Source organism: Rutilus rutilus, assembly GCF_951802725.1.
Source record: "Rutilus rutilus genome assembly, chromosome: 5".
NCBI lineage: Eukaryota > Metazoa > Chordata > Actinopteri > Cypriniformes > Leuciscidae > Rutilus > Rutilus rutilus.
The window spans coordinates 6,417,410-6,561,588 of NC_140213.1; the positions used below are offsets into that span (position 1 = coordinate 6,417,410).

Here is a 144,179-nt window from a genome sequence, read left to right on the forward strand (position 1 = left end):
TAATTTAGCAGTATAGAAATGAATCAAAAGGCAATCTCTTAGTGAAAATATGGGAGAGGGGGGATGGTTGCAACACTTTCCTTGAGTTTATCAGAGTTTTTTTTGTATTGGAAAACCAAAATTGTAATACAGAGTATGCCCACATCTGTCAGCTACCCACCCACACTGCTGCAACATGTGTAGGCCTCAGAGGTGGACAGAGTACACAGCTTCATTACTTGAGTAAAAGTACAGATACCCCTTGCTAAATTTTACTCAAGTATAAGTAAAAGTACTACAGTCAGATGTCTACTTAAGTAAAAGTACTGAAGTACTTGTTTTTAAAAGTACTTGAGTATCAAGAGTACAAGAGTACATTTTCTAAATATTGCATTACTACTGCCACAGTGCTTACATTGGTAAACACAGCAAACACTTGAAGCGAAAACTATCATTAACTTGTTCAGAAAATTGAAATTGTCTGGCGAGGTGGGGCCACGGGTTGGCACATTCCCGGGATGGACCTGCCGTGTCTTCATCCATTGTTTCGTCCATGGTTTCGTCTCTTATCTAAATCTGACCATGGAGTTGACTTTGGCGGAAAAGCTGAAGGTGATTGCTGATAGGCTGTCCCAATCAGCGCCTGCACAATCCAATCACGTTTGAGGGTTTCCGAGATTTTTCTTTTTTCCTTTTTTTGTTTTAGAAGAAGTAACGGGTACTCACGGTTATGGATAGAAATGTAGCGGAGTAAAGAGTACAATATTTGCCTCTCAAATGTACTTGAGTAAAGTCATGAGTACTCCCCAAAAATGATACTCGAGTAAAGTACAAATCCCTCAAAATTGTACTTAAGTACTGTACTCAAGTAAATGTACTCCGTTACTGTCCGGCTCTGGTAGGCCTACATATGATAATATGTATTTACAATTTACACTCAAATAGACAAAGTCAAATGTTGCAACTTCATTAAAATGTAGTAAAATAATCATTTAAAATGATTTTCAAATGTATTTATTTTACTTGTGCACAGACAGGGCTTCACTAAGTCAAATTGGCTGTATAAAGACAAATAATATAAGGGGAAAAGAAACATTTTCAAGTAACTGTGAAGTTTACAGAACTGTGTTTGTTTAAGTGAATGTTGGAATATATTCTTATATATTCTTGCAAAGTTATGTGGCCTCACACCACAGCATGTTGCAAATGTCCCTACATTGACAACCATGATAAAACTTGCTATGTTAGCTTGACACACATGCTAGCTATGCCTTTTAGAAGCTAAGATTATATTGACTTTACAGATATAAAAAATTATATGACTTAAAATGCTTCATGCAAACAGTTTAGACAGTATGACAAAAAAAAATCTGATCATAAAGAATACTTTTGTAGCAAATTAGCTCAAAATAAATAGGCTATTAATAATTAATCATAACCTGTTATAATATTTTGATCGATTAATAGAATTAACTTGATGTAGCAGAATTAATACCACAATCAATGAACCTGTTTGTCCAGCGATTAATTATTAGCAGTACTACTCAGAGCATAGTCAAAATCTGCATGATTTGGGACTCCAGTAGCCTATATGAGCATGCATGAACAACTTTACATGTGACATGAACTAAACTTTATTAACTAGACTAAACACTAAACTACTCTAACATACACATGCATACATGCATACAGTTTACCGAGGGAAAGAGAGCTGAAGCAGAATACAGGACAGCAAGAAGTTATAGCATTGAAGTTCAGTAGATAAACAGCCTTGAGCAAACCATCAGTTTAGTTCTAACACGCCCTTCTTTAAAAGTGGTAAGGAAGGATACCTAATGTATCAAATAATGAGACTAAGTTTGATACTTGCATGTCGCAGCCTGGCACAAAATCGGGAGTCCCTAGAAGGCTTCTATTTCAGCATCATCTTCACATCAGAATTTCTCAGAAAGATGAACTAATGCGTGATCTTGTGATCAGTGACTTTTAAATTGTGAAGATGTCACACACTCTGGAGGTGACTGAGCCAATAAGAAGTTGTTCCCTTTGGAGGAAATTTTACGATTCTTTGTCCTTCTAGCAGGGCATCTGAATAAGTAATTTGATTGGATGTTTTAATTTTGTGTCAAATTATTGATTTATTTGGTAGGGAGCCATGTAATAAGCGGGATAATGTAGAGCGAGGCTGTTGTTATAGCGAATACAACCCCGACAGGCTGACCAGGACCCCGACGCGAAGCGCTCTACATTATCCCTTATATATATATATATATATATATATATATATATATATGATTAAAAATGTTTACTTTGCCATATTCAACAAAAATTAAGTCACAGTCAAGACTCTCTGCAAATTCCTTTGGGTCATAAAAAGTTTTATCAGCAGTAGTATGTTCCTGCAGGCTGCAGTTCTAGGACCCCAGTTCCAGGACCCTAGTTTTTTTTGTGACAGCACCACCTACCGAACTGGATGGTATGGCGGCTGCAGTTTCAGGACCGCAGTTCTAAGACCCAGGTGGTTTAGTTACTTTGTACATAGTATCAAGATATTTCATCTCAGGAGTATTTTTTGTATAAATGTGATTTTTGATTCAAAATGCATCAGAGGTTAATTACAAAGTGTGTACACAAAGTGGGTCACAATTTTAAATGGATTTACACAAAATATAAATGAAAAATGTATATCAATCTTTAAACAACTGAAAAAGTCTTAGTTTCTTGAATTATACTGTATATTGATTAACCGCCTTAAGTTTAACTAATTAGCTCATGTGATAGAAATTTAACATTTAGATGTGTTCTTTTACTTTTAGATGTGTTCTTTTACTCTTAGATGTGTTTTTACTTTTAGACGTGTACAACTTGTATTAACATCTTTTACTTTATTTTTACTCATAAGCATTTAAAGAAATACAATTGTATAAGCTAAAGCACGTTATTAAAGATATGTAATCAAGTGTTAGAAATGCATAAGTTAAGACAAGCTTGCAGGAACAAAATGTCCTGAGTTATAGGAGACTAAGTAACAGAGAGACTATACACACTCAAGTGACCTTTTGTACTTCAAGTGTCCTTTTGTGTGCTCCAAGTGTGAAAAAAATGTGCGCAGCTCAGATCAAAATAGAGATAAGCAAAAGGTGTGAATTTGAGCAGCAGCTAAAAACAGGAACTTGTATGTAGGCATGGTATTGTTCTGTCTAGATATAATTTATGCCAGACAAAGGTTTTGAACAAGATGTTTCCTTTTAAGGTAAGCGATCCTTTGACACAGATGAAGCCTACCCAGGATGTGTTAGGGGTATATAACCCCGGCAAGGGAACTAACCCTTTGCCTTCTCATATCGGATGCGCTCTGTATGTGAATGTCAATTTCTTGCAAGAAATAAACATTTTTGATACTTTGACTTTTCAAAGGTCTCGACTTGTCTTCTTCCTCCTCTCGAATAGAATTATTTCCATAACACTCATTATCAGGTAAAATAAAGATGGAATCAGCATATGCAGTCACTATACAGCAAGACAAGACTCAAGAATGATTCAAGAATGTATTTTTATATATATGTCATTTTTGCAATAACTACAGCACCAAAAATACCTCCTTTTTCATCCGTTGCTGCACAGACAGAATGGCTGTAGGCTTCTCTGTAGCTGTAGGCAATATATATCTCTGATTTAACACTTGCACTGTTGGAGTTGTAGAGAGAGAAAGCCAAACAGAATATTGTTACTGATGTCTAATTCCAAACTCCAAATTTGTAAGTAGGTATATAAGAGCAATACCCACCAACTGAATGGTCTCCCTTCTTTCCTCAATTGTTTGTCAATTTTTCTGTAAAATTCTTCCACTTCACTGAAATAGTTATCAGAGAGCAATCACTGTTGTGTTAACATAAATATCAGTAACAAAAGGGTGCACTGGGCATTGTGCAAAAATAATTCATAATCTACTCTGACCTGTAATGATAATCCGGACCAGAAAGGAAGACATTCCGGAGGACAGCCAGGGCATATATGATGGCCTATGAAAAACTTTAATATAAATATTCTATTATACCACTACTGAACAGCAAGCTATTATACATGGGTCCATACACGAGTAGCGCTAGCATGCAGTAAATACGGTACATTTTGTAAGTGCAGGAGCAGGACACACAAACACATTACATGGTTCGGCATACCTCTGGAAAAAGAACACCACAGATGAACTGCACTTCATACTTAAGTATACATTTTATACATAACTAATATGGTAAAGTATTAAGCAAGTTTCACACTAATACAGTAAGCTACAGGTAAATCTTACACACATCAACATGCTTTTGTTATCTTTTTAAGTTGAATTAATGTGCTGGCTAGATTAACTTATTATAGTCATTAAAACTCAACAAGGATTCATTAAATCATGGCCACGAATTAAGAACGTTGTAGTAATTAATAAAACTAGCACACAAATTCTAAATTCGTGGGAATTCATTATTAATTCATAGTTAGCAGCTCTCACTTTGGCTATATAAACTTTGCTTCGTTTAAACGTTATAAAATAAAACTTAATTGAATATCGGTACTCACAGTCTGATTGGTGTCCATGTCGTCCATCTTAAATTAGTGTTTTTGGTTCGGTAGGTGGCGCTGTCACAAAAAAACTAGGGTCCTGGAACTGGGGTCCTAGAACTGCAGCCTCCGGTTGTGCAGGAATACCCTTCTCCTTATCAGTCTTAATGTGTCCTGTAACAGGACACCTTTCTCTACCAGTGTGTTAGCTTCATTTGGGATGCTAGTTGCAGTTTTGGATAGATGGTTCACAGACCTTTGTTAGGAGAGTGAGTTTGCTGGATTATTCATTAAATATAATGAATAATTTGTGTGAGTCTGATTGCTCTAGACGCTACACTTTTTTTTAACTTGAAATTCTTTTTTTTGCAGAAGGAATGGTCGCATGTGGCTGCTTTCTTCCAGGAAGGAAGAGGGGCGATCTGTGCATGTGTAATATGAAAATCATCTCTCTAGCTCATTTCTGATTGGAGAAATAAGCCATGTTGTAACTGACCCCGCTTTCCCCTACCAGAATATTTGATGCAAATATTAACCAGAATGTATTGGTTTTTACATTGGTGTCTCTCAAAATGGCAAGCAAGTTCTGCCCTCTGGTACTGTTTGCGTTTCAGTCAAAAATGACAGAATTGTTTTTATTTCAATGGAATGATTGTATTATATCAATCAATCAAAGCTTTATTAAGGACACACACGGTCCAATGCACAAAAATTTTTATAAATATATTTTAGTTATATATTTTTTTAGAATATTTTGTATTTTTAGGGGATTTTATGGTACTAAATTATATTTATGCAGTTATAATCCATTTATTCATTTTTGAGCATGGACCTGAAAATGAAACTTCGAACTTAAATAGTCATAAATCTGGAATGCTTTGTATCACAGACTTAAGTTTAGTCTCTTTTTAAAGATGATACTAAATCTTTATAAAATGTTACATTTATTGTTATGAAAAATGCACAAAAATCCCATTTTCAATTTTACAATCTAAACAAGTTGTGTTCCAAATTTGAAGTTTATATCTCAAAAAATGAGCTGTCAGTCAGAATTTACACTGAACAAAATTATAAACGCAACACTTTTGTTTTTGCCCCCATTTTTCATGAGCTGAACTCAAAGATCTAAGACTTTTACTATGTACACAAAAGGCCTATTTCTCTCAAATATTGTTCACAAATCTGTCTAAATCTGTGTTAGTGAGCACTTCTCCTTTGCCGAGATAATCCATCCACCTCACAGGTGTGGCATCAAGATGCTGATTAGACAGTATGATTATTGCACAGGTGTGCCTTAGGCTGGCCACAATAAAAGGCCACTCTAAAATGTGCAGTTTTACTGTATTGGGGGGATCCTGAGGCCCATTGTTGTGCCATTCATCCACGACCATCACCTCATGTTGCAGCATGAGAATGCACGGCCCCTTGTTGCAAGGATTTGTACACAATTCCTGGAAGCTGAAAACATCCCAGTTCTTGCATGGCCAGCATACTGTTGCTGGCCATGAAAAAAGAACCAGTTTTGTTCAGTATATTTGTGCGCACTTCGCAGTGCCAAACGTTTCCAATAGTTCCAATAGTTTCCATTAATTTGACATTTTCTATTTTCCATTTTTGACCACAAACAATACAAGTGTGACAATTTTTTCATGACCATTTAAACTTTTCAAATCATGTCGTGTTTGTGTTCACACAACGTTTACCAAGTTTCCTAACATTTGGTACCACAACATAAACATCAAAAATGAGCGAACAGCACCAGAGGGTTAAGTTAAAGGACATGCTTGTGTCTGTCAGAGAAGAGAACACAGAGTCAAGCTGGTCAGTTACTTGCATAATAGGTCAGCAAATGCAAATAAAATCAATTGTAAATAGATACTGTGTGTTCTGTAATCTGTCTCAGCTTATGAAAACACAATGACTTTGCTATTTCTAACATTCACAATTTCACTATTTTGAATTGTTTATGACAAAATACATGGATAAATGATTAGATGAATGACCTTATTGATCTTTGAAGGAAGCAACAGCAACTATACACAATATATAGCCAACATACACTATATATAAGATATTATAAGCTATACGCAGTAAACAATACAACACAATGTGGGAAAACATGGCAGTTAAATTAATGGGTTACACATACACAGATGGCAGATGACAGTAAAAGCTTCTCTGTCAGATTTATTGACGATTGGATTGTGTAAATGTGGTGTGATGGGAGAAGCAGACAGACTATTGTTGTGTAATAGCAGCAAGTGGAAAAAAAGACCACATTGACTTCACTGTCACATGGACCACCTGTAGATCCGTGTCTGTGCTCACATGGTCATGTCAAGCAGTGTCCTGCTGTGTGACATTACCATGTGAGCACAGACACGGATCTACATGATTATGATTCATTGTTTCTTGTTAAATTCAGTTTGGCAGAGTTTGTCATGGTGTTAAACAGGAAATGCTTGGTTTGGTCATGTCAGCTTCCCCCCAATGATTTGGAAACTGCTGACACTGTAATAAAAATATGGAAAGAAGAGCAGTATTTTGTAATTAGCATTTATATTTGATTTATTTTCACTCAATTTTGTCTCTTGTAATAAAACCTCTCTCTCTCTCTCTCTCTCTCTATAAAAGAAACATGTATATATAATTTTATAATCTGTTGACACCACTATAGGACTGCATATGTTTTCACTGGTTGAGAAGACACTATATGAATGGGGGAAAATAACAATATTCATATGTTTTTATTACAAGTTATTACTCATATTGAGTAATAACTGAGGAAGTAAATATTCCATAAATGTGTCATAATATAATTGAGTAACTATATGCAATAAAGGTTGATGTATACTTTCCACCAGATTTGTGTTAATTCATTAAATATATTGCTATATGTGGAGTAGTGTGAATCCAAAAATCCTTTTTTAAAGACCCATTTATATAGTAAAACTTTGTTAGAAATGTGTACAATATTATCTACAACAAAAATGTCAAATTCTGTAAATGTAATTATATATGATTTATTTATACATAAATATTATAATCATTTGGTTTTATTAATTCATTTGCATATTTATTTATTTACAATTTTCTCTGAATTTTTACAGGACCCCCCCCCTTTAAAAAAACCCTGCCATAGACGAAAAAATATATATAATAATAGCCATATGTTTAATATTTTCCAAAATATAGTCCTATACAAGTTAACTTACAATCTTGATCTTGAAAATCTTTATTTTTTTATTTATTTCCACATTACATGCCTATCCATTGCGTAGTAGCCCCACCGGAGGTACACACACCCATGTAATTTTCATTAGATGACAGCATGATGACCTCATTTCCGGCAGGTCCCAGCATCTGACGGCCGGTGGCGCGCTTGATCGTGTTTTTCGAGCTCGAGCCCAAGCGCGTGCAGTGACACTCGGTCTCGGAGACATTCCACACGCGCTGAGAGCGAGATCAACGGCACAGTGGGAAAAACACAGGAGAGAGACACACACACAACAACCACTCGAGGAGCGTTGACTTAGCTGTTTTCCTTTTTAACAGCCTCTTATAGAAATCCACAGCGGGATAATTTCAACACAAATCTCAGCAGAGACTAACCGTGAAGAAGATGGGTTCAGTCCCGGTATTATCTGTGCTCATTCTGGCCATCGCTGTTCCGAGTCTAGCCGGATACATTGAGGTTTGTGCGCACTAATATCTCACCCTCGTTTTCATGATTATTATTGTTTACACTGATATTTCTCTTCCGAAATGTGCCTTTTTATTGTGCTTTTTATATTCCTGATATGTTAGTAGTTTACAAATGACGTCCAATGCTCAGCCTATAAAGTCATTAGTCTAATAATACGAGTCTGTAAATTGTCCGTATCCCTGGTCGTGTTTAATTCGGTGGCCAAAGAGAAACGTATTCAAATGTAATATTAAATAATTGTTATTTTGTTCCTTAAAGAACAAAAGCTGGACGAAGTAAAACGATTAATTGTCTTTCTTTAAACGAGCTGTGGAGATAAGGCTAAATGTCTTTATCTTTTCGTTTTAGTATGTATCTCCCTTCTTTATTTGTGTTGTTGTATTGGAAAACTGAAACCTAAACAACATTGATTCTGTCATAATGTCAGTTTGAAGTCCTCCATAGCTAATATCTGATGATAAAAGGCTTTCAAATATCCTTTTGACCTATAATATTAGTTGTTGTTTGAATTTTTTAATGTTTTTATATATATATATATATAAGTATGGATATGCTAACTGCAATCTTGCATTGGAGAATATCACACTTTATCAGAAGAAGCCTTTTAAGAGTTTGTGTTTGCTTCGAGTCAAATATCAAAGAATCAAGCTGGACAATCGGCTTCAGGATGTCTTTTGATCAGACCTTTATGCAACTAGAATGATTCACATCATTATACATATTCATCAGGAATAGCTTTCATGTGTTTGATCTGAACAGCATCTCTTACCACGACAAGCTTTAGGTGATAAAAAAACACTTCCCATGTTTAAAGGACAAGTCTGTATCTGTCAGAGAACCCTGCATCAAGATACAGTATAGGCAAATTATGCAAATTAAATCATGTGGTATGTTAAAGGAAGTCAAGTTTATAAACTCTTAAACTGGAAAAGCTCTCACACCATCCCTGGATGGCCCATGTCTGGTTGCTTTAAGCTGCCCTTGTCCTTTTTGCACTTTTACATGTGAGCCAACAGCCCTTTCCGATAAGAGCTCAGCCTGCCGCCATCATGATATAACAAATTATGAAGCGATTATTTTCAAAGCCTGAAATAATGGCAATAATGCACTGAAATAAATAATGAAATCTCTTCGTGTAGGCCTACTGATTGATGCATTTAGAGAGAAAGGAGCTGCCTGTGGTTCACGAGGAGATGCGTAGATGTTCACGGATAAGCAAAGATCAGCATTACTGTAGAATATCAAAGAATCATTTTACCTTCGGATCAATATTATGACCTTATCGTATTTCTGTTATCACTGCTTTTTTCTTTGTTACGCATTTGGCTCCTTGTATCCTTGATTGTGTTTATCTGATGGCTCCTCGAGCGTATGAAAATCATGGTGAAATGTTATTTTTGGGAGAGGTGTGTGTTTCCAGAGTGTGTGCAGCATTATGATGCAGGTTGGCAGGAGTTTGATGCTGTGCTACCGAGTCTCGTTGACCTCAGACCTGATTTATAACCCCGACGGGGAAAGTTCTGCAGAGGTTCTGCATAGCCCCAAGCTCTCACTTTTACTGCAGGAGAGCTGCATCCATTGAAACCTCCAGTTTCTCCCTCCCGGTGCCGGGGATGGGAATTATTCCTTTGCCTCTGCCAGGTGCCATTGTGTTCGTAGGAGACAAAGGGAATGTGTTAAAATCACACTGGGCTGTCTGTTTGAGTGTTAATGCTTTACTGTTAACTCTAAAGCCGGTGCAAGTTTGGATTTGGCTTTTTTTGTTTCCTCAGCTGTGGGTATGTCCCTTTTTTATGTTGTTACAGCCATACGTTATATAACCGTACCACTTCCTGTCTCAACAATAAGGATTTTTCCTGTTAGTTTCAGATTTGTACTTGCCTTGACGACAGTTTCACTGGCCCAAATGAAGGCCAATATAACATTTAGCTGCGTTTTAATAGCTTGTTTTTAAATAAAGTGTCAGAATATTTATGAATATGTATATATGTATATATGTATATATGTATATGTGTATATGTGTGTATATGTATATGTGTGTATATGTATATGTGTGTATATGTATATGTGTGTATATATATATGTATATGTGTTTTTTTTTTTTTTTACCAAACAAATTTACAACATTTTAAAACTTCTCATTAGGCTACTCTTCAAACGTTTGGGGTTGGTAGTATTTTTTTTAACCCCCCTCACCAAGGCTGCATTTATTTAGCATAAATTATATTACAAATTAAAATGTCTGATTTCTATTTTAGTGTTTTAAAATGTAATTTATTCCTGTTCTGACAAAGCTGAATTTTTAACATCATTACTCCAGTCCTCAGTGTCACATGATCTTTCAGAAATCAATATGCTTATTTGCTGCTCAAGGAACATAAAAAAAAAGAAAAAATGTACTGACCCCAACTAATATAATGCAACTCTTGATAGAAAAACCCCATCAGAATACTAGGGCTGGGTATCGTTCAAAAAATTTCGATACCAATACCGATACCGATACCTTGATTTCGATTCCGGTTCCTGAACGATACTTTTTTCGATATAATTTTATGAAATCCATTTTAACAAGATTACATAACACATTAACTCAGAAAAACTTTGGTTTTATTTTTTCAGTTTGACTCATGCTCCTTAGTCAGTGCACAAAGGAACAAAAAAAGCACAAAGGAACAAAATATTCCTTATACATACATATACATAAGGAACTAAATATTTTTATATAAAGAGCTCATGCTCACCAAAGCTGAATTTGTTAAAAAAAATACAGTAAAACTTGTAATATTGTGGAATAGTATTACAATTTAAAATCTTATTTGAATATATTTCAAAATGTAATTTTTTCCTGTGTTGTCAAAGCTGAATTTTCAAAATCATTACTTCAGTGTCACAGGATCCTTCAGAAATATGAAAACAGTTTTTGGAAACTGATACATTTTTTCATGATTCTTTGATGAATAAAAATTTCAAAAGAACAGCATTTATTTGAAACAGAAATCTTTTGTAACATTACACATGTTTTAAGGTAATTTTTTATCACTTTAATGCTTAGCCTACTGAAAAAAAATTCTGACCAACACATTTTTGAACGGCAGTGTAGGCCTACATTCAGTAAATTGCAATATAAGCACTGTCAGAGTGATCAACAAGGTATCTCTTCATTTACCAGTCAAAGACGGAGCAACTTTCTGCTCTTATGTTTACTCCGTGCACTGTCAAGAGCTTCATCATATCTGTCGCGGTACCGTCTTTGCAGCCATTATTTTACCACAAATACTGCATCGCGCGCTGTTGGCATCGAGCCTGGAGAAATGTAGCCACACTTTTGATCGACTTTTCCACATCTTTAGGGTATTGTGAGTGTGTGTGCTTGCGTCTCATTGAGTATGTGCGCGAGTTTGTGTGTGTGTGCTCGCGTCTCATATGAGAATGTGCGTGGACAGTTTGTGTGCGCGCGCGCGTCTCATATGAGTATGTGCGAGGAGAGTTCCGCGCGTCTCGTGTGTGTAGAGTTTGCGTGTATGTGCGTGAGCGACTTTAGGCGTGTCGTTGTGCATTTCATATGTATTTGTTTGAGCACTGACGTTGACGAGTTAACCCCTTAGGTATCGAAATCTGGTACCGAAAAACAAGTCATTTTTCGATACTCGATACTATCGAGGCAATTCGGTCGGTACCTAAAAAGTATCGAACTCGGTACCCAGCCCTACAGAATACCAATGTCAAACTGGGCGTCAGGGGTGAGGGCTTTTGTTAAATTTTTTTTTTTAAACAGTCTATTTTTGCGACTGAAATGGCGGCATAAATGTATTTATACACAGAAATAACAATTGCAGGAAATGCTATCTCACTTTTTTTTTTTTTGACAAATTGAAATCAGAAAACAATGCACGCTGGTTATTTAATTGTTTTTATTTTTTGGCTTTTGCATTGCATCACCTTGTTTTTCCATGAGCATTGCATTTTTAAAACAGCATGTCTAGTTGTAGATAAGCTGCTCTTGAGACCCATGTATACGGTTGCGCTCGCTTTTTTGAATGCAAGAATGACCCCTGACTGTGTGTGCATGCCTGGGCTGAACCTTAATGGCGCTGGCCTCAAGCCATCCTTATTGTTGAGCCCTGTACGTTTGATCTGTGTTCCATGTGTTTGATCAAATCCAGTTTTGCTTCTCAGTGAGTCAGTTTGTGCTTTTATAGCTTGCATAATGACCGGCTAACTGACTGCTTGAGTTTTTTTTCCTTTCAGTTGTTTTTGTCACATGGACTTTTAACGGAAAATAAGTTTATTTGAGTTCATTTCTTGAACCATTAATTTAGAAGCAAGTTCCTCTGCTAATTCAAATGAACAAACTTCCCAACCCAAAGCCCAGTCTTGCTGATATAACATGTTGCCAACTAACGCAACACGGGCTTGCTGGAATTTCACTGGCGCCAAATCATATTTCTGTTGTGTACAAAGCAAAGCCAAATCATATGTGTGTTGTGTGCAAAGCTTTTTCACATTTGACTGTTTTCACTGATTGTAATGCAAGCTTTGGCACATACCAACATGAATGGAGTGTTTATTTTGTATATTTGAAAATGCAACGTCATGTGTGCTCTAGTGTCCTGCTGCTGACAAGGACATGATGATCATTCTTGTTATTCTCATTATCTGAAGCACATTAAAACACTAAACTTGCCATACTTGGGAGTTGCGCAAACCAGCTATTGTCACCCCGTGGGTTCAAGCGAAAGCTGGAAAAGAGCTTGTAAAAATTCTCTGTTGATGAGAGGGAGTCTGTGCACTCTTTCCCAAGCCTCTGAGATGGTAAACAAAAAGTGTTCTCGTCTCCAGTTCGCTCAAGGGCCCACCTTGCTCTCGTTACGCAGTCGTGCAGCTCTGCCTCCGGTGTTCAGTGTTGTGACTCTGGGCTCTTGCAGTGATGCACCTGAGCGGATCACATTCCTAGTCTTATTTCGCGCGATATATCAGTGCATGTTATAAAATGTGGTTGTTTTTGTCATTTTTCATCGTTAATGTGGTTCATCTCTGAAATTACTTTGCTTTTTGGCTGTCATCAACTCTATACTTATGGACTGCCCATGTTTCACAAGCAGGTCTTAAAGGGATAGTTCACCCAAAAATGAAAAAATGGTCAGCATTTACTCGCCTTTCAAGTTGTTCCAACCCTGTATGAATTTCGTTCTTCTGCTGAACGCAAACGAAGATATTTTAGATAATGTCGGTAACCAAACAGTCGATGGACCTCATTGACTTCCATAGTATATTTATACATCGCTATGATCAGATGCTTGCTTAACTGCTGTTTTCTCACTGCTGTCATTTTTGTTGTGTCTTTATTTTGAGTAAAGCGTTCAGGACATATTTACATATTCATCTGTTGGGATGTTCGCTATATCTATGCAAAGATATTTCCAACTTCCCTTTTACCCCTAAGTGAAGAACAAAAAAAGATATTCACTGTGAGTTTGTTTTTTTCCCATTGAATATCTTGTTTTCCTCTGAAATGTCATATTTTAGAGGTTAAATAGTTGGCGAGAGCGAGTCTTGTCGGTTCTGATCACATCTTCCACTCAGTTAGATCTGACATTACACAAAGTCCAGGCATTGACTCCGAAGCAGCATTTCTTTGGTTTTCGCACCTGTGTTTGGTTAACCACATGCAGTGGTTTTGTGTGTGCAGGGGTGTGTGTGTGTGTGTGTGTGTGTGTGTGTGTGGGGTCTTTGCTGTGGTGATTCTGTCTGCTGCCTTTGATGGCACACAATACATTTGTATGCAGACTTCATTGTGTGGATGTGTTAGCAGGGCTTTTAATAGCATGGATTGCTCACCCCGGGACTGATGAATGGATGACAGTGAGGGGCTATTGTGAGCTCTGAAAGAGTGCAAGCCTCCTTACCAGCTCAAGGACCTGATTGGGACACAAATGCATGTGTTTATCAGATGCGATGACAGCCTTGAGATCAGACGTTAATTGCCCCATTGTTTACTTGTCTTCATGATAGTGTGATGCTCAATGGTAGCATACAGAGTAACTGGAGGTTGGTTTCTCTGTGCTGTTTATTTACCGCTGAAACAGTCTTATTTGGCTAACAGGAACTAATGTTAAGTTTCTGACAAGTGCAAGAACTCTGCCAGTAACATCTGGTATCTTGATTGTTTGATTGATTTGCTACTTTACATATAATTTTTATTTTATTTTTTATTATTATTTCTTTTATTACACCTATTTATTTGTTATTTAATTAATTAATTAATTATTTAATTTGTACATCAGTGCTAAAGTGATTCGCACAGGGTCCAAAATTAAAATTTTGCCTAATAGTCAGGGGAGAATAAGATAGTAGGCTTGGTGTACGGTCTGTTCAGTGGATTGTCACCTAGGTTGTGACGGACATTTTCTTTAGTAGACCGTTTTTCCACACATCACTCACTCTGCTAAGTGATCCCATCAAAACATTTTTTGGTGTGCATTTATATGCATGGCAGGTGTGGCAGAGCTCTATTGTTGGATTGCAGGCATTGATGATGGTCTTGTCAGCCATTTCCTGTTTCGTAAAGCCTGAGCTATGTTAGCGCCACCCTGATGCTCATCCTCTGAGCTGAGAGCTTAGTGCTTAGAGAGACATTTTCAATTATTTTACCAGCCGCTCTCAGTCTCACCACAAATCCTCTTAGCTGTAAGACACACTGAGTGCTGGACAGAAGAGAAGAGAAGAGAACATGCTACTGCTGCGGATGCTCCGCCCGTCCATTACTGATATGATGCATACATACGCAAACACACTTTGATAGCCACACCTTTGAGTTAGCTCATATCTAGCACCTTAGAAGCCTAGATACGAATTCAGGAAGACACAGAAAATGAAAAACGCATTCTCTGGAGCACCTAAAGGGACATGGTTGAACTTGCTGCTTGGGCGGTTACATTACAGTAAAATCAGATTTCACTTCTCATTTTAAGATTGTAAGGAAAGATGACTGACAGGGCAATGACGGAGGATTTGTTGCGCAACAGATCCTGACCTTCATTGACTAATATTTTATCTTGTAAAATGTGAGGTCAGTACCGCCGCTCCCTCCCAGATTATGCGTGATCGCGAATTCTAAGAAAATAGGAAGATTGCATTCAAAAGCAATTTCATAACTCCGCATATTGATATATCGGCTCCCTGATGCCCACAAATTATATACTGTTACCCAAATGGATTATTGTAAGAGAATGCAAAAGCATTGAAAAATATTTTGATCTCATATATCACATTTTTTCCCCATCACCATGTCCCTTAAGGGGCTCCGTAGAATGCCTAATTTCCTTTCCGAATATAGTAAGGTTAAAATGAACAAATAATTTGTATACAAACCTTTAAATTCCACATAAGGCAGTTTTTATAATAATAACTTTTTAATGACATAATTATGTTTCTATTCGTTTTTTTGAAACAGACATTTAAACAGTGTTCGAGCAACTAAAACCAGCATAGACCAAAATATTAATTGTGGTGATTTAAAGATTTCAAAATGAGACTGTCAATGTCAACCCAGCCTTAACTATCTAAAACTATTTTTAATAACTTTTTGAGTTTATCGGTCCTTTGGTGTGACAAATGAGTTTTTTTTTAAAGTACAAATGTTCAATTTCAATTACTATGAGATCATTAAAATAGCAAGAAACATCAATTAAAGTCATTTTGAGTGGAGTTTAACATGTCAGACTGCAGGGACACACTTTTAGGACATTTCGAGCAACGTTGGCACATTGTTTCCAACAGTTAGACCGTATGCCAGAATCTGGACAAATATGTAAAGCTTATTTTTGGTTATTAATGTTGCACCACAGGATTGAAATGCCACATAAGTGTAATTAGTAAACTAATTAAACTTCCCCCTCAACTGCAAGCTTGCATTATTTACTTCCTGTTGGGTTCCTGATTCGTAATATTTTCAAGAATCCCCAAGAGGCTGCTTATTTAGACTTGGGTTTTATGAATCGCTCCATAGGACTTATTAATTAGTGACAAAATAAATAAATATTTAGTGTAATGTGTAAATTCATATTCATTTTTAAGCTTTGTGTTTCTGTTGTATTTCTTATAGGCATACATCATTTGTATTTTTATGTGTTTCTATCTTTCACAGTTCTTCATGAGGACAGTTAAACTTACTTGAAATTGATCACAATAAATAAATAAATAAAAATTATTTGTATAGATAATTTTGTCTATGGACCTATATATATATATATATATATATATATATATATATATATATATATATATATAAGTGTGTGTGTGTATATATATATATATATATATATATATATATATATATAATTTTTTTTTTTTTTTTTTTTATTAACTGAATTGTCTGGAACTGATTCCAATTCCACTTTACTTTTCCATTTTTTTTAACAAATAATTTTTTTTTAATTCTTATTATGATCAGCTTGACAACAGTTGTGCTGCTCGATAGTTTGCTGGAAACCAACCGTGATTTTTATTTATTTATTTTTTTATAGAAAGTTCAAAAGAATCTTTTGACATTATGCATGTATTTACTGTCACTTCTAATCAAATTAATGTATCCTTGCTGAAAAAAAGCTATTCATTTCTTTAAAAAAATAAAATAAAATCCAACCCCATACTTCTGTACGTACTTCCTCCGATTTGAATGTAAGAACCATTGACAGAACCACAGGTCTTGATAATCTTTTTTTTTTTTTGTTATCAGTAATCGACTTCCAAGTCCAAAATGTGTCAGATGCTATTTTTAAATTGTCCACATTTCTAAAAAAATAAATAAACAATTCTATACCCTATTATTTCAAAATGTCCATCTTTTTTTTTTTTGGTACACCCGCCGTTAGTTTCTTGCTTTCTTTGTGTCTGAGTTTGAGTGTCTGTATGCCACTGGCTCCCTCTCTTTCTGCAAATGTCTCTATCTCCTCGTGTGTATGTCATGTCTGAGCGTGTCTGCTTCTTCAGGACCCTCTTCAGGACCGGCTGCATTAGAGGAAGTTAAATATAGCGAGCTCGTCAGGCAAACCCCGCTCGCACGATCTCTCCGAATCTCTGTCTCCTGGGCGGCGCGTTCGCTCTAATTATCCAGCTCATATTCGTCTCTTTGTATGAGAGAGTGAGAGGCACCGTTACCTCCCACGGCTCGGCTCGGCTCGGCTCATCACAAATTTAGACTCTCCTCCACCAAAGACTCGCAGAAGCGGGCACGTTTGCCCCTTTAGCACAAATGCCAAGCAATCCATTCCACCTTTAACTGCTCCCCATAGAGATTTGTTGGCTGCTCTGACATTTGGAGGACATCATAGATTTTGTGGGTCTGTCTGAATATGTGCAAGTGTGTGTGTTTATAAGCTCATCGCCTGCATCAGTAGTTGCATTCGGATGGGTTGTGACTCATCTCCTTTGCATGTGTTCACATATGAATAAAACATTTGCTGTTTTATTCAGGAGCATGTTGTTCTCTCTTACACACAAACAGATTTCTTCATCCATTTCACCAAGTATGCTTATGGCCCATATCTGTGGCCATCTGTGTTTCTCTTGATGCTTGGATATTTGTGTCAAGATGGTTGAGGAAGATGTGTATGTGTGTGAATGTTAGCATGTATGTTTGAAACTACTTACTTTCTTAAAAAGTAATACTCAATAATGTGCAGTATGCAACCAGAGCACGCTGTGTGGAGTTATTCGATTCAACTGCCAAATGTTGTTTTGATCTTTTTACAGAAATGTATACAGGTGTCGTGAGAAACATGCATTTATATTTAAAAATGCATGTGACGACAATATAATGCACTACTGTTTAGCATTTTATAATGCATATTTTGTGGGATACTTTTTTTTTACTATACTATAATTATTTTAAAGGGTTAGTGAAAATGAAAATGAAAATTCTGAGAGACCTTCGTAAATTACGTAAGACCTTCGTTTGATTTCATCAAAAATATCTTAATTTGTGTTCCGAAGATGAACGGAGGTCTTACGGGGTTGGAACAACATGAGGGTGAGTAATTACTGACCGAATTTTCATTTTTTGGGTGAACTACCCCTTTAATCAAGATCCAAAACCGGCTTGTTTTGATATCGCGGGATCTGTGACGTCACATGGGCAAATACATTTGCATATGCCTGCCTCCAGAGCAAGACATCAACAAATATTTTGTTTTGTAAACGAGGCACAGTGTAATGGAGAGCTTGCGAATAAACTTTTGTTGAAAGATGAAGCAGCCAGCTGTATTGGCTCTAAATGCAGCTGCACAAACGATTTCATAATGTTTGTCTGTAAATGACGAGTTTAAATGGATAATGTTTTCAAAACTCTACTGTATAATAGCAAGTAGGGGTGTAACAATACATCGATATGGATCGATGCATCGATCAAACGTGTAACGGTACGATGCATCAATGCCACACGTAAAATATTGATATACGGTACCTTTATTTCACGTAACGTCCATCTACACATTTCCGCCATTTTTTTTACTATACTATAATTATTTCAAGTTGGCATGATGTCAATTCACCCTATTTTCTATTCATTTGTGCATATAGGTGCTATTTTTAGTTTTTTTAGTTTTTTGAGCTAATTAATTAATTCTTAATCTAAAGTCATAACTCCAGTGAAATGACAGACTTCTGGTGACGTATGCAGGACTCCAATCATCTAGTAGTCTGCTTAAACCCCATCTCTTTCTTGCATTCTACTGCCTTTTCTCGATGAGATCTTCCTCCATTCAACCAACAACCGATGGAGAACCTGCCCTAAATTTAGTTTTTTTTTAATATTCACTTTCACTTGGATGTGCGTCACAATACAGAAGTTCTGCCGCTACTTCCATTTCATTGGGACTTTATCATTTGAATAAGACCGCCCCCCCATCCATTCAGCCACACCCCTTCTCCAAAACCCCACCCTCCAAAGATGTGAGCCAGTCAAACACTTACTAGCTGCACTCTGACTTTGATTTCTTCTCCAGCCTAGAGCTGTCACAGAGACAAGTGTGATTTCTCACGACACCTGTTTCAGTGATATCTCTCAGGTTGTAGGGACATATGATGTGTTGCACTCTCTTACATTTTGGATGGTAGTGTTCAGTTTGAACATCATCTTAATGTTTTTTTGTGTGTTGGTTGCTCACTCTTTTTCCCAGGTTCCGTACATTTATATGGACTTTTTTTTTTAAAGTATTGCATTTCCCTGCTGTCCTATCTTGCTCCGCTGTCTGTTTTAAGAGGATTTTGAAGTGTGTCACTTGCCTCATTCTTCTCTTGTCTATCAAACTGCTTGTTCTTGCTCTTGTAGGAGTGGCAGCAAATGAATCAGGGAATAAAACAAAACACAAAATTCCTGTGTGCACGGTGCTGCTTTAATTTACATGATCAAATGCGCTTGTAAATTTTGTGTGGGAGTTGACTAGAGGCTTGCTAACCTCATTTGAATTCAGCTCAGGCTTTGACTCGTAGCCCCTCCTTTGTTGTGTTTTCTTTCTTTGAGTTCTAGGAGCAGGTCTCTTTGAGAACGGCATTTAGAGACAGGGTTGTCCCAGTCATTCGGGTCAGTGATAGCAGGTCAACCGTTGTGTTTACCGAACAGCAGTCTTTAGGTAGTTTGCTTGTGTATCTTGAGTGCTTTTATCTGGCTGTGGAATGACCAATCATTAGGAAAATCATCCTTTTAAAAAAACAGGTTTTCCCTGGTTTGCATCCCTCTCTCTTTCTGGCCAAGTAAATGATATCATCTCTGCTACATTTTCTAGTTTGGCTGTGTCGGCATGTTTGGGCTGGTTAGTAGGCTGTCTAAAGACTCTGGAGTTTTATTACCTAACTATTAGACAATACAATATCCAGTGCCAAGGAACAACAAAGCTAAACTGACACCACCTAGAAGAAGCCTCTTATGCTCAGTAAGACTGCATTTATTTGATCAAAAATACATAGGCCTATTGATGCATAAAATATTTGCAAATGTAAATTATTCCTGTGATGCTCAGCATCATTACTCCAGTCTTCAGTGTCACATGATCCTTGAGAAATCATTCTAATTTGCTGCTCAAGAAAAATGATTAAAGTTAAAAACAGTTGCGCTGCTTAATAATTTTGTTGAAACTGAGATTTTCAGGATTCCTTGACAAATTGAAAATCTTTTGTAATGTTGTAAATGTCTTTTATTCTCACTTTTGATCAGTGTAATGCATCCTTGCTAAATAAAAGCCTTAATTTCTTTAAAAAATGACCCCAAACTATAGTTGTAGTTTTGCTCTAATAAACTTTGTTTGATAGTGATTCACTCACATGACTTGAGACAAATTAACATGACATTTTATGCACTTTTTGAAAAATATGTTCTAGTCTTGGCCTTTCCCTCCTGCATTTTTTAAGCAGTATCCCCAAATTCTTAAACATATGTGGATGGAAACAGCTATTGACATACATAATGTTGATTATTCTGCCATAGTGGCAAGCAGCTCAGCATTGCGTATTACCCTCTTTGCGTGATTGTTTCTGGTCTTAAGTGATCTGATCTGATCTGATCGAATTGGTCTTATGAGGCAGAGCAGGGGAAGAGGATGAAAATGTCAGATCAGGAGAGGTGAGCAGAGAGGTCCACGTGCTGTAACTGTATACACCCCAGAGACCTGGATCTGCACTGCTGAACCACCAAAAGAGCTGCCAACACTGATGCAGCACTTTTAGGGGAAAAAATACAGGTTGAGGGAGAGAATGCGATTGGCCGTACAGTGAAAAATCAAAGCATCTTAAATTCTGACCTCAAGAAACTTGAAAACTCTGAATAGTTCAGAGGTCAGCTTCTTCCAATAAGCCAAATATCGGCAGCTTGTGGGTCTGGTTTAAGGAGATGGCGACTTGTCATTATTGGTGGCAGTGACCGTGGAAAAGTGTCCAATCTGAAATCACCGCGGGCAGGGTTCTTCTACTCTGTCCTGTATGATGAAGGAGAGGAGAGGAGAGCAGGATGAGATGAAGGAGCCTTTGAGAAAGGCCTGCAGCAAGATGCCTGTCATGGAGAGATATATGATGTTCTCACAAGTGGGATGGAATGTGGGAAGGTTGGAGGTGGCAGAAAGGACGGTGTAGAAAACGGGCTGATGCAATGTACCTTGGAGAAAACGCAGTGGATCTCTGGGGGACGCGCAGCACAGCTCATAGCTGGCACGGCCCTTATTGTCTAATACTCCCTGTTCTGCAAATAGAACACTAATACGAGTAGTGTGACCAAGATCCTACTTTCCTGCCTGCATCTGTATGACTCGTATTTGGTACCGCATCTATTAAAATTGGTCACACTTGGGATTTTAAAGACCCCCCTGTGGTGAAAATCAAGTTTTTAATGTTTCTATGTCTATGTGGTGTTTTTAATATGCTTTAAAGGTGCTGTATGTAGGATCCAGCGGCCTCTAGCGGTGATGTTTCAGATTGCAACAACAGCGCTCGTGCTCGTGAAAAGCAATAAAGTTACAACTGTAGTCTTTCACATCAGATAACGTTAGCAAATGGTCGGCGTTAGCTGGCGAACTAATGATGTCTAACTTGAGCCAACTAAAGCACAAAATCACAATATATTTTACATGCTTTGAAGTATTGTTAGCTTACCTGTCCAAAAGGATGAAAGCCAACTCAGGGTCTGTTTTTATACCTAAAACAAAGCGGAGGTCTCTCCATAATTCAAACGCTCTGCCAATGTTGATCCGTGTTTTCGTCCTGAGTCGATCCGATTGACGTTTGGCCTGACGAGCTTCAGCAGATACAATTTTTTTTTTTTTTTTTTTTTTTTTTTTTGAGTTTGTGTTGGAGTCTGTGTTGTGCTGGAGGCAGGTCGTTTTTTGGTGTTATCAGACTCCATGTCGTTAGCTGCAGTGCCGTCGCAATAGACTGTACATAAAACGGAGAGGCTCGGGAGCGCGCATGCACGTCACATCCGGTGGATTTCGCAGAAAATCCGACCCGGAGACTTCACATAAAAATAGGAATACTGGCCTTCAGAGGTAATAGCAAAACGCGAAAAGTGGATCATTGTAATGTGTGATTACAACCCCTTCACAGACGGGCAATAAAAAAAGGATTCATTTTATAAAAAAAGTTACATACAGCACCTTTAAGACAAACCATGTGCAAATTCTGGTCAACACCATTGCTGAGTATTTCCTCCTTAAAACTGCAGTGGAAAAAAGACGGTTTAAAAAAAAAACGCGGTTTGAAATCGCTGGTGTTTCTTACATCACAAAACTACCTTGTAGCCAATCACGTCGACGAGCCGGCGTATCATTAACTGCCAAGTAGGGGAGTCTCAAGAGAAGCCAGGTTATCCTGATATAGATATATCCTGACTTTGTAGATGAGCCTGTATGCGTGAGTGAGAGGCGGGGCTAATTTGCATATTCATGGTTCCGCATATACTAAATAAAGCAAGGGTGTAGAGTTACATTCAAGCAGTTTCAAGGCATGAATACTTCTCACAGGAAAGAAACGTCATTCTGGTGATCAAAGATGAGTTTTAAGGGATACAATTATTGACTACAGTGGGACTTTAAGCAATCTGACCTATGATTTTCACCTGGTGGATGAAGTATCTGACCCCCCCCTCTCATTAGAGTGTTAGTAGACTGGTAGGGTTATAATAAGTTGACATGTAGTTGCTAAGTTACTTATAGTCAGTAGAATGTCTGTTGGAGGATCATCACAATAAAGAGTTATCAGATATTAAGCAGACCGTACTAATACTTTCTTGAGTTAGTTGACATGTAGGTGCAACATTACTTATAGTCAACAGAATGTTCACAAGGGACCATAAAAATAAAGTGTTACCATTCAAATAATACAAGAAAAACTAGTTTGCAACTTAAACACCATAGGAACCACTCAGAACACCCTAGCAACCACATGGATATTTAACAACTCTTCAAATACCTTAGAAATCACAAAGCAAACACCTAAAGCCCAAAGTATGCTTGGGGATTTGCATGTACGCTATAGTATACATAGTATGCACACAGATTTTTCTAACTGCATGCTCAGCTCACACATGAACCTTGAATATTTTGCTCTAATTACTCGGTCCACAAAGTGGCAACTTTACCCCGGCCCGTTGTTTCACAGTCGAAAAAGTCATCGGAGGAGACGGAACAAACAGACTACTTGAGAGCACAACAATAGAAGCCTACATTGATGGGCAATTGTGATGCACGCGACCTAGTTTAAACGAATACTAAGACAATTTTGTCACTCATAACTTCTGGAGAGAAATGTCACGGACACTGGACAAGGATAAAACTGTGTGTGCATGTTTTGAGCACCTGTGCGCGCGCATGCTGTGAAATCTCGTATACTTTGAAAGGTTGTGTGTTTGGCTGTATGCTTACGTTCGGGTGAAAACTCAAGTATATTTGGGGTTTAGGACAACCACTCAAATTTACTCCAGAAAATGTACAAAAATAGTGACCTTGTTAAATCAAGCCATCTCAGCCCATGTTAATTATCACATATCACCAACTAAATAAAGCATTAACTGTCACCTCAAGCGTTTTTGATAGCACACATACTCACCTAAAGGATTATTAGGAACACCTGTTCAATTTCTCATTAATGCAATTATCTAATCAACCAATCACATGGCAGTTGCTTCAATGCATTTAGGGGTGTGGTCCTGGTCAAGTCAATCTCCTGAACTCCAAACTGAATTTCAGAATGGGAAAGAAAGGTGATATAAGCAATTTTGAGCGTGGCATGGTTGTTGGTGCCAGACGGGCCGGTCTGAGTATTTCACAATCTGCTCAGTTACTGGGATTTTCACGTACAACCATTTCTAGGGTTTACAAAGTGAAAAGGGAAAAACATCCAGTATGCGGCAGTCCTGTGGGCGAAAATGCCTTGTTGATGCTAGAGGTCAGAGGAGAATGGGCCGACTGATTCAAGCTGATAGAAGAGCAACTTTGACTGAAATAACCACTCGTTACAACCGAGGTATGCAGCAAAGCATTTGTGAAGCCACAACACGCACAACCTTGAGGCGGATGGGCTACAACAGCAGAAGACCCCACCGGGTACCACTCATCTCCACTACAAATAGGAAAAAGAGGCTACAATTTGCACGAGCTCACCAAAATTGGACAGTTGAAGACTGGAAAAATGTTGCCTGGTCTGATGAGTCTCGATTTCTGTTGAGACATTCAGATGGTAGAGTCAGAATTTGGCGTAAACAGAATGAGAACATGGATCCATCATGCCTTGTTACCACTGTGCAGGCTGGTGGTGGTGGTGTAATGGTGTGGGGGATGTTTTCTTGGCATACTTTAGGCCCCTTAGTGCCAATCGTTTAAATGCCACGGCCTACCTGAGCATTGTTTCTGACCATGTCCATCCCTTTATGACCACCATGTACCCATCCTCTGATGGCTACGTCCAGCAGGATAATGCACCATGTCACAAAGCTCGAATCATTTCAAAATGGTTTCTTGAACATGACAATGAGTTCACTGAACTAAAACGGCCCCCACAGTCACCAGATCTCAACCCAAGAGCATCTTTGGGATGTGGTGGAACGGGAGCTTCGTGCCCTGGATGTGCATCCCACAAATCTCCATCAACTGCAAGATGCTATCCTATCAATATGGGCCAACATTTCTAAAGAATGCTTTCAGCACCTTGTTGAATCAATGCCACGTAGAATTAAGGCAGTTCTGAAGGCGAAAGGGGGTCAAACACAGGATTAGTATGGTGTTCCTAATAATCCTTTAGGTGAGTGTACGTTGCCACAGTGTCTATTCAATTTGTGCAGTCAAAATGCTCCCTTTCCATATGGTTTTGTTAGATTCCACGCCGCTGTTGCAACATGAACTAGATTCTCTCCATCAGTGAATCATTTAGAGTCATTTCTGAGTTAACAACAGAACTGTGAATCAGCAAATATATTGCTTCAAACAAAATGTGAATGTTTTGAGTGCATTATACACTGAAATCTAGCGAAAGATCCCCGTGTGCATGGTATAAACTCAGCAGGTTCTTGTCTTAAAGATACGGTCAATCTTTTTCTTTTTTAACAGCAACTCCCAAGCCTGCTGATCTTGACAGATTGTGGTTTATCACATTCCTCAGTGAGAGGCTTTTCATTATTAGTTGCTAATTATAATGAATTCCACTCTGCCAGCTGACTTCACCGTTCCTGCTACCCCCCAAAACGACTTCATCTTCATCCCATTCCTAATGTTTCATAGAGCTATTAAACACTGTGGCTTGAAGGCTCCACTGCTGCTGAAATAGTGCTTCACGTCGTGCTCCGTTTGAGCAGGAACAGGGTGTTTTGTTGTGGGGGCAGCAAGACGTTTTGGAACATTGTTTTTCTGCTTTACTGAGTCGATTTCCAGTGGCTTTGAGATTTTTATGTATTTTCTGTTGAGAGGGGGAGCTTTGTTTCAGGAGATTTCATGTACAGGTCGCAGAGACAGACTGGGCAGGAAGAGAGGAGGCCTGCGGCTGCGATTGAGCCATTTTTGGCTGCGTGGCCGCATGGATCCACAAACACGCATGACTCCGCTTCTCACCGTGCCTATTGGTGCGCACGGGTGAATCTCATGAAAACATGGGCAGTTCTTATTTCACTTCAAAATCTAGAGGGAAAAAAGTTTTAATGGTCCTCAAAAGGTTTAAATTTCCATATATAAATATCTTCCATGTATTCCAATATTCCATATATAAAGCTAAATAATATATTTATTTATTTATTTATTTTTGGTGTCCGTTGGTATTATATTATATTATATTATATTATATTATATTATATTATATTATATTATATTATATCAATCAACTTGCTGGTATTAGCCAGAATTTTCATAACAGCCCATGTAAACTTCATGTTGTGAAAGTAGCTCTCTATCAACCCCCTTTCTTTATGCGTGCAGTCCTGAAAAGGTCTCTCTGACTCTCTCACGTGGGTTTTATGTACTGCTCTAGTAATACACCACCCACGTCCACTTAAATCCATCTTTTCCTCAACCCTGCTGAAGAGACAAATACCCATGTCCAAATTACGTTCATCATAATTGTTCCTGCTGCAAGTTGAAGATGGCCGCCCTCCATTCTCTCCAGCACCTCAGGGAAAACTGTGTATGTGTGTGTGTGTGGCACAGAGGGATCTGCTTTTTTCCCCACTGCTTGTTGTATGTTCAGCAATAGGGGGTGGATCAAGGGACTCAATGATCCATTTAACCTCGACCTTGGAGGTTGTGAGAGGATGGCAGAGCAGAGAAGAGATTCATTCCTTTATTTCTTTCATTACATTCATTTTTCTTCCTTGACCTTCCTCCATTTATTTTTCTTCTGTATCAGTATTTCTTGTTTAGTCTGGCCATTCACCTAAAAAAAAGTATTCTGGTGGCACCATGGTACGGTGTTTGTATCATATCTGGTAATTCCATGGTAGTGAAGGATTTCTGTGGTGGGTGAAATACTTTCCCTATTATTTATTCATCCAGATAAGGCATCTTGAACGTATAAAGAAAACATCTAGTCCTATTTTTGCCCTGTTTAAAGTAGCATTCTTGCAGGTCCCTTTGAAAGAATGTACAGTGTTGGTAACAGATGGTAATTATTTACATGATACTTTGATGTATAACATCCATTTGAAATAGTATTTACATGATGGTACTCTAGTGCATTTAAAAAAAGCAAAAAACATGTCTAAAAACCCCCAAAACAAAATATATATTACCAAGTTGCAAGTCCAGTAATACTCATTGTATCCAAAATCCCCATGTCATTACTAGTGATGCATCAAAATTATTTCTTTTACAGAAACACTGGAAATAGTTTAATAATCAACACTCAGATCAGCTTGTTGTTTATAAGCCGTTTTATTTATGTTTTTCCATGGTTGAGACATGATTTTCAGTAAGTTGTACAGTTTCTTTCAACATACGTTCTGATGTTTATTTGTCCTTTAACTACCTAATAGTAAAGTGGAAGAGATGATCAGTTAACTGAGCGAACTGTCATGCCACATTAAAGAGCGCCAAAACAACATTTAGGCCCTACATAATAACATTTATGAATTTCGTTATAAAATTTACAGAATTAAAAAAATGTGACTTTAATATAAAAAGTAACAAAGCACAATGCTCATTATGATTTATTGGATGGTAGGTACACTACAAATAACGTTTAGCGACGTTTTGTTCACATCAGCATAGACTAAAAGATTGATTCTTGTTTCAGTTTTCAAAATCAGTTTGTTAAAATGAATGAATCTACAGATTTGAATCTACCTGTAGTAGCTTATGCTGCCTTCACAAGCTATTGGAATTATCGTAAATATGAGTTTACTAGTTAGAAATTGGATATGAATGCCCTCTCAAGACATATTTACTACTGGGAAACTCTGAGATAATTTTGATACCTGAGGTTCCGAGTTGGGCAGGACATACACTTTAAACATGGCTGAGTGGAGAACGATGACTGGTTTTTAAAAAATATGAATAACCATTTGAAGCATGTTTTATACACCGCAAAAATAGCATGCATTGACTGAAATTTCAGAATTGTCGGCAAGCTGACTATCTAGATAGCATTGTGAATGCTTATATGGTTGTCAACGAATGGGGACACTAGGCTACATTTTATTCAAACTTAAATGTCTTCAATACATTTTGTCTTTAATAAGATTTCCCCAAGATATAGGCAAGAATAAGCCTGGTGTCCTCCATGATTCGTTTTATTTCCGATAGCAAATCATTTGAACGCGGCAAGCTCATAATCACGACTTCACTGGAAAGTTTTCGATAGTACGTGAAGGCTGCATTGTCCACGAGTGAAATAGACGTTGACAAAACGCACAATCAGAGAAGAGAGATTTAAAATGTTTTGCTCAATGATTTTTGGTTGACGAAATTTGCATCTATAATTACTACGGTACCACCAGTATTACCACAGTACCATGTTTGGAAGCCCATTGTATTATATAAAAAAGCCATTGTATATGACATTGCCAGGGTACCATGTTTTGAAAAGTTTAGTATTACCATGGTGCTTTTTGGCACGGTTTAGCTCCAGTCCTGTTCTCTTTCTCTCGCTGTGTAAGGTGTTTTTGTGTGATATGGGAAAAGCTAGTGTTCTCTGATAAAACTGCTTCTATTTCACACACACCGACACACACACACACACTTACTCTCAGCTGGCATTGTCTTGCCCTTCTGTGGCTTTCAGAAATGGCACAGATGTGAGATTTTAAGAGGTTTTTCTCCTTGCTGTTCTCGCTGCTGGTCAGTCCTACTTCCTTAGTCTTTATTTCTTTTTCTCTTTCACTGTACTCTGTGTGCTCAACAATTAGAGGTGCACTAAGGGGTTAGTTTGGAATAGCATACTTCTGTTCTACTCACACTATTTCTTCAGGGTCTGTACTGTACACACAGTATGCTATATTTTTCCCTGACATGTATGACCATTTGCCAAAATGTGTGGTATACAGTGGAGCTCACTGCATGAAATACTATATCCCATAATTGGCCATCTCCTTCTTGAAATATTATATGATCACACAACATATACGCAATACACAACTATATTTCTAAACTGGATGTCATTCGTTAAATTAAACATGAAATTTAATGAGTTAATCTGGCATCATGAAGCATACTTCTGTGCTGTTTGAAACATTTATAAAAAAAAAAAAAAAAAAAACTCTTTAAAGTAGGTCGATTAGGGTTGGGCGACGTCTACCAAATTGGCATATCAGATACACATAGTGTAAGTAACAAAGTTTACTCTATTCTTCTCCCAGTTCACTGGCCACCTACTTTCATGTATTTTGAGAGAAACTGATAAATTCACGTGCTGTAAATCTGACAGGACTCTGAACTGTGGCGCAAACAAACATGGCGGCGCCCATCTCACATAATAGATCAAGATCATTTGAAAATAATAAAATGGCTTTTCCCCCTTGATTTCATGTGTACATTATTTGAAACATTTGTCAAAAGTACTTTGCTTCTTCATGTGCTTTAGTGCATTGTCATTGTAGAAAGCATTTGATTGGATAAAAGTCTGTGTAGTGCAGGATGAGTCGTCAGCGAGCAGGGCTGTATATTTTTTGAATGCGACATGGACCAAAAACCACAAAACTCCAGTTTAGATCGAGTGGTCTCTTTAAGTAAAGAGCACAGACCTATGAGAGCTGTCAGGAACATCGTTGCTTGTGTACGTATGTGGCTTTATCATTGTGGATGTTCTGGCAGTCCTCAAAGCAGCAAACTTGTATTGTACTGGAAGCTGATAAGTACAGGACGTGGCTGCACTAGAGAATGAGAGTGAGAGAGAGATTGCTTGTGTCTGGCACAGTGAAGTGAGCACAGGTTGTTTCTCAGAAATCCCAAGGTCTATGCGCAGAGATTAGGCGGGCGAGCTGTCGGCCAGACGGAGCCCACGCTGCTGCTTAATCCTGTTCGTTTAAACAGCGAGAGACAAGCAAACAATACTGAAAACAAGCACGGTAAACGACTGCTTTCACAGTGGTGTTCACTAAGCCCCAAATCTCCACTTTACGATGCACTGGATTTCTCTGCTTAGACCTCAGGCCTGCTGCGGAGAGCAAGGTTAAAAGAGACCAAGCCATTTAGCATTCATGATTGCAAATAAAGAGTTTAGTCTTTACAACTCGGACAAGTAGGAATTACGATCATATCAAAACAAATTTATCACATCACCAACAGCACATGTGCCTTGGTGAGTGAAAGTCTCGAAAGCATGCAGACAGTGCAGAATACAATTAGACATACTTTACAGACCACAATATACACAATAAATATGCAAAAGGTACAAACTATACATATAATATAATTCGCATAATGCATGCTTTTGCAAAATGATAAGCTTCACGGTTGCTTTTAACCCTCCAGGATTTCATGCCCCTGGAATTCCATTGTAGATTTTTACAAATACACCCTCATCATTTACTCACCCTCATGTCATTCTTCACCTTTATGTGTTTCTTTCTTCTAGAGCAGTGGTTCCCAAACTTGTCCTGAAGGCACCCCAACACTGCACATTTTCTTTGTCTCCCTAATCAAACACCCATTAACCCATGTGATAATGAGCTGATGAGTTGAATCAGGTGTGTTTGATTAGGGAGACAAAGAAAACGTGCAGTGTTGGGGTGCCTTCAGGACAGGAGAACTAGAGAACACAAAAGAAGATATTTTGAAGAATGTCCATAAAATAAAAAGTCATTGGGGTCAAACACAACCTTGGACCCCATGCACTGACTTTTATTTTATGGACAAAAAACCCCAAAAAACATTCCAGACTATGTTCAGTGAGCTTCAGCGAATAATGAAAGATTTTTCACTTTTATGGCACGTTTACATGACTATGGTGTACTAAGGCCACATTTACACATAGCCGGGTATTTAGAGAAATGAATATTTCTCCCCCTCCGTTTTCAAAAATAACATCGTGCACACAACATCGTTTTCAAAAAAGTTGTCGTTTACATCAACCCGCATAAATACGCCGTCGAGCAACATCATAATTATGCCAGACCTATGGGCGGCAGTGTAGGGAGAAGGATAAAGCCATGCAAGCCAATCAGAATCGACAACAACGAATAGCACGAGCGACTTCCAGTTCCTTTCAAAACAACAGACATGGCGCGAGATTCGTTTGTGAGGACAGACAGCGAAGCAAATGCAAACAGGCCAAAAACGTTTGCACAAAAGTAAAAATGAGTACCACCTTAACAGCATCCATGATCAAATAGTAGCCAAACAAACTCTAAACATAGGGCGCTCACATAACACATAACCGGCGTTTTCAGAAATCTCCACTTTGGCCGGAGTTTTTAGAAAGAATCGTTTTCTTGGATAAAAACGGCGTTTTCGTGTAAATGACAGGCCAAAACGCAGGGAAATATCTGCGTTTTCCCATCGTGTAAACGGGGCCTAAAAATGGAAAAAAAATTCCTTTGTGTTTTTCGTGTACAGATGACAACATTGTCAAAACAAACACGACTAAAATCTCTGTATTATACTGCTAGACCAGTAGTTGGTGATGTCACTTTATATAGAAACACTGTGCATATAGACTGAACACGTAATACGCATGCGCATGACATCACAGTTTTCACAAATTTGCGTTTTTGTAGTTTACACAGAGACAATAATGGTATCATTTTCAAAAACCCGTTTTCAGGCCCCTCCAAAACGCAGTTGTCATGTAAATTAACGACCAAAATGCATACAATTTTTAGTTTTTAGTTAAAAACTGTGTCGTCTAAAAAGGGAGACCATCTGCAGCTCAATACTGTGGCGTAATGTTAATTTGTACTATCCATAATAAATAAACAATGAAACTTTTTTTGCTATTATTTGGAGCCATGTGTGGCTCGTCAGTAGACTCCAAACATGGAAAGCGTGTGTGAGGATTGACAGGAAAAAGGAAGAACCCCTGAGAGGAAGGAGGGACTCAAAAGGTGATGATCAGAGGAAGGAACACATACGATTTTGACGCCTGTGATGAGTGCAGTGTGGGTGACCGTCATGTTAAGGCTGGTTTAGTTGCGGTGGACTTGCCACTGTCACCTCCTGCGGGGAAGAAGTGCTGTTGTGTCTATTTCTGTCGTCAACATCTGGCGCGGTGAAGTCAGGAATGTAATCCTCTAAAGGGACACGTGGCTGCTAAGCCTGGATTGGGAAGGCCGAGAGGTTTCAACCTGTCACATGGCACAGAGACACTCGGGAGAAGGAAGCCGAGCAACAAAACAAGAGCACTCATGCATTTAAAAGTATGAGAATCTCACACGCCACTGTGGGAGAAGATGCTTGTGTCAGAGTTTTCTGTCAGGATGGGAATGCAGGTGGAAGGAGTGTGTGAAAGACAAGGCAGCAGCCCACAATCAAAACAGATTCTGTTGTTACAATGCCAGTTTATTTCAGGAGGACACATGGCTTTTTTTTTTCTTTTTTTTTCCTTACAATTTATGGGCCGTTTTTGCTTCTGTATCTTTAAAGGCAGCATGAAACGAAAGTTGTGATTTGTCTTTCTTCTCTGTTGTGATATATGTCTCTAAGTGAAACAAGACCTGATTGCGTCCATTGGCTATTGATTTGAATGGTTAGATCATTGTTGTTTGTTATTTTCAGAGAAGAGATGACTATGTGAAGTGGGGGAGGGGAGTTTTTTTAATTAAAGGGCACATGAGTTTTAAAAAGTACTGGAATAATAGCTCCATCTTCTTGGCCCGGTTGCAAGAAACCCCTTAAAGGGACAGTTCACCCGACAGTAGGACGAGGCGACTATGGCACAAACCGCCCGACACTAAACACTATCACTAGCTTACTTATTACTTCAGCATTACTATGATGGCTAAGTTGTAAAGATATGTAAACAGGCAGTCGGTCATATGTTGATATGCGTGTTGGTTGTGTCATCAAAAAGATAAATAAAGAAAGGGCAAGGCTTTTTTTTAATGATACATCCCCTTTAATGCAAATCACTGCTGTTATCAGCATCAAAAAACAATGGCACTGATTATTAAAACATCTGTAATGGTTTTTGCTGGTTTATGTGCAGTTGAGTTGATTGTTTTGTCTCAGCATGCCCGAAAACATTATAAGAAACAGATGTCTGAAGACAACAAGCAGATTCAAATGAATCCATCAGGCATTGATTATGTGACACGGACCTCAGTGCTTTCATTCGGCTGAAGATCGCTTGTTATTTGCGACAGCAGCCGGTGGTGCGTTTCCTTTTAAAGTGGAGCTTTCCGTTTTATTGCTCGCCTGTAGAATTTCGGCTTCCATCTGAGAGAAACGTTCAGCAGGCTCGCCGGAGTTGTGTTTTCACTGCAGTATATTGGATGTCGTTATGAGATGGTATTTTTAGTCCTCTCGACCGTCACGCTGAGAGAGGGGGACTTTCACAGAGGCCGGGAAGTTTTAAGAGAGTAAAAATGTATCTGAGTGATTTTGTTTTTTGTTCTCTCTCTCAACCCTTTTCTGCTTTCATGTCTTGTCTTGTCTGGTAGTGACAGCGATGGTTTCTAAACAGGTCATGTTGGCACTACTCTAACTATCTGCTGTCAAATGGCTCTTAAACTCTTCTGGATCAACACCCCGAGTCATGAATCGGTCTCGTTTGACGTTGTTCCATCTCTCACTCTTCCGTTGTTTTTATTCGCTCTGTCCATTTATGTCCATCCTAGAGACGGGACGGGTCATGACAATCATGGTTATCTTTAAATGGTAGATTTTCTTGTCTTTAAATTCATCCACTTTAACACATTTATGCTACAGCTTTACACATTCGGATAGACGACTTGAAAAAACCCCCACTCTACACCAGTCTAATGTCTCAATCTTCATCAAGCAGTGGGAAAGAGGCAGCCGTAATGTTGTAATTTGGCGACGTCTGGGACAGTCCCCCAGAGGCTGTGTTTGTGTGTGTGCTGAGACGTGTCAAGACTGACTATGTGTGTACAGTGTGTGTGTTTGTTGTAAGGTAAGAGGTTTTTTTTGAGACTGTGTGTCTGAAATGTATGTCAGTGAGTGCCGGAGGGGATAGAGCTTCTGCTCTGGTCTCTCTTCACTGCAGCCTCTCTTAGACACAAATAAAAACAACTACTTCTGTCATACAAATGCACTTTATTGCACTGTCCTTTTGTTTGTTTTCTTTTTCTTAAAATTAAAGTGACCTGAGGTAGTATGTAGAAGCTGAAAAGTGAAGCTTGTACTTTTGTTCAAGCCCTTGCATTAATTATGTATTATTTAGGCTATATATTTTATTATTTGTGCTGTAAAGTTTTCTAAATCTTTTTTCTTTAAGTTGAAACTACTGAAGTCCTGGTTATACATTATCACCTTAATTTATGTGGTGGAGTGTGGTCTGTATAAACAGTCCGTTACAGATTGTCACATCACGTCCCTTGCGTGGCATTCTTCTGTGTTTCGTGCGAAAGTTGAATGCTGGGTTTACTAACTCTATTTGATATATTTTTATATTTCATTTTTGAAAGGAACTAAAACGAGGCTGTTGTTTTGGGTTTTAATGTCAGGATGTTGTCTATGTAGACAGTAGTGCAGACAGCAAAGAAATTTACAAGGTGTAGGGTTACGAGTCCAATACGACACTTTCATTTTTGGTACTTGCCGATACTGATATTGATACCTGTATTTTCACTGCATTTGTAAAAAAAAAAAATATATATATGTATTGAATAGAGAAACCAAAAGAATATGAATCATATTAGTTGGCTTAATTTGTTCAGTAAATATATATTTCCTTCAGTTATTTTCATGCTTAAGCATGTTAAAATGTATTGGATGAGCGTTCACTGTTCATTTTATTGCTCTATCATATTTCATCTGTCATTTAATAGCACAGCAGCAGGTTTATTAGGCTGCTGTCCCTTTAGGATGCACGCATATAATATAGCCCCCCTCTCTCTCTCTCTCTCTCTCTCTCTCTCTCTCTTCTCTCTCTCTCTCTCTCTCTCTCTCTCTCTCTCTCTCTCTCTCTCTCTCTCTCTCTCTCTCTCTCTCTCTCTCTCTCTCTCTCTCTCTCTCTCTCTCTCTCTCTCCATTTACATATCCGACTGAACTACAAACTTTCCACTGATGTCTGTGAAAAAGGGATGCGCTCAACAAGCTCACGCTTCTGTGCCGATGTTACTATATTTTATTTAATATTTCACTAATTAGATACATTTACTTCATAGACTTCATAGACATACACCTAGTGACAGCACTGCTGTGCAGAGATTTCTCCTCGAGTCGAGGCAGGCCATATTATCGTCCTGCTTTTTCTGAGGTCTGGGCAAGGTAAACACGCTCCTTTTGCACTCCTACGCTCTTCTCTGACCTCTGCCGTCTCCTTTACACCAGGCTCGTAAAAGCTGGCTCGCCAAGCATACTGGAAGAGCGTGACCCGACTGACGGAGAGCGGCCCTTTCACCTCTGACCTCTGAATGCCCCTCAACACTTGAACTGCTCTCTATAAACAGCACAGTCATTTTTCCTAACCTTGCAGGCGAGAATTGAAATGAGAATGAAAAAAAACAACAACGTTGAGCAGTGTGTTTCAGAGCAAAGTCATTAACTTCAGTATCACAGTAAACCCCTGTTTGCTGTTTTGACTCTTCTATGACAGCTATGGAGAGAATAGCAAGTGAACGATAAAGCAATAGTTATTGGTATCTACCTATAAATATGTCAAATGTTTTAACTAACTGTAACTAACTTTCAGCGCAAGATTCTCTTCAAGTTGTCTGTGGTTGTCGTGAATGAGAAAACCAACTTTATAAGCAATAATGCCCAGTTGCAGGAACTGCATTATGAGTTACAAACTTCAGAAAGCAACAGTGCATTCAATTTTCTAAATTCCTTCTGGGATTTCGTTCCCTGTATGGGTTTGTTTGCACGAACAGGGTGTGTTCACATAATGTGTGTTTTCAGGATATTTTTGTGCGGGAAATTTTAGGTGTTGAATGTTGTTTTGGCTTTGGGGAAATGCAGTGTTCTCGATGTCTGCCAGAAGCACATCCGCACAGTACTGATCTCTCTCTCTCTTTGTTTGTGGATAGCTGAGATGCCACTGAGGTGTTTCCATAGAGATGAGGACATTTGAACAAGTCGTCACTTATGTCGGCAGAAGCCGTGCTCGAACACATGGGTCTGTGCTCTGACAGGAACTCTCTCTGTGACTCTGTGACTTGTTGCCCACACCGGCAGCATCCTTGCCTTAAAAATCTATATTTTTAACATAGTGCATCTTTTTGTATATATTATCTTTCTTTGTTCTTTCTCTGTCTGCCTTTCAATCACATATAGAGAGCATGTTGTTCAAGTCTTCATTCAACACACACCTATTTTCATTCTAAACTAATGAAATCTAATCTTTTAGTCATTACAGTTCCACCCAAACCGTGAATGTGGCCCTGTGATAAATTGGATCATTGTAATACACAGTTGTGTATGTGTGTGTGTGGGCTAATTTTTTTGTGAATAATGCCGAGATTAGATGTCATGTGATATAGTCCGTGCTTTTTTTGAGCTTTGCACCATTTCATGCTTGTATTCCCGGACCTTTTCCTCTTGTACTTTTCCCCTTTTTGTGTGTGTGTGTGTGTGTGGGCTAATTTTTGTGATAATGCTGAGATTAGGTGTCATGTGATATAGTCCAGGGTTTGTTGAGCTTTTGCACTGTTTCATGCTTGTATTCCTGGACCTTTTCCTCTTGTACTTTCCCCTTTTTGTGTGTGCGTGTGTGTGTGTGTGTGTGGGCACAAAAGTGTACTGTCAGACCTCTTGAGATGAAGGACTGAAGGCTAATGAACCATAGGGAGAGACACTCCAGCACTCTCAGGAGCTTTCACACATACTCTCATGAGTTCAGCTGTCCATGAGAATGTCACACGTCACGCTGAACGGGTTCACACTCCTGGAGCGATCGGCCTCTACTTCCTGTGACATTGGCCAAGTGTTCCAGAGGACACGGCGGCATGATTTATGGAGGTTTCTCAGCATTTTATGCATGCATGTGTGTTCTGTGCCCTAAAATGTATTTGGACACTTAAGACCTAAAAGTGTCTACATTTGTGATATTTTGTTGTCCTGTGCAATGAAGTGTTTGTGTATATTGTGGGGGACACTGTAGATTGTGTGTATTTGCGGTAGCTGAATATAATTCCATCTGATTTGACTCAGATTTTTACTGAAAAGTGAGTTTCTTGTTAGCTGAAGTTTTGTTTTCCTGTAACACTCTTGAGTTCTGGTTATTTGTGCGTTCCACAGCTTTAGGTCAGTAATAACGTCTCACTCCAGCAGTGATTTAGAAGCACTGAGTCACTCTGCAGCAGAGGAAGGGAACGGAGAAGTGATGCTTTCACAATCACCTTTTTCGCAATCCTCGAAAGGTCCTTCCTTTTTTACCAACGTCATGATTTAGTGGGGTTTTGTGTTGCTTTGGTGGCCTTCACACTGTATTGGAAAATGTTACCCCTTTTCCATATAGCTCTCTCTCTTTCAGGTTACTGTTGGTCTAACAGTAGTTTTCAGGTACATAATTAGAATAAACTAATCAAATGTAAAATAATACTGCAGATTCATTACTGTATAAATTAAATATAGATCTTTATAAAGTTACAAAAGTAATTCAGTCAATGGCAGTGAGTGAATACTTTCTTTTGCAGGTTTATTAGGCTGCTGTCCCTGCCCTTCTCTCTCTCTCTCTCTCTCTCTCTCTCTCTCTCTCTCTCTCTCTCTCTCTCTCTCTCTCTCTCTCTCTCTCTCTCTCTCTCTCTCTCTCTCTTATTTCTATATATCGCTTATTTCGTTTTCACAACTGACTCGTTTGGAGTGTTTGTTGGTGTATTGGTTAATTTAGGCCAGTGGTTCTTATAGTGTGGGGCACACAGGTACTATAGGGGGCCGTGGGAGATCAGCAAAAAAAATGAGAAAAAGCTATCGCAACTGCGTTCAAGTGCGTAAATTATAACATATAATATGAACACGCAATCATGCTTGAATCCGCACCAAAACAATCGCTCAAAGATCACCTGAACGAGGTGGTATCGGCCCGATTGAAAACTAACTCTGAAGCGGTTTGTGATTTTCAGGGATTGACGCAGAGGAACGTAAAGAGGTGAACAATCTTTCAACATAATTTAACATCAGTCTTAACAATTTGGGTGGGTCAGATATCTTAAGGTCCAGTTGATGACCATGTTATGTTTTTCTAAATCAGAGTGTTGAGTTAGTTTAGGAGTATTACCAGTATTCACACCAAACCGCTTTTCAAAAGTCATGCTAAAAGCCTGACAAAGATTTGAGGTTGCGGAGTGAATGTCGCCGTCTTGTCTGCAAATGTGACGTCAAGTCAGTCTCAGGACAATGGGATAGTTGTGACGCTCCACACACCTTTATCTTGCTCAAATTTGTGTAGGAACAGGCGGTCTTTTGTGACTTAGTGTGTCTGTTTGCTCAGATATGTGAAGCTAGCCTGATGTAAAGGTCAGGAAGATGTGAACCGACTGCTAAACCTTTGGAACAGGACATATTCAAAGTGAAAAGGCAAATGGTTTTGTCTTTCACGTCTGGCTTTGTGCTGTCTGTCAGCTTCCTGATTTATAACGCGTACAGTATTCACAGTGTTCCTGTAACACGTGACCATGAGAGCAGTGGATTAAACGGTCTAAACCACGGTTAAGCATTCTTTCACAGGGTCACACGCGAAGCATTGCATTCTGGGAATCCCAATGATGTGACAGGCTGGTGCAGCACCGGATTGGATTTTCATTAGGGGTGGGCTGTATGTCCGACATCTTATCACAGCATGAGTATATTACAGCAACTGATGTATCATGATGAAAATCCAACAAAATATATTTTTTTATACTAAATGACTTTGTAATACCTATTTATGGTTAATCCAGGCAGTCAACTATGATGTTAACAGCATATAATCTTTTTTTGCTTTTGTGCCTAACACCCTTTAATAGCAAGTTCATCCTCCTCATGACTTGTCTGGGACTTGTCCCGTTCTGTATTTTTGCATTACTCCATGTTTTATAGTAATTTTCATGTGTGAAGATCATAAAGCAGTTCTGCCCACTAATAAACACTAAAGTAGTAACAGTAGCACTTTACAGCGAGGTTCCTTTTGTTAGCATTAGTTAACAACATTTAATTAACATGAACATGGTTATTTTTTAAATCTTTATGATTCAGTTTAATAGTGAAAGTGAAAAATAGGGTACCTCAAAATAAGCTAAATCTTCAGCCTACACCTTTTTTGGTTAATATGTAAAATTATCTTTAATTATTATGGAATTGTGTATGAAGACTGAACTAAAGTACTACTACTACTAGCCTAAAGCATTTATTATTCTTCGTTAATGTTATTTTTAACATTTACTAATACATTATTAGAATCAAAAGTTGAATTTGTTCATATTGTTAATGAACAGTTGTATATTTATTAACTAACATGAATAAAAATGAATAAATATCGTAACAAATACGTGGCGTATTGAAAATGCATAGCATCAACTATAGGCCTATAACTTTATTATAAATTGTTTGCAAATCTCTACCTGTTGACACATTTCTGTGGTCACAAGTTATACAGTCATACCATCCAGCCCTTATTTTCATCTTGCCATTTTCCATGTTTTTGTTTTTGTTCCATGTTTTTTCAGAATTACCGCCCAGACCTGAGGTTGAGGGTTTTTTGTTGTCATCCTAAAAATACAGTCATGTTTTGTGCATTTTACATCTACAGTCTCGTCACAATTAGCACAAACAGGTGTCTGTGGTTACAAGAGATTTCAGAAGCTCATTGTGACCGTAATTCACAGTTGTGCTGTGTGGAGCAGACCGACACTGACTGTTTGGTCTGCTTCACGTCACCCCTGCAGTGCCCAGACGTGTTACGAGCAGCTCACAGATGGACAGACATTGTAAAAGTTGAATTAGACTGTGATGTGATTCCTGCGCTGGGCGTAAAGAGTCTCTGTTTGTGTTTTTAGGAGTTGCTGTCCAGGCTGAGGTGTGGGCTCTGTGTTTGTGGCCTGCAGGGTGATTTTCCCCATAGTTTAAAATAGAAAACCAAAGGCCACACACACACAAGGGATTGGATCTGCGGGGTGTTTCCAAACATCAGGCTCTGTCATAACTGCCCTTTCCTGTTGTGTGTGTGTGTACATGTTTTTCTATCCCGGTCGGCACTTAAACCTGAATGCACACAGACTCATGGGGACTCGTATCTAAATTGAGGACCCATGGGTTCACAAGCTTATAAATCATACAGAATGAGTTTTTGTTTGAAAATGTAAAAATGCAGAAAGTTGTGTGTGATGGGTAGGGTTAGTGTAAGGGGACAGAATATACAGTTTGTACAGTATAAAAACCATTACGTCTATGGAGAGTCTCCACAAAGATAGCGAACCATACGTGTGTGTGTGTGATACCATTAAATAGCTCTTTATATAGCTGTGCGAGGTCACTAATAATTAAATATTTAAGCAATGAAGTACCTATATGTTCTATATTATGAATATAGCCATGGCTAAAGCAGTCATTACAAAGCTGTTTCATCAGGTTAATGAAATATCAAGGACTCATTCAAATGTTATTAATTCATCATTTAAAAAAATGATCTTCAGCACATGAATTGAAACTGTTTTGGTGTAGTGAGGCTTTATGTCTGTTTCTGTAGTGATGAGACACTTTGGGTAGTTTTGTGATATATGATCTGCCCCTTTGCAGTAAAGATGTTTACAGGGGGATGTAAATCCTGCTTCATGCTGTAACATGGCTCTGGTTTGTTTTTATGGCAGATCTTAATGGCTCTTTCTGTTTAGTATTGTAAAAATAACATTAGTATTATTATCAAATAAAACAGAAATGAAATTAAAGAAATGTTTGAATAAGACACATATTAAACTAATTAAATAAAATGCAAAAAGTATAATGAATTTAAATGATTATAAATTAATTAAAATCAGATTATATTATTAATCATGTTTATTTTTATTTATTTTATTTATATATTAATCTTGTATGCCAGAAATATTAAACACTACATATGATAATCACACACACGCATATATACAGTACTGTGAAAAAGTCTTAGGCACGTTAGTATTTTTATATATTTTTCTGTAGTGTGTCAGTAGGAAATATTAGTTTACATTCCAAACATTCCTTTTGCCATTTAATTTTAATAATCCAGTGAGATTTCTGTGTGCTCATTTTGCTCAAGGAGTCTGACAACAGCCGGTATGATCTGATCTCACCATTATAGAGTCAGGAACGTTTCTTCAAGTGTTTTGAAGACGTTCCCGCAGTTCTTCTGGATATAGTCGGTTTCTTCATGTAATCCCAGACGGACTCTACGATGGTGAGATCAGATCACACCGACTGCTGTCAGACTCCTTGTGCATACAAAAATCTCACTGGATTATTATAATTAATGGCAAAAGGGATATTTGAGAATGTAAACTGATATTTCCTACTGTATTAGGAATAAATAAATACATTTAAAAAAGGTTAATTTAACCAAAAATTAATCTTGGTAATAAAATATAGTAACGGAATCCCTCTTATTTTGGCAGACGGAGACTTCTCTCTCTTTATAGTGATATTTAACATGCGGTTGTGTCCTGCGCTACGGGATATAGTCGGATAGGGAGTGTTTTCTCATGTCTGTGTGAGTAGCAGCAGTAACACAGAATGACCAGAGCCACAGGAAGCTCGTCTGCTACGTTTCCGTACAGGGCCGGCAGGATTTATTGTGAAAGTGTGTGTCTGAACTATTAGCAAATATAAAGGGGGAAGAGAGAAGAAACGAAACTAGGAGAGTGTGCTTGTGCTGAATGAGGTCAGTTTTGCTGGAATGAGAGACTCATTTTCACACAAGGTCTCTGTTGTTCGTGTTTGTTCACTAGTGACGCCAATATCCAAATCTCTCTCTCATTAGCGTCCCCATGTTTCATTCCAGGAATCCGGCCCATTGCTTGCTTCCTCTTCCAGTTCTGAACACAGTGGCTACGTGTGTGTGTGTGTGTGTGTGTGTGTGTGTGTGTGTGTGTGTGTGTGTGTGTGTGTGTGTGTGTGTGTGTGTGTGTGTGTGCAAGCTTGTGCGTCTACTCTAAAGTAAATTTTATGCCTTCAGCACATTGGAGATTAGGACACGTTAGCATGCTACCTTCTCATGGGTACATTTGCTTTCGCACTGATTCTGATTCTTCCCGAGAGGCTTCATCCACTACTTTTGAGTGTGTGTGTGTGTCAGTCAAAGTTTAAGTGCCGTTGAAATGGACTGCCGCTTGCCATCTTCCACTTACTGCTGCTCTTGCACTTAAAGCTGGAGTATTTTTGCTCTCACTGGTCATTGTTACTGGCCCCTTTTCTTTCTGTCTGTTCCATCACCTCTGTCCTCCTTTTCTGATCTCCTGCCCCGTCTCTCTCCCTCCTGGTGAAAACAGGCACCCGGATTCTGTATTCTGTCTCTATTTCATCTCTTTTGCTTCCCTGTTGTGTCCTGTCGCAGTGTTCAGCAGCCATAACATTACAAATGTGCCTCAGGCTGATGTTTCCAAAGAAAGAATGAGAAATGAGAAAACAGGCAAGGGTTGCAAAGTCATCCAAAAGTTGACTAAAAAATTAATATTTAATTTTAAAATATTTAAATTATTATTACATAATAATAAAATGTATTTATGTATGTTTGGAGTATAAATGCTATTTTGTAGCTTTACATTTTTTTTTTTTTTTTTTTTTTAAAGAATTTATAAATAATAAATTTGTATATGTAAAATTGTAATGGTAGTAGCATATACTATTCTTATAGCTTTAATGCTTTAATATTTTCTTTATCATTTAATAGTATAATTTAATAGTATTAATAATTATGTATGCATATTCTTTTGTAGCTTTAACATTTTTTTTTTTTTTTTTTTACTTGTCAATACTTTAAAATTCTTAATTATTGATTAAAGGGTTACGTTTTAGAATGCGCATGTGTATATTTTGTATTCATGATATTCATCAAACTGCAGTATTGATGACAAAAACCCTCCTATAAACAACCCTATTTTAAGGTATGAATTTTAAGACGCAAGTTTTCACTCTGTTAAAGAAGTTTCACCTCTAAAGTCATCCCATTTGAAGCATCACCAGCCATCAAAGTGCCGCTTTTGTAATAAATTCACTGCCTTATTTCAAGCCTATTACTGTCAAGACTTCAAATCATCTACTGTGACTAATGTTTCCATTTATTATGTGTAATCCATTTTTGTGATAGTTTTGCATAGTCATGATTTATAGGGATTTATCTGGGTTATCTCTCAGTTACCCCACTGAAGGACAGCACTGAGGGTACACATACTGCTAAGAAATGCTTTTGATCAGCTTAATTTTACAGGGCTTCATTAATTAAAGCATCTTTCACAACCCATTTTTCATTTAACCAGGTGGAACAGGAAATTCAGCTGGAAAAAATATGTGATGGGTCTTGATTTTATCCATCGTGGTCATTAGTTGATTGGATTGTCCATTACACACCAGAATTGAGGTTGGTGTTTGTTGGGGAGAGATTGAAAAGTAACTGGGATTTGCGTGACTTCGGAGCAGAGAGTTTTCCGAGTGGAAGGAATGAGGCAGGGAGGTGTGGATGAACGGTGTTGTGGAGGAAAGATGAAGCTGTCAAGTCTGTCGTTTGACTGTGTGTGGTTTACTGGGCTGTCCTCGCCCTCCTCTTAGCTGTTTTACAATGTTGTTACTCTCTCTCCATACTAATCCTTTGCTTTTCCTTTCCTCTCTCTTTCCACACTTCTTTCCATTTTAAAGCTAGGATGATCCGCCCATTTACTGAACTTTTGGCTTACTGAAAGTCTTAATGTTACACTGATTTATAAACTAGTTACTTGAACGGTTGAGGTTATTGTGGTAATCTTTTATTTTAATTGTATTTTCAAGGTTCATTTTTATTATAATTTGTGTTACTAATAATATTACTATACTACACAATTATTACTATATATATATATATATATATATATATATATATATATATATATATATATATATATATATTTTTTTTTTTTATATATATATATATAAAATTTTTGTTAACTTTATTTACATTTTTTTATATATATATATTTTTAGTCATTTTTATTTTATTTTGACCAGTAAATCAGCATATAAGAATGATTTCTGAAGGATCATGTGACACTGAAGACTGGAATAATGATGCTGAAAATTCAGCTTTGCATCACAGGATTAAATTACATTTTAAACTGTAATAATATTTCACTTTAATCAAATAAATGCAGCCTTGGTGAGAACAGACTTTCTTTCAAAAACATTATAATTATATCCACCCCATAAATACACACACAAATGTGTTTGAGTAGCATGTCTCAACACAGCGATCAACTCACTTTGTTTGGCATCTTCACACAAAGTTCAACATGTCTGGGCCGTGACCCGACCCCCCGCACTTCTCCAGGCTGCGTCGATCTTTAGGCGGCCAAGAAAGAACACAAGGTTTGGGGAAAATGCAAACGCCTCTTTTAATTGCCCCGTGATTACTCCAGTTTGTTAACATTTTAGAAGTGTAATCTTACGGTCACCCAGAATGAATCTTAAACTTTCATCATAGTTGAGAGATGTTTGTGTAGACCTTTAATGACAGGCCGGGTGTAGCTGCTTCCCGTTTCAGGAAAAGAGGAAGAACATGGTAATGTAAACGAAAGTGTCTCCTATCTACAGGAAGGACAAAAAGGGGTGAGAGGAGGGAAACTTCACTCGTTTCACGGAGGTGGGGGATTTTGCTTGATCTAGTGAAACCAGGTTTAGGGCTTTTTTTTTGGTTATGAAATTCAAAAATCTCACCTTCTGTGACCTTAATGGCAAACATGACAGACAAACCTGTTTACCAATGCAAAAACATCCTAGATACCGAGCGAAAACCCCAGCCGTCAGGGACTTTTTGCTGTTACCTGACCTCTGGTTAGTAAATGTTTAGCGGCGGTTCTACTGCTATGAGTTGTGCAGTGAAGTGGGCATCATCAACCTCAGCCATCGGCAGGAAATGATGCGTTAAGAGGCTGTCGGACATCTTCGTTTTGTCCCTGGAGTGTGTTGAGCGATTCAGAGAGTCATCAGGAAGGTCACAGTGTGTGTTTTGAGGCATGAATGTGTGCTGAGAACAAGCATGGATGGGACAGACAAACTCTCAATGCGATCAAGCATGTATAAACTAAATCAAATTCAAATCCGTTTGATATGGCAAACGATAACCCCAGAGCACAAGGAATATGCCTCTAGAGATAATGTCTGCTTCAATTTGTCATCATTATGTTTTTTTTCTGCTGACTCTAGGTAAGATCTTTCTTTATGAGAATAGACAGATGGGATGGGAACAAATTTCATGTTGGTTTGTTTTGTGGCCATATGCAAGGGAACATTTTGAAAAAAGTATATATAACATTTTGGCAGATATACGCATTTAAAAAAAAAATAGTTTTCTGGGAAAATGGACCGAATATAATGAAGAAAGTTTTTATTTTATTTATTTATTTATTTTATTACTTTCATATGTGAGAATGGAATCCTCAACTGACTATTAATAGCCAGAATGTGAAAAAATATATTGTTTTTTCTCCTTTGTCTCTGGGGAAGTGACATTTAAGACGTTATAAGAAAACTCATGTGTGATGTTTAGGCCCCCATGAGTGTATTATGGCTGGTCTGAACCTGCTCAACTTTTATTGGCCTGTAATAAGAGTGTCCATTGAACTTACCCCTCTTATTCTTTCTCTCACCTTTCCTCCCGTCTGCTCCCCAGGCACTGGCAGCTAATGCAGGTACAGGATTTGCTGTTGCAGAGCCGCAGGTCGCCATGTTTTGTGGCAAACTCAACATGCACATTAACATCCAGACTGGCCGCTGGGAACCGGACCCTTCTGGATCCAAAACCTGCGTCGGAACCAAAGAAGGAGTGTTGCAATACTGTCAGGAGGTAAAATCATAAATATGTCTATTCAAAACATTGCCATTTAGCTGGCATTGTTTTTCTCAAACTTCTTGATAAGGTGCGATAAGGTTTCTGGTTCAGTCCTTACAATCTCTTTGAGCATCCAATTTTTTACAATATAATCAGTTGCTGATTGATAAAATATTCCCTTATATCACGTTTCACTTGGAAATGCATGGATTGGGTTGGGTTAAATTAACTTTTTAATATTTATTAAATTATAATATTATAAATTACATTACTGTTAAAAAGTTTTGGGGTCAGTAAGATATTTTTTAATATGAAATGAACACTTTTATTCTGCAAAGATGCATTAAATTGATCAAACGTGACAGTAAAAACAAAATATTTTTGTTTTGGAAAAATAAAATGCTGTTCTTTAGAATTTTCTATTTATCGAAGAATCCTAAAAAATTATAGCACCGTTTCCATGAAATTATTAGGCAGCAAAAACTCTTTACACCATTCATAATAATAAGAAATGTTTCTTGAGGAGCAAATTTGCATATTAGAACTTCTGAAGGATCATGTGACGCTGAAGACTGCAGTAATGATGCTAAAAATTTTACTTTGCCATCGCATGAAAATATTAAAATAGAAAACAATTATTTTGAACTCTAGTATTTCAGAAAATTACTGCATTTACTGAATTTTTTATCAAGTAAATGCAGCCTTGGTGAGCAGATAAGACTTATTACAACAACAAAAAAATACAAATGGAAAATGTTTTTAACTATATTTACATACTATCTTCAGTCATTGGGTTGTATATTATTGCTGTTGCTGCTTATTTATGAAAGGAATAAGCCTCCAAACACTGTACACTAAAAGATCCATTTCCCAAAGCTATATTAAAAAAACACCATTTGGTTAAAAATGTCAAATCTGTCATATGGCTGGCTGCAAAAAAGCAATACCCTCCCTTTACATTTTGTGATTAGGTTTTCATCGATGTCCTTTTAATGGATTTCAGGAGAGAGTGAATCTTGAGTTAGTTCCAATACATGAGCAGATGGCGTCAGGAGATTGTGAAGCATGGATCTGCGCTTACAGTTCAGACTGAATCTCTCTGGTCTCTTCCCTTTAGATGTACCCTGAGCTGCAAATCACAAATGTGGTGGAAGCCAACCAGCCAGTCAAGATCGAGAACTGGTGCAAGAAGGACAAGAAACAGTGTAAGGGACACGCTCACATCGTGGTCCCCTACAAGTGCTTGGGTAAGTGATGTTTGATTGACAGCTCTGTTGTCCTTTTTAAACAGGCAATTATCCAGAATGTCTCATGGGGTTAAAGGTGCCAATGTGGAAGTAAGACATCTGAGAACCTAGAACAGCAGTTCAAAGTGACAAGACTAAGACGTTACAGATCAAATTCAGTCCCTGAACTGGCGCTCAGGTAGCCGTTATGGTTCCTTATCTTTGATGGCTACAGGCTCCATTGAGGCCTTTTACAAAATATATTGTGATGCTACTCCACTAGTTCCACTTGAGTAGCCACAGTTAAGCTCACAGTTATATTACTGTCATGCAACTCGTGCAAACATGCAAACCCCCCCCGAAAACACTGATGTCAGGGGCCACGTACACACTGTAAAGTTTCAGGAGTGACAACCGGATTTACAACCCTCTACAAAGGAGTAAATCACTCGCACATGCGACCAAAAGAGGTTACTAAAATATGTATTTAATTAGCCCCCTTTGTCGCTTTCTCTCACACACACGTACTCACCGTGAGAGAAAGAGAGAGAGCAGATGCAGGGCTCATTGACAAAACTGTCATTGTCCCCCAGTGGGACCAGTGCTGCGTAGTCCTGAAAGTTGATCATTTGCATGTGTTTTTAAGCCTTGCCAATTTAAACATTGAAGAACAAGAAGACGCGAAAGATAACTCGCCCGTGTTGTGCACATCCGAAGCACGCCCATAGAATACTGCATTTGACATCACGTGAAGACTAAATTAAGCTCTTTCACGTCGTCTTGCGCTGGAACGGACAATTTCAAACAAAGTTATGCCAAAATGTCTTTTTGGTTTCATCTATATTTAATTTACACTGTGAAGACTATGCAGTGTTATTTCACATTTGAATTGGCTACTTTATTCAATTTCTGTACCTAATCTGTATCTAAATACAGTTAGATCTCCCTGTAAAACCTGAAAAGCACTGTTTAATTTGAGCTTCGGTGTGTCCGTAGAGGGTTGATTTTAATGCGGCAGTGAGTCCTCTAAATTATCGTTCCGTGTGTGTGCGGAACGTGACTCACTCCTGAAACTGCGATGATTGACACCATGGTAACCATAGCAACGTTCTGGCGTCTTGCATGATTGGTATCCGCTATTCTGACTAAAGTAATATTACAGTTACAATAGACTCGTTGTGTTCAGCTATTTTAACTAAAGCACAGTCGACGGAGGCACTGTGTTTTGTTAATGCTTAAAGGCTGCTTCACAGAGCGCGCTCACAGTGTTGCCATATAAGCGTTTTTGGGCTTGTTGTTTAAGCTTGGCTCATACATCGGCCGAGTTTATGGAGTTATTAAATTGAGCAGAGGTGGGTCACGATATTTCAGTCTTATTTTCAGCATAAAGCATTTTTTGTTTGTTTTTAATGAGCTTGTTCTTGTTCACTGATTTTCTTTCAAGATCTGGCAACACAAATGAGTCGAGGCGCGTACCACTTTCCCTGTGATTTCTCAGTAGCACCTCAATGCAGTACACGAGATCCAGGGGGCGGAGTTGGATCCAGATATAAGGGGTGGAGATTGGTAGGTTTAGGGGTGGGTTTAGGGATTAAGGGGTGGAGATGGGTAGGTTTAGGGGTGGGTTTAGGGATTAAGGGGTGGAGATTGGTAGGTTTAGGGGTGGGTTTAGGGATTAAGGGGTGGAGATGGGTAGGTTTAGGGGTGGGTTTAGGGATTAAGGGGTGGAGATTGGTAGGTTTAGGGGTGGGTTTAGGGATTAAGGGGTGGAGATGGGTAGGTTTAGGGGTGGGTTTAGGGATTAAGGGGTGGAGATTGGTAGGTTTAGGGGTGGGTTTAGGGATTAAGGGGTGGAGATGGGTAGGTTTAGGGGTGGGTTTAGGGATTAAGGGGTGGAGATGGGTAGGTTTAGGGGTGGGTTTAGGGATTAAGGGGTGGAGATTGGTAGGTTTAGGGGTGGGTTTAGGGATTAAGGGGTGGAGATGGGTAGGTTTAGGGGTGGGTTTAGGGATTAAGGGGTGGAGATGGGTAGGTTTAGGGGTGGGTTTAGGGATTAAGGGGTGGAGATGGGTAGGTTTAGGGGTGGATTTAGGGATCAGGGGGTGGAGATGGGTAGGTTTAGGTATATGTAAGGTGGGAGGAGTTGGATCTGGATCCGACTCCTCCCCCTGGATTTCATGTTCTGCAGTGAGGACCATCTCTGATTTCTTGCACCGCACATACAGACGAGAGATACATCTCTGATCCACATTAAAATACGTATTTTAACATGCATCACAGCTGTATCTCTCCTTCGTTTGTCATTTTCTAATATCTCTCGTTGTACGCCATTAACAACTAGTTGTTCAGTTCAGTTCCATACACACTGCGTAGAATTTTTGTAAATGACTGAACTGTGTGTGCGCCGAACAGGATTAAGCACTAAAAGGTGAACTGAATTTAGCTGTAGTGTACGTGACCAGGAAGGTGACAGTGGGGTGAAAAGCCATTATTGTGTGGAGAACTCTATAGTAATAAAGCAAAATCCCATTTCCCCTTCCAGACAGAGGCTGGTGGAGATCCATTGGGCTGTGAGTGTGTTGTTGTTTCTCTCCTCAGAGGCAGCTAAAATACATTGCTTCTCCTCCAAGAGTTTTTTCAGCAATTGGAAATGGCAACTTGGTCTTTGGGGTGGTTTAAACTGTCAGAGTTTGTAAAATTGCTTTAACACTCTTTCTTCACTTCTTCTTTTTTTTTTTTTTACTTTGCTAACAGCGTGTCCGACTCAATAGCTAGATGTTTGCGATGACATGTACTGTAGTCAAGGGCAAAGTTTTGGTTTGAACATTGGGGGGGATTGAAGTGTGAACCGTTTAGCAGGGTCCCGGGACATGCTCCCTCATGAGATTAATTTATTTGTTTATTTATGTACATAACTGCATTAAAGTAATAGCCTACTTAACATTTACTTGTTTACATAGCATACTAATGTATCTTATTTTATTCAAGCACCTAATTTTTAAATCAAGGTGCCATGGGGTCTAACTAACTTTATTTAACATTTTCTTATAATGAAAATTACTTGGCCTAAAAAGTGGCATAGGTCTTGTAATTGTTTAACAATAAGGCTGCATTTGTTACAATAAGGACATAATTACAGTTAAGACCATCGATGGCTCCTCATTACCATGCTGCGGCCAATGTTAACTTTTTTTCTTCCTTTTTTCGTTTGTAATGAAAAATAGCTACCTACTGTTGTGGCAAAAACAATAATTAAACAATCATCATCACTGCATAAGAGACACCAAGAATCAAATTGTATTTTAAAAGATATTTATTCTCTTGCAAGAGGCTTAGTCACAGAATCACAGCAGCTACCCAGTGACGTGAGCAAGACCTGACACCCAGCACAGGAAATCCCCTTCTTATACTCCTTCTTCAAGGTCTTTCCTCTGTAGTTTTCCACTCGCCCAGCATGGCCAAATCTAGCTGATTTAGAATAGAAAGACCCCTCTAACCCCCCTAGGCTAAATTATCTTCCATACCTAAAGAGGTAAAGGTTCTTAATCATTTGTCTTACTGTGTGTGTCTTGCTTACGGCAGGTGCATAAACATACATCAATTCCAGAAGAGAAACGAATGCTTAAAACCACACAATGTCTAAGAAAGTGAATGGAAAAAAAAGTAAAATATCAATTTTTCTACAACACTACACATTCAGAAACTATATATACACAACATGCCACAGTTGTAAAGTAAATCTTTATTGAAAAATCTGTTCCATTAACAAATAGGCTAATCTATTATAAATTCTACAAGTTAAGTCAAAATTTACCACAATAAAAACAATAAAATGTGATAAACTCTAGTAAAGGTGGTCATGAGTATAAAAAGCTTTCTAATTTATGGTGGTGCAGGATGATGTTTTCTGCTCTTTTCATCAGTCTTTTTTAGTTTTAGTGGCTGTTTTAGATTGTTTGACATTCTCCCTTTGTTTTAAAGCAGCAAATTCTCAATAGATTTAAAATAATTTACACATTTATCATCAGTGTTGGCTTGTGCAAATCTTATCTCACTATTGTAGCACGCTGGTGAGTTAAGTATATACTCGCTGGTGCGCGAGTGGTCATAATACGTCATAATTTACATACAAAATTTAATTATATATATATATATATATATATGTATATGTGGGTCATTGACGAATAAGGTTTTTAAAAGTGTAAAAAAAATAGAATGGAGATATAACTATATTTGAAACCATTTTTTAGCTTACCTAGGTGTTAACAATAAGATTTTGTGGTTTGTACAATCAATTAACACTGTTTTTGGTCATTTTTTACATGATGGAAAAAATTTGTCACCAAAAAAGTCATTCGGTTTAACCACTGATTTGAAAGTTAAAAACTGATTTGACATTGATGTTGAGATAGTATATAGTGTGTACCACAGAAGAAATATTAAATACAATTATCACTGATCTCATAAATGTGATCATTTATTGGACTACTCTAAACACTCCCACATATTCAAGTAAAACATTGCACAGGGAAAGGAGAAAAGGGGAAATGTAAAAAAAAGAGCTTTATCTGCTTTATATTTGTATTATTGTAGTTCCTTTAGTTATTAAAAACAATATTATTCCATTTAAATATTTACTATATCGGTTTTACCGAATGACCTTCTGACACTTCAAAATCTTTAAAATACCTTTATATGTAGTAAAATATAATTAAAACCTTTTGGATTCAGTAATAGAGATCAAGTTGTACTACCTTACATACTTTGTTTTTTTATTATTATTAAGGCCTTTGGACAAAAAAATTACCCGTCACGTCATTGAACCATATATATATATATGGGTATATATATATGGGTATAAATATAAATAATAATAAAAAAAAAAAAAATATATATATATATATATATATATATATATATGAATGAATGAATGAATGAATGAATGAATGAATGAATGAATGAATGAATGAATGAATGAATGAATGAATGAATGAATGAATGAATGATTTATAGAAGGCTAAAGAAGAAATATTATAGAAATATATGTATTTAAGAAATATTATGTTTCTAGGTCACTACTGCATTGTGTATTTAATGAATAATTAAATGGCACTCAATCCCTTATAAAATGTAAGTCATGCAGATACGTTCATAAAAGCTACATGCAGAGTCTTACTCCATAGTGACCACCAGACATAAATAACTTCCCACTGTTAATTTTCGTTAATTTTCTCAAACAAATAAATGATTCAATGTCCAATTTTCAATTGTTCTGAAGAAAAATAACATTTATCTCATTGCGTCTCAGAGGAAAAGCTGCTGTCCGCCTGTCTGCGCCTTTTCATCATCTCCTCCCCGTGTTTGTCCCTCTCTCGTAGGAGATGATTGAGTTGTGGCTCTTTGCGGGCTGAAAAAAGCCATTAGCGCTGCCAGCCGACTGTGAAATGGGCCGACTGTCAGAGGCTTTCCAAGATGGCTGATTTTTGTTGTGTGTGTGTGTTTGAGCTGACGCGGCAGCTGTTGACTCGCATCACCTGATGTCGGCTGCTGTTTGATTGACAGGGTCGGGCGGACGGCGCTCTTTCAGTCCAGTGCTTCCTGTGTCTCTTTCCTTGTGAATGACAGCTAGCCAATACAGTCTCTGGGTTTGGAGGAATCTAAAGCTGTGTTAGTCTGCTCATAGCAGCGCCACACTGTTCCATCAACAACTTTCTCTACTTACAAGTCACCATGGAAACTGTTTTATTGATCTGAAGTGGAGCGGACAAATTGGCTGAAGATAAAAACTGAAAAATTTAACTGCAGCAAAACCCGTAGTAAAAGCAGATTTTTTTAAAAAACGTCTAGCTAGTTTTACTTCTGCCTTAGTTTCCACATCTCTGATTGCTTTAAATAGTAACAACAGCGCATGTCTTCGCAACAAGCCACATTATTTGAAGTGATTTTAATCATGTCTGTAACACAGATTGTCCACTCTTAGGAAACTCTTTTTTACACGTTTATTGGTTATTTAAAAAAAAAAAATGTTTACAAGCTGTTTAATTCATAAAATGTCATTAAAATTTAAAATGAATTAAAACTATATCCATAAAATGATCCCATGATGGGAATCCCTGAAAGTTCTATATATGAAGTGCTTAAAGTTCTATACAAGTCACAGACTACTAATGTTTAATGCAAAGCTTTAAACATAATCAAATTATGAGAAATCATAATATCGATGCTTGCCTTGGCAAACAGCACTAAAATGTGGGTGTTTTCTGGCCACAGTTGATGATGACTTCTGCTGCAGTCAAGGACTACCGGTACATGCATTCTGTGTCTGGAAAAGCAGCCCCTAGTGTTTAAGGAGATTTGGGCGCATTTGCAACCTTGAATTGACGTCGGTACATCAGCGAAGACACACTCGTGTTCGGTCTCACCTTGTGTTATCACCTCTACACTCCCTCTGGGGTTTTACCACTGTTATTAATGAGGAGATTTCATTGTGATTCAGCAACATTCTGGCCTCTGGAGTTTAATTAGGGAGAGTGATTTGTTTTGGTAGTGTAATGCAGTGAAATGGGCAGCTCGTCTGTGTCTCTGTCTTTCACCGCAGTGGAAACCTCAGAGAAATCTGAGAATATGCTTGGGCTTGATCTTTGAGGATTTATATTGTCTTTGTGCTCTCAAATAGTTGCATCCCTTTCAAAAGTTTCTGTAACCTTAATGGAATATTTTACCCCCAAGAGAAAATTGGCTCACACTTTAGATTAGGGTCCAGCTATTAACTATGACTTTTGCCTCAATAAAATCCTTTAATAGTTAGTAAGGTAGTTGTTAAGTTTAGGTGTTGAGTAAGATTAAGGGATGTAGAATATGGTCATGCAGAATTAGGCATTAATGTGTGCTTTAGAAGTACTAATAAACAGACAATATCCTAGTAACATGCATGCTAACAAGCAACTAGTTATTAGTGAGAATTGGACCCAAAACTAAAGTGTACTCACCCTCATGTCATTTCAAACTTGTATAATGTAAGAAAGTATTTCGCAAAATGTTCATACCACTGTTTTCTATACAGTGGAAGCATATAGTAGTCAGGGAATCCAAGTTTTAAAAGAACTATGTATAAGTAGTCCCTGTAATTTCTGCACTATATTAGAAAATTGATAATCTTCAAATTCAAAATTGACAGTCTTCAAAATTGACAGTTTTCAAAGCCATTCGATAGCGTTGTCTGAGTGACTGATAATGTTCAACTCTCCCAGTATATCTCATAATCACATGCACATTTTCAAACTAAAGGCCTGTTCACACCGGGACGAATTTCGCGCGCGATATTCGCCGACGTTTAACGCCTCGTGACTAAACAAAGGGCGCCAATGTGAGTGTGCGCACCGACGCAAAAAACGGCACGCGTAAAAGTGGCTTTTTTTTTTTTTTTTTTTTGCCTCGGGTTCGTTTTTTTGGTTTGACGCACCGTGTCAAAAACTATCCGACCAATGAGATTGGCGCTTTTGCTCACATGTCTGGAGCTTCTGAAGTTACAGTAAAACACAACTTGGGGGCGCTCAAACACAAAACGGTCTTGCCGAGCACACATACGTAACGGCGAAGAAGATATACGCCAAGTTCTACACTGCCGGGAAGAAATAAGACGAGGAAGATGCAAGGCAAGATGAATGTAGAGCTGCTGGTCTCCTTGGTGTCGGAACATAAAGAACTATATGACAAACGCGACAGCGGGGTATTTCTGTTTTACAATAAGAGCACCATCTAATGTCAGGGAATGAATTTGCATGTTCACTCGGCTCATCGTCAGCGGAAATCGCTTGGGTGTGAACACAAAAAACGCGTTGAAAAACGCTGGCGAATAACGCGCGCCGATATTCGTCCCGGTGTGTACGGCCCTTTAGCGTGGAAAGACACGTAGTGGCAGCTTTGATATTAGTGAAACCAAAATGACCATTGGATTTCGCTGTTCTCAAATCCATTTGCGTTGAAGTTAAAGTGTAAGAGGTATCGTATGGAAAAGAGCAGCGTGAGCATTATTCAAAAATTCTCTTTTTATGTTTGACAAAAGTCTTATTGGTTTGGAATGACAGAAGATTGTAAACTACTTTAAAGGGATAGCCTGGTTCAACCAAAACATTGTTATTTTCTCACCCTCATGTCGTTCTAAATCCATAAGACTTCAAAAGACAAATTATATTTTAATGAAATCTGAAAGAAACATTGATCAACGCACATCAATCATGGTAAAGCGGTCATGTTTCATGTTTTACAATGTCTTTATAAACTTTTTGAAGCATCAATATTTTGGTGGATGGGACAGAAATCTCAGGTTTCATTAAAAATATCTTCATTTGTGCTACGAAGATGAACAAACGCTTCTGGGTTTGGAATGACATGTGTGAGTAAATGATGACTGAGTTTGGGTGAACTATCCTTTTAAAGTTTTTTTTAGTCTGTGTTTCCTTGATCTTTTTAGTTTGTTTCCTCAAAAAAAAGATAATGAGGTATATATGAGCGAAATTTCAAGAGTTTTCAGAGCCGTTCTGTTCGACTGAGAGCAGAGCTCATGTTTTGACCATTAGCTCTTCAATTTCAAGCACTGGATTGATTCATTTCAGCCGAGGTTAACTCCTAATGGGCAGTCAGCAGACGTTTTCCAGTATTTTGTTCGGGTTTGTTTAGTTGCTGAGCGTTTCACTCTTTAGCCTTAATAGTCCTGAATGATACAAATACAAGGTAGTGCTGAGATAAACAGCTCTTTAGCAGGGAGGATTGTGCTACATCAACAGCTCCACAGAAACATCAGCAGTGTTCAGCTCTCTGAAGGTTAAACTGGTTCATTTGATGCTAGTGTTTCTCAGGCACAAATGCGGGCAGATTCCATCCTGGCCGAAGCGTCTAGTCGATACAACTGGAGATAAAATGGAAAGAAGACGGGGAAATCGTTTTTAGAGAGATAATACTGCATTTAATGTGTAATAGTCATAAATCTTTGATGTGGGTCTGGGACAGAGCAGAGAAACTGGGCTATAAACTATGAAGTTGAAAGCAGCTGGCCTCAATCCTTTTGTGTCGGTCCTCTTTATGGCATTTTTTTTTTCTCCCTTTGTCTCTTTCTTATCAACTATAATACGCTTCTTTTCCAGCCTTTGTTGGATCATCTAAGAGCTTTTTGATCATGTCGTGAGCCTGCAGTTTAGTCAAATTTATGCACAGTTGTTGAGTATAAAATGGAAAATCATGGGATTACATGGGCGCACAAATGAGTCATTCCACGTGCCGTCCTGCTTTTAGGCATTTGAAAGCTTTTGTTTCATATTCTTTTCATCAATCACTCTTTTTTTTTTTAGTCTGACCCAAATAAATGAAATTATGATTTCAAAGGAATTGTTTATCCAACAATGACATTTTTTGTTGTTGTTCATCATCATTGTTCCAAACTAGAATGCTGTTATTTTGTCCATGGAGCATAAACGGATCAGTTTTTTTTGAATATGCCAAAATGTGCAGTATAGAAAGAGCAGTTTTTATCCGTGGTCTTCTTGACACATTTATTCAAAATGCCAAAAAGTAAAGTCAAAAGGTTTTTTTCCGCAATAAGATTTTAAACCATGCCAGATAACAATATGTTTGTTTCAGAAATTACTGGATGGAACTTGCTGAAATCTCAAATATAGTGAGGTCAACAATGTATTGTTGTCTACAGCAAAAATAAAAAAACATGCACAATATATGCAATATAATATGTATGCAATATAATACATCTATAATTACTAGGGCTATAAAAAAGAATCGAATCTAACACAAAAGTTTATATATATATATATATATATATATAAACTTTTGTGTTAGATTCGACTCTTTTTTATATATACACACACACACACACACACACACACACACACACACACACACACACACACACACACACACACACACACACACACACATAATGTGTGTGTGTGTATATATATATATATATATATGTATGAATAGTATTTTGTAAAAATGTGTGTTTCCCATTTCCTCTCTGGTAGTTTTATGTGTGTAGTTGTAGAGGCAGAATGCTGCGCTTCTCCGCCTCACTGCCTCGCTCTTCACATGATATCAATGCGATACCTCGTTTATTGCAGTCGAGCAGCCCTACCAACGCTGTCAGGACTTATTTTCTGCTTTTTCTACTGCAGCTGTAAAAAAAATAATGTAATTCCTGAATCACCCACACGGTTTTTCAGCAGAGCAGATTGTGTTGTGAACATTCCGGGTTCAATACAAGTTGAGCTTTATCGACGGCATCTGTGACATGCTGTCAATTGCCACAGAATTTTTTTTGACTCACCCCGCAGCTTGTAAAAACAAGCAGAAATCGTTTACAATAACGCACTTACAATGGAAACCTATTAGACAAGGCATAAAGTGTGCTTTTGAATACATAACCACATACTGTGGATGTGCTAGCATGAGACTACTGTGATTACCTCATCTGTTCTAACAGACTCCTGTCATTACACTTAAAGCCAGTATACCTTATGCGCAAGGGACATTGGAAAGGAAGTTATGTTCTGTGATGATCGACAGCTTGTTGTTTTGAATCTGTAACAAACCTCTACAGGTCTCAATGGCAAGAGCAGGTATTTAAACGCAGAGCAGAGCTTGATAATTAGGTTAATGTGAGTAAGATGCTGTTTTCAGTTATGTAAGGACTTTAGTCGATTCGGCCCCTGAGGGCCGATGGGATGATTTTTTGCATGTTTGAGTTTTATATACAGTGTGGAGAGGCTTTGGTTTGAACAACTGTGTTCTCTTCTATTTCCAGTTCTTTCCTCCAAACCCTCTCATTTTCCAAAACACTGGCCATTTTCTTTCTCTCCTGTCCGCACTTCCTCTGCTCTCTGGTTTCAGGCTGATTTGGCCCTAGGCCTGTTTTGTGGTAAAGGCTAAATGAGCAGTTTGTGGACAGTCACAATCCTCTTCTATTGTGAACAGACTTCTGGTCATTAAACGATTCAGTCTCTCTCTCTCTCTGTCGTTCAGGCTCAGAGGTTGGATTGGCCTCCCAGCTGTCCTGAAATCAGCTCTGTAATAACTCTCCTGCATATGGCACACAATCCCATGCTGGCCTGTCTGATGGCATCTGAGCTCCTCAGCTGTCACTCACTTGCTCACACGCTCCCTTTCCTGTTTAATTTATATATTAACTCTTGTTTAGTGCAAATTGATTTCCAAAAAATCTATCCTAAAGAATCAAAATAAGATTGAAAAATATCTTACATCAAAAAATTCAGGACCGATTTGTCATAAGTGATTTTTACTAACTGTCTTCATTTGATGGGATTATACAATAACATATGGGTTAATTCAATTTAAAAAATCAAAACTAAGACTGTAAAATAATAAACTTTAAGTGTAGTTTCTCATGTGTCAGTCAGTAGGTGTGTTTCCATTACAGATTTGGGTGTTTCTCCCTCATTTCTGCTTCGAGGTCTTGGTTGTGGCATTTCTTTGAGGTTTATCCAGTGGAAACCAGTGTTCCTGTAATTATTTTGTCTTTTATGAATTTAATAAAGAACTCACACTGCGTCATCTACGTCAGGCGACCTGCAAATGCGCAAAAACTGTTTCCATTGCAGTTTTGCGAAATATTTATTTTTCGAATTGCCCGAAAAACCACCTCATGCGAGCGTAAAAAAACGTTTTTGCGATTAAATGGGAGGTTTTGCGAAATAGACGCGTTTCCATTGGCCGTATTTTCAATTCGCAATTTCAATTTGTGAAATTTAAAGGGTAATGAAAATGCGGCTTGTGTTGATTATTGTAATATTGACAAACTCAATTGAGATGAGCAATTCTAAGATTTTCGCCTATTTTCTCTTTCACTGCCCAAAATTTCTGTGCATTCCTGCTAGGGCTGCACGGTTCATTGAAATAAAACCAAAATTGTTATATAGCCTAGTGCGATTTATCAAATCACAAAGGCTGCAATTTAATGAAATAAATATATGCGCTGCGAGTTTCAGAGTGAAGCGCCGGACTGTGTTCTTTTACACGTGAGCAGCTCATGATCTGGTGTTTTTAGGGTCTCAGAGCTCCTCGGTTCACAGTAAATGCTGCTACACATGAACTCCATCTCTGCGTCTGCTCTGAGTTTGGGTCGCTTCAACGTGTGTTTGGGAGCTCAACATGCACCAATCATCTTCCCATAATGAGAAGATTTAAGGACTCCTGGTGGTTTTCCACAAAAATAAAAGTTTGATGGTAAATTGTTTAAATTATGCAACCCTGCAAACAAGCACAGATAACTCTGGATTTTTTTTCTCTCACATTTTAAATCTCAATAGCAGTTTTTATTAGAATAATCGCAATTAGATTTGTCCCACTTAAACACGCAGCACTAATTTCTACATGCATGTTAATTACATATACAGTGTTAGTTTTTCTGCACCCTCAATCTGACATTGTTCAGAGAAATAGGTAGTCCCACCCAAAACTCACACCATTGGTTGAGCCAGTATTAATATGTCACATCGCTCGAACAATCAGAAGCAACACAGTGTTCACACTCCCCAGGAATGTTAAACTTGATATGAGCAAGAATTACACCGTTCTCTTTAAAGAACGCGGCGAGACTTCCTGCTGCTATTTGCTCTGCAATCTCTGCTGTGGATGCATGTGCACACCAGATCTTTGTTCTGTCTTTTGGTACTGACCAGATGTCTGTTCAGATGCCACTTGCCCTAGTTGTAAAATGCTCATTATAGAATGCAAAAGACCATGTGTTGATGAATTATTGAGCTGTGTTGTTATTTGCTGTCCCGAATTTGCAATTCTGTTTTCTGTTTGCGTTGTACCAGCTGCATGATGTTAAAGCCTCAGCCTTGCCAATAATCTGCGTGCTGTGTGTTTTTATGTTTTCAGTAGGGGAATTCGTGAGTGATGTCCTCCTGGTGCCAGACAAATGTAAATTCTTCCACAAGGAGCGTATGGACATGTGCGTGAGTCATCAGCAGTGGCACGGTGTGGCCAAAGAGGTAAGACATCATTTCCAGCTCCACAGACATAATCACATAATACATGTACTCAACAAGATATGTGTCTGTCCACAATAAACGCGAAGATGCTATGCAAAGCAACAGAATTGTTGGCAATGAACATGTTTGAAAGTTGACATAAAGCTTTTTGAAGTTAGCTTTGGGACCAATGAGATTCGACATGCGTAAGAAATATTTAAGACGCGGAAGGAGCCGGTAAATTCGGTAAATTGAATTGCTGAAAGCACAGTTACAATCGCCTCACTGAAATTTTCAGTGGTCGTTGGATGTTGTTGCTACAACTCTCAACTTTTGGTCACAGTGACAAAACTAGGGCCCAGTCAAATTTTCTGAATTCTGTTTTAATGGTTTAAGTAAATTTAGTTATCAATAACTTGTCTAATTAATTGAAATCCTGAAATTTATAATCAAATTCAGGATAATAAATGTAACAATTTATTAAAGTTTTAACAAACAAAAAAATATTTTTAGGGTCTTATGAAATTAGTTAGATTTTTTTCCTAAATTGTTTAAATTTTTTTTATTCCATTCCATGTTAATGGTTTAATAAATTTTGGATAATCAAAACACGTCTAATCAATTGAATTCATAAAACTTAACTAACAGTAGACAAAAGTGCTGCATTCATTCACACAGACACGCAGAACATGCAGAATTCATATTTAAATAGCAGACTTTTCACTCTTTTATATTCACAAACACTTGTCCATATCATGATCTGTTTATTTTTCAGCCCTACTTTTGATTTATTCATCCAAAATTTACCAAATTCCATGACATTCCGCGTTATACTATAAATTCCATTTTCATGACTGGATTCCAAGATTCCATCCATGTTTTCCACATTGCTGAAATCAAAGGGCCATACAGAACATTTTGAGAATAATCTTGAGAATAAATACTTTGCAAATGAAATGCACTTTGTCTCATTTTATTTATTATTTTTTCCTTTTTAACTTAGATTTTTTTTTTTTGATGGGTGAAACCAAAAGATAAGATTCATAACAACTGAATAAATCTGACATCAGCTTCACTTTGGGGATCTTGTCGTTCTCGCGTGCAAATAATAAGACAGTCTTTATAAACTGTATAGCAAAACTCCTTGTGAAAACTATAGCAATGTTTAGGCATCTCACAGCTGTCAACATGAGTTTTTGACCATCGCAGATAGATATTGTCTTCACTATCTTCTTCGCGAATGAATTTGGATGCAGAATGCTGTAAACTTGGTGTACAGAACCACATTTAGCCTCAGTGTGTACGTGGTCAGTTCAGTCTTTTCATACTGTAAATCACTCCAAGCTGCCGTCTTTCATTCTCTGTGTGTGCATTCTGAAAGCATCTCCGTGCGCTGACTCCACTGATCCCGGGACAGACATTTAAGAGATCTGCTGAATTTCTTCGGGCTGTTCTTACACAGCAGACTGGCCTTTCAAACCACATTTGCTCTAATTAAATCGGATTTCTTGACTCTCTCTGTCTCTCTCTATCTAGGCCTGTTCTAAGGGAAACATGGTCCTGCACAGCTACGGCATGCTGCTTCCCTGTGGCATCGATAAGTTCCACGGCACTGAATACGTCTGCTGCCCGTCTACTCGTCCCGAGGAGCCCGTACCTCCTGCTTCACCCTCAAAAGAGCTTGATGATGAGGATGAAGATGATGAGAATGAGGAGGTGGAGGAGCCAGTCAATGAGGATGAGGATGAAGATGAAGATGATGAAGTAGTAGAAGAGAGGTAATGTGGTGTTAGTTGACATGCATGTGGTCCTTCTCAAAACTTCTCAAGTTTGGTTTCTTAGTCCAATGTTAGTTTGTGGTTTCTGAGTTAAAGAATATTAATTTACCTTTTATTTATCACAATTTACCTTGCACTATCAACAAGAAAACAGTATTATAATACTTCTGTTCGAATTCGGGTGGCCCGAGCAACGGCGCTATATGTCGGCGCTGCCCACGAGGCTATCAGCGCCAACAAATCATCATTAAACAAAGTCTCATGCGCGGAGGTCCAATTTAAGATTGGTGTTAAACACCGGCTCATTCACAAAACATCACTTTTCTTTTGTCAGTTATTTACGTATCCAAATTTCTGAAACAGGCACAGCCTCTCTGAGCGCCTCAGAGCAAACCCCCCTGGCACACTTATCAAAGGATGATGTATCAGTATGTCTGTGACCTGTCGTGTCTTATCGTTTGAGAAGTAGTAGCTGAAAAATTGTATGTGTGACAGCATACGCCGTGTGTGCGTTTGTGTGGGATAAATTAGGTTGACCATCTGGATATTTTCGAGTGCCATGCCTTTGACCTCTGACAGCTGTTTGATTCACTTCCATAAATCATAAAACTTCCAACCTGTTCTCCTCCCCTCCCTCTGTTTCCTATGTTCTCCTTCCCTCTCATCACACTGTGCTTCTGTCAGTTCTTTGTCATGCCTCCTCATACTTTTTTCCAGATTTTTCTGTGGATAGAACATTTTTACTGTATGTATGCATTTTTTTTTCATTTTTCAGTGTGTAATATAGCTGTTTGTGAATGTAAACGTTCTGCAAAGTTAAGTCGAAAGTGCACGATAAGTTAATGTCTCCTAAAAGAAAGAATTGACTCTGAACCGCCTAAATAAATTGTATTTCGAATCCCACTGCGTGACACTTCTACGTATAATAGAGGCACTTTCATTTTAAAGGTTTAGCAATTGTTTGTGTTTTTGTATTATTTACATAAAAAAAAGATTTAATTATTAAAAATGTGTATACATATATGTTTTGTTTATTTAGTTTTAGGCTAACACTTTACAATAAGGTTTCATTTATTAAAATTAGTTAACTACATTAGTTAAGTTGAATTAAAAATTAGCAATACTTCTACAGCATTTATTAGTAAAAAGTTGTATGTTAACATTAGTTGATGTTCTGAGAACTAACATGAACATGCACTTTTTTTATTAACTAACATTAACAAAGAATAATAAACGCTATCAAAATGTTTTGCTCATTATTAACTTATGTTTGTTAATGCATTAATTAATGTTACTAAATGAGACCTTATTGTAAAGTGTTAACAGTTTTGGTTATTTAAGTGCTTTCAGCACTAAATGGAAATGAGAAATGTTTCCTTGGCAACTAGCTGAAATAAAACAAGTCTTAATCTTTTTTCTTTTCTTTTTTCCAGATAATATTCTTTTTATTTTTTTATTTTAAGTAATGAAAGTGTTTTTTTTTTTTTTTTTTTTTTATGGTTTAAGTGAACAATAATAACCCTGTCATTTACTCACTCTCAGTTCTTTCCAAACCTGCATGAATTTCCAGTGGATCACGGCCTAAATTGTGAAAAATATTCAAGTTGCTCATAAAAACATATGGCCAGTTTAAAGAGCTTCAATTTAAAAGGTTGTTTTGGCAGCTATACTATTTCAAATGATGAGTAGGACGTTGTTTCTGGTGCTGCTTCTATTTAAAAAAAAAAATTAAAATGCAAAAAGACCAAAAAAGATTTAACGTTCACTCAATCATGTTCATTGTCTTTTTATCTCATTTTTAGCGAGCCTGTTGCCAACGAGCCGGACACTCAGGAGGACCCCGCTGAAGAAGAGGAGGAGCAGGAGGATGACGGAGATGAGGAGGACTACCACTACGTGTACGAGGATGAAGAGGAGGACCGAGACAGTGAGGAAAAGGATGAGAAGAAAGAGAAAGCTGTGGTCCCAGAGAGCCAGGATGATGACAAAACTCTGCAGGAAGTGGAAGGTCGGTAACACTCGGTTTCCTTTATTTATTTCCTGACTGCCACAATGCGTCCAATTACAGCAGCTCATTTGATGCATATCTCTGGTCCTGTTCACTATAGAGGCTTACAGTTATTTTTTTATTTTTTTTTACGTTATATCTGAAGTTAATTATACACTTTATTGTTTGCCATTGTCTGTACACCCTATATAGCGCAACAGTCGGGTTCCAGAAGTAAAAAATCTAATTTGTTTTCTCCATAAAGACTTATTTTTAACAATAATGTTTAAAGCTTGCAATATATAAAGATATATTACACTGTTAAAGCCACACGTCAGACACAAACTTTTTTTAATCTGCATGCTATAACCTGAATGACATTACTCAGAATCCTGATGAATGCACCAATCAGAGAAGTCGCTGTTACCATGGAAACAAAATTATGGTAGGGGTCAGCAGTGCCCACTGGTCATGAAACATGTAATCAATTGAATTTCCCTACGCTCTCAAACTTGTTATACATTTGTATGTAACTGAATATTTTGCAGTGAAGTTAGTTGATTTTATACTAAAGGGCTGTTCATGCAAGTTTATAAAAATATAAATATAAAGTTTTAATAATTATTCTAGTTATTTAAGAAAGCGAAGTCCACACCACAGCTATAACAATGCTAACAAAGTTATATTGCTATACCAGTATAACAACACTGACGAACAATATCATTTTTGCCAGCTGATGAATAATAAAAACATTGACAGCCAATCAGAATCCACATGACTTCAAAGAGCTTGAGCATTTAACATAACTGAGTCATAACTGCAGTCAGCTGATAATAAACAGAACGTTATTGGCCATTGGTATTGTAGTTATCGGAATAGTTATCTATGGAGAAAGTAAAAAGTAAAAATACTCCTGGACCCAAGGCCGCTGAAAAAGTGTGCGGCCACTATATCAACATCTTTGTTGATCCTGGAACAACATTCCAATCAACCAATCAGATTTGAGGGACAAGTTTACAGTTGATGCCAAATTTAGGCTTACAACCAGGGTTAGGTGCTTCTACATCAGTGTTATTCACCCATCATTCCCCTCTGATTTTAGGCAGAAGTTATCGGTGCGGTTAGGTTTATGATTAGGGATAGGGTTAGGACAATAATTTCAGACAGGAATGTTGCTCCAGGATCAACAAAATATGCATCTAGGAACATGTCTGTCTCGGCAAAATCACGGTGTCCCCCTGTTGCGCTCTATAGTGCAAGGGCTTTACTGATTGCTGCCCCTGGTGGCTGGAGGCTCTAACTGCGCCTCCCCTCCTGTGTTAGCTGTGTGTTCTCTGGAGGCGGAGACCGGCCCCTGCCGCGCCTCTAAGCCTCGCTGGCACTTCGACATACAGCAGAGGAAGTGTGTGCGCTTCATCTACGGAGGCTGTGCCGGCAACCGCAACAATTTCGACTCGGAGGAGTACTGCATGGCCGTGTGCAAACGTATGAGTAAGTCACACTCGTCATCAAGGACTCCGTCCCCTTCCGCTGCTCCTTCTCCTTGCTTTCTCTCACAATACTAACACTGTGTTAGTGTACCTAAACAGCCTGCTTTAAACTGTTTTAAATGCAGCCTTTGAAAACGAATGTTTGAGACTTAAAATTCTGATTGGATGAGCTGCAGTCAGTCATTATAAATGCTCACTGTACGTTCTATATCAATGCAATTTTCTGTGTTGCTTTACAACCGTGAACACTTTACAGGCTAATTAACGATTTATTTTACATGATTTAATTATTATTATTTATTATTAATTTTCAGGATTAATATTTTTGTTGCATTTTGTTAAAGCAAAACATCACTTGAGGCCAATCTGTTAATCAGTTAATCTGATCTAATTGAGTCTAATATGTTCTTTTTCCTGTTATTTCTGTTTGTGCAGTGCTGTGTCCCATCCATTATTACGCCGTCTTTGCTTTCGTTTTTTTTTTTATTATTACTAATCTGCCATTGTATTTGATTTGTGTAGGAGTAGAAACCATCATCCATGTGTTCTTGTGGCAACATGAACTGATGGATTTAATGTGATCTTTTTTTATCATGGTAACCTTCATGATTCAAGGTTTCTCCTGTCCTCTAGTATAGATGCTGTAGACTGCTTGTTCTAATCAATATGCATGTCTGATGTTGCCTTTTGTGCACAGCCTTATGGGAAGTCAAGTCGGTCTTGTCATCTGTATACTAAGGAAAACTGATTTTAGCTCATATCTTGATCATAGCGTGCTGAGTTGTGCAGTAACTATTAAGATAAATGCTAAGGGGGAGCAGTTCTGTCAGAAGAGCGCTTTTCAGAGGACAGGATGAAAGGAATGGGAAATGAAGGACTGTCTGGTTCTCTCAGAATCAGGGGAATTACAGAGCCATCTCCAGAGTCATAGCTCTCTGTGGGAAGCTTATTCTCCCCTGGTTTGATCTTAGTGGTCTCCTTTTTGTTGGCTGCTCCTCCTTTGCTTCCTTTGGACCTATCTGTTGATCTGTCTATCTGTCTGTTTCTGTCTGTAAATGTGTTTAAAAAAAATTGGTCTCTATAGCTCTTTTCCAAAAGATAGTGAGCTCCCTAAAGGCCCCGATATACTCATGGCGAAGTTCTTTTTCGTTCTTCGCTTTCAGAATCAGACTCAGACTCAGAAAGAGCTTTATTGCCAGGTGTGTTTGCACATACTAGGGAATTTGTTTTGGTGACAGAAGCTTTCACTGTACAAACAGAATGACAGTGACAGGACAGATAATAAAAAATAAATAAAATTGAATAAGTAAATAGGAAATAATATAAAAAAAATGGGGGTAAAAAGAAGTTCGAAATACTTGAGAAGTGGTGTCCTGTTAGCGAACATCCCATATAGATGAATATGTAAATATGTGCTGCACGCTTTCCTTTCAGTAAAAATAAACACAACAAAAATGATAGTGATGAGAAAACGGTAAAGAAAGCATCTTTCATAGTGATGTTTCCTGATCATCCTTATGTTTTATTCTGAGATAACAACCGGCTGGATGTACATTATCCCGCTTCTTGCCACATAAGGAAATAAGTAGTCACGAAATATTGATCTGAGTCAAAATAATATTTTATTAGGTCTTTAAACGCAAAGCCCCCGTGGAGAGAGCAGTTGCTAGCGCAGCAAGTTCAAACTAGACGGACATTAAAGGGATACGGTATACAGTCTAACCACTTATTACACAGCATTTCGACACATAATAATGGGGATATTAACACATAATTATGGGGATAAGAAATATTGATTTGAGATGAAACTGTTGGATTATAAGATAACAAACGGGTATGATTTTAAAACCGTGTACAAAACAATAGTCACAAAATTTAGTCCACGATACCAGATGACATAATTAAATAACTTTACACAAAATATTGATTTGACTGAGTTTTAATATTTCATTAGCTCACCAAACGCAAAACTCCCACGAAGAAAAACCGTTCCTAGCAAGCGTATAGCGCAGCTGACTTCAGTTCCCCGGATGAGTCTGTGTCTTCTGTCTTTAGCGGTTGTTATCGGGGAATAACATGCCGCCGGATGGCGCGATTGACCAATCAGAATCAAGTATTCCACAGAGCCGTGTAATAACATTGATGAACAACCTCGTAGCTCACAGTAGGTCTGTCTTTAAAGATTTATAAGTTATTGTTCAAAATCAGTTCCCTATGGATAAAAAGGATGGGAATGTTGTACTATTAAGTATGATGTTGCTGAGCTAAGCTTCTTACAGCAATAAACTCACAATACGTTTATGGATACTTTTCAGTACTGAATAAGTACATTTTAACAGACATTTCCCTCAACTCTGAAACTTTTCTCTGAGCTTGTCGCAGTGCATTATAGGATTGCCATTTTCACAATGTAATCATGCATTCCTGCCTTACGTTTTGTAGGTATGAGCAACAGCCTACGTTTCTGCAGTGTACTTGTGATGCCTAAAAATGCTGCCTAGCAAGTGTTTTGAAGAGGGCTTATATGCGCACTATTTACAAACTCTCTCTTTCTTCTCCTCAGTGCCGCCCACTCCTCAACCCACAGATGATGTGGATGTGTACTTCGAGACCCCAGCAGATGATAAAGAGCACAGTCGTTTCCAGAAGGCCAAGGAGCAACTCGAGATCAGACACCGCAACCGCATGGAGAGGGTGAGTGAGAGGTCACATTTACATTTTGATAAGAGTTGCCATGTGACATTCCCAACTGTTATAGAGTTGTTTCTGTTTGGCCCTTGAGGTCCAGCCCTTATTTGTGTCACCAGAGCCACAAGTTTTTTGTATGTGTTGCTCCCATCAGGTGAGGAAGGAGTGGGAGGAGGCCGAGAGCCAGGCCAGGAACCTGCCCAAAGCTGAGAGACAGACACTGATCCAGGTAAACCTCAGCTTCCATGCCAGAGGACATCTCGTACAAGATGTGACTGTTTATTTATGGGGGTTTTATTATTCTCTCTGCAGCACTTCCAGGCTATGGTGGAGTCCCTGGAGGAGGAGGCAGCCAGTGAGAAACAGCAGCTGGTGGAGACTCACCTTGCCCGGGTAGAGGCAATGCTGAACGATCGGCGCCGTCTTGCACTGGAGAACTACCTAGCCGCCCTGCAGGCTGATCCACCCAGGGTGAGACAACAAACAATGACCTTTTGCTCCGTTTACAAATGATATTAAAGGGATAAAGGACATTTTTTTCACTAATTACTCGCCTTTGTCATTCCAAACCCGTAAGACTTTCGTTCATCTTCGAAAAACAAATGAAGACCTTTTTGATGAAATCTGAGAGCTTTCCGTCCCTCCATTGGCAGCAACGCAACGAGCACTTTGACGCTTCAAAAAGTTAATAAAGAGATTGTAAAACCTATCCATACGAATCGAACAGTTTAATCCAAATTTTCTGATGAGACACAATCAGTTTATATGATGAACAGATGGAAATTAGGCTTTGGAAAAAAATTTTATTCTTTTAATGAGGCTTTTTTCTTCAACCTGATATCGGGACAGTTCAGCCTGACATTTTTGACCTTGACTTTATACCTGCCAAAAAATATCACAATGAATTTTAATTCAGAAATTATAAACATATGTTGATCATAGCAAGTGTATTTGAGTCATTGAATATATAAATTGCATGTGAATGTATTTAAAGTATCCATCTCATTGACCCACCGATTACTCTTCGAAAAGGAGATGCATGTTAATATCAGGTGTGGATTGCATTATTTTTTGTCTTTGCAAGTTCTGTGAGTAAGTCAAAGAACTTTGAGAGATAAGTGCTTCTTGAAGGATTGTTCTCATCTCATAATGACCAGATTACACTTCTCATGCTTAAGTCTCTAATGGGCGATGGTTGTCTTTCCCCCGTGCGGCGTGATTTAATGGTGGCAGATTACCTGTCCTCTATTATCCCGCTGAAACCTCATAACAGCGAGGGCGGCTTCAGTTACTTAAGATATTAATTTGAATTGGGCACCTATGTAATGTTTAATCCCCTGAAATGATTTGCACGAAGAGAGCCAGAACCGGACTCACACAAGCAGGTGCGTTTTCAGCATCTCTGCTAATCCTCTTGTTATTTCTCTGTCTTGCGGCTCTTTGATCCTAGTGCTGATTCACGGATCAGCCAACTCATAAAGAGACGTCCACCTGACTCACCCTGCCTTTTATTTTCTCTCCTTTGTGGTCAATTTATCTCCTCACTCTCTGTCTCCGCAGCCCCACCGTATCCTGCAGGCTCTGAAGAGGTACATGCGTGCCGAGAATAAAGATCGTCAGCACACCATCCGCCATTACCAGCACGTCCTGGCCGTGGACCCTGAGAAGGCCGCCCAGATGAAGTCCCAAGTCAGTGCCTCCCCAGCTGCCTTCCTTTATTGCTAAATCCAATACTTCATTTGATCTTTTCTCACCTTACGTAGTTTTGTCCAATTTATAACAGTTTTACTTGCCTTTTGGTCCCCACTTAATATTCAAAGACCACAAGCCATTTAATGGATGATTTCCCAAAGAGGTGTAAAAACTGTGATAAACAATGGTAGATGGCAGAGTAGAAGTGTTTGAAATTTTTTCCTTTCTAATTGGTGCTGCTAGTGGCACAGAAATAACTCGCGTACCATTTAAGCTTGGTAACTGAACGTGTTTTTTGTGCGTATGTACGGTGTTCAGCAGTTAAGAGGATTGGCCGTTAGTGAGTTAGCATGATTCTGGATTCTCTTGTTCGAACATTATATGAGAGATTAGCACTGCACTGATTTGATTGGATGTAACTTCAGAGTCTGAGCCTATGGCGTGGCTCTATAAATTGCATTCCAGACTGGCCTCGGTCAGCACGAATGTTTGTCATGGGAGACTGGACGTGGCACAGATCCAGAGGTGTACATTCACAACAGTTTACATCTTGTGTTTTTGTTTACTGACTGATAGCAGTTCCTGTTTATTTCAGATTTAATTAGGCAAACCTCTTGGTCTGAGGGGGATTCACAAAGCATTCTTAAGAAAATTCTTCTTAATTGCCATTTTCGTCTTGTTTTCTAATTTAAGAATATTTAGTTTTTATTATAACCTCTTACCTCCGGTTTCACAGACAAGGCTTACGCCTAGTTCCAGACTAAAATGCATGTTTGAGCTAAAATCTAATCTTAAAATGTCAGTGCCATTTAAAAAAAACTATTTTTATGTTTTATATGTTTATAAAAAGGCTACTTAAATGCCCTGATTGAACTAAGGCCTAATTATGGCTTAATCTAAGCCCTGTCTGTGAAACCAGGCCATAATTTTAGAATAAACTTAATTTATGTCTTAAGTCTTAATTTATGTTTTATGAATTTATTGGGTTGTTTCAAATATTAAGCATTACAAAATAACACTAGCTACATATGATATATATTACTAATATTAGGAAAAATAACTATTTATAGTAAACAGCATGTTAAAAAATAGCAGTCAGACCTGTGTGGCTTGTGCGGCTGTGATTTATAGAACGGTGTGTTTGAGAAATGGTCTGTTTTGGCAACTCCTCTCAAATGAGTAGAAGTCCAGGTATGACTGGCAGACCAACATAAACCTTCTTACTTCCTAAACCAACAGTGCGACAGCTAAATACAGTATGCAGGAACTTTCTGAGGTCCAGACGGGCACCTAGGCGGTCTACGAGGACATATATATATATATATATATATGTATATATATATATGTGTATGTATGTATGTATGTGTGTATATATGTATATATGTACTGTATATATGTATGTATGTGTGTATGTATGTATGTACTGTATGTATGTACTGTATGTACTGTATGTATGTATGTATGTATGTATGTATGTATGTCTGTATGTCTGTCTGTGTGTCTGTATGTGTGTATGTGTGTCTGTATGTATGTGTGTATATATATATATATATATGTATATGTATATATATATATATAAAATATACATACATACATACACACATATGTATGTATGTATGTTTATGTATATATATGTGTGTGTGTATTTTATATATACACACACATATATACACACATATACATATATATACACACATATACATACATACATATACACACACATATACACATATATATATATATATATATATATATATATATATACACACATATACATACATACATACACACACATATACATACATACATATATATATATATATATATATATATACATATACATATACATATATACACAAATATACAAGCCCTTCATTGCCATCTGTTGCTGGTTTTTGAGCATTGCACACAAATTTAGTGACAACAAAAGAACAGGCGTGGTTGCTCATACACAGACAATTTACTGCACACAGTCACACAGTTTCTTCTCCGCATTTCCGCATTAAGATCGCCACAAAGCTTTTGTTTTTCTGATTTACATCCATCCAACGCCACATGCCCTTTAACACAATCACAGACCTGTTCCATCTTGTGGAATGGAGTCTTTTTCTAAATATCATCTTGCATAAATCGACCGCTGTTTTAGAAGTGTGTGTCTGTGTTCCCTAGGTGATGACCCACCTGCGGGTGATTGAGGAGAGGATGAACCAGAGCCTGTCTCTGCTCTACAAGGTGCCATACGTCGCAGAGGAGATCCAGGATGAGATTGGTAAGTGTGGACATCTGGATCCGGGTGGTGGCTTGGAAAATGGTGGAAATGGACTTCTTTCAAACACACACAAGAAAAGGAATATGTATTTGAAATACATATATTATTAAAGTATTTGAAAGTATACCACAAATACATCTGCGTATTTATGTACAGTGCTTAATATAAATACCCTGCAATTGTACTTTTGGAAAGCTAAATTGGTGCACTTAAAGTTAGATTGGAACAACAAATTTAGTAATTAATGCACTTTAGTTATTCAGAAAAAGTGCTGAGGTCCAACTAAAGATATACTTAAGTATATTTGATTGTGCTAAAGTGGAACTATTGCAAGTATACTTTATGTACACTTTAAATATCTTGCATTTAAAGACTGATATTATACAGAGATCATACTATCCTTACTAATAGTGATAGTAAAACACATTTTAGGCTTAATATTTAGAAGTGTGCATTGTGCAATAAAGAAGTACTCCAAATAAAGTTTAATTACATCAGTAAGTCTCAAGGGATATGTCAGTATATATGTAAACTGATATGATTTGTAGTATACTTAGTATGAAATCAATTATAGGCTTTCTTCACTAGTTGTGCGATGGTTATTGTTGGAGAGAAGAAAAAGAGATGCTCTTCATGATAGAAATTTGTTAAAAATTTGAAGAGCCAGTTTTTTTTATGTTACAATGTTTAAATAATTCGCTTCTTTAACACTTGATAATTTAACTTCAGCTTTGATTCCACTTCCTTTTATCACATTATTTGATTTGCACCATGAACTTAAGAGTAAGAGTGAGTACTAGTGGCAGGTAATTTCTTCTGTTGCTAGGTAACAACTCGGAAGGTGGTGTCAGCTTCAATGTTTTACTCTTGCTTTTGTCCATTTGGTTTGACTACTGACAGTGAACACGGAGTATACACTGCTTCTGTCTGCCACAGATCTACTGCAAGGAATCAAGCTTGTGAAATGTTTGCTTGCAATACTCTAGTCTAGTGCAACTCTGAGATGAATCACAACATTGCAAACTTTGATTTTAAACAAAATAAGTATGTGTAAATTGGGAAAAATTTAAATTCTTTTATGAGGTAAACAGAAACTACAGTACAATATAAAACTATTTGGGTATAAGATCTGAAGATTATTGCAAAATACTTGAGTTTAAGGATACTCTAATACACCAAGGCCCGGATATACACACAACAAAGTCCTTTTTTTATTCTTCGTTTGGGGTAAAAAGTTTGAAATTGTCTTTTCAGGGATATACTGTTAGCAAACATCCCGAACCCGCTCATGTTGCTGGGCGCGGCGTTTAGATTAATGTATAATTAATTGCTTTATGGGAATGTCTGGTCGCTGCTGAACCCTCAGTTTTCTTTTCCATAGTGACAACGGCTTCTCTGATTGGTAGATCTCTTTCCAGGATTATGGGTAGTGTAGTCCTATAACTGTTATTAAACAGTCCATATTCAAAATGCTTCTCATTTGTGCATACATTTAATAAACAAAATTATTTAAAAAAAATCGTCTTTAAAATATATATTTTTTACATTAAAGATTAAACTCACAATCTCAACTTGTGGCTTCAACAGAAGCACATATCATTTAACTATCCTGGAGCTCATGGTAGGTCTTTCTTGACAATGCCATTATCACTAAAAAGGTTTGTTCATTCATGCTAAAAATCAGTGTCCTTATGGAGAAAATAGAGATTTGTACTGTTCTGTTTCTGTGGCGACAAGCAGCAATGATGTTACTGAAACAGACAGATTTTGCATAATCAATAACCATCCATTCCTGCAAGATAGGCTGAATTACATTTAAATAAATCGTGATCCGTACTGGAGTTCACGTGAACCCAAACCCAGACCTCCCTTTTTCAATCCATCTCGCTTGATGTGGTTCTCTAGTGTGCACATGAGCTCGGAAAACGGCTTTCACAGCAACTAAGAAACGCAGCACTCTAAAGCGCCCTTGATTTAACATGAATAAAGGTATACAACGATTTGGGGTCTATTTTATGTGTTCTGATGTGAGCTTTTAGTCCCCTAAAAAACTGCAGAATCTCTCTGCATCTCAGATGCCAAGATAATTACACCTGTATGAAAAGCTTGACTTCAGTAATTAGCTCTCATACGCACACCCACGCGCACACACACACACACGCGTGTAATTTGGCAACTCTTTTTATTGCTCGGCTTGAGCACATCTCACCGCAATCAAAGTAAATTAGAGTGTTCTGAAGCGTTTGTTGTGCCGTGTTGTTTGTTTCAGTTGGAAGCTTTTCCCAGAGACTCTGCACTTAACATTTTTTTTCTTTTTCATTTATTTTTACGAGAGGAGCACAGTGGCATTGTGTAGAAGAGATGAGACTAGTACGTGGGGTTTGACAGAACTGGGTCAAGACTCCTCCAGAATCCCACTAGTGTGTGAAGATGTGTAGTTTTTAAGCCAGACTCTGTGGAGAATGTTTTTGCAAGTTTTGAGAAGTACTAGAAAGGGTCTTTTTTTTTTTTTTTTTTTTATCTTTACCAATGCCTTGAAATGCAGCAGCACGAAACCTTGTAATGGATAATTGATCGCATTTATGACTGCTTCATGGTTTTGAGATAGATCCCTTCCTCCATTCTCTTCCCTCCTGTGATTTTCTGTTTTTAACCATGTTCCTCTCTGTATCTACCAATTAAGATGAACTTCTGCAGGACCAAAAGGCAGATATGGACCAGTTCCTGTCCTCCATCTCTGAGTCTCAGCCTGATGTCACTGTATCCTCTGAGGAGAGCGTGGAGGTTCCTGCTTTTGAAGGAAAGCCCTTCCGCCCCTTCCAGGTCAACTCTCTGGGCTTACCCGCTGAACCCGAGGGTAAGTTTCTTGTCTAAATTCACACTGACGAATCTTTCACTATGCACTCAATGGTCTCTCAATAGACTACTTGCGCAACTACTTCCACGTTCTACTTATTACAACTCGGGAGTTTACAATAACACCATTGAGCGCACATACATGCATGAGATTGCAGATTATTACTGCGTTTTATGGCTGGAAAATTGATTAAAACAATTAATCATGTTCTCAGTTTTATTAAAATAGTTTTTTAAAATAGTTGAATGAATGGATGAATTTGCGGTAAATTTAACATGTTAATTATTTAATTAATCTTTAACAGTAAAGTATTAACAATGCTACTACTTTGACTATTAAGAAGTTTTGCATAAACATGTAAATTACATACAGTGGAATTATTGACTATGAAAAATTACACACAAGTGATTAAAATATTTAATACAAATAATTAAGGGTTCATATTCATCAGGTCTCGTACACTTCAGCTTCGCGGTCACTAGTTAAGACGAGCACTGACATCCTGTGGTGGAAATCACGGATGTTCACCAGTCGCTGCTTTCTCAGAACGGCTTGGGTTGGATTAAAACTTCATGTTCCGTTGAGTTTGGAGAACTCTTTACACAGTAATCATTATAATATCTCCTCTCCTGTCTCTGAAAATGTCCAGATTTTTAAGTATTCTTGCGGACACTCGCTTAAGTGCCGTTTAGTCAACTCGATGCCTACAGCACATTGAAAATATACATAACCAGAAATAAATTAGTTGTACTATTTCAAAACGGAAGTGCGTCATGAAGCTCAGTGCAAGTAGTCCATAAGGTACTGTTGCCGAGGCAGGTTTTGCGTCAGTGTCATGTCTCTACTACCCACTTCCCTGTAGGACATAAATGGCTAAACCCAGTCGGTATGCTAGTTTTAATTGAACCTTGTTTCCGCCATAAAAAAAAAAAAAAGGTCATTGCAACCTTTTTAGCTCACAATTCTGACTGCTTTAAAAAAAAAAAAAAAAAATTGTGTATTTTTATCTCACAATTTGGAATTAACTCACAATTGCGAGTTTGTCTTACAATTAATAGAAAAAAGTAAGACTTGCGAGATATAAACTCGCAATTCTGACTTTATTTCTCACAGAATTGTGAGAAAAAAGTTGGTTATATAATAAAAGGTTGCAATTATATATATTTTATTTTATTCCATGGCAGAAACAAGTTTCCATCGGTATTAGCCGGTTAAGCTGGTCTCCCAGCCTGGCCAAGTTGGTCTTTAACTTGAATTCAGCTTCAGCTTGAACATCTGAAAAAAGTGCCGAACCAAACTGGGAGACCAGCAAGCCAGTTTAGGCTGGTTCAGGTTGTTTTCAGCAGGGTTGAACCCCATATCGTTCAGTTATAGCACAAATGAAGATGACACTAATACTAAAGCTAATATTGAATATCATATTTCCACTCTCTATTAAATATAATTTTTGTGATACTATACTGTTATAACCATATCTAATGCTGAGAGCATTCGATGAAGATTGGATTTCCTGTAGTAACCCGAGGATATGCTAGCTTAGTTGGTTAAATGGTTAGCTATTAGCTTAGTGAAACAAAGAAATAGTAAATTTGACCATTATTTTTGTTTCATTTATATCATGTGATAGCAGATAAATACTGTAAAGCACATTAATAGATGTATTTGCATTTAAAGGGTTAGTTCGTCCAAAAATTCTATTTCTGTTTATTACTACTCACCCTCGTGTTTTTCCAAACCCGTAAGACCTTCGCTCATCTTCAGAACACAAATTAAAATAGTTTTGATGAAATCCAAGAGCTTTCTGACTGCAACACAATTGCCATTTTCATGGCCCAGAAAGGTAGTGAAGATCGTTGAAATAGTCCATGTGACTACAGTGTTTCAACCTTAATGTTATGAAGCGACGAGAATACTTTTTGTGCACATTGGTCTAGATTGGCTACTTCATTGGAGAATTGTGACGAATCTAAAGTGAAGTAAAAGTCACATGAATTCTGATATGACTGTTCAGACTGCGGACGCATTGCAAAACATTAGACCTGTATCTGATTTTGGACCACATATGGAAGTCCAATCCGAATCGAAAAGATCAGATTCCATGTGGTCTGTGCTGTTCATACTGTTATGAACCAAACAGATCGCAAAAAGTCTGTTAGGGTCATACGTCACCCCAAAATAAATAAGTTATAATTTTTAATTCAAAACATCTCAATGGTTGTAAAAAAATATATTTTTCTTCTTTCAAAATAACATTTATTTTTATTTTGGGGTGAAATGTGACCTGGAAATTTTCCAGGAAAAGCTCAGCCAACAGTACCTTGTTCACACATTACTGAAATGGCTTTTTCTCTGGCTGGCTCTGGCTCTTGTTTAAACTGGCTCTTGTTCCGTTCTGAGTCAGTACTAAAGCTTTGCCTGTAGCTTCTCTCTCAAAGCCAGTCAGCGGAAGCTCTCTGGCAGCATGAGGCCTAGGCCTATTCGTGTTAATGTTTTCTAAATGCTGAATGAAACGCTGAAGTCCAAATATTGCACTCGGGCTGTAGGTTTCTGCTTATCTAAGCTTGCCTGAATCCCCACTGGCATCGCCTTAAACACAACGACATTTGAAGTTCAGCTAAAATCGTAAAGCCTGAGGCCAAGTGCTTTGAAAATCTCTCTCTTTCAGCGCCCAGTCCTGCTCTTTCACTGCCCTGCCAAGCCTTTAAGCAAATGCCAAAATGGGCGAAATTAAGGTGAAATATACAAAAAGAGCAATATAATAAGCACATCAGAGCCCAGGAGGGCTTTCATTATGACAGGCCTGTCCAGAAACACATCCTGGTTCTTTCTTTCACCTGTTCTTTGATTTCTTTTTCTTTTTCATTCTGTCCCTGCGGGATTTTCCTCTCCGTCTGCAGACAGAGCTTGATAACCCTGACTTACCTCTCTTTTACTCACTTGTTTTTTTTCTCTCTTTTTCTGTTTCAATCTTTTCTTGTTTTGTCTTTTGCTTGTATGCAATGCCTAGGCGATCTCTCTGAACCGCCTCGTGCCTTCAAGAAAGGTGGGTTTCTGCTGCTTTTCTTTTCCCCCCTCTTCAGCCTCCTAAATGTTGTTTGCTCTTATTATTATTAGTATTATTTTTATTTTTTGCATATAGGGCTGGGTATTGAGTCATATTTTTTCTATATTTACTTTTAATTCTATCTGATATTGGATCAGTTTGGAATATTTCAGTAATGTCATGCCTGTTTTTACACATCTTTTTACATTTTGTAGTACATTACGTGCATCGTGACTCCATGTTATGAATAAGGAGCATATTAAAAACTATTATTACTTTTTAAAACTCCATGCTAAATTTAAACGCACATAAAATGCGGGGTTCTGTGACCATGTCCTGGATTAATATTATTTTTTTGAAGTAAATATATATATATTATATAATTTATTATTATTTTATAAAAAGAATCGCTACTATTATTGTTGTTATTATTATTTAAGGATAATTCTGTCATTTTGGGGTTTTACAAATCTATATCTTATTGGTCCAATGAAAATTAATCCGAATTTTTACCCAGCCCTACTTTCATACATCTTGAATCATTTTCCCATCTATCCCCCTTTCTTCTTTTTTTGTTAACTGTATTTCCACCCCATAGTTTTGCTCTGTCTGTCCCTTCAGCCCTGTTAGCCATCTTGTTCTTAATTTCCTCTCTAAGCCACTCCCTCAGATGGAGAGACCAAACATCCCATCTCTCAATGTCTGGCCGGAAGAGCTTTGCCTAATGAAAAGCCCAAGCAGCTTGTTAAGCTAATCAGCTATTTGGATCTGAGAACGAGTCCAGTGTAAATGTGCTGTGTGGTGCTAAAGCAGTTATGGCTGCCTCACTTACCTGCCTGTGTCAGGAATACAAATAACCTGATTCAGACCCAGCTCTCTGTGGACAGATCCTTAGGACTCATTTGCTACTTATTGGGCATCCCCTCCTCACTCTCCTGTTATCTTGCGCTTTTAATGACAGTAGCTCGTTAATTTAGTAATTCCATTGCAGGACCGCTTATTCAACTGACCCACGGCTAGCTTTTGTTCCTAGATTGTACAATTGGAACATAAACCTGTTTACCATTTAACCTTGTGGTCCCACCTCATATAAATGCACATTTAAGCCACTCTTAGATTATTAGTGATGCTTACAAAGCTTGCAATTCACCATTACTATAGCTTATACTTGGGGTTGGGAATTGAAACAACACCCTAACCCTGAATATTAAGCTTTACAGCATAAATTGTTCCATATCGTTTGTACTAAAGACGTTAATGATACTTCAGCTCATGCAGCTTGTTGAAGAGTGGTGTGCTCTTACTTTTGAACTGGTGACCGGATGGTTTTCGTCTGATTTAAATTAAATAACTTGCTTAGAAAGTGGCATTGTAGCTAGCAGACGGACTTGAGGATTGGCTGTTTTACATGAGCTAGCTAGCAATCACTTGGCCCCAGGAGCTAGCTAAAAAAAACACCCAGAATGCCTTAGAAACTGTTCAGCAACACCTTACAACCACCCACAAAACACTAGCATCGTGGTGGTGAGTAAGCACAGGCGAGCACTACCCACATTTTCTTTCTGACAATGTCCATCTCTGATTGGTCTTTTTGTTTTTGTTGTCTCATTTCACTTGTTCAGTCTAATTTTCTTAGTTACACACATTCACCTCCATGTGTTAAGTTTTGCCAGTGGTGTGTGTATGTATTGTGTGGTTCAGTCGTGCATGTTTAAGCTGCAAGCGCTTCTCTCCAGACCTTGTGACTGCCGCTGAACATAGTTAATCTTTTAGTGGTGGTGACCTGCTGCTTTGACAGTCAAACAATGAGTGTGGGCGAAAGGTATTGTTCTCCTCTCAGCCAATGAGATTTCTCCGACGTGGTATTATGCAACCAGGACTCATTTTAGCCAGGTGTCTTTAGAAGCTTCCAGCATTGACATAGAATGTTTTCCACTGTTGTGTTACAACAGAGAAGATGCTATTTGCACTGTTTAATGTTTTAAATTCATATATATCTAATCATATGTCCCTTATGAAAGAGAAGTACGCTTTAGCATGCTTTTTAAAAGAGTCATTACGAAAATAATATACTTAAGTGCGTGCTGGATGTAGTTTTAGCCACTTAATTGTATGTTGCTTACAATTAAATGAAAATATTTTATTGTTAAACTTTATATTATATGCAAATTCTTTGCTTTTTTGACCCACTTAAGTATATTTTTATATAATTGCTTCTGTTGTCTTGAAATAGAGTGGTGTCAAAACCCAGAAGACTAATTTGCCACTGATTCCTTAAAGATTTTGTAATGTTTTTTTTCAATTTATGAGTAAAATAAAACATGTGGTAAACATTACTTGATGACACTACGTTGTTTAATAACAAACAAACATATCGAAAACACACATTTTGAAACAGTTATGTTTATTTTTTTGAAAACGTATGTTTCTAATAAGTATCTAGACAATACATAGGAAAATCTCGAAGGGACCAGTTGCGAATTAGTCTTCTGGGTTCTGACGTTATCCCTATGGTTAGTGTACTGCTGAAAGTACTGACAAGCATTCATCGTAAACCAAAATATACTTCAACGTCATTTCTACTGAAACTTGAATGTCATATTTTAATATACTTCTAATTACAAATTTATAATGATGTAACATCAGTGTAATATCAAATAACACACTACAGTTACAATTATAATCAAGTACTTTACACTTGCTTTGATATGTTAGTCAACACATCATAATAAATTTACTTATATCAATTGATATTACTAAATGCACCTTTTAAATGTTTACTTAAGCGTGTTAAGAAACAGTCATGAAAGTCTACTTTCTTGAAGTGCACCTTTGATTTCAGTATTTTATCTGCAAAAAAAAAGAAAGACTTTTAAGATTTGAAGTACACTGCATGTGCACATTGAATATAACTGTTCTTAATCTGAATAGCCAGATATTTAACCCATTCTTTTTTTTTAGGAAATGCTGTCTTTTAAAAAAAATTGTCAACATTTAATGCAGTAGTTTAAAGGGTTAGTTCACCCAAAAATGAAAATTCTGTCAGTAATTACTCACCCTCATGTTGTTCCAACCCCGTAAGACTTTTGTTCATCTTCGGAACACAAATTAAGATATTTTTTATTAAATCTGAGAGCTGTCTCACTCCTCCATAGGCTTCTAAGACATTATAACTTGCTGGCCCAGAAAATGTATTAAAGACATCGTTAATATAGTCCAAGTGGCTCCAGTGGCTCAATCCTAAATTTATAAAGCGACGAGAATACTTTTTGTGCGCAAAAACAAACAAAAATAACGACTTTATTCCACTTTTCATTTCCTTCTGTCTGGGTCTCGAGTCTTTTCACGTAGTGTTTAAGCATAGCGCGTCTGTGTTGCACGTCACCACGTAGGCTCACTATTGGCCGACGCTGGTCATGTGTGTCATACGTGGTGACGTGCACAGACGCGCTTATGGAGGAGTGAGACAGCACTCAGATTTAATCAAAAATATCTTAAATTATGTTCCGAAGATGAACGAAGGTCTTACGGGGTTGGAACAACATGAGGGTGAGTAATTACTGACAGAGTTTTCATTTTTGGGTGAACTAACCCTTCAAGGCCTTTTAATGTTAAAGCTTCGGTCCGTTACTTTTGGCGCTCTAGCGGTTAATAAACAGAACTATGTGCGTCTTGCCGAAGAACATTGTAGCCGGAGCTACTTCGCACTGTTTATGTCTATGATGCAGTGGTACGACCTGACCGGTCTAAAAATAGTCCAAATATAAATACTTATTATAGGTGTACCGTAGTGTTTCAGGATAAGACAAAAACACGGTTTTGAAAATGGATTCATGATACTCGCTCAATATATAATTTTTTGTAAATTTTAACACAGTTACAGACTGCAGCTTTAATGTAGTAAAATATTACCATTTTAAAGCAAATTGCATTGTAAAAAGAAAAAGAAAAAAAGCACAGTTCGAAAGGAAGTGTCACCATTGGAATACATCAGTATTCTCTTGACAGTGAACTTGACCATTAGCATCCACGTAATCACCATGTCAGTTCCCAGCAGGTAGAGGTTTAAATGGCCTAATTCCTGGTTCTGGTATTGAACGACCACTTTTGACCATCCTGTCAGTTGTTCCATTCAGAAATGTCACATTGTGGTAGTAGAATGGGTTATGAATGCAGGTTCATGTTGACTTTAATAGTTTAATATGTAGGGTGATTGTCTATTTATAGAGCTGTTACTGGAAACAAGTGCTCACAGGATGTCTCAAGGCACTAATTCTTCCAGGAAGAGACCTTTTGACCACAGTAGATCACACCTCTTGCTGTGAGCTGAATGCTTACACTGAGCTTGCCTGGGCTGATCCAGGAGGACTCTGGGTTCAGTGGGAGCTTGTACATCATACACTGTAATAAGTGCGTGACTTATGAATGAGTCTGTGTTGGTGTGCCGCCCCCTGACTGACTGCGAAAATTGGCAAGGCAGCAGGTTTCTGGCCATGAATCGGCTAAAAATTGAAGTTATGGTCTTGATGGCAGCTACTGTTGGTTTGAGTTTGATTTGAATGCAGGAATGACTCTGATTGGCTGTTCCCTCTGCAGGCTCTGGCATGAACAGTCTGGACGGTCTGATTGGAGCAGAGGAAAAAGTCATCAACAGCAAGAGCAAGATCAACGAAAATGTGGTGAGACCACCAGCCTGCCTCGAGCACCACACACGCTTTACTGCTCTGTTGTGTACACTGTGCCAACTGCTGACGCCAGCTCTCATGTCATTACATAATCTAACATAAAAAGAACAATTCAGGATTATTATAAACATTCAGTTTAAGTGCTAATAATAAAATATAGAAAGGCTTTCATGATACACCTAGATGAACAGCTAAATAATACAGACAGTTTGCTCTGTACGTCTAATTATTTATAGTGTAAATTGTTGGTCTCATAGTAATAGCTGTGCCATGTGAGTTTATTTGTCTTTACGGCGCTTGCAAGGCAGCACTGGATTGACATAGCTTTTGTTTTCTTTCTCCACATTTTTGGGGGCTTTTCAAATGTTTTGATGCCAGGGACCCCCAAATATAATGATCACCCCCTTTTAAAATATAAAGGCGCTGCAAAAAAAGTTATATTATGAAAACTACGTTGTTAGCAGAATTAAATAAAGGGATTTTATTATATTGTCATTTTACTAATATTTTTTATCAATTCTAGAAACTATTTTCTCTGTATCATGTTGACAGATTATCTTTTGTTTTACCCATTATTAGTGTTAGATTTAAATTTTAAAATGTATAAAACATATTGCTAGCCTCCTTTTTTATAATAAATATGGTTTCAAAGCAGCTTTACAAGACTGTACAACCTGCAGTGAGCAGCTAAAAGTGACAGTTTTGTACGTTTTAAAACAATGGCTATCAAAAAATAAAATAATCATGAATAGTCTCGTGATTTCGTACCTTTTTTCAGAAAGTAAACTGAGATGGTAATAATGTCAAATGCAGTGAATGTTGACATTCTCTGAAATTTTTTTTACTTTATATTTATCGTCAATTTATAAACATCTAATTTACTTAAAGGATTAGTTCACCCAAAAATGAAAATTTCCTAATAATTTACTCACCCCAATGCCATCCAAGATATCCATGTCTTTCTTTCCTCAGTGGGAGAGAAATTATGTTTTTTGAGGAAAACATTTCTGGATTTTTCTTCTAACAATGGACTTCATTGGTTACCATCGTTTTTAAGTCCAAATTAATGCAGTTTCAAAAGTCTTTGAAGTGTTTAAACGCGCTGTACGCGATCACAGCTGAAGAAGAGGTTGTTATCTAGCGAAACGATAGGTCATTTAAAAAAATATATATATATAATTTATAGACTTTTTACCTTCAATAGTTCGGATTGAGCTGATCAACAAACGGACAGGGAACTACGTCATCACATTGAAAGGTCACGCCGGCGCCGGCAATACTATTTGAACTACTATTCATATTCATCAGAATGTTATTCATATACTATTCATATTCATATTCACTGAATACTATATATATATATATATATATATATATATATATAATAGCAAACAATACTATTTGAACTATCCTCCTACGTACGGTCGCATTGTAAACAGTGGGGCGGTACTTCTGCCGGCGCCGGCGTGACTTTTCAACGTGATGACGTAGTTCCCTGTCCGTTTGTTGATCAGCTCAATCCGAACTATTGCAGGTAAAAAGTCTATAAATGACTATTTGTTTTTGAAAATGACCTCTCGTTTCGCTAGATAACAACCTCTTCTTCAGCTGTGATCGAAAAATCCAGAAATGTTTTCCTCAAAAAACATAATTTCTCTCCCACTGTTAAATGTTAGCCATTCAATGGTTGTCGTCATATGGTTAGCATGTTGAATTCCGATTGGACTCCTTTCTTGCATTTATTTGCAATAAATTGGGGTCTATTTTAAATATCTATAGCCTCCACTGAACCAATGCCTGACATCTAATCTTACCGTAAACTTTAGCACTTCACTTGCTGCCTTGCAATCACTGCTCTGCTATCTCCTTCCAGAAATACAAGTCTGGTTTATCTTATTCATAGCATTCTTTGCATGCCACATTCACATATTTCCCAGTCACATTCCAGTCTCCCCTGTTCGCAGCTCACACAAGAGCCCGTGTGGTTGTGAAGGGCTGAGCTGGAGACTTGCAATGCATGATCTCTCGGAAGAATGTGACTCGTATGTTCGCCTTGTTTTGTTCGTACAATATTTCTGCATGTTTGTCTTTGTGAAATCACACAGAGGTGCTATCAGAGGTTTATGAGAATCTAAGCTACATAAAAGGCATAGTCCACCCAAAAATTACAATTCTCTCATGATGTCATATCAAATTTTTCATTTTCTTTTTTCTGCAGAAGATATCTTGAAGAACCTTGGTAACGAAACAGTTTCAGTTTCCATTGACTTCCTTTGTATGAACAAAAAATAGTATGGAAGCCAATGGGTGCCAAAACCGCTCGGTTACCAACATTCTTCAAAATATCTTTCTTATATGTTTCACAGAAGTATGTACATTTTGGGTGGCTATCTCTTTAAATATGCTCTGATTAGCCCTTTATTTAATGTTTTTCAATACACGCGTAGGTGTTTTTGTGTTTGACAGCACAATACCAAGATGAAAATGCTTGTTTTTCCTTCATTAAATGCAACCGGCCATGTCTTCAAACAAGGACATAGTCACTGTATCAAAGCTCATGAATTATTTTGGATTTGCTCACAGTATTTAATACCCATCTATTGCTGTAAACAGCACCAAAACCATGACAGACATTGAGGGGACACGCCACTTTAATATACAGCATAGGTGTCGCTCAATTAGCATTTTTCAATGACCAATTTTTGAACTTTAACATTTGGTCCCCCTCAATCTTTCAGTAATCTAACAGACACTGCACATCTCACACACTGACTCCATCTTAAGTTCCCAAGGAAGTAACTGAGACTACCCTGTCTGTGTTGACAGGTGATTGATGAGACTCTGGATGTTAAAGAAGTGATTTTGAAGGGTGTTGATCCTCTGGTAAGTACAGCGCCCTCCTGTGCCCAATACATGGTACTGTCAAACACTGCAGTCTCATATTATGGGCTGTAAATGGGTTGGTGGGGGATTACAGTAGGCTGCTTCACTTCGACCTGTGAGCAAATGACAGTTTTACATCGTTTGTCACAATCCTCCACAGCACGTGTGCATGTTTTTAACGCGAGACGCATGAGCATGTCCGGTGGATACGCGTCATTCGCCATCATTAGGTTCTCACACAAATGGAATTGAGCACTAAACATTTGTGTGTGCAAACTGCCAGTCACGGCTGTCATTGGCTGTCTGTGCGCATTCAGTTAAGCAGATCAATACTACCAACACATTCATTCATGCCATAAGCTCAGTTTCGATCTTGAAAATGTGACATGAAACACAGTTTGCATATGCATTTTTATTGAGTATTGTATTCGATACATCAGGCTTTTCTGTCTCCTATAGTATTATAGAGTGAGAATATGAAGCTCATACTCAAGGAGGACAATAACCCCAAACTGAGCAAAAATGTAGTTTGCAGTTACTGATATTTATATGACCAAAAAGAAAGATGAAATTCTAATAGCTCGTAATGTAAATTGTATAACGGACTATTTACATAATTAATATAAATATCAGTTGTTACTATCTCCCAATAATGTTTTAGTAAGATGATATTTAATGTTGGCTGGGGAGCAAAATATACAATACATTGCTATGCAATAATGATCGAGAGATGAACAAATAAGCGTTCCTCGCAAGCCTGATACTATTAGATGTTTAAACTGTTTTTTTCAGTGAAGTTTTGATCATACTGATAATTTAGAGATCTTTGAAATTTGTATATCAAATATATAATAGGCTTTATTAGGGTTAAATGAAAATTCTGTCACCCTCATGTCGTTTTCAAACCTGTATAACTTTCTTTGGTGGAGAACACAGAGAGAATGTCAGAAGAAAGTAAGTCCTACAGGTTTGGAATGACATGAGGGTGAGTGAATGATGGGAGAATTTTCATTTTGGGGGGAACTGATGCTTTAAGATGGCTGTTTTGTGATAGAAAATGCAACAAATTCAGAATCACAGGCTTGATTTACGTGCAAGACTTTGCATGGCAACTGTATTGTTGTTACTGTATTACTGTACACAAGTTACAGTACGAGTCCCCTGCTTCAGCAGCACTCGTCGCAGCATTGAAAGGTCTTTAGCCATGTTTGTCGTAGCTCTTTGCGCTCTGGGAGAGTAAATACGGTTGGTGTTTATTTTTCCCTCGCAGTTCAGTCGTGGATCAGAGAAGGAGACGTTCCGCCCCCTGGTGGATGACTTCAGCTTCGGGAGCAGCGCTCTGATTGGCCTGCTGGTGATTGCGGTGGCCATAGCGACGGTGATTGTGATCAGTCTGGTGCTGCTGAGGAAGAGGCAGTACGGCACCATCAGTCACGGCATTGTGGAGGTGAGCTAACGGTCACACATGACGCTCCATCATTCACTCTTGTTGTTTTCAACGCAACCTTGAGGATAACTACAAAACGGCTAGAGATGTTCTCTCGATCCCTGTGAAGGATAATGCTCTCACTCAAAGCACTCAAGGACAAGCAGGTTCAAAGAAAATGTTGTTCTTTTATCTTTTAGATACATACATTATATAAAAATTACAATGAATACACATACACTCCCATTGAAAGGTTTGGGGTCAGTAAAAACAAAACAAAAAAAACAATCATAATATTCAGCGAGGATGCATTAAATTGAGCAAAAGTGACAGTAAAGACATTTAAACTGTTTCAAATAAATGCTGTTCTTTTGAACTTTCTAGTCATTAAAGTAAAAAATATCAAAGGTGCAGTGATTTCTGAGAAACGCTATCGAAAATTTAAACAAACAATTTTGTGAATATTTGCTTAGATGTCTGTTCTGTGTGCTGAAAAAATATTGTGTTCATTCATACATAGCCCTGGCTGTGTAAATAAATAGGGACGTGTCCCCTCATGATGATGATGAGGGAGGGGAAAGAGTGATGAGCAAGCGGGACATTCGTAGAAAGAGAGATAGCTGAGATATTACCAAAGAGGAAAAGAAGAAGAAGGGACTCTGATGCGCCAGCTGTTAGTCAGTGCCTGTGTTGCACAGTGTTTTCAATATTTTTAGGGGCGGAGCAATAAAGGGAGGGTCAGGGATGTGTTTCGAAACGCTTTTGCACGTCAGGAGGTGGTCTGAGACTACGAAACTGGACAAGTCTGAATGCACCTGGTTGTTGAAACCACACTACTCCCAAAATATTAACAAATAAACGTGTGAGAGCGTGTTATTATAGACTATATGACACGTTATAGCCAGATATGACGGCGCTACCGCAACACGTATCGCCGCAGATAAATTGCTGTGTATATCTTCAGCAAGCCAACGCGTAAAATGGCGGAAATAAAATGTCGCAGACGCTCAACACACAATCATCCTTATTAAAAGTATTGAGATTCTTTGATCTTGAAATTAGCTGATGATAAAATGCAGCTCATATCGGTTGCTTTCGCTGACGTGAACTTACATTTGCATATAGCACGGGAACCGAAGATCGGATTTATATCCGTTTTGCGGAGACACATTTATGTGGGCAAGTGTAAATGGAACCGTTTTAACAAATTCCATAGCTATCCGATCAGTAAAAATGCATGATATGACCAGGTGTAAACTGTAAACAGAGCCTTACTGCAACTTTAAGCAGCACAACTGTTTACAACATTGATAATAAGAAGAAATGTTTCATGATCACAATATCAGCTCATGTGACACTGAAGGCTGCTAATTCAGCTTTGACATCACAGGAATAAATGACATTTTGAAATGTATTCAAATTTTTACTGTATTTTTTCTAAAACATTTGAACGGTAGTGTATATTTCATGTTCAATCTTCCTCTTGTGTTTCAGGTTGACCCGATGCTATCTCCAGAAGAGCGTCACCTGAGCAAGATGCAGAACCATGGCTATGAAAACCCCACCTACAAATATCTGGAGCAGATGCAGATTTAGCCATTGTGGGGGCTGTGGAGCTAGAGAGGGGTGAACATACTACTGACCAATATAAAACTGCTCTCAAATCATTTCATGCATTTGAAATGCATACTCTGGTTCATTTAAAGAAAACAACGGTTTATTAATACTACTACTTCTAATACTGCTACTGTTGTACCATGGAGCGCAATTTTATGCTCTTGTAACTTTGTTTTTTTCTTTCAAAGGCAATTTATCAGTGGTTTTAAATCAGGAGAACGTGATTCTGCAAATTTAGCTTGGAATTGATTTTCCGTAAATAAAATTGGAGAGTATTATAATGTTGTTTTAAATGTTAATTTTATAAAGATCTAGCCTATAGTGGTACAGCAAAGCTGAAACAATCAATATAAAAGACACAGCAGTTTGTCTACACCATCGCTGGCCGCCGGATATACTTCTTTTAAATAGATTGCTTGTATATGAAGGTTATTTGTAACAACTTAAATGTATAGTGAATCAGAAAATATGAGAAGAAAATCATTAAATCATTTACTTTGTAATTATTAAAAACACATGATATACATAAACGGAGAAAAAAAGAAAAAAAAGTAGATGGTCAATTTATTCATATTTTTTTTCCAGAGCTTAAATCTTGGCTGGGTTACAGGTTTAAACTTTGAGATTAAAGGACTGATATCGCGGTCCAAACATCTGATACCATCACCTGTGTAAGATACGATGAATGGCTCAAACAGAATGGCGTGACAGCCTGCCAGATATTTTGGCTGATTGTGAATGTAGAGGTGCCCGATTTCAATAACATTAACCACGTCTTTTGTTTTTATCTCTTGGTTATGGTGTCATATACTTGGACCATTAAACGGTGCGGCCCCTGCAGATGGTCATTGCGCATTGGTTTGAAGCACAGAGGGCCACAAGGTTCGGGGCCTCCAGTCTCCCATATCACACTAAAATGTCTCTTTACTCGGATTCTACAAGAAGAATGTTGTTTTTCCTGACGTTACATCCACACACTCCAACACTCCCCTTTTATAGAGTAAATCTGGCCTGATAAAATGTTGCATTCAGCTCGTGTCATGCATTTTCATTTCATAGCTGCCTAATGGGAACTGCCATGGGGAGTTTTATCATGTGGCAATACTACATTGCTTAAATCAAAGAGAGCGCAGATCCGTTACTGGAGTCGTCTAACTGTAATATTATGACATCTGTTGTTTATAGCATTAGACCCACAAGGACATAAACCACGATAAAGCGCAAAAATGCACTAAAGTTACCCAGCTGGAGGCCAAGGCAGGTGAAAAATGTTTTGCATGTCCACTAATATGGAAGGCAAGGAAAAATTGTAATCAATTTATTTTTCTCTCTCTTCCCCCCTTCTTAGCAATGTCTTTGTATGCCTGTATAGTTGATGTTGCAATCATGGCTTTTAATCAGGGACATCCTGTGGTGTGCATTGTTCTTATATGAGATGTTATGATATATTTTTAAGTTTATTCTCTTCTTTTGTTTTCTATTCTTTTCCCTCTTCTTGTGACAGTATTTCTGTATGTGACTTTCACTATGCACCTAAATGGCTCCAATCTTGGACCTTGTCATTGCCTGCTTGATTGTGGAAATGGTCGTAGGGGTGAGGGGAAAATAATACAAAGTTCATATATTAGAAGTAAAATATGATTGAATCCAGTGGAAAATGGCTTCTTGGTTACAGGTGGGAAACAACAATAAATTCACTACTTCCATGGACGTGTCATTGTGTCGTCTTTATTCAGCTTTGTGTACCAGTATATAAGAAACGTATGATAAAGAAAATGATGTTCTTATATCTGAAGAAAGTAGACTGATTTCTGTTTTTAACACGCAAAAACTGCATTTTAAATGTATTGTTCAAATGAACCCTAGGTGGCATTTTGAGCAATGTTGCCGTCAACGGGCAACCAGGTGAGACCAGACTGTGGGTGAGACACAGGGCCCACGGCCGATCTAAAGTATCTAGATGGAAATGTGTTGCCCATGCTAAACGGGAAAGTAGTGATGGGGACGAGACCGCCTATGCCGAGTCCGAGTCAAGACCGAGTCTTTGAAGGGTCGAGTCCCTATGGTCGAGTCCGAGTCCGTTGGTTTTCAAATTCAGTCGAGTCCGAGTCAAGACCGAGTCTTTGAGGAAGCAAGTCCGAGTCGAGACCGAGTCTTTAGGAGTCGAGACAAAGACCATAAAAACATGTCAGTTTTCATATTCATGATTTAATATCACCCCAGTTAATAATCAACAGTTAGGCCTACAGACTAAGCTAGATTGGGAATTGTTTAGAGGAGCAGTCTTAACGTCCTAATATGGACTATGCTTTTACTATCATTAAAAAAATCCATACCACATGCATCATCTTCTGCCTATTTTTCTAAACTGCTTCAACAGTGCTGCTCTGTCATCAACATGTTAAGCCCACCCTGACTTTTTTAATCATAGTTAGGACATGCAGAGCAAATTAAAATGTTCTAGTGGTATGTATTCTAGTGGACTAGTGATGGGGACGAGACCGCCTATGCCGAGTCAGAGTCAAGACCGAGTCGAGTCCGAGAAAGCAGAAATCGGACTCGAGTACTAACGTTACATCACTACGGGAAAGTGCCCATGCACTGTGTATCATCACCTTTAGAGACTATAGAGAAAACATATTTTATATATATATATATACATATATATATATATACATACATAAATATATATACACATATATAAATATTACATTTATACGTGCCTACATGTACACATCCATGCGTGCTTGTGTGACGCGCTTGAAATGTCATTGGTAGGTCTGGCACGTTCTCTTTTTTCTCATTGGACGGAGTCGAACACGTTTTTCTGTTTTTCATTGGTTGGGAGAAATGGCGGAAAATTCTCATTGGCGCTGAAAGGAAAATGCCGTACGAGCATAATATGCCAATTATCTCGAAATGAAAAACAATCTATACATATCAAAATTCAACTACGCGTAATGTAACCACCACAGCAAATATATTACCATAGCCCTATCGTTCCTGAAAAACTCCATCGATGTATTTATATATAACAATGTGCATATCGTCGCCCGGGGCCGCGCGTCTGTTGCTAGGTAGTTTATGTTAATATATGCAAGGCAGCCATCTCTGCAGCTACCATTCAGAGGGAAGACCCACTTCAACCTTTTCCTAAAAATGCTCAAAACTCTCGGGAAATCCACACCCGAAGCTTAAGCGCGGATTCAGGATCGTCTCTCAGTAAGTGTCACGTAAAATTCACAGCCTGTTTTCCGTTGGACGGTCGATTAGGGTGTAGATATATTTTGTTGAGTGTCTTCGCCGTGCTTTGTTGTTGTCTTAGTCCCACCCAAAATGGAGTCGTGGCGTGTCTTCCTCATTCTGCTGCAGACACTCACTGAGCGCGCCCGCCGGCCGAGCTCATCTATGAGCGGGGAGCCAAGCGCCCCTGTCCCGCATTCAAAAACCTCCATGAAACCAATGCGCTCGATTAAAACGACACCGCAGTGACGTTCCGGGTCAAACAGTGCATCTGCTCTCATCCCACTATCATTGTTGGCTTCTAGTACGGGTTAATGTCTGATAATGCCGGAGTGAAAATGTTTTTGTGCCGCTGCGGGTTGTGTGGTATAGTCCGACTGGAACTCCCAACCTGCAGGCTTTTGACAGGGGGGGAGAGAGCCTGACAAACACCCTGATTGCTTCATTCACCATTACAGCGTTTATAATCTCTGAATTAGTCTCAGGGTTTGAAGAAGGCCGGGGTTATAGGCGTTTGCGTATGTTTTTTCTCTCAGCACGGCTGTTAGGTATTTTCTGTCCAGCCGTGTATCTCCTCTACCCCCGTAGTGATTAGACTGACCGCCAGTACGGGGTGCCTGTATTTGGGTTAAACGGAGAGCTTTAAATAAATCACAAATAACTCAATGAACAGGTGAAATGGGTCGAGCTTTCCTCTGTTCCGTTCACATCAGAAACCCTATTTAACTATATGCATGTCATTTATATAGATTAATCATGATTTTTTTTTAAAGAACATTGAGTACCATGAATATTTTTCATGGCTTATATCATCATGGTGTGATGCCATCACAGTACGGTACCATAGTACCACTACAGTATTTAAAAAAAAAAAAAAAAATTTTACGGGAGTTATTCCATTGTTTTGGAATATAGAGGATACATTGTTCAAGATTCACAATCATGGAAACCCCTGGAAAAATTTGAAAAAAAGTTACTTTTGAAAAGTAATGCATTACAGTATTTACTCCATGTTTACTCATGTTCCACCCTTAAAAAGTAACTAACTGTGTTACTTAGTTACTTTTTAAGAAAAGTAATGTGTTGCGTTACTTTTTCTCAGCTGGGATGGGCTTGTTTTTTTATAAGAAAAAAGTTCTATTTTTTGACATGTAAAGGCCCTTTCACACCAGATTTGAAATAATAAGGCCGAAGAAAATGCAAATGAATGCCTGTAAACAAACCTTTCAGCTGTGCAGCTATTCTGGACTACAGAAGATTAGAATGCTGGAGAAAACATTGGCTGACAACATGGCGAATGTAGGTCCAGATTACATTTATACTACACACATTTATACTATATAGAACATACTTTTTTAGAAGTCATTACATAATTACTTATTCAAAATAAGTACCTACTCAAGAGAGTATGTGATTTTGGACGCAGCCACTTCAACAATGAAAACAAAAAATCGAAAGTAATTTTTGCTTATGGTTTAACTGAATCATCGAAGGTCACCAGCAAGTACATTGGTCAAAAAAGTGAGATTAAATGCATAAAAATATCTGTTTTATTGAACATATTTAATTATTTGAGGTTTGAGTAGTATTCTGATTTTGCATTTCACTGATTTTATTCATTCGGAGGAATACTGAATCTGTTTCTGTGCAAGTCAGATGAATAAATGCATGCTCACATTTAGAACTACAATAACCATCATGTTGTGCACACAACGCCTCTGCACTTACTCACGATTTCTCTCAAAATGGGGACAGGAGAGCTGTCAGTCAATAAATAGGAAAACAAAGTGACTTGCATTACTTATTTGAAAGAGTAACTGATATTTTGTTGTAAATTTAAAAGTAATGCGTTACTTTACTAGTTACTTAAAAAGGTAATCTGTTTACGTAACGCGAGTTTTAACTTGTAATGCGTTACCCTCTACAGTCAAAGGGCTTCTTGATCAAGATAAAATGTAGGGCGGGACTTCATTTTGTCCGTGGGGAATTGATTGGATGGTTGTTGTTTGCTATTGGTCGATCTCATGTGAGTGACAGGTCATCCCGCCCTCGCGCCAGTAAATGCGCCATCAGAGAGGAAAAGAGGGCTGTGTCCAAAATCGCATACTCTCTTGAGTAGGTACTTATTTTGAATATTAAATGACTTACTAAAAAATTAAGTTTTATACAGTATGAATGTAATGCGGACATACTACATTCGCCATGTTGTCATTATCTTGTGACCTACCAGCATCAGTTACATCTCTTCACCATCACCATGATTTATTTATTTAACATATGTATGTGTGCATTAAAACTGTACCATTACGGTAACGAGAACGATGCTGAGCCAAGTGAAGATAAAGATGTCTTATTGGTTATTGAACCAATCAGATAAGAGTAAAACGAGAGTCAGCGAGAAGCTCATTTGATTGGCTACATGAAGAAGGTGGACCCGCCCTCCACTTCGCGCTTACAAAACTCAATGAGTGAGAAAATCGTGCCAAAACTGGAAGCGCAGCTAAAAGAGAGACGCAACTGTACAAATCGGGTTATTTCGGGGACTTTTTTGCCCCATGTACACAACAAGTAATTTAGACATTTGCAACAGTTAATTTTTTTACACAAAGGTTGGTTTTACGCGATAAATCTGTTTTACATTTCCTGACTCTGTTGCTTTCGCTTGCAAAATGCTGTTCACAGGCTTGCCGTGCTTTTGGCCGTATTTGTGCGGGAAAAAACATGCCAAAAGTGTAAGCGTGGAAAAATGGAAGTCAGAACAATACATATCATATTTATTGTGCGTTAGCATAAAGCTTGAGTTTCACAATACATGAATTACACTTACAAATTACAGAAAAATGCTGCAATTTTTTTTTTTTTCTTACTCTTGAAAGGTGATTTACATCTTTACAAATCTTCTCTTGCACATGCTAATTTTATTTACGCTTGCAATCTTATGTACACTTTCACAAATCTTACCCTGCGCATGCGATTGTTTATGGCATCATATTACCTTCATAAGTATGTCATTTTTGGATGCAGCCGAGATGTTGCTGCAAGAGGGAGGGGAAGTTAGTTTGTATAAAGATTACAAGGGCACATGATTTAAAAATAATAATAATGATGTGCACAGAAAAATCATTAATGCTGTTCCATAAAATCAAGAATTGTCAATTTTGATTTCAGGGTGACTTTAACAGTGAACCCTACTGAGGTCAGCATACTACATTATACAAGGATATGCTAGTCAGGGTCATTACCATCATACAGACTTTTATTATGACATGTTCCCCCAACATTCAGATGAGTAATCAATCCATGTGGGTTTTTCGTGATGCAAGTCATGGAAATGAATGAAATCTCGATAAATCATGTCAGTTTCTGCAATGAACACACAGGTGGTTGATGACAGGTGGATAGGTGAAGGAGGTGTTCGGTCTCACCTCATACGGTTGCCATGGAGGCCAAGCAGGAGTCGTCACCTGTGTGGAGTCCAGCACCCAACAATGACACTGGAAACACACCTCAGGTACAGCCAGACCTTTCTCTTTAGATTTATTACCACTGTACAACTATTGAGTTAGTTTCACGATTTTAAAGTAGAATCAATAAAACATGCACTTCTTTTTATACTTCTATTGAATGGGGGTGTGAAATCCCACTTTGACATGTTTTCACGAGGTTTTTGCGTGTGTTACGGGTGTGCAGGTGCACTTCGAGGCCGGTGCGGTGGCCCAGATCGTGTACAGCGGAGAGCAGTCAGACCGCGGTCAGCAGCAGGTTTTATACGCTGCGGACGGAAGCTCCTACACCTCTGTTGAGTCCGCCGAACACACACTGGTTTACATACACCCTGCCGATGGAACACAGGTGAGCTCATCTACCTGTGAAGATGTATGGATTTGATCCTTGGTTCTGCCAGTGAAGAAGGTTAGAGTTCATGATTAAAGGTGCAGTAAGCAATATCTGAGAAACACTGTTGATATTTGAAATCAACCCAAACAAACACAGTCCTCCCGTCATTGCTAAACCCTCAAAATGCACAAACATGCAATGCAAGAGTGGATGTCTCTTTGTCATAGCTGTAGCAAAGCAAAATAATGCTTCAGTGACACTCAGAACTGTCCTGTCACTAGAGCTAACATGACAACAACAGCAGATCTTGGTTCTGTGAAACAGGTAAATCAGTGTTACTGTGAAGCAGGAACAACGCAACCTCAGGCCTTCCCGCTTGGGTCTCTCCAGATGGGAGACAAGAAGTGTGTTGTGCTGCTCGGTCCAATCCACTTTCAACAGCATTTTTCAGAAATCGCTTACTGCACCTTTAACATTGTGGATTGAACGGGGATTGGGATTGAATATAACAAATAGCATGTTGAGACGATTTAGATAATTTTGACAAATTTTCATTCATCTTTTATGTTTTGCTATTATGTTACTCTAATTATACAGTATATAATTTGGCTGTTGATTTGGTAAAAAAAGTTTAAAAGTCTCTGTAATTAATCACACCTTACATAATTAGTAAATATATTTTCACATTGAACCTCCAAATTAATGTAGAAACTACGTAAAAACAGTATTTTAAATATTTGTTTAATGCCATTTTTTTGGTAACACTAATATAATAAGGTCCCAGTAGTTAATGTTAGTTAATGCATTAACAAAAATGAACTAACAATGAGCAAAATTTTGGTCAATTCTCACTGTTAATTACGACTCTTGCCTCAATAAACTCCTAATTACTGCTTATTAATAGTTAGTAAGGTAGTCATGCAGAATAAGGCATTATTACGTGCAATATCCTAGTAATATGCATGTTATATGCATGTGTGTGTATATATATGTATACATAGGGGGAGAGGGGGAGAGAGAGAGAGAGAGAGAGAGAGAGAGAGAGAGCGCATTAATTGCTTTTTTTTTTCTTACATTACTTTTACTTTTATACTTTAAGTAGTTTTGAAACAAGTACTTTTATACTTTTACTTGAGTAAAAAGCTTGAGTTGATACTTCAACTTCTACAGAAGTCTTTTTAAACCCTAGTATCTATACTTCTACCTGAGTAATGAATGTGAATACTTTTGACACCTCTGTTAATCACTAAAGATAATCACAAACATATACTGTTCAGCATGTTTCACACAGCAACTCTAAAGGTTTACTGCTCTTTTTCGCTCCTGTTCAGTTTACAGATCAACCCCAGGTGGCTTACATTCAGCAAGATGGCACAACACAACAGGTACTGTGGCATTCTCTGATCTTTTAGATTTTTACATGTACCATATAAATAATACTATCTGGTTGCAAATGTAATATTTTAGCAATTGCCCATTGATGTTGACCACTAACATGATCTGTTGCCCCAGGTGACTGTGTTGCTACCCAGCGGTCAGAATATGAACACCGCCAATCTGCATGTATTGAGCAACGTCGCTGATGGCCCACAGGCGATCCTGGAGCCCGTGCCACAGGTGACACTGCACTGCTAAACATGTCCCATAATGCAATTGTTCACCTGAAAGACTTCTTAACATTGTTCTGCCACAGGCATGAGAGACTACAGTGCTTCACTAATGCAAAAGATGCTTTATTTCATACAATGTTAACCTTACACTGATTATTTTCCTGACAGAGCCAACTTGCTGTGGCTAATGCGTCTCTCCCCAACATGGCGGAGGCCTCGTCGAGTCCCCTGGGGGCCACAGATTCCACTGTAGACTCAGAGGACGAGGAAGAAGACAATGATAGCGATGATTCTGACATGGATGACTGGGAACCCAGGACGCCCCAACCATTCACTCCCCAGAACCTCTGTGAGTAGAAGTTCAACACTGAACACTTCACCCAAACATGAACATTAGTTCACCCAAACATGAACATTTTGTCCTCAATTACTCATCTTTATGTCATTCCAAATCCATAAGACCTTTCCTTTATATTTTAAATTAAATCTGAGAGATTTCTGTCCCTCCATTGACAGTCTATTCACCAGATTTAGCTAAAAAAACGACATAGAGTGATTAATTGATGACAGTTGATTTTCATTTTGTGGTGAACTATCAGGTTAAGATTGTGGTGAGAGGAAATCAGTTTTAATTCTCTTGATTCTCAAAATGTGAGTTAACTCCCGAGGTTCATACATAAGTCATGTATTTTTATGTCTATGTGTAGGGTGTGAAGACTGTAATAATGCTAATTCTGGAGCATGTATAAAGCACGGTCCTCTGCACCCTATCCTGAACCGCCCGGTGATGTCCAAGGCTCGGGCCAGTCTTCCTCTCATCCTGTATATCGACCGCTTCCTGGGCGGAGTCTTTACCAAGCGGCGTATCCCCAAACGCACACAGTTTGGTCCTATAGAGGGGCCGCTAGTGCGACAGAGCGAACTGCAGGACACGCACATCCACCTGAAAGTACGAGTAAACCCTTCTCTTTTATCATACGTGGTTTTCTAGTACAGTGTTGAAAAGTCTCACATGTGTAATCCTGCTGTGTAGTTATACATGCTCGACCCAGAGAAAGAGGGCGAGAGGGCGGAGGACCTCTGGTTCGACCTGTCCGATGAGGAGCGATGCAACTGGATGATGTTTGTCCGGCCGGCCCAGAACCACCTGGAGCAGAACCTGGTGGCTTATCAGTACGGCTCGGACATTTTTTACACCACCATTAAGAACATTCAGCCCAAACAGGAGCTTAAGGTCAGCATCTATTGCAAACAAAAGGATAAAAATGATATGAATGTTATCTTTAATTATTTATTATACCTTTATTTTATTATTTCTCCAGCATTTCAAACAATATTCAATATGACTTGAAAGCATGAATAATTTTTTCCCCCTCTTTTTTTGGGGATTGGATATTAAAACATAAAAAAAGACATTTTAGGACACATAATGGCCAAATGAAAAAAATTTCATATTAATATATTCATATTTTCATGTTAATTTTATATTGCCAGCATAATATTAAATGTGTTTATGGTAATGTGTGTATGTATTTTTTTTAAGGTTGTTTTTCACAGTAAACCATTATTTTGTGATGAATTCACATGCTTTCTATCACTTCAGGTGTGGTACGCTGCATCATATGCTGAGTTTGTCAACCAAAAGGTTCATGATGTCACAGATGAAGAGAGAAAAGGTAAATTGTAATTATCATCTCTTTTATTCATTGACACAGCCACTGACATGACAAACTATACATTTACTAAGGATATAATGGTTAACTTTCTAACAGTTCATATTGTGCTTTTGGGGATTTTGGTATGCTACTCTCTAATTATAAACACTTATTAAAGAACAAATATTTTGAAACGTATGGTTGCGCATTGTGTGCCAAAAAGGTTTAAAATATAAATGTTATAAAAGTAACTTTTAAGATAATTAAAAATGAACACAGTTAATTTGAAAGATAATTCAAATCACTCAATTGTAGATAATGAAGAGGAACAAAAGCACAAAATAAGTGTTAACAGGTCAGAGTTAGAATATTCAGAAACACGCACGCATTCAGTCTACTAGAAACAATGTTATTGTTTCGCTTTCCTGTAAATGTAAAGCACTCTTTATTACAATCTCTTTACAGTTAGCGTTAATATTTGAAAAAAAAAAATTCTGTTGTGGTTCCTGGTTCAACTCTAAAACCCCCTGTTGTTTCTGGGTCAGTTTTACGTGAACAGGAGAAGAACTGGCCGTGTTATGAGTGTAACAGACGGTTCATGAGCTCGGAGCAGCTTCAGCAGCACTTAAACATGCACGATGACAAGCTGAACCTCATCCAAAGGTTTGAATGCACATAAAGGACTCCTATTCTCCCGTGTTCATGATTGTATTCATTGTTGACTAATATTCTGTTCTTCCAGGCCAAAGGGCCGTGGCCGAGGACGGGGCAGGAAACGATTCTGTGCTGCGAGGCGACCAGGACGGCGTACCAAATTCCTCTGCCCACAGACTCCTGTTGAGAGTGCTGACAAGACACAGGTACTGTTGACCAGTCCATTAAAGGGAAAGTCCACCCAAAAACCCATAGAGGCCCATTCACACCAAGGATGATAACTATGATGATAAAGAAATTGTAAGTCCAGGTAGCCAAAACTTTCACACTCAATCTTTAAAGTCCATAAAGACATCGTAAAACGAATCCATATAAATCGAGCAGTTTAAGTCTTCTGAAGAGACACGATCCCTTTATATGATGAACAGGTTTAATTTAGGCTTTTATTCACATATAAACATTGTTCAGCACACATACATAGAGCTCATCAAATATAGTGAACGGCAGCTCAACCGTATTCCCTTTACGCAGATCAGATTAGGTTTACAATCTCTTTATGACCTTTTTGAAACTTGCAAGGTTTGGTTTAATGGACTTTTAATGGATTCTGTGCTCAATTTTTGTCTCTGCACCTGCTGTAGGAGCTGTTGGCATCTGTAGATAAACTACCATTTGAGGAAAGGACAGATGGAGCTCTTAATGGACTGAAGGTGGTGGAGATGGCAGACGAATCGATGGAGACCGAGACCGAGGAAGGGCTTGATACCCCAGCAACTCACACCGAGTCACTGCAAGTCGAGGGAGATTCTGTCTCCCCACCTCCGGCCACAGAGGTCCCGGGGTCTCCCAAAGAGGACCTGTCTCAGACCAGTCCCGTAGACCCCCACCTCACACCTCAGGACATGAGGAGGGCGAGGAGGATTAGGGTAAGATACGCCCGTCACGAGTGACCCACACCCTCACATCTCTGCAATGTAGTGTGTTAAGCAGGCTAGAGTTGTTTAACAGTAGCGCGTGTGTGTGTGGGTGTGTGTGTCTTTCTCTTTTGTTGCGTGCTGCACGTTAAGGTGGACTTGCAGGTAGGTCTAATGCGGGCCAGAGTGGAGTCAGAGGAAACTTATTCCTTCAGTCAATACAGTGTTGACTCCCTACATCCCCATTACATCTGTCTGTATCAGTTCAGTCCTCAAGCTTCATCAACCAGCAGAGTTAAAGGGACAGCTTCCCCGAAAATCAACATTCTGCCATCATTTAATTGTCATCATGTCATCGTGTTTGACCGGAAGGAGAGGTTTAGAATGCCATAGCCAAAATAAAAGCTCTATGGTTTAACGTTTGGAAGCAGAGAAATTAAAACAGCCAAGAATTGTATTGTAATGTTAATGTTGTTCTGTAAATAAAGGTATTTTATTTTATTATTTAAAAAGTGCAGTGTAAACATGGGGGTGAGTAAATGATGACAGAAAGTACATTTTTGGGTGAACTTTAAGTACGTCTGAAAGATTTAATCCTGTTTGTGTTCAGCATGCAAACACAAGGGCTTGTTTTAACCGCCATCTCTGTGACATACAGACTCGAGCAAGTGCGTTATGTCATTGCTTGCAAACCATATTAATTCAGTGTAATCAAAGTGATTCCTCATCATCCTGCTCAGATTGTCTTCTAGTTTTCTTCTCGTCTCAGAAGTGTCCATTCCTCCATGTTTTCTCTCTTCTCTTACTCAGAATGCCGCTCTCCAGCATCTATTCATCCGTAAGTCCTTTCGACCCTTTAAATGTCCCCAGTGCGGGAAAGCCTTCCGAGATAAAGACAAGCTGGACCAGCACATGCGGTACCACGGGCGGGACGGCTGCCGTCACATGTGCCATCAGTGCGGGAAGGGCTTTCTGACGAACGCTTCTCTTGAGGATCACCTGCAGCTGCACTCCGACCAGCGCACATACTCCTGCCTGTTCTGCGCCGAGTCCTATGACCGATTAGACCTGCTCAAAGTGCATGTGGGGGTTCACCTGGTCAACGGCTGCTTTTCTTGTCCTTCCTGCAAGAAAACATTCACAGACTTCATACAGGTGAGCATACGTGCTAGCAAACAAGACACGTGGATACAATTTCTAAACCGCCCCGCCCAGCCCTATCTATTTGTCTTTTAAAGTCATTTTTTATCATTCCAAAAACCAGATTTTTATTAAAACAATCCTATAAAAATGGCTCACTCAGAAATCTGTGGTATTGATGTCGGTACTTGATGTCTTTTACTGCTATAGGAATCCGCAACTGAAAGTTTAGTGCCATAGTGCCAACTGGTTTGTAAATATTGTAATTTGCAAAATTGAATTTATTTAAGTAAGCAAGTGAAGTTAAAGAGTTATAATTCATGTTTAGTAACGTATATAAGACTCTTTAGAGGCTTAAAGGTACAGTAAGAAAAATAACTTAAGGAAATGGTCATATAAACTAAAGTATGGCTGTTTTTAGTGCAGAAACCTTTCAAGGGGGAAAACATCATTAAAAGTGATAAGACCTCTTTAATGTCTGGTTGCATGGCAATATTCTCGATTTTTGAATCTGATTATGTGGCATTGGTCAGTCATATATCTGTGTTGTGCAGGTAAAGAAGCACGTGAGGAGTTTCCACTCAGAGAAGATCTTCCAGTGTACGGAGTGTGATAAAGCCTTCTGCAGGCCTGACAAACTACGACTCCACATGCTCCGCCACTCGGACCGCAAGGACTTCCTGTGCTCCACCTGTGGAAAACAGTTTAAGGTGATTCACATATGCCCAGATGAGGAACATGCATGTAGAAGTGCAGTCACATACACACACATAAATGCTGTGCTTTGTGATGTTAATGCATTGGTGTTAATGCATTGCTGCATTTACAGATTAGGCATGATATTTGCCGCAGAGATTTATATATATAATGAACTTCTCATTCATTTCATTGTGTGTTTTTCGATTATTATATTTTTTTTGGCCAGAGGAAAGATAAACTACGGGAACACATGCAGAGGATGCACAACCCTGAGCGCGAGGCCAAAAAGGCGGACCGCATCCACCGCACCAAAGCTCTGAAACAGAAGGAGCCCACCACTGACTTTGAGAGCTTCATGTTTAAATGCAGACTCTGTATGATGGGCTTCAGGAGACGAGGGATGCTGGTATTGACCTTTGACCTCAGTTTGTCCATCACCTTTTTGCTGTTTCTTAGAATCAGTGTTTTTGTGGCTCATTTTCTCACGTTAATGATGTAATTGCACATGTCCTCAGGTCAATCATCTGTCTAAACGACATCCTGAGATGCGATTGGAGGAGGTTCCTGAGCTGACGCTGCCCATCATTAAACCCAACAGAGATTACTTCTGCCAGTACTGTGATAAGGTCTGGACTCATTCAGCTTTGCCACTTCTGTCTTACAGGCTTGACCCGTGACAGTTTAATGACCCTTCGGTCTTTACGTTGGCTGCCATTACAGCAGACCCATAGAAAGACTATAGCAGTGTGTCATTGAGCCAAGAGACTTGAGCCTCCTCTGAAAATAGAGTTGCCATTTGGCTCTTCCTGCATAGTGCATTCGTGTTTATTAGAGTTAATAAGTTAATAATGAGTTAAGGGTTTATATCTTAACTAAAAATTTGGTGTATATATATATTCATTACATACATTAAAAAAAAAAAAAGAATACTTTTTTTACTTAAAAAAAAAAGAATATATATATATGCATACATGCATATTTACATTTACATTTTTAGTCAAACCAAAATGTATTCAGACACCTTCAACATTTCTCACATTATCGCAGTTTATTCGCTATAGTTTAGAAAATGGTAATAAATTATGACAAGAGTTATCACATCAGTTGATATTTCACTGGTTTTGGCCATCCTTCTGTTGGACTGTCTCACAAATGAATTGGGTTGAGTAGTTGTCAGTTTAAGAACACAATTAGATAATACCAATTTAGGTCGACCAATTACCAAGCAGTGCTTAATTTTGTTCAGTCTGTGGTGTAAAAAAGGTCACATTAGCAATTAAAAAAGAAAAAGAAAAGAAAAACATGGTCAAGTCAAAGTGTCTAAATAATTTTTGGTCCCCAATTTGTATACATTTTACTGGTATTCAACTGTATGAAGATTTTTTGGGTAAAATATGTCACAGTTTACTTTATTTTGCTATCCTCACTTATATAAATTAACTATAGTATCCTGCACCCACTAGTGAAAAAATATCACAAAATTATATCTGGTGTCTGAATAATTTTTGGTTTGACAAGCTCATCAAAGTTGTCCTAAGACAAGAACGGGTATTGTTAAAAACTCTTTTCATTAATCTATATCATCCTTTACCTGTTCAGGTCTATAAAAGTGCCAGTAAGAGGAAGGCGCACATTTTGAAGAACCACCCTGGGGCAGAATTGCCTCCCAGCATCCGGAAGCTGCGTCCGGCCGGGCCGGGGGAGCCTGACCCCATGCTGAGCACACACACCCAGCTGACGGGCACCATCGCCACTGCACCTGTGTGCTGCCCGCACTGTGCCAAACAGTACAGCAGCAAGGTACAGTCATCCCTGAGTCAGTATGTGTGTGAATCTGGATGATTTGTGTGTACTAATATATCTTTATTTTTTAGACGAAGATGGTCCAGCACATTCGTAAGAAGCATCCAGAATATCAGTACAACAGCAACAGCATCCAGGCACCTCTGTCCACCACGGTCATCAGCAGCACTCCTGCTGTCATCACAACAGACGGCACCACTGCTGAGACTGTGGTGGTGAGCAACATGAACACCATCAAATCAAAATATACCCCGTTTGCATTCTAGAAAATCTCACTGGGATCATTAGATCACCTTATTCTAAACAAATGAGTTTCTTGCTGAATGTTCTGTTTCACTTACAAATGCACTATATTACTGAAGGCTTTAAAGACGCATCAAAAAAGTGCCCTGTCATGTAACAACACAATATTCATCAGTTTCTGTCTTTCTCCTAGACGACGGACCTATTGACACAGGCCATGACGGAGCTTTCCCAGACCCTGACCACAGACTACCGCACAGCACAAGGGGATTTCCAGAGGATCCAGTACATCCCTGTGTCTCAGGCAGGAGGAGGCCTGTCTCAGCCACAGCACATACAGCTGCAGGTGGTGCAGGTCGCCCCGGTACGGACACATTCATTCACACTGGCTTTTTTTGCTCTTTATTTCTATGGCTTTTCATTTTTCTGTTCTTCGATTCTCCTTGCTGCTTTCGTTTTTTTACTTCACTTTTTCTCTTTGTGCTTTTGTGCTTCCTCTGTTTACATACTTATTAGGGGTGTAACGGTACACAGAAGTCACGGTTTGGTATTTAACTCAGTTTTGGGGTCACAGTTCGATACGAGTTTCCTTACAACAGAATAAAGCAACAAATCCCCAATGCTAGGTTACTTTTCATTTATTTTGAACAGACTGTAGTGCAAATTACAGTTTGTTCCACCTATCGGCATTCGGTCCCCCTGGGGTAGCAGTATGACACAGAATGCACTGATGCATAGGTCATATTTTTTTGTAGGGCTGATTAAAAAAAACAAAAGGTATTTGGTCACAATCAGTTTCAAAACTGAAAAGTATCTCTTGTGTTATAATAGTACAAAATAAATAGAATAGTAAAAAAATACAAATAAAACACTCCTGTAGTCTTTCACTTAAAATTGCATAAGCTTGTTTAAATAAAAAATTAAGGAATTGTTGATTTGTTACTTTAATTGATAGATTGACCAATGCTGTGCGGTTAAATTGCAACGGCTGTTTTCAGACGTATTTGTTTGATTAATGTCTTGTGCGTAGCCTACGATGTCATTTTTGGGTCATTTTATAGGCTACTAGCAAGCTCTTGCGTGCAAGCTCTTGTTTTGGGTATGTGCATTATATCATCTCTTCTTCTGCTTTTTCTACTTTATAACATGTAAGTTGGTAAAAACATAATGCAATGCATTTACTGCCTCAGATGCGGCAGTTCGAATGACGGACAAAACATGTCTGAAATTCTCTGAAATTCGTTGGTCAGAAACCTCATAACTCCATTTGAGCTTGAGTTTGATAAAGTGTTAATAATACAATGACACATGTAAGTGTCTGACCATATATAAAGCCACAATATAAACTTTGACAATGCTATTTTTTTTTTTTTTTTTTTTTAATTATTAAAGAGATTCAAGGTTTCCGACAACACGATGTGTTTTGGAGTGATTTGATAAGTGAGTGTTGTGTCTGTTTGTCTCTGCAGGCGTCCTCTCCTCACTCTCAGCACTCTACTGTAGATGTGAGTCAGTTACATGACCCTCACAGTTACAGTCAGCACTCGATTCAGGTTCAGCACATACAGGTGTCTGAGCCCACCGGGACAGTGCAGGCCAATGCACAGGTGAGCGGCTCTTTTACAGCATATTTGGGCTGTAAATGGCAGGGATTTAATTAAAGGATAAGATCTCCAATTTTCATCCAGCTTTGTATTGTTACAGTGTCAGTTGTATATGTAAATGGACAATTTGGAGAGTTTCTCTGTGTCGCCTGCATTCCTGATCTGATCAAAAGTCTACCAGATGAAGAAAATGCATAATTGTGCGTCATTTGGAGGACTTTTGACAACTCCAGGGCCAGTAATGGGTAGTAACTGATTACATGTAATCTGGATTATGTAATCAGATTCCAAAAATTAAGTTATTTTAATTAGATTATATTACATTTTAAAATACTTGTAATCAGACTACAGCTACTTCTATATTGATTACATGATTACATGTTATTCGTTAAACTCACAAACTCCCTTCAGTTCCATCACAAAACCCATTTTGGGAATATTGACGTAGTGTAATATTTTATGCACTATAAAATATGCACAATGCACAATATTATCCTATTCAATTTGATGTGATAAACAAGTTAAGTCGAAAGTAATCAAAAAGTAGATTATATAAAGATTATATTACCTTAAACGTGTAATGTAATGGATTACGTTACTAACTACAATTTTTGTCATGTAATTTGGAACCAGTAATGGACTAAACTTTTGTAAGTAATCTACCCAGCACTGTCCAGGGCTGTTTCTCAGAAGCATTGTGAGCAAAGTTGATCATTGCCACAACGGTTCTACGATCTACTTAGGATTACAATGCTTTTGGGAAACGCAGCCCATTTGTTAAACTACAGAGTTTGTTTGTATTACTGCCCATGGACAGTCGGATTGACAGAGCTGCGGTGCCAAAATTGTTTCAAAATTGCATTATGGGTGTTGACGTTTTTGACGGAAACGCCATAGGCCTTTTTCTGTTTTCTCTAGTCATGTAGCACCAGAAATTTTTTTTGGGGGGTGTTTCTACAGCATAGACAGCCAAGTATTATTAAAAGCCCATCTTGCCAGTGGTGAATTCCCCTTTTTAAATAAATATATGCACTGCGGGTTTCTGAATGTCTGAAGTTTTCTGAAATATTTCAGGCAAATTGCCACAATAAAAGTTTGATGGTTTGACATTTGAAAATGAGGAAATTATGATTGTACTGTAAAATAAAACTATATTTAAAGGCAGGGTAGGTAGGATTTATTAAAAATTAAAGATCCAAATTTGTTAAAACTTTCTATATATATCAATACATAATTAAAATGTAAGAACTCTGAAAAAAAGAGTATAAAAATCAAGTGACTCTAGACCGTTTAATCTGTATTAAACACAGCTCATTATTTCGATTCGGGACGAATCAAAGGATTGGCTTAGGCGACTGTCACTCTCTCGCAACCATGGCAACCACCCTTTTGCCACACAGCACCTGCCCACTTGCGCGCAACCGTTTGATTTGAGGAGTGCGAGAGGCACGGAACCTGATCACACCTCCGTCCAGTAGATGGCGGTAATGCACTATGTTTGCAAGCTGCCAATAAAATCTATCGAAGAAGAAGAAGGCACTGAACCTAGGAATACCAAAACAATGGCAGAGAAAGAGCAATCTAAATTTACAGTACCGGCATATGCAGTTAGTGAAGGCAAACCAGGCAAAAAAATGCCCCTTCCCCTCCGCTTGTCTCAGGTAAATAATGCGTCCTCTAGCTCAGCGGTCGGAGTCGCGCGTTCATGTGTTTTGGGGGCGTGGCTTTGGAAGAAGCACAGAAATGAGGGGGTGGAGTGAATGGAAATAATGAGATGTCTTTAAAACAGTCGTGAGAGGTCTACAGACACTCGATTTTGATACTTTCTTTTTCAGAGTACTTACATTTTAATTATGTATTGATATGTACATAAAGTTTAAACAAATTTGAAAAATACATTTTTTAGACCATTTCTACCTACCCTGCCTTTAAGTGCTTGATTTATTTTACAGTATAACAGTATTATTGCATTTTGCATTATACATTTTTACCTAAATCGCTCAGCCCTAAAACAATGGTACACGCTTTAAAAAAAAAAGTCGTATTTTTATTTATTTATGCTAATGCAATCCCCAATAAAAACACTTTGGAATGATTTTTTTGCGAACATTCCTGTATTTTTTTTATATCACAGAAAATAAAAAATGTCCATAAAAATGTTTTAAGTATTTAAACACAAATTTAAAACATGTAAATAATCTTGGTAGGAAAAAAATATGCACGTATGTAATTGCATGTAGTTTAGTGGCATCAGACTCACTGTCACTACTCCTTTTGACACTTCCTACCATCCAATCAGGTGTCAGGTCAGCCTCTAAGTCCCTCCTCTCAGCAAGCTGCCCAGGAGCTAACCCCTGTGACCCTGGCTCAGAGCCAGACTCTACAGACGTCCACTAATCAGACTCAAGGTGCCGCACAGCACGCGTACCTTCCCAGCAACTGGAACTACAGGGGTTATCGTAAGTACCTTTAGCAAAAGCGCCTGTTTTTAAAGTTATATTAACCTGTGAGTATGATGACAGCAGTGTGTTTCCCTCCTTTGCTGCTATAAGCATCTGAGATCCAGATGATGGCTCTTCCTCACACTCAGTATGTGATCGCAGAGACCAGCACCCCCGTCACCTCTGCCGTCAACAACAGTCAGGTCAAAACGGTGAGTCTGACGTTCACTAGAAGAACAACCTGGCTTCCACTTTCAGATGGTGTCCTGCAATTGTTGTTTTGTTTCTCGCGCATTGCAGACACACTACGTCATCTCAGACGGACAGTCGGAGCTGGATGGGAAGCAGGTGAGCGTGCCGTCCACCGTAGCACAGGTTCACACCGACCCGCTGGAGCAGCCCGCCGTCAGTCAGCAGACCACCACGCAATACATCATCACCACCACCACCAATGGGACGGGGGCCAGTGAAGTTCACATCACCAAACCCTGACGCTGAATCACACGTGAAGAAGCGCTCCGTTGTTTACTGAAGGGGGACAGATCAATAACTCTAAACGAGCAAACAGATTTATTTTTATTTCCTTAAAGAGTAAAAAATAAACTTAAAGAGTGAAGATGGTTATTTTATAACATATATTCAGAACACTGGAGTGATTAACTGTGTTTCTAGAGACCCAAAAAGACTTTTAACCTGTGCCATCCTGCCTCTTTTATGATATTCATTTTGGCCTAATTTGATTGTTGTTCCTAGTATTCCTTTTTTATTCAGTACATTTTCCCTTAAGTATTGAGAGAGAGTTTTTTTTTCATGCCTGACAGAGACTGAGGAGAGACCTTTAAAATATTTTTTTATTTATAAAGTAATTTCATGTTTCCCACAATAAAGGGGTCAAATGATGTGGATGTTCACTTTCACTGGATTTTGTTTGAATGCATTTGGAATTCTTAAAGTAAAATTTAGTGTAGCTACAAAGCCTGTAAATCACCTTTAAATCATTTCAATCAGGCTCAGTTTTCATGAACCTTCTAAAAGAAAACGTGCTTGAGTTAGCAGGTGAATCTCGTGAAAGATCCTATTTTACCCCAAAAAACAAAGAAATAATTATGATTTGCATAGATCATAATGTCAGGAAAACAAACTTCTGTTTCTTGATACAAAATAGAATGTAATTTTCCTTTGGTTTTGGGGTGAAATATGATCTTGTCAATTTCTTTGAGATTCAGTCTAGCTTACATCTCGAGATTTCCATTATAATTCAAGCATTGATAAGTTAAACATCAAACATCCAAGATCAGATCATCCATGCGATCGAAAGCAAAGCCCAAATCAACTTTTTACTTTGTTAAAGTCACCAGGCAGAATGAGGTTCAGGTGAAGGTTAAACAAATAATTCCCCCACCCCCCTCAATCTGATTCCTCATATTATTCTGTGTATCATAAAATGACTGGAGAATTTTGAGAACTTGTGTATTTCATGTAACTTGTGCTTATGGACATAGTAGTATTTATTTGGGTTTTGCACATCTGTCAGTGGAGCACTGCTGCATCTTTATAACCTGAAAAAGGGAAATATATACAATATCCACTATTTATACTGAGACAACCTTGTACAATGTAAAAAAAAAAAAGAAGAAAAGTATCTGTTCTATGATAAGTATTGTTGTAATTATTGACGGTTAATGTACAGTAATGCGCCTCCGTGTCTCTGAGTTGGTGTCTACCGTTATCTCCTAGTGATGGGAAATAAATGTGTTTTTGTACACTTGAGTGTGAGTCCTCAAATCCCTCATCTTTGCTTTATTGTGTATGACTGCCTTTTTAAAGAAAGGTTCTGAAATAAATACAATAGTAAAATATATCGACAGCATCGTTTCAAGTATAATCTAATGTTTTGACTCAATATCAAGCCCATTTAATCCTATTTACGCATGACGACGGCAAAAAACGACGTCATGTCGTGCATTTTTAATTAAGCAAAACTCCACCCACATCAAAAGACGCGGGAATTACGTCAGAAATGAAAAGTTCATCTGCCTAGTTTGTGCAACTATACGAATTGGTTTTCTTTTTAATTTTTATTTATTTACCAAGTGTTTTATTAAAATTAGGATTTTGAATTATTCACATTTTGGTTTTAAACCGTCCAGTTACTTAGCCTACGGTTACATATTTATTATGGCATTGAGGATAACAAAAATATGAATAATAGCCTACACTGTAAACATTCAGAACAAACAAAATGAATAAGGAGAATCCCTTACGTTTTTTCGTCCTTCTTCTTCTTCCTCATTCATATAATATCTGCTTGTATGCTACATTTTTAGTTAGCTTTAAATATAGCCTAGGCTACTTGTAATATTTTAAGTAGGCTACAATAAAAGTGCACATTCAGTGCTGTTAACTTTATTTTTATTTTTTTTACAAGGATCACACCTGCTTTCACAAGGACACATCTTGTGGGAGCGGTGGCTCTGGCACAGGTGTGTTGGGAAGTGCCTCACCAACTTCCCTCACCATACCACATTCCTCACATTCTTAAAACCCAACCAGGAAAACAATAAACATTAGTCTTTGATGAATTAAACCTGCTGGACCGACTGGCACAACTGGAAAATCCAGTGTTTGGTCTCCTCAGCATGATTGTAGCGACTCGAACACTTCACGCAGGACGTCCGTGAGGATTCATGCCTCAGCTGAGCGCGGGACATGTGTGGAGCTGCTGGGAGCCGAGCGGGACAAGAGGCAGAGGAGGACAGGATGGAAGAGAGGAGGAGAACGAGATGATCAAACGAGAGGCGGAGGAGAGAGATGGAAGAGAGTGGAGAGGGATGAGGTGGGTGTTTGGAGTGCTAAGAGTGAATTAACCCTTGTGAAAAAGAAGTGTGCTGAATTGCATTGAATGTGCACTTGTGGTGTCCTGCTATTCTATTCTCAAAAGTACAAAGTTTACCACTTTCATGCCATACCACAGTTAAGCACTTTGTATAATAATGTAAAATTAAAATGTTGGTAAAACTTTTACTCTAATATATCTTTGTTACACGTTACATGTATTTACTATACATGCAACTAACCCTAAACCATACCTCATACCCTAACTAACCCTATAAGTACATGTAGTTAATTATTACTCCGTACTTAAATGTACACTATAACAGGGACACATTAAAATAAAGTGTAACCAAACATTGTTTATTTATCTTTTGTCAAGAAGTACACTGATTTTGATGTGCTGACTAACATACTAAAGGACATGTGAAGTACATGATTATAATTTTAACTGTAGTGTTTTTGATGTTACATTTGAAAGTTAATATGTACTAAATTGCAACTTCCTTATTACAAATGTGCAATTATAAATATATTTTAAATACACACAAGACAAACAAGTTTTAATAAAATCCCAAATCCAGAAAAGTTGGGACATTTTGTAAAATGCAATAAAAACAAGAATATGTGATTTGTTAATTATCTTGAAACTTTATTTAACTGACAAAAGTACAAATAACAGATTTTCAAAGTTTTCACTGACCAACTTATGCGTATTTTGTATATAAATTTTTTTTTTTTTTTTTTTTTGGTGGCTGCAACACGCTCCAAAAAAGTTGTGATAGAGGCATGTTTACAACTGTCACATGACCTTTCCTTTTAATTACACTTTTTAAATGTAATCATTTGGGAATTGAGGATACTAACTGTTGAAGTTTTGCAAGTGCCCAATCTTTTCTGATACAAGACAGCTGCTCGACAGTCTGTGGTCATCGTTGTCTGATTCCCCTTTTCAATACGAGACAGATCTAGAAACCACTTTTAGCTTGTGCAGAATGAGGCCTGGCATGTTCTTGCTTCCCAGGAAAGATGTCATCTTGATGCCATGTCTCTGTACAATCCCAATATACGACTCCATGTCAACGACATATTCTTGTCTGTCAGTCATATAATGCAGGTCTATGGTCACCACCTCAAAGAGCATGCACAGAGAAGTCCAAATTAAACAATTCCCCATCGTAAGTACACATTGATGGCCTAAGACACGAAACGAGCGGTTTGTGTGAGAAAACGAACAGTATTTATATCGTTTTTACCTCTTGTACACATCCGAGAACACGTCCGGCGCTTTCCGGCGCTTGCGCAGACTAAGCCAGAACGCACGCACACGTCACACACCAGGAAGCGCGCGCGCCCTCAGATCACTTGGACGTGGTTGTGTACAAGAGGTAAAAACGATATAAATACTGGTCGTTTTCTCACACAAACCGCTCGTTTCGTGTCTTAGGCCATCAATGTGTACTTGTTTAATTTGGACTTCTCTGTGCATGCTCTTTGAGGTGGTGACCATAGACCTGCATTATATGACTGACAGACAAGAACGGTTTGACCTAAAAATATCAAAATTGAAACTACTGCGGAAACAAAGACACCTACATCTTGGATGCCCTTGAGGTAAGCTAAAACATACCAAAATTTAATTTCAAAGTGAACTATCCCTTTAAAGAGATTAAAAAAATTTTTTTTTTAGAGAAATGCCTCAGTGTTTTATTTTTATTTTGTCTTTTCAGTTAAAGTCAATGGGGTTCAAAATTGCAATAAGTGTTCAGACTTAAAACAGATAATAAAACAGGCTAAAAACAATCCCACTTACATTAAAGGAGGGACCTGATTATATATAGACCTGCCAACCGCATGGCAACATTAGCCTGGAAATCCAGACCTAAATCTAAAAGATTAATGGTCTGGCGTCGACTAATGAAAATCGGCCAGCTCGAGGGGCGGCACCAAGCATGCATTTGAAAATCTCACTGCACGCAATTGGATAACACTACGACCAATCACAACAATAAACCCCATACGCTTAGCTACCAGCAGAGCTAACTGGTAGATTATACTCTTGCCGTATCCGGTCGGCAAAACAGCAAAAACGTCCTTCTTGCAAAGGAACGATTCGAGCGCCGTCTTCTGTTCCTGTTTTAGATAAAAAGCCAAGTCTAACTCGTTCATCGTAGCGGCCAAAGCCGTTTCAAACAACTGGCGTTCATCCATAGCCATCTTGCAATGTTTACTAATGACTTCGACGTCACAGCGCTGTCGTCATCTCGCCTCTGGCCCGCCTATATCAGATAACCTGATGTGATTGGTGCAGCTCAGATCGAGGGGCATATTTAATGAGCATCATTACTGGACACCAGAGTAACTCGCTGAGCAAATTCAACTTGTGCTCTCGCGAGAACTCTGGATTACCAGGGTATGGCAACATAGCAACTCCCTGACAACCACCACAAGACCCTAGCACTACTCACAGATTCCTTTGGTTTAGCCTATACTGTGGCAATATTATGATTCACTCTCTCTCAGACTGCATTGGAGAAACTGGCCGGACTGGAGTCAGTGTCTGGCTCTGATAGCAGCCGTGTGGTTGTTTGTTCTGGATGAGTCTGTCAGTCTGACTGAAGCCGCGGGTCGACTGCTTCTCGCTGGGCTGATGTGTGCTGCGACGGCTCTTTGTGCTTCAGCCTTACGCTTCCTGATCGGCTATGGACAGAAAGTAAAGCAGGTCAGTCTACTATTGAATTTATTTGACTTCTTAGATCTAGAGGAAATTAACATGGGCTTCAATGCAATAGTGCTTTTAGTTTTGCATCCTTTACCAGCTTCTACAATTGAAATGATGTCACGTAATTAAACATTGCTATATTTTTATGTGTGATTTTCTCAGCATTTACCGTACAATGGTGAGGTGATAGTGAGAAAATCTGCTGAAACCCAGCAGCAGCAGGCCAGGTGAGAGAGAACAAATCCAGATTCTCTTGTTCACATAATTGCATATTTAACCCTCCTGTTGTGTTGAAAATATGAGTTTGTTTCCATGCAATTCGCCATGAATAAACACTATGAAAAACACTTAAGATTCATGCTTTTACAGAAAACCTTTATTGTGGCTTGTCATAAAATATAAGAAATTATGAACTCCTATTGTGTTAAATTAGTTCCATTCTTTGTGATAGGAGTCAATTTGAACCACATATTTTTATATTCAAAATGATCTGCACAGACATTCAGAAGATGAGCCCTTAATTTCAAGTCTTAAATTTCTTAAAGTTCTCATGTGTTTTATATTTTAGTCAAGCTACAAATAAAGCTTTTCTGTTTTTTACCTGACTCGTTCAATTTGACACCATCGTAGTCACCAAAATGTTTATAGCCTTTTAAAAAAAACACCTATATGTTGAAACTTTACATGCACATTCATGAATCCAAATGAGAAAAAGTCACACAAAATTTCAAGAATAAATAGTTTAACCAGTGTTTCAAGCAGTTTAAACATCAAATGTGGATCAACTTGACCAGCAATGGAATAGAAGAGGAATTTTCTGGGTTCAATACATTTTTCCCCCCAGCTGATGAACAATAAAACAATGACAGCCAATCAGAATCCTGCTTTAAGAGCTCAAGCATTTAAAGAGACAGGTGACAGTACTGCGTCGAATGATATCATCCGCTAGTGTGGATGCTAATATAGCAATTGTTAAAGTTATCTTTATAGTTATTGTTTTTGGTGTGAACGGGACTTAATTCACTGGTCTCATGGTAACAAATATAAGGTTTAGTTCTTCTGGCTTTAGTATTTCTATACAAATTATTTTTTTACTGATTTGAGAGATGACCCCAAAGTATTTCCTGTCAAAATCAATAGCATGATGCCACAGATTTAACATGTACTGAACCCAGAAAATTCCTTTAATAAACCCTCTTACTTGACAACCACTAAAAAAGTATGTTCTATATAGTATGAATGTGTGTGAATGTCGGAAGTACTACATTCGCCATCGCGTCAGTTGCTTCGCTTCACTGCCATTCACAAATCGTCTCCCGTGGCCTCATGGGATAGTAAAGTGTCCATCATATGCACACTTCAGAACCTCGCCGGTAGTAGTAGGTCATCTGGGTACTTTTTTGCCTACTCTTTATGAGTACTGTGAATTTTTGACACATAGGCCTACTGTTTTTCGCCAACTATATAGTAGGAAAGTATATGATTTTGGATGCAGCCGCTGTCTTCCTGTGGTTAAAACCATTAATTTCATTTATCTTGTTTGTATCAGTATAAATCCACAGCAGGATGCAGGTCATCTTGAATCCCTGGTAAATGTTCTAGCGGATGGTTTAGTGGTGTCCCTCCTCCACGAGCCCCTGCCGGACCCCAGCGAGCCCCACATACGAGGCCTCCTCACCAGACTACAGGTTTGTCTCCTAAGGATGGATGGTGCATTAACATATTTGAACCACAGTACTGTAGGCCCATCCTTACTTTCTGTCAGAATGAACACTGTCATTAATGGAATATGTTAGCAGTCATTATGCTGTCATGTCGAACTCATTCCATATGTCAAATCATGTAGCGTTGTAAACAGACTGCTCTTGTTGATCCTGCTAGACATGAATTAGTAGCATTTATAGATACCAATCATTTGTCTTTTGTCTTTTTGCATTCAGGCAGTGTCTCAGACTTTCCGCGTGGGGGCCTATGAGGAAGAGAAGGAGAGAAATGTGAAATGTGCGATTCAAGAAAGAGTTAACCAGATACGCTCTTACCTGCAGGACAGGTGAGCTGTACAGATCTACATATGACAAATATTTAGCAATTGTCACAAACTGTTGTCCAACAAAATGTTTATGAGAAATAACCCCTTGTGAAAAAGAAGTTTGCTTAATTGTATTGAATGTGTACTTGTAGTGTACTTCAAATCTTAAAAGGTATATTTAAAGGGGTCATAAACTGAGAAATCAAATTTTCCTTGAGCTTTTGACATATAAGAGGGCATCATACTATAAGAATATCCTGTAAGTTTCAGAACTGAAAACTTCCTTGTAGTCTAAAAACAGCTTTTATTGTAACCAAGCCCAGAGAACGACTGTGGAATGCGCCTATCTGTGGCGTAATAGACTTTGGGTGTTTGCAAACAGCAATGACGTGTTTTGTGTTTTGGCGGGGCCTACTTAGTGGCAGATGACATTGACATTCCTGCAGTAGCACTCATAATAAAAGAATTTCACAATTCAGACTTTTTTTCTCACTATTCCGAGTTTATAGCTCACAATTCTGAGGAGAAAAATCAGAAAATAAACTCGATATTCTGCCTTTTCCCCTCAGAATTGTGAACTTATTTCACGCATTTCTGACTTTTTTTTTTTTTTTGTGAATTGGGATGTAAATGTGCAATTGCAAGTTATAAAGTCCAAATTGGGAGATATAAACTCGCGAGGAAAAAAAGTCTGAAATGTGAAATATTAATGTAATCTCTTTAATATGTTATAGGTTTAAATATTATTTTATGCTGTAACTGTAGGGCTAATGCAATTACGCCCACTGTGAAATGTATATGTGAATATTATGTAGATCTAGTGTTTACATCAAATTCATGCTTTAAATAATAGTGTAATATTCGCAGGTCCATTTCAACTGTCGGTTTAATGGCTTGCAACCATAAACGTGTGTTTAGCCTCAAATGGCGTCTTCAACCACAATAATCTGTAAAAATGAAGACCATCTTTTTTTTTTGCATTCCGATTCTGACATTCAAAGGCACAAAAATACATTTTTCTCTTATTCCGTGGATTTCTGCCCCCAAATGGTCTATAGATCTAGATATAATGATATAATCAACACTTTTCACGATTAGTCAACCTGGAGAGCTGTAATAGTAAAAACATGCTTAAAGTTTTCGAGAGAGTTCCACATGTAATACTTAGCGATTTCATATGCAAAGATGTCAGCCAAACACAGCAGTGGGCGTTTACACTGAAGTCTCACACAGACACGCCCCTTCCAACAGAGCGTTCAAATCAGAGGCTAAAATAAAGGTAGGAAAAATGCCTTTTATTTCCAAATTATGACAATTTTTGATGTAAAATCATACTAACATTATAAATACACCCCAGTAAACATAAAACAAAACAATGCAGTTCATGACCCTTTAAAAAACTGTACTTGCAGATTATATAAAAGTGTACTATGTAATAATATCGTATTTTTTTATTTTTTTATTTAAAGCTCTCTTTAAGTAATTGCTTAAAAAAATCTTTGGTCACGCTTTAAAGAAGTACACTTATTTTAATGTGTTGACTAACATACTAAAGCAGTACTTGATTATGATTTCGACTAAAATGTGTTATTTGATATTACATTTAGAATTAACATATTTTAAATGTACTAATTGCATCTTTACTTCATGACATATAAGTTTCAGTAGTAATGACACTAAAGTATATTTTAGCTTATTTACCATTAATGCTTGTCAGTTTACTTTAACCATATTTCAAGGACAGCAGAAGTAATTATGAAATTACATATAAAGATGTACTTAAGTCCTTAAGTAATCGCATTTCATATAAATTTCAACTATAATACATTTTTAATTGTAAATAACATGCAATGGTGCGAACACATTTAGTTAGCTTTTAACGGTTTTCTTTTAAAGTATATAATTTCCATAGTAAGTACTCTTTGTAAAAGTATGCTAAAGTTTACTTCTTTTTCACACTGTACACTTGTATTATCAAAAGCTTGTGACAAACGATTAGACACACGCCTACTCATTCTTTATTACACTGGTGTATTGTCTTATCATGGCTAGATAGAATTGTGTTTTATGATGTTACGGTGTTGTATTGTTAAGTGTGGGTTTTCCAATAGTTTCTAACGTTCATGTTCTGTGTGTGTCAGGATGAGCTCTCTGCGTTCCCTGCTGCAGGTTCAGCGGGAGTGTGAGACGAGTGTGTGTGCGGTTCAGAGCGCGTTACAGAAGCGCTGGGCTCTGCTGGAGGAGTTACACACCAGAGTGACTCTGAACCCAGACAGCACACAGACAGCCCACGACCCTCACACCGTCCTCACAGACACTGAGGTGACACACGTCTGTGCCATATACAGTCTTATGTTGACCTTCTGTGATGAATGTTTACTGATATATGTGTATTTGTTTGTGTTGTGTGTGCTTCAGAACCTGTTCGCAGAACTCGGTCAGTTCAAAAGCAAAGTCCAACAGTGCCGGACGCAGCTGGAAACCAATATAAACCTTTTACAGGCCAGTACACACATTTATATAGTCCTTTGTGAATCATTTGACAGGTTTTAATGTAATTATGAGAATATTTTCAGAAATAGGTATAGCAAGACAAGTATACACAGCAACTTTCATATTATAAAGTGGGAAATGAAGTGTGGTTTTCCTGGCTACTCTTCCTCAGGCACTTCGCAGCAGCCATCAGGGTCTGGCCGGGACTTTTGGTACCAGCATCGACTCTAAATGGAGCAAAGAATTATTACAGTCCAACACAGATCTGGTATGAAGACATTCACAGCCTGTCAGATAGTCAAGTCAAATGTATCTGTATAGCGCTTTTCACAATACACATTGTTTCAGCTTTACAGAAAATCTTAGTTTAATAAAAGTTTAATATCTTAATATCTTCTTGCCTTATTGTCACATTTCGCAGCTTAGAGCTGTGTGATGATATAGTTTACATTCAAGCAGTGGATTACATCAGTACACTGTTGTGGCTATGTTCACTCTGTCCGTTTTTGGGATTGACAACCGCATTTACTTATAGGTGTGAGTCTCGAAATGTCCCCTCACACAGCAACTTAAAGGGTCAATTCACCCAAAAATGAAAATTACCCCGTAATTTACTCACCCTCAAGCCATCTTAGGAGTACATGACTTTCTTCTTTCAGCCAAACACAATCAGAGTTATAATAAAAAATATCCTGGTTTTTCCAAGCTTTATAATGGGAATGAATAGTAACTGAGATTTTGAAGCCCAAAAAAGCTCATCCATCCATCATGAAAGTAATCCGTACGATTTTTTAAAAAGAAAAATATCCATATCCATAATTATAACTTCATAGACTGTAATCACTAGCTTCCGGTAACAGAAGAGCTGGGCGATAATATAGTTACATTTATCAACAAAATTTTTAAATCAGGCAGTTATCACTTTACTTGAGTGTAGGCTACTTTATGTATGAGAAAAAGTTGGATATAATATATATCCTACTTTTTATATAGATAATACAGTCTACATTTTTGTGATGATATAAACAATCAATCAGTCAGTCAGGATTTGCTATATAGTAGGCTACTGTGTATATAGTATATGTACTGTATGCATGTAAAGTAATATATCACTGGGCAATAACAGCCTCTGATGAAGATTCACTCATACTGAGATGTTCAGGGTATATTCTGACAGTTTAGAGGAAAATATGACTGAATCAAAACTATAACAGACAAAACTAGTGTGAAAGAGCATATTCTTGCTTTTGATATGCTTTGATTTGTTCAGTAAATCCTTTATTTTCTTTCCGGTGACAGTTTTCTGAGATCCAAGAGGATTTCATGTCTTTGGAACAGCAGACGTCAAATTTTGTGTTCCACTTGAGGGGCCTGAATTCTTCTGAGGAAAAAGAGTCAAGATTATCTCAAGATGATCAGGCACAAACCTCATTATCGTCGTCTCTTCCTGTTGTGCCAGTGTACGTTGCTGTTCCGGAAGCAGCGCAGTCACATTCTGACCCAGATACTGATCCAGAGTCTCCAGGAGCCTCACAGAAAACCCACTCCAAAATGTCCGCCTTCCATATCCTGTGTGGGATGAAGAGGAGGAAGCCATCCACGTAGTTTTGAAAAAAGTTTTAACAGGACGTTTTTAATACCTGTATATGACAGCAGGTGGAGCAGGTGTAACAACACATTTTATGCACTTTATGCACATTTTTATATATATTGAAAATGTTTATATATTCTGATAAAGAAAAAAGAAATTTTTGAATTTCTGTCTATACTGTGACTTTTGATTTTCTACTTGTAAAATGTGTAAATAAGAGCTTTTTCATATGCATAATTAATAAAAAAAATATGAATAGCATATTACATTATAGTATTGATTGGTTTTTCTTAACATTGTTTTTAATGACCCTACAAGTTGAAAATATGATTTAAATATTTTAAATATGAAGGAATCACAAAACATTAATCTTGTTTAAGGTGATTAAAGATTTATTTTGGGGAAAAAAGGGCAAACTACAAGTTTTATTTTACTATGCAAAAAAATAATAATAAAAGGCTTAGAGTAAGAAAGCATACACTGACTACAACATAATCAGTTATTAGGCCTAATAGTTTGTTGGTTCTCTCTCTCTTTTTATTTTTTTTAAATGTTCACAATTTCTTTGACAGCCTGGCCAAAAATTATGTCCGCATAATTTAGCGTGTTTCATTGCGTTATCACAAATAAAATAATTGACTCCAAGCACGACTATGCTTTGAATGGACATTTAACTGAAACAAGCAGTAAATGTGGAAATACAGCCACAGAATGTTCTCGTCAGTGGTGGTATATGCTGTTATGTAATACGTGACCACAAGAGGGCACAATCCAATCAAAAATAACTCCTGAATCCCAATTGCAATACTTACACGACGCACTTGACTACAAGGTATGTACTTTGTGGTGATATAATTGTCAACACTTAAGTACGTAGTAAGTTAAAGCATTTACATGTAAACAATTGAAGATTTTGAGGGCAATATTAGCCACACAAGCGTGGACACCTTTAGCATTCTATTTGTAGGCTACAGTGATTGAAGATGCACTAATCTTTAACTGAAAAATCCCAATATTATTTAGGATGGATCGCAAAAAGGACCAAAAGCTAGTATTCACGGTCTGTTCTCCATATATATCTATAGCCTATTTCAAACAGATACAGATTTTTAGTCATTTTTTCTTTTCTCTGCTGCCACCAGTGGCAGTGACGGCCAAACTTATCCATCAACTTTAATATAATGGGAAAAGTCTGCTCGGCTGCTGAAACGCACGGTCTGAATTGTATTTCAAAAGGAGAAGAGTGTTCTTATGAGAGCAAAGGTACTCCTTTGTTCTCTACTGGCCTTTGTGGATTTACTAGGAATTTTCATTTGATTTAAGTCTGTATGATGTACACAGGACCTGAGGGTCTGTATGTTTTTAAAATAACAGGTTACAGGTATGAGACACGGCTCAGCCGCAAGGGGAAATAAATAGTTCCTCTATCAACATCTTTCAACATCTGCTTTAGTAACAAACGTTAAAAACATTTTCATTTTGGAGTCTACTCCTCGCTTATAGATATAGATTTCTGAAGGATTATGTGACAATGAAGACTGGAGTTATGCTGCTGAAAATTCAGTTTTGCATCACAGGAATAAATTACACGTTTTAAATATGTTTCAGTGGAAACCAGCTATTTTAAATTGTAATAATATTTCACATTATTACTGTTTTTTTATTAAATAAATGCAGACTTTGTGAGCACAAGAGACTTCTTCGACATATTCTGCAGTTACACGAAGGGGTTGTAACCTCAGCGAGCTAATAGTGATGATTGCCTTACCACCATTAATAATAACAATCTGTCATTTGAAAAATGTCCACAAGTAAATATGACTTACTCATGTAAATACACATTAACAAAAGGGTGGCCTTTGCTAAGCATACAGATGGGTGGTATAATGCGCTTTTCACAATATGTAAAATAAGTCTTTGATATGTTTGAGTATGTGTGTGAAGTTTTAGCTCAAAGTACCCCACTTTTTATATAGCATGTTAAAGTTGTCACTTTTTGAGGGCGAGCAAAAATGCACTGTTTTTGTGTCTGTCCCTTTAAATGCAAATGAGCTGCTGCTCCCAGCACAGGGGGCGGAGCTTCAAGAGCTCATGTCCTGTTACCTCACTGTTAAAAGACTTTTAGCCTTTTATGTTCAAACCGAAGTCATGGAGAGACTCAAGAAGAAGTGACATGTAGACAACATTTCTGAATCGTTAGTTGATGAATTTATATAGCATATTCTAGTCATTGATTAGCATATTCTGTCTTGATAATCTATAAATCGTGTTCCGGGGGCGGGGTTTATGTAAATTTGTCACTAACCCTGGAGGAATGTCGTGTAGTCCCTACCAGCCGTTTGTTGTAGTCCTCAAAAAGCGATTTCTTTAAAAGCAAATATCTCCCTTTGCTCTGAACTTTGAGCGTTGTAACTTTGCAGATGTTGTTCATGCTCAAACAGCAACATTACACACTAACTAAAGTTAGAAAAGTGAAATCATATTCAACCACCCCTTTAATGATCTACATCATTTAGTTCATCATTTCATTGTTCATACAACCCTTTTCAAAGTTCAAAAACTTCAATTGGTTAGATATGTCTGTTTCAGTCTTTAAAACATGAATTCTGCATGATAAAGCGCCTTTATTGGATATCATGGTCTTTAGACAGAAAAAAGGGAAAAATGCAAAAAGGGTCATTGCCAGAAACCTGTCTGTTATTAAAAACTGAGCCGTCCTCTGAATTCGCTCTGAACCAGTAAACTCTTTTGATCCGTATTCAATCGTTCAATCCATATTCGAGAACGTCTGGTAAGACGTCAATGATGGATGGTAATGCACACCGATCAACTGCTCGTCTCATTAGTCCAGCGTGCGTGAAAAGTCGACAGAACATAAACCATGTTGCTTTTATGGGACTGGACCTCGAACAGAGGATGAGATCAAGAATATTTATGCGCTCGATGCTGAGATGCGCAGAACGAGTCCAGCTGACAGTGTGTCTTAAGAATGTCCAACAGAAGGCCAGAAAAGCAGCCTGTAACATCTCAGCGCTGGAACCTCAAAACCGCAGCTTAACCGGCGACAAATATGTCCAAATTGTATGTGAACTGCTTTGGTGTGTGTGTGTTTGGGTGGCTGTAATTGTATGTGTTTCAGTGGCTGCATTGGCTTGGTGCCTAATTCATCTTGTTTTGTGGCCTCTGCACCTGTTGGTCTTTCTCTGGCTGCGGCTCTAATTGAAAAGGGTGGGCCGTACCCGAGGGACCGCTAGGAGGAATGGAATGTGCGCTTAAGCACTCCGGGATAGGAGTTGTCACAACACTTTACACACACACACACACACATACAGCCAGCGAAGAAAGAAAGACGGAGAGAGGGAGTGTATGAGAAGTGTGAAGATAAAGATCATTTGTGCAAAGCAACGGCTGAACAAAAGCGTTTCATCCCTCCACTCCGCACGACCTTTCACTCATTCGTTATTAAACCAGAAACAATGCAAAAAAAAAAAAAAAAGCTTTAATTATGCTTCATTCATTTTACTCAGATGCCAGATGTGAATACAGTCTAATTTGACACAGCGGGACTGTTAGAAAGCCAGTGAGGCAGATAGTGCTGGAATCTCTTCTATGTACCAGGCTGGAAGAGGAGAATTCCCCTGATAATGTCAGGCCTGCCATTGCTGATGGGTGAGATCAGACCTTTAGAAAGATGAGTGCGATCGAAACGTGCTGGCGGATGCTCACCATAGAAGATACAGTTTTGAGCTTGTGTGGTTACTTTGGTTTGTGTCAATTGGTACCAAACTATATTAAAAATGCAATCATACAAATGCTTCAATACACCTATTCACAGTATTCATAAAATAATAGACTAAAAGGAGGACGACCTCTGGCCGGACTGTAGGTCACATGACAGTGACAACAAGGCTAATGTACGTCAGAATTACATCCATACTCCACACCTTCATAAGACATACCTTAGTTTGAATTAATTACTTAATTACTTAATGTGTTAAGTAATTACTTATTCATCACAGCCCCAGTGTCAAGTCTCTTAAAATATCAGGTAATTTGACGCTTTTAATGACAAGGCAAGTTTAGGTCAGGTTGTAACCGTGATGTAGTGCGACTGCCAAAAGAAGACCCAATGATATTTATGAAATCATAATTCATTATATTTGTTAAAAAATGCCCTTTATCTTACATTTGTACACTTACTTACTTTTGCATTAAAAAAGTAACACAAATTTCATTAAATTGATTTTTTTTTTTCTGGTAGCCTATATATAATGGACATAAATTGGTATAAAAGTATAAAACCAATGTAAATTGGAAGTTTTTTTGTTTTGTTTTTTTGCTGCTGTTATCTTGGACAATTGACTTATTCATTGACCCTCAGATTATTGGGTTATTAAAACCATTAAAAAAAAAAAAAAAAAAAAAGATCAGTGGTTTTTAAACTCCCTACAGCGATCTAGGGTGTTGTTTCAGGGCACTGTTATTTGGTTGCCAAGCTGTCCTGGGGTGCGTTTCCCAAAAGCGTTGTTAGCCAACTATGTTCGCAAGTTATATCAGCATAGTTCAACGAGTCTGTGTTTCCCGAAACCATTGTTCTAACGAACATTCGCAAACAGCATCGCAAAGTTGTGTGGTTGGAACGACAGCTCTCGACCTGTGGTTAGAAGCATAGTTTCTAGATTGCATGACATGTGGACTTAATAAATCCTCATCTTGAGCAAAATAAGCAAGCTGACATTCAGTACAACCCGTGTCTTTTATTTAGAATACATACAAATGTCATTTACGTATTTTAGTTTGTCAAGAGATTTAAAGCACCGTTTTTGAAGAGTGCACATGTGCGAACGTGCTCTACTATGTAAGAACGAGCCTATGATTGAATCTGGAAATAAAGCAAAATAACTGAGAAAAATGAGAAATAGTCCTCAGATGTCATGTCTGTAATTTATAGGAAAACATCTAGCATTAATTCGATCTCAAACAGATTCATTAAAAGAAGTTATTACTCCACCACGTGCGTGACGTCATAAACCAACGTGATTGAACGACCACTTTGCGACAATACAGTTTCGGGAAACAGTCATGACTAGCTAGTTGATTTCTTCAAAGATGCATCGTACTATGGTAGTGAAGCAGCGAGTTATGTCGTTGTGTGGGAAACGCACCTAGCTAGTCAACTAGCTAGTCACAACTGTTTCCCGAAACTGTATTGTCGCAAAGTGGTCGTTCAATCACGTTGGTTTATGACGTCACGCACGTGGTGGAGTAATAACTTCTTTTAATGAATCTGTTTGAGATCGAATTAATGCTAGATGTTTACTATACAGTGGGTACGGAAAGTATTCAGACCCCCTTAAATTTTTCACTCTTTGTTATATTGCAGCCATTTGCTAAAATCATTTAAAGGCAGGGTAGGTAGGATTTATTAAAAATTAAAGATCCAAATTTGTTAAAACTTTCTATATATATCAATACATAATTAAAATGTAAGAACTCTGAAAAAAAGAGTATAAAAATCAAGTGACTCTAGACCGTTTAATCTGTATTAAACACAGCTCATTATTTCGATTCGGGACGAATCAAAGGATTGGCTTAGGCGACTGTCACTCTCTCGCAACCATGGCAACCACCCTTTTGCCACACAGCACCTGCCCACTTGCGCGCGACCGTTTGATTTGAGGAGTGCGAGAGGCACGGAACCTGATCACACCTCCGTCCAGTAGATGGCGGTAATGCACTATGTTTGCAAGCTGCCAATAAAATCTATCGAAGAAGAAGAAGAAGGCACTGAACCTAGGAATACCAAAACAATGGCAGAGAAAGAGCAATCTAAATTTACAGTACCGGCATATGCAGTTAGTGAAGGCAAACCAGGCAAAAAAATGCCCCTTCCCCTCCGCTTGTCTCAGGTAAATAATGCGTCCTCTAGCTCAGCGGTCGGAGTCGCGCGTTCATGTGTTTTGGGGGCGTGGCTTTGGAAGAAGCACAGAAATGAGGGGGTGGAGTGAATGGAAATAATGAGATGTCTTTAAAACAGTCGTGAGAGGTCTACAGACACTCGATTTTGATACTTTCTTTTTCAGAGTACTTACATTTTAATTATGTATTGATATGTACATAAAGTTTAAACAAATTTGAAAAATAAAATTTTTAGACCATTTCTACCTACCCTGCCTTTAAGTTAATTTTTTTTCCTCATTATTGTACACACAGCACCCCACATTGACAGAAAAACACAGAATTGTTGACATTTTTGCACATTTATTAAAAAAGAAAAACTGAAATATCACATGGTCCTAAGTATTCAGACCCTTTGCTGTGACACTCATATATTTAACTCAGGTCCTGTCCATTTCTTCTGATCATCCTTGAGATGGTTCTACACCTTCATTTGAGTCCAGCTGTGTTTGATTATACTGATTGGACTTGATTAGGAAAGCCACACACCTGTCTATATAAGACCTTACAGCTCACAGTGCATGTCAGAGCAAATGAGAATCATGAGGTCAAAGGAACTGCCTGAAGAGCTCAGAGACAGAATTGTGGCAAGGCACAGATCTGGCCAAGGTTACAAAAAAAATTCTGCTGCACTTAAGGTTCCTAAGAGCACAGTGGCCTCCATAATCCTTAAATGGAAGACGTTTGGGACGACCAGAAACCTTCCTGAGCTATCGGGGGAGAAGAGCCTTGGTGAGAGAGGTAAAGAAGAACCCAAAGATCACTGTGGCTGAGCTCCAGAGATGCAGTCGGGAGATGGGAGAAAGTTGTAGTAAGTCAACCATCACTGCAGCCATCCACCAGTCGGGGCTTTATGGCAGAGTGGCCCGACGGAAGCCTCTCCTCAGTGCAAGACACATGAAAGCACACCTGAAGGACTCCAAGATGGTGATAAATAAGATTCTCTGGTCTGATGAGACCAAGACAGAACTTTTTGGCCTTAATTCTAAGCGGTATGTGTGGAGAAAACCAGGCACTGCTCATCACCTGTCCAATACAGTCTCAACAGTGAAGCATGGTGGTGGCAGCATCATGCTGTGGGGGTGTTTTTCAGCTGCAGGGACAGGACGACTGGTTGCAATCGAGGGAAAGATGAATGCGGCCAAGTACAGGGATATCCTGGACGAAAACCTTCTCCAGAGTGCTCTGGACCTCAGACTGGGCCAAAGGTTCACCTTCCAACAAGACAATGACCCTAAGCACACAGCTAAAATAACGAAGGAGTGGCTCCACAACAACTCCGTGACTGTTCTTGAATGGCCCAACCAGAGCCCTGACTTAAACCCAATTGAGCATCTCTGGAGAGACCTGAAAATGGCTGTCCACCAACGTTTACCATCCAACCTGACAGAACTGGAGAGGATCTGCAAGGAGGAATGGCAGAGGATACCCAAATCCAGGTGTGAAAAACTTGTTGCATCTTTCCCAAAAAGACTCATGGCTGTATTAGATCAAAAGGGTGCTTCTACTAAATACTGAGCAAAGGGTCTGAATACTTAGGACCATGTGATATTTCAGTTTTTCTTTTTTAATAAATGTGCAAAAATGTCAACAATTCTGTGTTTTTCTGTCAATATGGGGTGCTGTGTGTACAATAATGAGGAAAAAAAAAAGAACTTAAATGATTTTAGCAAATGGCTGCAATATAACAAAGAGTGAAAAATGTAAGGGGGTCTGAATACTTTCCGTACCCACTGTAAGTTACGAACATAGCACCTGAGGACTGTTTCTCATTTTTCTCTAATTTTTCTTTATTTCCAGATTCAGTCATAGGCTCGTACAAGGTAGAGCACGTCCGCACATGCGCACTCTTCAAAAACGGTGCTTTAAATCTCTTGACAAACTAAAGACATAAATGACATTTGAATGTCTTCTAAATAAAAGACACAGGTTGTACCGAATGTCAGCTTGCTTATTTTGCTCAAGATAAGGATTTATTAAGTCCACATGTCATGAAAACTAGAAACTATGCTTCTAAGCACAGGTCGAGAGCTGTCGTTCCAACCACACAACTTTGCAATGCTGTTTGCGAATGTTCGTTGGTACGATGGTTTCAGGAAACACAGACTCGTTGAACTATACTGATAACGACGGAACTTGCGACCATAGCTGGCTAACGATGCTTTTGGGAAACACACCCCCTGGATGGTTCCTTGGGAGTTTTAGGTGGTTAAGGTGGTTTCTCACAAGTCCACTGCCCTGTCTGATAGTATTTTCGGGATTATATTTTTAGTAGTATTTTTGCCTTCAAAAACACCACTAAAAAGGCCTATTTTAATTCGGATCTGTAACTCAATGTTGAGCCAATATAACATTATTTCCTTCCTAGGGCCTTGGTCTTTGATGGCATTTTGAGATATGGGCCAATCCGATGGTGCGTCTGCTGCTTAGATAAACGAGAAGCTCTGAGGAAAAGTAAAATCATTCATTTTTATGATTGAGTGCTCTGCGAGATCTACTCAAGGACGAGATCTCCATAAATAGTTTTCCAAATGTTCAGTGTGCTGAATGCCCATATGCTCACAGGCTGTGAGTGGCTTATTCTTGTGTTCGATGCAATTAGATTTGAAGCAGAATAATATGGCTGTTTGTAATAGAATCATGTTGGATTCTAGTTTTATAGAGGTCATAAAAGAGAAGGACCTCATGCCAACTGATAATAAGTTATTACTGGTAAACTTTTAAGAGCAGATGTGTGATTTTAACGTGTGTTTTGGACGGGCTAAAAGTCTTAACACTTGTTGCAAGGGACTCTGGGATATCGGGGAAGGACAGATGCATGGGCAACACGTTCTCACTCCTAAACTCGTCACATATGCTTGGTCAGGACCCTTTGGGGTCACTTTTTAATGCACAGCTTCAGATCAAGATGCATTTAATTCGTTGCATTTTTAAAAGTATAAATGATTTTATAAATATTTATACTTTCATAGATATTTTGGAACATCTAACTCCACCGCAACCCTAAACCTCCCCACTTCTCAACAATATAAAACACGTAACAGGCAAATAAAAGTATAGTCACAGGTAGGCTATTTATTGCAAAAACTGACAAAAAACCACTTGGGAGTGAGACCTTGTTGGCAGCACAGCACTGCAGATGTGAATTACTGGACATGCAGCAGAGTAATGTACTCAGAAATGCTCAACAAAAATCATGTTGTTTTTCGCTTGAGGTTTGCTGAAATTCTAGGAGGACAGAGGACATTCAAATCACATGATTTGAATGTGAATTTCAATGTGTAGTTTCCAAACAGAGTGGAATAGGCATACTTATGCTGCCTTCACATGAATTATCGTACATATTACTTTCCTTGTTAAAAATGTGGACATGCCCTCTCAAGATGCCATCATAATCACGACTTCAGAAGTGGGAAGAAGGACATTTCTGATAGCACGTGAGGGCAGCATCAAATCATATCTGAGGTCAAAACTAAAATGACTGATATAAATTCATTACGTTGTGAACTACATGTTACTCAGTTCAAATGCACAAATTGGTTAACTTCAATCCAAAGGTCCTGCTAAAACACTTAAATGTCAAGCTTACTCATTCTTTGTGGTTGCAAATGTTCCTCCAGGGATTTTGTGGTGTCATACATACAGGTATCCCGAAACGAGCAACATCATGAAGAAAAACACACATGTAGGCTAGATTTGACTTTTGGGCAATTAATCTGGCTTAATCTGACATTTTGAAATGCAAAGAACTTTCTTTTTTTTACCATAAGAATACTTAGTATTTGTGCAAAGTCCCTGCTAAATTTATACAGAACATAACAAAGATACAGGGGAACCCACCTCCCTGTGTGTGTTTGGGTACTTGTATCATAAATGTGATATCAAAACTGCCCAGTCAACACGTGTACATTACATAACACAGGTAAATTCTTGCATACAGCCTCTTCAACTCTAGTAATGATTACATTATTATTTAACCAGGCATTTTTCGTTAAAGCAACAACAAGCGAACAACAAGCATATCTTTAATTGGGACACAGTGTTACAATGAGTCCTCGATGACAACTTTTGGACAGACCAACGCTCAAATTTGAAGCATCACTATTGTGAATCAAATACTGTAGCTTTTAGATATTTCTTGCATTTGAATGGAAACAGAAAAAAAACTGCAGTGGCAATGCAAACTTACACATCAGACACAACCTCTTTCCTCCAGGTGTAGTATGTACTCCCCTCCCGAGTTCCAGGTCATTGGGGATTCTGTTATTCAGAATGGTGTGAGGACATTTTCCAACTTTCTTCGATCTGCAAATGCTCAAAGTGAAACTCTGGTCCAAACCTGGCATGTCAATAAGCTCATTATCTTAAACAAGGAGTCCAATTATAATTTCAAATCATACAAAACTGAGACAAGTGACTATATAAGATGGCCATTTGGAATATGCATGAAGTTTTCTTGATTTCTGAAACTCAGATCTTACAGCTTAGAATAATTTGATCAGTAAGTCAGAGCAGGTGTAAAGTTTAAGATAATCATGTTCCTGTCATGTTCCCCATGTCTCAAAAGTTCCTGTTGGGACTGCCTCAGACGTTCCTGCCACAGCTGTCCGGGTGTCACAGCTCTTTGTCTGATCCAGTTCTGGGATTCTGGGTTTCCATCCAGCCAATAAAATCAAATGAAAAAAAGAAAATATTTATATACATTTGAATTATATCATATTATATATTTTCATTTAGCAGATGTTAGAACTGTCAATCTAGACAGTAAAACACTCTTAGGCATCTGTACCAAATTTACCAAAATTTCATTTGCCAAATTTGAAGACAGCATCACTTGTACAGAGTAGGTTATTAGGCCCTATCTTACACCCGGCGCAATGCAGTGCCAAGCACGATGCAAGTGTTTTTTGCTAGTTTCAGTCCGACGCAGTTATCATTTTCATGTCCTGCGCCACGTTGTTTAAATAGCAAATGCATTTGTGCGCCCATGGGTGTGCTGGTCTGAAAACGAGGTGTGTTCTGGCGCATTGTTGGCGCGTTGCTATTTTGAGGCAACAGAAATAGACTGCGCCATTGACAAACTGAAACCTGGTCTAAAGTCAATGGCGCAATATTTGTTTTGTTATATAATGAGCGCGCTGATTTATACTTCTGCGTCGGACCTACGCCGGAGCCTCTACGCTGTAGGCAACGCGTTGGTTTTCATTTATACTTCTGCGTCATTGTCCGCGTTCACGCACGCAGAGGGAGCATGTGAAACCCGAGGGAGCGGTCCTAGCAGACCAATCACAGCGCTTGCGTCCGCGTAGAGTTGACGCGTTGTTACATTTTTGGAGAGGTGCACGTCAGGGTACGCCGTAGAGTACGCGCGCTACACACAGCCTACGACGTAGCTACGGCGGCAGTTCGACGCAGAAGCATAAAACAGGCTTTAGTATGTGCAGGTCCACAACGCACGTACACTCTTGCTTTTTTAAACACACTGGGACGCAAGTACAGCAGCACACAAACATGCCAAATAATTTAAATAAAAGGATTACAATGTAAAAGATTATTATTGTGTAGCCTACATAAAGATATGTTGGAATCCGGCTTGTCCCGTAGATGATCTGCTTGCGCACTTTTACCTCGCGCGCAAGCAGTTCCGTTTGCCATTCCGTCATGTAAATAGCGAATCTGCCATGGCGTGAGCGCAACTGGCATTTAAAGGGAATGGGAGATGAGACTCTGATTGAATTAACGCACGTAAATCCCAAAACACACCCATTACTCATTATGAGAATAAGGACAACCCTTTAGACCATTTTTCCTGTCCTTAAACTAGCAAAAGTGGATTCGGACATTCTATTTTTATATTTTTATTCTATATAACATTACCTGTATTGCAGATTATCACTACAGGACACAGTGAGTGTGTGTGCACACACCTTCTTTTGGTATGTTTTTGTAAGGCAGCGTAAATGTGGTTCCAATCATTACAAAATACTTACATTACTTCCTGTTTTTATAAACGAGTTCTTATTGAACTTAAAAGCCACAGGCAAAAGCAATTTCCATTATGACCTCTGAACTGCTTAAAGGGATAGTTTAATCATCAATGAAATTCTGCCATCATTTACTCTGTCATGCCATTCCAAACCTGTATGAATTTCTTTCTTCTGGAACATAAATGAAAATATTTTGAAGAATGTACTGGGAACTTTTTTCTAAGCTTCAAAAAGGATGCTGTCTTATAAAGTCAACTGTCTATGTAGGTCATGCATTTTAGAATGGAAGGACTGTTGTATTAACCAATAAGCATCAAAGACTGAAAGTATTTATTTGATAATACATTTTTAATAAATCATGATTGTTCTGATTGTCTAATTTTCCGAGGTCCTTGTCTTTAGGTCTTGTTTATCAGCTAATCCCACAGGAATGTCCATCATCATCCCTACAAGTTTTGTTCTACTAGTCCACCTCTCCTCCCTATCGATGTCTCTTTGTTTATCTCTCACCACCCTCTTCATTCAATGTGTGAGGCTGGCCACTCACTTAAAGGACAAACAAACAGCTTGGCCTCGAGACAAAGGCCTCACTGCTCGTACACATGTGACGGAAAACCTCTTTACAGTGTTCCCTCAGAAGAGAGGGAGAGGTGGGAGGAGAGGGCAGTGGGAGGAGGGTTGTGATGTCTATTCAGAGATTGTCACAAGTACACAAAAGCAACTACATGACACTCAGGCTAAATCAGGAGTTAATGGACTCTTTTCTCAGGCCTTTACATCATGATGGGGTGTATGAGGTTCTGGAATGTGAATCTCCCAAAACTTGCCAAGGAAATTTATAAATAAAACTTTTTTTGTGTTGTTGTAATCATTTAAAAACTCAAAATGTTCATATACATTACGATAATGAGAATTTGGGACGGAAATGTGCATGTCACTATGTCCAGGTAATGTTCTTGTGAGAATTACCTGTTAAAATATAGTGAGTGTTGTTTCCCCATTGCAATGTGTGATTCATCTTTAAAAGGGATAGTTCACCCAGAAATGGAAATGATGTCATTATTCACTCACCCTCATGTCTTTCCAAACCCGTATGACTTCTGTTCATCTTCGAAACACAAATGAAGATAGGCCTATTTTAAATGAAATCTAAGAGGTTTCTGTCCCTCTAGAAACATGACATGCAACTACCACTTTGACGCTTCAAAATGTTCATAAAGAGATTGTAAAATGAATCCATATCAAATTAGAGGTTTAGTCCAAATTTTCTGAAGAGACTCGATCGCTTTATATTAGGGCTGAAATAATATTTCACGTTATTTGAGCAGACTTTGCTTTTCCAGTGCGTGATCGGTACATGATTGCGTTTGGGCCGTGAACGACAGAGCAGAACGCGCAGCGCAAAGACGGAGCGGCGCAGCAGAGCGCGGACAGACACACACACACACACACACACACACACACAGAACGGAGAGCGCGACGCGGAAAAGACCCGCTCATGAAAGCTGCGCGAGAATGAAACCTGATCGCCGAACACGGAGGGGCGGGACGGCATATTTTCGGCCTTTTCAATAGCAGCCGCAACAGGAAGTCATTAAAACGAGGCAAAAATAGTGCTGCTTTAATTGCGTTATTATTTCCCCCCCAGCCCTACTTTATATGATGAACAGATTGAATTTAGGCTTTTATTCATAAATTAACAGAAGCTCAACCGTACTTCCTTTGACTCGTGAGAACAAACTTCGTTGGTTCTTGCTGAAGCTCAAACGCGATGCGTAACACCAGAACTCCCACGTCAAGCAAACATGCTTGAGCTTCTGTTTACCACAACTGATGTGTGAGTTGGTGAATGTTTATATGTCAATAAACGCTTAAATGAAATCTGTTCATCATATAAAGCGATCGTGAGCCTTCAGGAAACGATCTCTTTATGAACTTTTTGAAGCGTCAAAGTGGTAGTTGTGTAAACTGTCAATGCGGGGACAGAAATCTCTCCGATTTCATAAAAAAGATCTTCATTTGTGTTCTGAAGATGAACAAAAGTCTTACGGGTTTGGAACGACATGAGGGTGAGTAAATAATGACAGAATTAAAATTTTGGGGTGAACTAACTCTTTAAATCAAAACATATCTATTTACACGCATTGTTTGTTAGCATAACTAGGTTGTGCACTAGCTTAGCATGCTAGTCATAAACAGATGGATGGAACAAATGAACGCACACACAGAACATGTTGTTTTGAACAGTTGTTTTGAAGATCAGAATATTGAATTCTAACAGTCTTTATCGTGTCATTGTTTGAAACAAACTGAGCATAAACAAATGTGTTAGCATATAGGCCGCATAAAATCCAGGGATAGATGTTTAGTGCAACAGATACGGAGAGGGGTCCCAACCTTCTCCACAGGAGATCTGTTGTCCTCTGTATCGCAGTCACTGTAGCCCATCAGCTATTTGAGACCTTTGACAATCCATCAGATCTCCTAACCGCCGATCACAGGATATTAGCATGAGAAGACGTTAAACACAGCAAGGTGGACCTCCAGGGGACTGACTGCAATTTTTGCAGCTTTTGTTTTCTGTTCTCGGGACCAGTCCCCCCTCGGCTCCGATCCCTCCTTGCCGGGGACGGATGGCATCGGTGTCAAGTCTGTTCTTTCAGTTCGCCGCTGCCCCCTGCTTGCCATGCAGCGGGGAAAGAGGGACAGACGGCGAGAGAGACATTAGGTACCGACCTCATTAGCAGATAAAAGCAACCTTTCCCCGTGACCCTTGACCTCAGGGGTTGCCATGGAGTCTGCCAGTCCTGGCTGAACCGGAGCATGCTGGGATGGTTCCCAGCAGGAACTTAGGGCCGCTACGAAAATGATTGTTACCGCAAAACACGTGTGCGTGCACAAAAATTGGTATTCATAAGGCTCTCTCCCCGTGGCAGTAATGAGAAGGGTAATGGATGTGTTGTGTTTCTGTTTAGTGAACCGTTCAAAACATCAGAGTGTTTTGAGGTTCGGAGAAATCATCTAGTGAACTTATCATTCATCAGAGGTTTATGGATATCTGATGTATTCAAAATTCAGCTAGGTCAAAATAAAATTACATTATTATTTATCATGAAATGTCACAGGCAAGATTTTTCATTTAATTGAATATTTATATATTGTCAAGATTGGAAGCACCTGGTCAGCATAACTGAAGATATTAGTGTTGACGTCACTCAGGTCACAGAACACATACTTACATAAAGTACTGTGTCAGTACTTTATATGATATTGATACATACTATGGTAATGTTTTTTTTTTTTACCCACTTAAGTAGGACTTAAGTACATCTTTATATGTAATTTCTTAATTATATTGTCTTTGACGTATGGTTAAATGTACTGTCAAATGTACTGACAAGCATTTAAGGCAAACTAAAATATACTTGGTAACACTTTACAATAAGGTTCATTAGTTAACATTAGTTAACTACCTTAGTTAACATGAACTAAGAATGAACAATACTTCTTCAGCATTTATTAATATTCATTTCAACATTTACTAATATGTTATTAAAATCAAAGATTGTTTTTGTTAACATTAGTTAATGCACTGTGAACTAACATGAACAAACAATGAACAGCTGTATTTTTATTAACTAACATTAACAAAGATTAATAAATAATATAACTAATGTATTGCTCATTGTTAGTTGATGTTAGTTAATACCTTATTGTAAAGTGTTACCATATACTTTAATGTCATTTATATTGTTTGTCATGTATTTAAATATATTTGTAATTCCACATTTGTAATGATGAAGTTGCAGTTTAGTACATTTAAAATATATTAACCATACATAATATATTAAATAACACTGCAGTTAAAATTATAATCAAGTAACATGTGCTTAGTATGTTAGTCAACACATCAAAATAAGTGCAACATTTCTAAATCAAAATTTAAAATTTAAAATCAAGGATTTAAAATCAAAACAATTTGACATTATTTACTCAAGTGTCAATGAAAGTGGACTCTCTTTAATTTCAGTATTATTATATTATCTGCAATAACAATTTTTCAAAATTGAAGATTTAAGATTTGAAGTACACTACAATGCACATTCAATACAATTAACTCAAGCACACTTTTTTATGCACACATGCAAAGTTTGTAAACTTCACTTTTATATACTTTTAAATATATAATGAAGTGGTACTATGGTACCATGATGGCATCAGATGGTAAAAGGCATGGATTTGATATATAGCCTACCATGCTAACAATTCCATAAAAATACGTGTTAACATACATATATACATATACTGCCACATGCACTTAAGCCACGAGTTTGTAAACTTTGTTTACACATCCGTTGGTATTTTTAAAAATATACTGCTGAGGGAGCTTGCACGTGTTAGAGATGGCATGTGTGTGTATCTGTGTATAATGTGTGTGTGCGAGGGGTATATCTCGGTCACGCTGCCTGACTTTTATGTGCTGTGGCTAACCTCACTCCCCACAGCTGACTGAATATTAAATAAACAGATCCAAGTGGCTGAATACAGTCGGGTAAGTACTCAAGCAGGCAGGAGGAGTAAGTGCGCGCACACACACGCACACACACACACACACACACACACACACACACACACACAAGGCCCCAGGGCCCCTCGGCAGCCTGTCTTATTTTTGGCAGCTGCACTTGAGGGCCTGGGGGGAGGTTTGGCAAAGAGGGCGGCATGTCGAACTTCCAGACAAAGAGAGAGAAACTTGTGGAAAAAAGAATAAGGGAGAAGTGAAAGTAAGAGAGGGATGACAGCTGAGAGGGAGGGGGAATAGAAATCCGTGTGTTTATTGCTCTGGAATGAAAATCAGGAACAGCAGTGGACAGAAAAAGCCGGGACTGTTGAATATAGCCGCACTGCTAATTTTTCTTGTGGTTAGCAGCGAGTGGCTGTGGGCCGGGTGCTGTCAGTCAGTCACTCAGTCAGTTAGGGTGTCAGGCTGTCTTTGTGTGAGTCTACATTAATCCCCTGTAGTGCTGTCCCCGGGCCCCGCATCTCATCACTGCACCATACAGACGCACAGAGACGTGATGTCAAAGTTCACACCGCTCCATCCTGTGAGGGTAGAGTACAACATTAAAAAGTCACTTTCATCCCAGCTTCGTCCCAGTAGCCAGACTTCTGACTTGGGTTATAAAGTGTGGTGCTCACTGCAGTTTATTCCGGCCAAAGAACCGCCCACTTGCTTAGACAGGAAGAAACTGTCTGAATGACATATCTAAAGACACCTCAACACATTTTTTTAATGAGATGTTTAAATCTGAAATAAATGACAGTTCAGTCTCCGCTTCTGCGCAATCAACACCAAAGAAATTTGTGGAAAATGTGAGTTGACTGTGGTCTGAAATTCCATCCATCCAAAAGTAATAAGGACTGATTATCTCAGAAAACAAAGTGGAATTTTAGTACAGTATGTAGGTGCAACGTTACTTACAGTCAACAGAATGTGTTAAAGGGACCATCAAAATAAAGTGAAACCCTTTGTTTTTTATCAAAGAAATTGGACAAAAAGTTTGGATCTGGCTTGTCCTGTATCCAGTATACTTAGGCCACGTCCACACGAAGCCGGTGCGTTCCCCATCCGATATATTTTTTTCCTCGTTCAAAAAAAAAATTCCGTAAACACGGCGTCGTCTCAAGAAATATCTGCGTACACACGAAACCACTGAAACCGACTGAAAACGGTGTAGTATATATGCCAGACCAGTATGGGGCGCTGTAATTCTGCCACAGAGATACACTATACACGGAGAAGAAGACTTTGAGCATGCGCATAACCTTGCGCGCTGTATACGAACCAAGAAGAAGAAGACAAAGATTATCGCTTTTTGCTCACCACAGTTGCAGAGAAGCAATAGATTTTGCTGTAATAAAGCTAGTAGGCTTAGTAGCTTCTGCAGCACGAATACAATCATATAAGTCCGCCATTATTGTTGTTGCTGTTACTCGTGACACAGACGACACGTGATGTGATGACATCATCGTTTCACAAAATATACGGATTGGCTGTACACACGAAACCGCAAGGGTGTCGTTTTCAGATTTATCCACTTTGGGACCCGGTTTCAAAAAATAGCGGTTTCAGTCTCCCAAAACGCCGGATCCGTGTGGACGAAACACCAATACGATAAAAAATGTATACGTATACAGCGAAACGCGTCTCCGTGTGGACGGGCTCTTATTGTTGAATGAACAAATGAGCAAATATATAAATAAACATTGCAAACTTTGGCAAATCCGCTAGATCTTCCTCAAAAGCTCATTGTTGCAGCTTTAACTAAACACAACTTTGCTTCCCAGTATAGGCTGATAAAAACACTGTCTGGAAACTCTGGAAAAAGTAAAAAGTCATTGTCACTAATCTTGCTCGTGAACCTGGGACCTTTTTTTTGCTCCGGGCTTGAGTTTAAGTGTGCGAGCACCAGGTAAACTCATCTGAAATCATGATTTACTGTGTAAGGAGAAGAAGCACCCACAGATTTTACGGCCTTCTCACCTCTTTGTGCACCAGTCTCCTTTTCTCGCTCCCTCCATCCCTACTTCCTGTCTCTGCTTCTGCCAAATGAGCGCAGCGCATTAAAGTAATCATGAAATGGAAATTGAGCCCATTTTCTGATTTAAACTGAAGCAGAAATGTTTTTGGCTCTTTCTTGCAGCTGGCATACTCACATGTCCCGTCTGTTGTGTTTCATTCTTAGTGCTGACATTTCAGTCCAGTACAGACGGACTCATCCACCCTCTCTGCTTCTACATCCGCCCACTCAGACTCCATCACAAAATCTGTCAGTCCCAGCAGTTCTTCACTGGTGTGTAAACATGTTTGTGTGTGTTGCAGTCTCTAATTAACCTCATTGGTCAGCCGAGGACATTTTGCAGGGGATGCAGCCATTTCCTGGCCTTTGAAAGAGACTGTGTGTGTGTGAAGGAGTGAAGCAAATCAATAAGCGTGCTTGTGTTTTTGTGATTAATTACTTGCCCTTTAGTTTTCCCTCTCAAAGCATTCTCTCTCCCTTTATTTCTCCATCTCTCTCGGACCTCCCATGGCAGGTAGAATTAAAGCGATAGGTCACTTATACTATTTGATTTTTTCCAAAGTAGCACATTAGGACATTTTTGAAGCAGCTCTGTATACAACAACAGTTCAGAGTGACCAAAAAGGACACAAAGTATCATAAAAATAGTCCTTATGACTCCTATATTCCAAGTCTTCTAGAGTCATAGTATAAAACAGAATGAAATTTTACTTGTTTTTTCACACACACACAAAAAAAACCTCCACCAAAGCTTTGAAATGGACTACAGAAGACTGTATAGGCTACAAAAATGGTTGACGCCATTTGGTTCTTGTGTGTCTCGAGGCCAAACATCATGACCTATGACCTGACCTATAAGCGCAACCTAGACTCGTTGGAAATACTGCTTACATTTCAGTACAACCTGAAACATGTTGTTTCAGGTACATTACAGTGCAATGGCAATGTTTTATTATGTTGGTTGTTGTACGTTTCACAGCAGTACAGAAATGAAATGTCAGGTGAGTGGGGCAAAAATTTATTTCCTCTACGACGTTTGAAATTAATGTAACACCCACACGTACCCTGTCCTAAGCCTAACCGATAGTATGAGAAAAAGCAAACATGAGATAAAAACTCATTTGCTGAAGCAACCATACCATTTATCTCCCTTCTCCTAGGATTTGAACTTTTTTGTAGAGTGTCATTAACCATGTTGATTCATACTCAAAAGTTTCGCATCGCAAGTGCAATGCTGTACCAGGTAAGCTACAGAGCAACTTTACTACATCAGAAAAGCCATACATATAACACACGTTAACCTGTATTTATGTCATGACAACTCTCGAAGTGTTTGGCATGGGAATGGGTATGACAATGTTAAAGCGTCACTTTTTCGTCACTTTCTGACATTTGTCAATATCCGACGCACAAAGCACCCTTTAGCGTCCATATGAGACGCATAACCCTACCACATACCTAAACCTACCCATAACCGAAGCGTCTCATATTGACGCTAAGGGTGCTTTGTGCGTCGGATATTGACGAACTTTCGAAAGCGTCAGTTACATGACGCCTAAACCTACCCATAACCGAAGCGTCACATATGGTGCTTTAGGGTGCTTTGTGCGTCGGATATTGAAGCATGGTTGAAAGTGACGCTTTGGGGTGAGAATGTGTTGTGTATTTGGTCTTGGTGTAATAGATCTGCGATCTGCTGTTATTGCTGCTGCTGCAGGGCGATTATGGGACTTGTTACTACCAATGCATACATTCAAGTATATTTGTATAGCGCTTTTCACAATACAGATTGTATCAAAGCAGCTTCACAGTATTAAATTAAAATAATACAACAAGGTTTGTTTCTAGTGGAATTTATTGATAAAATCAAATTAGATATCCCCAGAATATCCCCAACTGAGCAAGCCAAAGGCAACAGTGGCAAAGAACCGAAAAACTCCATCAAGTGACCTAATGGTGTCCTAAAACTCCATCAGGTGACCCAATGGAGAAAAAAAACCTTGGGAGAACCCAGGCTCAGTCGGGGGCCAGTTCTCCTCTGGCGTACATGACACATTGCTGTGAGGAAGACATGTTGCTGCTGTACAATATAGTGCACATGAATTACCCGTGGCAGATCCATACAGGTGGAGCTGGAGAAGGTGGGGGGTTTCTGAAAGTGCGCTGCACTGCTAAGGCAAATGCTGACCAAGCATTTGAAAGTTGAGCATGCAAGCTCATTGGCTACTGATACTGCAGGAACCAATCAGCTGTACCCTATAGAGAATGATATGATTGCAACATTTGAGTTGAGGACCAATTAGCCTGCGTCATCTAGAGTTTCATTACAGAGTTTTGTATTTGTTTACAAATCATGCACTATGGTTAAAAGTGTTTTAATGTCATATTGTGCAAGGAACATATATGTTGGTGTTTTACTGCCCCAAGGGTTCACCTGGAAACTGCAGTGAAATGTACGTATATGTACGTTTTTGCAGTTTTGCGTCATATTGTTCCAATGATGGCATATTTGACCTAAGCTTCATGGGAGGGCATGACAATGGCATATAATTCTGCCTGTTCATCACACAAAGCGATTTTATGATTTTTTGGAATATAGTGCAAGAGTCATTATTGGTGCTTTTTGGAGCTTTACAATTGTGGTCACTATTAGTGTGGTCATTGCCTGTAAAAGAGCTGCATCAGATTTCTCCTTTTGTGTTTCCACTGAAAAGAATAACAACAGTATGAGGTTTTGGAACAACTTTTGGGCACATAATGTAAACAATGACAGAATATTTATTTTTGGGATTTTGGGAACTAGGACTTTAATGTTTTTGTGGAGAGTGCAAAATTCACTGAAACAGAGGGAAAGAACAGGGAAGTTACTGTAGATGAAAACCAGCAGAAGAGGAATAAAGTGATGGAATAAAGAGGAGATCTGCTGTAACTCGATGCAGTTGTCTCGCTGCTTTACTGTCTTTTTCTTTATTTTCTCTCTCTCTCTATTTTTCCATCCCTGCCTCCATCTCTCTTTCTTTCAGCACTCTTCTTGTGTGGTCCGGAGCTCACAGTCATTCCCAAACAATCGGCATTAATCCAGCGAGTTTGGGGTCTTGAGTGCAGCTCTGCCAGAGAGCGTGTTCTTCCGCAGGCTCACGCTGGCCTGTTTAGAGGCACGCTATAGGCCCCGCTCACCCACACCAAAAGCCCAGCGCCCAGGGCCCTTTCTCAGGGACCCCTCATCCACTCATCCCCTAAACCCAGAGTAAGATTAACCACCACCGCGGCCTGGAATGTGCTCCCTGGCAGGACTTACAGTAAATTGCCGTAATCAGCCATTAGTCTAATGCAGCCATTTACTGAACTCTGCGCATTCATCACTCTCTTCCTCTCCCATGTTCTGTTGTTCTCTCTCTCACAAGCACTCTTTCCTCGCCAGACTCTTCAATGATGGACTGGAGTGTTTTAACAGGCCCATAGCTCACGCTTTAAGACAAAACAGGGCCCCTTGATAGGAGTACAACGTGACCTGACTCTCTCTCAACTGATATGCATAGGAAAGAAATATCTCATGATTGCTTTAATATTTCTTCTAGACAGCAACGACATTAAATGGAGATCTTTCGGCCAGCATTAAAGCCAAATGAACCCTATTTGCTTTCGAAATACACATTTGGTATCTCATTGTCTTTTGTCTGTTTGGCTTCAGCATTAACCTCTGCTGGAAGATGCTTTTTCTACACCATTATGTAGGCATTTCTCCATTGACATCTTTTCAACGTTTTATAATATAATCTGTGTGCATTCTGCAATACAATTTCAATATTATTTTTCATTCAATTCTCCCACAAGTCATTTATCATTTACATTTATTTCATCATTCATTTTTATTAATTTACACTGATTTTAAATGTTCAGCTGATGAGCTGAATCAGGTGTGTCTGATTAGGGAGACACTCGTTGATACCAATCTTTCATTTGAAAGTCACGTGTCTAGTATCTGTAAAACCGCATTTTTCCATCTTAAAAATATATCAAAATTACGTCATATGCTCTCATTGACAAATGCGGAACAATTAGTTCATCAAGACTAGATTATTGTAATGCTCTTATGGGTGGTTGCCCTGCACGCTTAATAAACAAACTACAGCTGGTCCAAAACGCAGCAGCTCGAGTTCTTACCAGAACCAGGAAGTATGACCATATTAGCCCGGTTCTGTCAACACTGCATTGGCTCCCTATTAAACATCGTATAAATTGTAAAATATTGCTGATTACTTACAAAGCACTAAATGGTTTAGCTCCGCAGTACTTGAGCGAGCTCTTAACGCATTATAGTCCTTCACGTCTATTGCAATCTGAAAATTCCGGCCAGTTGATAATATCCGGCCTAGAATATCAAAATTCAACTGCAAAACTTTAGAACAGTCTTCCTAAAATTGTCCGGGAAGCAGACACACTCTGTCAGTTCAAATCACGACTAAAAACACATCTCTTTGGCCTAGCATACACATAACACATTATAGACTTCTATAATTCAATGTTAGGCTGCATAGATTAGGTCTATCCCGAGGTTTACCGCAGTCTGCCGGATCCAGGCTGTATCCAGATCTGACGAAGGACCTGCGCCTGGACACGACGACAGCGCAGTCCTGAAGTGTCAACTAGTCTCTTCCCTGTGAAGGCCTCCCTCCCCTGCCTTTACCTCTCTACAGATAAAGTGTTGTCGGGATAAGGCCTGTATTATAAATTAAGGCCAGACAAGTAGTTTGTTGAGGGTTGGTTTGTAGGGAAGGACTACACGCCTGCGCACATATATTCAAACACGCATACCTATAGACTGAACTCGTAATACGCTATGGGCCAGAAGGCGCCTCCTAGCGGTCTAAACCTAACCCTACCCCAGACCTAAACCTACCCATAACCGAACAAAAGCTCTGTGCGTGTCATATTGACGCTAAAGGGTGCCATGTGCGTTGGATGTAGACGAAATGTCAAAAGTGTCAGTATATGACGCCCCAGGATGAGAATGCGTTGGCTGAACTCGTAATACGCATGTGCACACCATCGGCGTTCTCACGGGTTCGCGTTTTGGAAAGTTTGCGCAGAAAGAACTTAAGAGTTTTCTGTTAAAACGGTGTTGTGTTAGTTATTTAAGTTAATAACTAATGATCGTTGCGACGGAAGTGAGTCAATCAAAACTAACTTTAGCTGGACAATAACTTTATTCTAGAGCTGTAATAAAGCCAAAACAATCTATGTTACTTTATTTTCCTATTATCAATGTAAAGCCGCTTTGGAACAATCTACATTGTTAAAAGCGCTATATAAATGAAGATGACTTGACTTGACTTGACATGCCGTGTCCAAATTCGCCTACTTATACTTTTTTGAGTCGACTCACAAGGCATCAAATTGGGACTCGAGTACGTCAAGTCCAAGTCATGCGACTCGAGTCCACAACCCTTATTATATTATTTAGGATGGATAGTATGCACAATGGGACGCAGGGATACAAAATGTGTAGAGTTGAGAAAGAGTTGATTTTGAGGTGTCAAGTCATATTTTTGTCAACAGTAGGCCTATGTTTAAATATCGTCATTGTTTATTTCTTCAGCTTGTCTTTGTTTTTTAACAAAAGTTTTTGTTAGTAATTTGACTGACTTGTTTGTGTCTTTGTGTCTCATTAGGGATTTTATGAGAAACACCTGAGACAAAGTACTTCAACAAAACATAAT

General features: G+C 38.4%; 3 protein-coding genes across 6 annotated transcripts; all 3 read left to right on the forward strand.

The window, feature by feature from the left end:
• Positions 1 to 7,897: 7,897 nt before the first annotated feature.
• On the forward strand, positions 7,898 to 90,129 carry aplp2 (amyloid beta (A4) precursor-like protein 2). 4 transcript variants are annotated; one of them, XM_084409860.1, is made up of 18 exons: positions 7,898 to 8,227; positions 45,620 to 45,793; positions 46,896 to 47,025; positions 59,917 to 60,029; positions 61,545 to 61,786; positions 63,589 to 63,794; positions 65,097 to 65,264; positions 67,827 to 67,957; positions 68,106 to 68,180; positions 68,264 to 68,422; positions 69,512 to 69,640; positions 71,813 to 71,912; positions 74,596 to 74,769; positions 77,777 to 77,812; positions 82,409 to 82,491; positions 85,324 to 85,380; positions 86,651 to 86,827; positions 88,301 to 90,129. In XM_084409860.1, the coding sequence occupies exons 1-18, from the start codon at positions 8,156 to 8,158 to the stop codon at positions 88,400 to 88,402; spliced, it is 2,328 nt and encodes a 775-aa protein (XP_084265986.1). In that variant the 5' UTR covers positions 7,898 to 8,155; the 3' UTR covers positions 88,403 to 90,129. The 4 variants fall into 4 exon arrangements, with proteins under 4 accessions (XP_084265986.1, XP_084265987.1, XP_084265988.1 ...); XM_084409861.1 differs by lacking the exon at positions 77,777 to 77,812; XM_084409862.1 differs by lacking the exon at positions 65,097 to 65,264.
• Positions 90,130 to 91,523: 1,394 nt separating this feature from the next.
• prdm10 (PR domain containing 10) lies at positions 91,524 to 110,036 on the forward strand. The gene is made up of 23 exons (XM_084409948.1): positions 91,524 to 91,645; positions 95,047 to 95,177; positions 95,357 to 95,518; positions 96,835 to 96,888; positions 97,016 to 97,120; positions 97,282 to 97,462; positions 97,821 to 98,062; positions 98,147 to 98,347; positions 98,717 to 98,789; positions 99,314 to 99,431; positions 99,511 to 99,628; positions 100,064 to 100,348; positions 101,147 to 101,491; positions 102,031 to 102,186; positions 102,402 to 102,581; positions 102,691 to 102,801; positions 103,775 to 103,975; positions 104,050 to 104,193; positions 104,415 to 104,585; positions 105,691 to 105,828; positions 108,125 to 108,284; positions 108,378 to 108,478; positions 108,567 to 110,036. The coding sequence occupies exons 2-23, from the start codon at positions 95,106 to 95,108 to the stop codon at positions 108,756 to 108,758; spliced, it is 3,510 nt and encodes a 1,169-aa protein (XP_084266074.1). The 5' UTR covers positions 91,524 to 91,645; positions 95,047 to 95,105; the 3' UTR covers positions 108,759 to 110,036.
• An 889-nt stretch (positions 110,037 to 110,925) lies between these two features.
• Positions 110,926 to 120,198, forward strand: LOC311290833 (uncharacterized protein). Its single transcript, XM_084409546.1, has 9 exons — positions 110,926 to 111,102; positions 113,622 to 113,820; positions 113,983 to 114,047; positions 115,370 to 115,508; positions 115,761 to 115,870; positions 117,991 to 118,171; positions 118,268 to 118,351; positions 118,515 to 118,610; positions 119,642 to 120,198. Exons 1-9 carry the CDS (start codon positions 110,954 to 110,956, stop codon positions 119,945 to 119,947), a joined length of 1,329 nt encoding a protein of 442 aa, XP_084265672.1. The 5' UTR covers positions 110,926 to 110,953; the 3' UTR covers positions 119,948 to 120,198.
• The last annotated feature ends 23,981 nt before the right edge of the window (positions 120,199 to 144,179 follow it).

Coding starts and splice junctions, on each gene's coding strand:
- aplp2 (XM_084409860.1), top strand. CDS start 8,156: ATGGGTTCAGTCCCGGTATTATCTGTGCTCATTCTGGCCATCGCTGTT. Junction 69,641..71,812: donor CCGCCCAGATGAAGTCCCAA/GTCAGTGCCTCC, acceptor TGTGTTCCCTAG/GTGATGACCCACCTGCGGGT. Junction 74,770..77,776: donor CTTACCCGCTGAACCCGAGG/GTAAGTTTCTTG, acceptor TGCAATGCCTAG/GCGATCTCTCTGAACCGCCT.
- prdm10 (XM_084409948.1), top strand. CDS start 95,106: ATGGAGGCCAAGCAGGAGTCGTCACCTGTGTGGAGTCCAGCACCCAAC. Junction 95,178..95,356: donor ACACTGGAAACACACCTCAG/GTACAGCCAGAC, acceptor ACGGGTGTGCAG/GTGCACTTCGAGGCCGGTGC. Junction 100,349..101,146: donor GGAGGGCGAGGAGGATTAGG/GTAAGATACGCC, acceptor TCTCTTACTCAG/AATGCCGCTCTCCAGCATCT.
- LOC311290833 (XM_084409546.1), top strand. CDS start 110,954: ATGCCTCAGCTGAGCGCGGGACATGTGTGGAGCTGCTGGGAGCCGAGC. Junction 115,509..115,760: donor GCCTCCTCACCAGACTACAG/GTTTGTCTCCTA, acceptor TTTTGCATTCAG/GCAGTGTCTCAGACTTTCCG. Junction 115,871..117,990: donor CGCTCTTACCTGCAGGACAG/GTGAGCTGTACA, acceptor TGTGTGTGTCAG/GATGAGCTCTCTGCGTTCCC.